At 40.1% G+C, this 144,179-nt stretch overlaps 1 protein-coding gene across 1 annotated transcript; it reads right to left on the reverse strand.

Moving 5' to 3' along the window:
- Window positions 1-83,047: 83,047 nt before the first annotated feature.
- Window positions 83,048-86,189, reverse strand: LOC149244232 (uncharacterized). The gene is made up of 2 exons (XM_089367951.1): window positions 83,996-86,189; window positions 83,048-83,878 (listed from the first exon to the last, which is right to left on the reverse strand). Exons 1-2 carry the CDS (start codon window positions 85,794-85,796, stop codon window positions 83,220-83,222), a joined length of 2,460 nt encoding a protein of 819 aa, XP_089224077.1. The 5' UTR covers window positions 85,797-86,189; the 3' UTR covers window positions 83,048-83,219.
- Between the last annotated feature and the right edge of the window lie 57,990 nt (window positions 86,190-144,179).

Below are 144,179 nucleotides of genomic sequence, written 5' to 3' on the forward strand. Positions count from 1 at the left end.
GGGGAGCCCTTTACCCACATCTGGGAGTGGAAGAGATGCTCCTCCTCCTCTGGATCTTCGGGTTCCTCCTTCTGGATCTTCGTGGTGGCAACGGTGGCGTTGGGATCCACATCGATAATCTGCTTCCCTTTGTCATTCCCCTTGTCGAGTTCTGACTCATAGTCGGAAAATGCATCTAATTCTAAAACCTTTATCTCCGCCACCAATGAGTGCTTGGCCCGACACTCACTTGTGTTGTGAGTGGAGCTCTTATGGAACTCACACCACTTTCCCATGTCCTTTTTCGGCTTCGTGGTGCTATTCCTTGCTTGCAGCTTTGGCGGGTTGTCTTGGGCCACCCCGCCTTGGATTTGTCCCTTGTTCTGTAGTATGGGGGCACCTTTCCCTTGCTTCGGATTCGTAGATCCAAAGTCTCGCTTCTTCTATTTAAACTTTTGCTCGACCTTGACAGCATATCGGTATGCCATGCCAAGCGAGGAGATGTTCAAGAATTCTATTTCTTCCTAGATGTACTTGTGCAGGTAGCCACGGTATTTGAGTACCAAATGTTGCTCTGTATCCTTGATACCCAACTTTGTGCGAAGCGTATGGAAAATATTGGTAAACTCTGGCATGTCTTGGTCCCTTCCCTACCACAGCATTGTCCACTTTATGTATTAATCCTCATAGCTTCCGACAGGGTACTACTTCTCCTTGATGGCATCCTGAAATGAATTCCAAGTGGGTGTGGATGAAAATAATGAGCCTGTACTTTCATCCTTCTACTCACAATAATTTTCCCACCAATCCTTGAAGTGGGGGGCTGCTTTGAGAAGAGCGAAAATAATATTTTCCCGACTAGAAAAATCATGAACAGAAAAATAACCCTCTAGCAAATTTAACCAATTATCAACAGCATATGCTTCTATCTAACCCTCGAATATAGGGATTTCAAAATTAACTTGTACCTTCAATGGTGTGGCGTTTCTAGAGTAGTTGTTGGAAGCCGATGCGTCGCCCCTAGGTAGCTACTGAAGGATCTGGGCAAAGTTGTACATCATCGCATTCCTTTGTCGCTCGAGGGCTTCTTCAAGCAAGATTTTGATAGGATCTCCTGCCCCCTCATCTTTCTGTTCATCCGCCATGGGAGGCCGTCGGGATTTGTGAGGCTGGTCTTGCAAAGGTTCGACCATTTCAATCCCTAACTCCTTATATCTCGACCTCGTTGGGGACATGCAAAGAAAAACAGAGAAGAAAAAAAGCAAACCGCTCTATACCACTGATCTGGATTTAAACCGGAACGCAACAAATTATAGAGATAACCATAAACACAGAGATGCAGCGGAAATAATACTTCATTTCATTAATGTAAAATACCGAAATATGCTTACAAACAGGAATGGAAATAAACCAGCTAGGGCGATGGTAGATTATCTCTGAGAAGAGATGTGGCGGCTACATGCCTCTGATCTGCCTTACAATGAGGCTCAAGCCCCTTTTTATTATTGAGCAATAAGAGCAAACCCTAAACAACCAAAACCCTAACCCGAGGAGATGTAACACCAAGAGTTTATAGGCCCTGTTGGGGTGAGTTGGATAGCCAAATTCTCGGGGTTGCGACTTGGTCATATTATCTCTGTTTGACGTGCATGATAGCCCATTGGAAAGATCTCTCCGAGGACTACGATGGAAAAGATGATTATAGATAATAAAACGTCGGTGGTAAATTTCCAAAAAAATGTCGTTTAGGGCCTCAAAATGGCTCCGGAAGTTTAGGACCTAAAAAACTACTAAAAATAGTAAAATGTGCTATAATTAAGGAAAATGAAAAACTAAAAGAAGCAATGGTGGGGGTACAGGTGGAATTGGCTAGTGGCCACCAATATCCACCTGGATCAGGTTTTCATCTTAAGGGCCCAGTGGTCAGGTCAGGGAACTCTGAGTAGTTTGGGTAGTGGCAAAGTCATGTAATTTGCATGGTGGTGGTAATTTGCATGGTGGTTTTAGGGGATAGTCATGTGACGGATCTAGTTGTTGTAGAGGGTGCCATCACCGATGATATAGGTAAGAAAGAGTTTGTTAATTTGATAGCGACATTCGGTGGTGTACCTGAGTTTGAAAGTGCAATTTTTCAGAAGCATAGTAGGTTCAATTGTGGGTTTGTTGTTCTTTTTCTCTCTATGGGAAGTTGTCCAGATCTCCCCCTCACTGTCATTATGGACGTGGTGAGCATTTCATAAGAGGAGGGCTCAATTTCTTGTTCATGGGGCCAACGTCGACCTCGATCAGGAAGAATGCCTAGGCACAATGGGATGGATTATGGGAGGCTACACCAGGCTTGGGGTCTATTTGACAAAGAACATGTGGAAATCAAGGAAGGGTTGGAAATTATACAGAGGTGCATCCATCAACAACAAAAGGAGACTATAGACATTCAAGAGCAGCAACTAGAGAAAAATGAGAGAATTCGTCAACTAGGAGACAAATTTAACGGTCTGCATCTCCAAATTGAGCAATTACAACTCAAGCTAGTCGAGAAAATCCTGAGGTCGGATGAAGAAAACACTGGAATAGACCTTAACATCCCAGTGCCAATGAAGGAGTATCCAGCACCATCTGTCTTTCTTTTTTCCTGTTTTTTGATGTCAAATTAAATATGTAAATAATTGTTGAACCAGGTCTGCAGGGTTTATAGTCATAGACAAGTAGTAAGGGAGAATTTTGTAATTTTGGGAAAGAAATTTTCAGGTTGGGTAGAAAAAAATGTAAATTTTGAGGCCCTCAGGTGGCTCTGCACTATTTTGTAAATTTCTCAATTTCTAGTCGCGTAAGGTCGCAGATTAATATATATCTCCTACTCTTTTCAGTTAAAAAAATAAATGTTGAAATCTCAGGTGACGGTGTTCCCAAGCGCTTCACCCAAAAGACCTACTTGCTTGAGAGAGTAGGGTGCTTTTGGCTATCGGGTGTCTGCCTGTGCAGCCCTGCGGATGTAGTGTTTCTCCGCTCAATCCAGCAGTGCCTCTCCCATGGAGTCCAGCGGGGGTTCTACCCCCCCCCCCCCCCCCCCCTCAACCCGCCTCCGGAGGTTTCTGCATTCAAAACAATGATTGTCGTAAGTTGAAAGCGCCCTCCCTCGACTAGTCAGTAGAAATTTGTCAATAAACTAGATTCTATCCCCATGGTTGCCCTTCCTGTAGAAGAAACTTGCAAAGTTGCTCTGAATCTTGCTGAGAGAGGGTTAATAGGCCAGTTTGCGGGCCTCTGGCCTTCCGCCAAGTCGATGGAGGACTAGACTTAAAGAAATTGGTCTCCCTTGATTAAAGAGGGGGTCAAGAGCTATTTTGTGGGCAAAGGATTCTTCGTATTCATCTTCGAAAACCCGGACGATAGAAGTCTAATCTTCAGAAATGGCCCTTATTTTATGGGACCGCAAGGCCTGTATCTAAACAAATGGTCCCCTGATTTTGTTCCCTCCCAGGACGTTCCCTCTGCTGTCCCGGTTTGGGTGCGACTTCCCCATTTGCCCCTCCACTGCTGGAACCAAAAAACCTTCCAGATCATTGGTAACGCTCTTGGAAAGTACATAGACCAAGCTGCAAGAAAAGACCAGTACTCATGTGCCCGAATCTGTGTAGAAGTCGATCTAGAAGAGGGTTTGCCTGAAGCAATTAAGCTCACTGTGGTTGGGTGGACACACGTCCAGGAACTGGATTACGAACAGCTCCCTTTCAAATGCAGACACTGCCATGGTCATGGTCATTTTGCAAAGCACTGCAAGAAAAAGGCAGAGGAGCAGGCAGACAAAATAAATGAGGAACAATGGACAGTAGTCCAAAAAACTTCCCATCAAAAAAAGGGAAATGCAAAAGGGAACATGTCGGAAGCTCCAGGCAGTTCCAAGATCAATCAAGAAAAGAATGCAACCCCGAACGATGCAAAAAAAGCTCATATCAAACCAGCAGGCTTGATCCAGGAAAATCTGGAGCACATAGAAGTCCCTCCTCCCAACAAAGATGGAGAAGAAGCTGTACAGTTCGAGGCCTCACAAGGTAGCCCCTCCAACCCATCTTATGTTGAAGTAACAAGGAAAAAACCAGTAGATAGCTCGGGTTCTTCAGAGGACGAAACCTTCGAGCGTCCTTCCAAAAGAGCAGGCAGGAAATCCCACAAAGAACTAAGGGAAGAGGAGGCTGAACGACTCAAAGTTCAAGGAAGCCAGTCCACCATAGAAATGTCCATTGGAAGAAACACCAGACCAAGGCCTTCTAAGGGAGGCCCTATCCCCCCCCTCAAGTAAATTATGAAGCTCGCCTCTTGGAACTGCAGAGGATTGGGGAACGCCTCTAAAACTGAAGCAGTCATGGATCTCCTGAAAATAGAACCCTCAGACATCCTCATGCTCCAAGAGACGAAGATAGAAGGGCGAGCTCTTCTAGACATCAGCAAGTCAAAATGGAAGAAAAGCGCAGGCAAAGCAGTAAGTTCAAGGGGATCTTCCGGAGGGCTGGCAACTCTTTGGACAGAAGATTTATTTTTGCTAAAAAAATCTCATGAAACCCAGCACTGGATCTTCACGGAGCTGACACATTGTGCAAGTAAGTTGTCTATCTCTCTGTTTAATCTTTATTTCCCTGTCATATACTCTGAAAAACAAGAATGATTGAACTCCCTCTTAGCATTTTTAGAACATCATAATCCTAGTAATATTATCATAGCAGGTGATCTCAATATAGTCTTGAAATCAAAAGAGAAAAGGGGCGGCTCCAACAGCAGAGATCCTATGCTGGCCTTTGTGGAAGAACTCTCTCAGCAATGGGACCTTTTAGACTTGGTCCAATAATAGATCTGGGCTGGACCATATTTCTGCTCGCCTGGATCGATTTCTGGTCCAAGGCTCCCTTATGATGAATAAAAAGATAATCAAGACCAAAATTCTACCTAAGCTGACCTCTGATCACAAGCCGATTCAGCTTCTCCTAGAAGATGAAGAAGATCTTGGCCCTCTACCATTCTGCTTCAGCCCCTTATGGATTGAGAGAGAAGGCTTTACCGATACTGTGAAAGAAGCCTGGGCCAAATCCTTCTCAAGGTCCTCAAGTTTTGTTTGGGAGTAAAAACTTAAGGCCACAAAACAAGCTCTGAAGGAGTGGATAAGGAAACCAGTCCCTACTCCAACCAGCATAAGGAAAGAAGCAGTGTATACTTTGGAGACCCTGCAAACAGATATGGAAAGCAAAGAGATTACAGCGGATCTTTTGGAACAAGAAATAAAGGCCCAATGCTCAACTTACCGATCCTTCCAAAAAGAAGAAGAATATTGGAGAATCAAATCCAGGAGTCTGTGGCTAAAAGCAGGGGATCGGAACACCTCCTTCTTCCACAGACAATATAGAGCCCGGCTGTCCAGGAATCACATCTCAGAAATAAAGACAACAGAGGGCCATGTCAGCAAAGGCTTCACCCAAGTCAAAGCTGTTGCGGATAGCCACTTCAGGAATTTATATAGTGAGGGAACTCAGGCCTCCGAGGAGGAAACAACAGATTTCCTCTCTAACATTCCACATCTAATCAGATCTGAAGACAATGCTGCTCTTACCAGCGAGGTAACAGAGGAGGAAATCATCAAAGTTATCTGGTCCATGGAATCAGACAAGGCTTCGGGTCCAGACGGATTCACGATTCATTTCTATAAAGCCTGCTAGAATATCATTAAAATTGATCTCCAAAAAATGATAAAGGGGTTCATGAGAAAAGCTAAGATCGGTGGAGGAACCAACTCCACTTATCTAGCCTTAATCCCCAAAGATTCCAATCCGGAAACATTTGCTAGATTCAGACCCATATCGCTTTGTAACGCATCTTATAAAATTCTGGCCAAACTGTTAGCAAACAGGATCAAGCCTCTGCTCAAAAGGCTGATCTCCAGTCCCCAAGGTGGTTTCGTGGAAGGCAGGCATATCCTCGACAATGTCATTCAAGTCCAGGAGACAATCCACTCCAGCAAAAAGCGAAAAGAGAAAGGTATGTTGATTAAATTAGATATGGCGAACGTGTTTGACAGAGTTAATCGCTCTTTCCTCATTAAGGTTCTCCTCTCCTTCGGCTTCTCTCCCCATTTTGTCCAGCTTATAAATGCCTGCATCGATAACCCATGGATCGCCCCCCTTGTCAATGGTCGTCCCTCAAATTTTTTTCAAGCTCGGAGAGGCATCAGGCAGGGATGCCCTCTCTCTCCCTTCCTGTATATCTTAATGGCCGACTCCCTCAGTAGAAAACTCACAGCTGAAAGAATTGTTGGCTCCCTCCCTGGTCTCAAACCCTCCTCAGATGTCGTTCCTCTGAACCATGCGCTCTTTGCAGATGATTCACTTCTCCTTGGAGGTGCGTCCACCAGAATTGCCAAAGCCTTTGACTCGGTCCTAAAAAGCTATTGTAGAGTTTCAGGAGCACTTGTCAATGAGAGTAAGAGTGAAATCTACAGCTGGAACACAGGTCAACAAGAGCTCATAAGCATCTCGAACCTCCTGGGGTTCAGAGGACATGCTCGTTGGGATCGGATCAAATATCTTGGTCTCCCCATCACAAATGGAGCCAACAGAAGGTCGCTCTGGACAGACATCATATGTAAAATCAAAACAAAAATAGCAGCTTGGGGTGGCTTCTGGTTAACTAAAGGAGGCAAAGTTATTTTAATCAAGTCACTGTTGTCCGCGCTCCCAATTTATCAAGCTGCATTCTTACTAGCCCCCAGAAATGTTATGGAGCAGATATCTAAACTTTTAAGAGACTTTTTATGGCAGGGAGGGAAAGGAAATGAAAGCAAAATGCATTTAGCTAATTGGGATTTGGTAAAAAGGCCGATCGCAGAGGGTGGCCTCCAAATTCGAGATCCCTCCCTCGTTAATCTGGCGTTGGGAGGAAAGCTCCTCTGGAAAATGGCACACGAGCCCAACCATCCAATCAGCACTACACTGTTGTCAAAATACGCCCACAATTCGTCCTTCAGAAACCTGCAATTCGATCCCTCTGTTAACAGCACGCATGTCTGGAGACTCTGCTGTAAAAGCAGTATTTTCTTTAAAAAAATTCTGTACAGAGTGCCGGGCAATGGCAAGCGTATTAAATTGTGGCAGGACAGAATAATGGGGAGCGATCCTTTGGAGGGGAATGAGGATATCGCCGACATCAGAGATTGGTTGATACGCGCAGGCATAAACAGTTTATACGATCTTTCGGTTTGGGATCACCGGGGAGAATGGGCCGGCTGGGACTTCCATGGCGTCCTTGCTTGGTTAACGCCCCAAAAAAATCTGCTTGCCGAACTGCTGGAAGGCTCCACACCTGAAAACCGTTATACGAAAGACAGCTGGGCTTGGGGACAGTCAGGCACATACACCGCAGCAGCTGGATATAAAGCTCTTCAGGACCCAAAGAACAGCAGTCACTCTCCGGCCTTTTGGAAACTAGTCTGGGACAATCTAGCTCTCCCTAAAGTGAATTTCTTTTTCTGGACGCTGGTTCACAACAAACTTCTTACAGGAGACAATCTAGAGAAAAGGAACATTGCAGGGCCTCATAGGTGCGAGCTATGCAGAAGCAACCTTGAAACTGCCCAACATTTATTTCTGGATTGCAATTTCGCTAAGGAAGTGTGGGGTCTCACTCTTTTGGATCTGCAGATTCCCGCTTTCCCTCAGAGCACTGTTGCTGAACTGTTCGCCTCTTGGAGCAATTTCTATCCTCATAGCATCCCCACCAAATCCTTCTGGCGTAAAGTTTGGACAGCAATTCCCAAATTTGTTTGCTGGCAGCTATGGTTAGCTCGTAATGATCAAATCTTTAATGGAAATCGACACTCCCCTCTTCAGGTCGCAGTTAAAGCTAAAGCATTCCTCTTGGAAGCAGCCCAACAGCAGTTTTTCAAAGAAGATTCATTGCTCCTTCCTGAAGAAAGGAGACAGCTTTGCCCCCTTGAGCCTTCTCCTAGAAAGTTCCTCCTCACTCCTCAAACAGCAAACCCGGAATGGCGAATAAGAGACCCCGAGGATTTTTTCATAAACTGGTGGAGGTCCAAAAATCTTACCACAATCTTCTTTGATGGGGCCTCCAAACGAAACCTCGGGAACGCTGGTGCTGGAGGGGTCATTTATTCTTCGGATGGGAGTTCAAGAGATTGATTCTATTGGGGTTTAGGCCAGAAAACCAACAACCAAGTAGAGACTTTTGGTCTTCTCAAAGCTTGTCATATAGCAAGAGAAAAGGGGGTTAAAGACCTCCAAGTCTTTGGAGACTCAGAGATTCTAATAAAAAAACTAAACACGAAGGACCTCTTCAGCAATGCTAGTCTGAACAAAATTCTGGGCAGATTGAAAAGAGTCCTTCAAGAATTCACCTCCTACAAGTTCTACCACATTCTAATAAACCTGAATGGTGAAGTGAACCAAATGGCAAACAAAGGATGCTCTCTCATGAAAGGGCAGCTATTTATAAACGACTACAATTTCTTTCAAATTCCTTGAAAATGTTGTAACTCAAAAGCTAAATTTGCTGGTTGTTTTCTTTGTAACTGGGGCTGTCTTGACAAAGACCCCTCCTATCTTTTTCAAATAAATAACATTCATAACCGTTACAGTTAAAAAAAAAAATTGTTGAAAACTTAATTTTCAAGTCAACAATGAATGCCTGAACATCAATAGGAGCACAAATATCAATTATGTTTCTTCAAGAGATTTCCCTTTTTTTCTTCAAAATGAAATTCTGATGAAAAAATATTGTTTGAAACCCCCCTAACTTCATTGTACTTAGTCACAAATGTAGAAATCACATGATCTTTGTCATTAGGAACAAAATTTTCATGAATATGTTCAAAATATTTTTCACCCTTCACATTTTCTTTGAAGTTTGAAACCTAATTGTGGTCTTCAATGTTTCCATGTTTAAAAGATTCAAAATTGATAACACTGTTATTTGTCACTAATTTTCTGCAACCTTGGATCTCACTTTCAGGCAGTAATCAAGAACTTCAAGTTTATTTTTCCATGCTATGCATTTTCTGACCCAAAATGATTTTCATTCACGGTCTGCTTTGAAATAGTGCCTATCTTCGGTGGTTGTGTTCCATTTTCTTCAAGGTTAGAGAAATTCATAATGTTTTTTCTACCATTATGAATATTGTTTTCACTTTCGGAATACCTTTTGAACTCTCTCCTTATCATTTTCAACTCTGGCTCAGCTATTGTATATATTTCACTCGAAACATCAGATGTAAAATGGTTCTCCCCTAAGCTTAAGCTTGTGTTTCACATGCCACTAAAAAATAATGTTCTCAATTTAGAAAGCACTCTTGATCTTGTTTGAATCTATTGAGTCCTTATAGATATAGCAGGAATAAAAATGTTGAATGAGTTGGTGGCAAGCCAAAGTCGAAACCTTTTATATAACTGGGTAATGTTGTAATATCTTGTCACTTAAATACAAGGCAATGTCATATGTATCAATAGAAGCCAATTGATCAAGAATATATTCTCTTCCTTACATCCTCAATTATATTTTGCCTTGGAGTACTTCATTCTTAAAGATAGAGTAACAATTTAGGACATGGTCTTGTTCTTGTGTTTTTGGTTCCCTATGTTTTCTTCTCTAATCTTGGTTGATTTTTTCATAATACTTTTGTTGTTTAGGAACCCACCTCATATTTCTTCTATAGTCCCGAGTTATGTCTCCAAAGTTGTGACATTGAAAACATTTCATATTGAGCTTGAATGATGGGGCTATTGAACTGTAAGGTCTATTTTGATTTCGTTCTTGTCCACTTGTAAGTTTCCTTCTAGGGTCTTGATAAATTTTGTAGTAAGCCCTACAATCTTTTCCCATGTGCCCAAAATTTGTACAAGAGTAACAATGACCAAAAAATATAGTTTGATACCTGGAAGATGAGGATTGCCTTGGTGTACTTCTGAAGTTGTTATGTCTTGAGATTCTTTGATGATATTCATCGATACTTGAATTTTTGACAACATCAAATATTCTTGGAGAATAGGTTCTTCCAATGTTATTTTGACTCCTTTCCTTGCTTCTGTTGGAGTTGGGGGTATTAGCACAACCTTCAAGCTTATCCACATTCTTGTTTTTTGATGCTTTAGGGTTTGCATCACTTTTTCTAGAAGGCTCACCTGCATATCCAAGACCATATTTTTCATGTGGAGATATTTGAAAACTTAGGATGTCATCCAAGACTTGAAAGCTCTTCAAGTTCTTGTTCAGTTGATCAACCTCTTTCCTTAGAGAAACAATCTCTTATTTTAACTTCTCATAATCTTCCTCTTTCTCTATTAGATGGGTCTTCATTACTTGTTCTGCTCTCTTTTCTTCCTCTAGATGAACACCTATGAAGTTAAATTTTTCTTCATGTTGACCAATTGTTGCTTCAAGTTTACTCAAGTCCTCAGATCTTTGTTTAAGATGACTTGTCAAAGTTACTTCCCTTTTCTTTGCTTCTTCTAATTGAGTTGTCATGGAGATGACTTCTCCATTATGTCTCTTCTCATTCTGATGCAATTTTTCCTTAATCTTGTTAATATTCTTAGTTATTTCTTGTACTTGATGTCTTAATAGGACAACTTATTCCTTTGTTTTATCAAGGTCATGATCAACATGGTGTACCTGCGTCTTGAGTTCTTCATTTTCGTTTTTCATTCTACTTATCTCTTTTAGAGTAGCCATAAGTTTTGCCTTGAGGTCTATTTCAACTTCTACTTCATAATTATTTTCATCGTCATCCTTTTTATGCAATTGGTGCCTTCATCTACCTCTTTTGACTCTTGATTAACTTTGTGTTTTGGATATGGTATAGCTAACACAAAAGTAGATTCTTTTGTATAAATCTTGTGTAGCTTTTCCCAAAGACTTTTGGTTGAGGAGCATTGACCTATCTTGACTTTTATTGGATCTAATAGAGTACTCATGATTGCTTTCATAGCTTTTGTATCAAATTTTGTTGACTCTTCTGAGCTTCCCATAGTCACTAATTCCCATACCTCAAAACCTTGAGCCATCAAATAGAAATGCATTATATTGCTCCATGTCACATAGTTTGTTCCATCATTAAAAGGGGCTTTGTCAAGCTTATTTATTTCTAGTTTCATGACTGAGGAAGATATATCTTTAGAATATTTTGGGCCTTTCCTTCTTTAATTTTCCATTTTTGTTCCTTGGATCTATGTTCAAGCAGTTAGGTTATGCTTGAAGGTACTGGCTATGATACCCAATTGTTGGAAATACTAAGAGGAGGTGAATCCGTATTTCTTTTTGTTATTTTATGCCAGTTAAGATCATTTAGTAAAACCAGAACACAAGATATAAAACAAAAGAATGATTTTATTAATGATAACGATGAAGACTCAAATCCTATTTTACAACAAATTAAGTACAATAATGTTCTAGGGCTCCAACCCTAGATGAAGACTCCAATATTCAATTTCAAACCAGGCTCCAACCTTGTGTGAGGACTTAAATCATGTAGGGCTCCAACCTTGTGTGAGGAATCCAATCTTATGGGGATCCAACCCTTTGCTTCAAGATGGGTTTAGTGCTACTTTAGGTATCATATCTAAATAAAAGTCAGATCGGGTGAAATTGTTAGCAGTATCAAAATGCAATGCTTCAACCCACTTCAAAACATGTTGTGTAGAAAAAGAGGCCATGGGTCAAAACCATTATATCATACCATTTTCTCATTTTATTGTTTGCACTACTAAAACTACCATGGTGATTATGAATGATTGGTTAAAATCATTTTGGGCCATTAGATTTGATCCATAACAACTTACTACTACACCTTATTACATAGCTCACAATCATAAACTTAAACGTTAATAGGATTACATTAACAATTTTAAAGAGTTTTAACAATTTATGCGTGGTATTATTAGGTACTAGTGAAGGTTTATAAAGTCCTATTGTTCCATTCTCCTCTTTAAACAGAAAAATAAATAAATTTCCTTTCAAAAGAAGAAAGGAAATGATTGCTTTACAACATCTGACTCTAATTGAGGATAATATTTCCTTGTGAAGTATTAAGAACCATAGATTTGTGACATATCGGTTGGGTCATGGAATCTATTTCATTTTTCCATTTGTTGAGAAATGGCAACAAGAAATTCCAGTTTAAATTTGTCCTCGAATTTAAACTGTGAATTAAAAATCGAATTCTATTCTCATAGCAACTTGTAAATAATTAATTAAGTTTAATTAACTTAATTAGCTTAGGAATTTTGAGTTGGAAGTCTTTCTGAAGTCATGTATATGTTCTCCCTAAGTTTTCAGGGTCCGGGATGAGTTTAATTGTGAGTTGTAATTAGATAACTCAGTTTATTGAGTTATGTTCGGTTAAATTAGTTCCAAATTGTTTAAGGAACTAATAGAGAGTTAACAACCAGTTGGTGCACTAGTGCATCCACGAGTGTCACTCTAGTTAACTAAAAATTCCCTCATTAGAAACTCATGCATTTTGGTTCTGAGAAAGACCTAGTTGAGACTAGAGTGTAGGGATAGTGTACTAGCAGTTTTATGATTTACTGAGTTGTAGAGGTCATGCATGCAATCAGGAACTGGACCTAGTTTGGATTGCGTAGTTTTGGAAGCATTGGATTCCCATTAATATGGGCTATTTATACATAGGAATTTCACAAGGAAATAGGGGCTCAGAGGGCAGCAAAATTGGCTAAGTGTTGACTAAGAGCTTGCTTGTGAGCTGAGAGAGTTGAGCATACTTGTGTGGAATTTTTCTAGTGAGAACAAGATTTGTATCTTCACTCATATTTCTGATTAATGCAATATAGGTAGTGGGGTTTTGAGCAATGGTTTTCCACAGATAAATCTTGTGTCATGTGCCATTGATTTATCTTCTTCTTGTTCATATTGTTTTCATCAATCTATTGGCTTCCGCTGGTTGAAAGTAGAAGTAGATTCTTGTCCTGTGCTTTAGTACATTGCATGAGCTTGTGAATCTACAGGAAATTCTACATGGTATCAAAGTTGAAGACATTATAATAGAGGAGATTTCAAAGTTTTTAGTTTTGGGTTATAGGTGAAATTCGAATTTGAAATACATACTTCAGGATTGGTAGATGGCATTCTACGGTTTGCAGCTCGAGTATGCCTTGGAAGGCAGCTTGAATTTTATAGCCTGGAGGGACAGAATGGAGGTTGTGCTAGAGGATAATGGCTTGAAGGAATTCGTTGATCAAGAAATTCCTAAGCCAGCAACATCGGATGCACAAAATTTGGTCGAATGGAAGAAGTGTGTGGCGAAGGCGAGGTGGATAATCCTTGAGGGAGTTCGAGACCACATTGTCTCGAGTCTCCATGGAAAGGAAACTTCGTATGCTATGTGGAAAGCATTGATGAACTTGTATCAATACAATAGTGACTAAAGGAAATTGGCATTGAAGGACAAAACTCGAAAAATCAAAATGGAGAAAGGCGATACTATTCCAAAATACTTGACCAAGTTCACTCAGTGTTGTGATGAACTTGGAAGTGTGGGAATAACGGTTTTCGAGGATCTTCTAGGACTCCCAAAGAGTTGGCATAGTTATTAGGACTCTGTCAATGGTCGGGAGAAGCTGCCAGATTGGGAATGACTGTGGTTGGATTTGATGCAGGAGGAGATCAGGAGGAACACGAGGGATGGTTCTTCATCAAATACTAATGATGAAGAGAATTGTGCCTTAACAATTAAGGCGAAGAAGAGGAAAGGGAAAGCTTCCCATTCCAAATCAAATTCTTATCATGGAGGTAAGAAGAAAGACATGACGAAAGTTAAGTGCTTTCACTGTCATGAGCTGGGCCATTTTGCTACAAATTTTCCACTCAAGAAGTCCAAGAAGAAGTCCTCGGGAGGAGCGTCGGGTGAGGCTTTTTCCTCTCAATTTGAATTGGAATTTTCCCTCATTTAATGCATGGTGTCATCAAATGGGAAGTGTGTGTTAATTAGATAGTGGAGCTTCATTCCACATGACTTGAGACAAGGAGTTATTCAGTGACCTGGAGGAGAAAGATCTCCATATTCATATCGAGATGGGTGACGATGGGAAGTATAGTGCTACTGGATTGGGCATGGTTACTTTTTAGAGGGACCATGGGGCTCCACTCACCTTGAAGAATGTTATGTATGTGCTCGGTCTCAAGAAGAACTTGGTATCCATTACCATGCTTGAGGATAGAGGCTACGATGTGATCTTCTCAGAAGGAAAGGCGTTCCTTTGACACATAGCCACGAGCAAAGTAAAGAAGAAAGGGATTCGTGTGAAGAATCTATATAAGCTGGAGGTAGAGGAGTGTGTTACTTTGAGCATAAAAGTAGAAAGGGTGTAGAGTCGAGACGTTGGCGAGTTGTGGCACAGGCGATTAGGCCACTTACTTCATGGGGCTTTGAATATATTATAGTAGCTCTCTACGGTCCTCCTAAAGGTACACTTGAGCAAGTTGATACTTTGGGAAAATACACCAAGTCTTCCTTTCATGATAGAGACTATCGAGCAGAGGCTATTTTAGAGAAATTCCATTCAGATGTGTGTGGACCATTCTCGACAGCATCCACGGCCAGACACAGGTATTATGTTATATTTGTTTACAACTTTTCTCGAAAATACTAGATATTTTTCATGCAGAAAAAGGATCAAACCTTCACAAAGTTTTGTGAGTTTAAAGCATTGGTGGGGAAAGAGTTGGGCAAGAAGGTTAAAGCTCTACGAAGTGATAACAGTGGTGAGTATGTCTCAAATGAGTTTAATAACTTCTGTGTAGCGGAAAGGATTAAATGGGAGTTGACGGCACCCCATAACCCTCAGCAAAATGGGGTGGCTGAGAGGAAGAACAGAAGCATAGTAGGGGAAGCAAGGGCGATGTTGCATGATCAGGGCCTACCACTACACTTGTGGGTTGAGGCATGCAACACAGCGGTTTATGTTCAGAATCGTAGCCCACATCGGATACTTGAGATGAAGACACCAAAGGAGGCTTATTTTGGTAAGAGGCCAGATGTTGGTCACTTCATGATTTTTGGGTCATCGGTATATTGCCATGTGACCAAAGATGCACGAAAGAAGCTTGAGCTAACATCAGAGTTGGGGATATTTGTGGGGTACACTGATACACCTCACAACTATCGGGTGTACTTGCTGACCAGCAAGATGACAGTGGTTCGCAGGGATGTCAGATTCAATGAGGAGAAGGCCATGCGAGTTTCCCTTGAGAGGGAGCTTGAGATACATGTCGTTGAGGAGATTTTAGCTCCTAAGGTTAAGGAGCCTCGGATTTATGTGAAGTAGCCACATGGAAAGGATCTGGGAGTGGAGACATCCACTCAAGCAGAGTCTTCCAGAGAGGGAAGAAAGCACACCAAAGAGGCTGACATATTGTTGGATGATGCACGAGAGAATGTGGGAGCACCCACTTCTTAGCGCAGGCAGAGGAGGTCACCTAAGAGGTACACTGGATACATGGCTCTTATGGGCGAATGTGTTGTGACATAGCCATATTCCTTTAAGGAAGCAATGCAACAATCGGTTTGGGTTGATGCCATGGTGGAGGAGTATGACTCCATAGTTCATAATAGTGTTTGGGATGTGGTCTCGAGACTAGAGGACAAGTCAATGGTGAGATCCCGTTGGCTTTACAAGGTAAAGCAAGCTGCAGATGGTAGTGTGGAGAAGCATAAGGCTAGATTTGTGGCCCATGGCTTTTCACAAGTAGAGGGGATTGGCTATGATGAGACATTTTCTCCTATTGCAAGGTACTCATCGATCATATATATATTGGCACTATCAGCACAGATGGGTTGGAAGATACATCAGATGGATGTGAAGACAACCTTTTTAATAGCACTATTGAGGAAGAGGTGTACATAGAGCAGCCTGAAGGTTTTGAAGCCTTTGATCGTGAGTCACGTGTGTGCCAGCTCAAGAGAGAGTTGTATGGGATGAAGCAAGCATCTCATGCTTGGTACACCATGATAGATAGCTACTTCACCGGGTTGGGCTTCATGGAGAGTGAAGAGGATGAAAATCTGTACCACATAGAGGTGGAAGGTAAATTGTTGATAATTGTATTTTATGTTGATGATCTCATATTGACAAGTGATGATCAATTGATCAAATCTTGCAAGGAGGACTTTGCAAGAGAGTTTGAGATGAAGTACTTGGGGCTCATGCATTACTTTATGGGCATGGAAGTATGGCAGGGTCATGGGGAGTTGTTTGTGTCTCAAGAGTCAAGGAAAGTATACCAACGAGATACTCAGGAGGTTTCACATGGAGAGCTGCAAGCCTATGGAGACTCCTCTTGCAGATAACTAGAGGAAGGAGGATGCTACTTCAGGGGAAGTAGTGGAAGCTATTGTTTACAAGCATATTTTGGGTTCACTCATGTATTTGGTGAACACGTGACCGGATATGTGCTATGCAGTTAAGCAGCTTACTTAAGCAATGGTTAGGCCTACCAAGTTGTATTGGAAGGCGTCAAAGCATGTGTTGAGATACCTTGGGGGCACTTCTCAGTATGGATTATGGTACAGAAGAACAGAGGGAGTGAAGCTTCAAGGCTTCACCGATGCAGATTGGTCAGGGATTCCATCTGACTAGAAGTGCACATTGGGAGGGATCTTTAGTATTAGGTCAGAGGCAATTTCTTGGCACAGTAGGAAACAAAGATCAGTTGCACTCAGTTCGGCAGGTAAAGTACATGGCTGCAAGTCAGACAACATGTGAGGCCATTTGGATGAGGAAGATCCTGGTTGGTTTTTTTGGTCAGCAAATGGATCCAACTGTGATTTACTACGATAATCAAAGTTGTATCAAACTCTCTGAAAATCCAATTTTTCATGATCGGTCCAAGCATATTGATATTTGATATCATCATCTCAGAGATTGTGTATTGAGGCAGATTATGTTGTTAGAGTACATTCCCACGGAGGAGAAAGATGTTGACATTTTGACAAAGGCATTGTCAAGATGTAAATTCGAGTTTCACAAAGACATGATCGGGGTAGTTGATAATCCCTTTCTTGTTGAGAGGGAGTGTTGAGAAATGGCAACAAGAAATTCCAGTTTAAAATTTTCCTTGAATTTAAATTGTGAACTAAAATTGAATTATGTTCTCATTGAAACTTGTAAATAGTTAATTAAGTTTAATTAACTTAATTAGCTTAAGAATTTCGAGTTGGAAGTCTTTCTGGAGTCATGTATATGTTCTCTCTACGTTTTAGGGGTCTAGGATGAGTTTAATTGTGAGTTGTAATTAGATAACTTGGTTTATTGAGTTATGTTCAGTTAAATTAGTTCCAAACTGTTTGTGGAACTAATAGAGAGTTAACAATTAGTTGGTGCAATAGTGCATCCACAAGTGTCACTCTAGTTAACTAAATTTTCCCTCATCAGAATCTCATACATGTTGATTCTAAGAAAGACCTAGTTGAGACTAGAGTGCAGGGACAATGTACTATCATTATATGATTTATTGAGTTGTACAGATCATGCATGAAATCAAGAACTCGACCTAGTTTGGATTGCACAATTTTGGAAGCACTAGATTCCCATTAATATGGGTTATTCATTCATATGAATTGCGCAAGGAAATAGGGGCTTGGAGGGCAGTGAAATTGGCTAAGTGTTAGCTAAGAGCTTGCTTGTGAGCTGAGAGATTTGAGCATACTTGTGCGGAATTGTTCTAGTGAGAACAAGCTTTGTATCTTCACTCATATTTATGATTAATGCAATATAGGTAGCGGGGTTTTGAGCAGTGGCTTTCCCCATATACATCTTGTTTTATGTGCCATTGATTTATCTTCTTCTCGTTCATATTGTTTTCATCGATCTATTGGCTTTCACTGGTTGAAAGTAGAAGTAGATTCTTATCCTGTGCTTTAGTACATTGCATGAGCTTATGAATCTACAAGAAATTCTACACCCTTTACATATGTAAAATAGAGGATGGTTATCAAATTAATATCATCAATCCGCTGATCAAATTCTAATAAATGCAATGTGATCAAAATTGAAATCAATTCATAATTTAGCAAGATATGTTATGTACTTTTTGTAATTTTATATAACTTGTTGTTTGATTTATTTAATGAAATTTAATTATATCCTTCATAATGAACATATATTTCATGTATTGTGTTCTTTGAACTTTTTGTGAACATGGCCAATTGTTCAGATGATTATATGGTTTATTGAAGAGTTTAGCATGTGATGTAGGGGCATGAGGCTTAAAGACAAAAGGCTTCATTTTATTCCAAAAATCCAAAAACAGTTTACAAGCAAAGGAGTGGGATCCTTTAGCTATCAATTTACAAAGTTTTCTAGATAGGAATTAAGTTAGAATATAGTTATTGAGTGATTTTGTAATTAATCCAAGTAGTTCAGACTTAGTTGAGTTTCTCAAGGAGAATATCAAGCAATTTAGGTAATTATCTAGGATTAGATAGATTCGATCCATAGATTGAGGATCGGATTGTTGGATGTAAAGTATTTATGTAAGTTTTGAACAATTGTAAGAGGATTTGGCTGGATTTGAATTAGACTGTAAAAGGATTGAAATACTTCTGTATCTCTGTGTATTCTTGCATAATTGGTCAATCCCGGAGGGTGGAGTTCCTTTGAAATATCTTTGTGTATTGTTAATTTTCAATTGGTCGGTAGAATTAGAATTCTATATGAACTGGTGTTATTGCGTTTAAGTTCCTCACTCATTGTGTGTTAAGCTAAATTGAATAATTTCGAAGTACAGTGTTTTAGGTTAGCCAAATTCTGAATTCCTTAGTGAAGAGCTAAACCTGGTGGAAGCACCAAAGTCATAGCGGAAGGAGGAAAAAGTCGGATAAACTGTGAATACATCGGAGAATCCTAGAGTCGTCAAATCGACAGAACCGTTAGATCAACGGTAGTCACGTGCAAGTCAGAGTCAAGGTTTAACCCAAAACCGGATCCGGTATTTTATTAAATTGGGTTAATAGTATAATTGATTAGGTATGTCCGATTAGAGGAGCGATATCCAATGGATATCGCATGGAAAAGTGAACGGGGGTTAATAAAATTTTCGGACCCAATGAGCAATTCAAGTGTGGCTTAATTCCATTGAAGTCCAGACAATTGTAGTCATCCGATGGGGAGGTCGTGATCCAACGGTGGTCATGCAGTAAAGGTCTACGGGGTTTAATTCAGATTGCGGACCCGAGGAGTTTTATCAACAGAAACGTTATTTTCTTTCGGTTCCGGTAAGTGGAGTTTCTGCTAATTTTCGAGTAAATTTAGCATTTCGGCTATTTTTAGATAAATAACTAAATTTGGAGGCGGATGACTGAAACTCCAAGGGAAATTGGAGAAGAACTTCCACCTGCACTTGAGGAGATCGTTTCAGGATTTGAACGATTATCCATTACACCTGCACCTAGGCCACCAGTTGTGGTATCAGAGGAGCTTACTGACACTGAACAAGATCTCAAGGATCAGAAAAAGAAATCCAATATGGCCTTCAGAGTTGGAGGAAGAGGTGGTGGTCGAAGAAGAGGAAGACCAGTTGCAAATGTTGAAGTGTTGGAAGCTATGCAACAGATGCAGGCTAGATTGGAAGCAATGGAAATGGGAAGAGATACAGATGTTGGAGATGTCAGTGAACCTGAAGCTGAAGCTGCAGAAGAAGAGGAACCTGTAGATGTAACTCCTGAGATGAGATTCTTTAAGTCAGTATTGAGGTCCACATCTAAGCCCAGACTAGAAGTTTCAATTTATATAGGAAGCTTAAGCCCTGAGGAATTGATAGATTGGATAAATGACATGGAGAAATTCTTCGATTATGAAGAAACAGAAGAGGGAAAGAAAGTGAAGTTTGTTGTCACCAAATTGAAAGGACATGCAGCACTTTGGTGGGATGGAGTGCAGGCAGAAAGAAGAAGACTTGGCAAACAACCAATTAAGAATTGGAACAGGATGGTGGAAAAATTGAAAAGTAAGTTTTTGCCAAGTGATTATCAGTAGACATTGTTTAAACAGATGCGGAATCTTAGACAGAGATCTATGACAGTAAAGGAATACACAGAGGAAATTTACAAAGTAAGCATAAGAGCAGGACAAATCCAAGATACAGATGAGAAGGTTTCAAGATATGTAAATGGACTCAAAATGGAGATCTAATATGAGATAAGTGTATTGTCTCCTAAAACAGTAGAAGAGGTTTATCAGATGGTACTAAAGGCTGCAGAAAAACTCATGAGGAAGTAGTCTGCCAGGAAATAGAGGTACTTTCTGAGGAAGGGGAAGTCAAGGTGGTAGAGGGAGATCTATAGCACCTAGAGATGGAGCTAGCAGCAACTCAAGTCAGCATGCACCCATAGGAGGTGATGCAAGTGGAAGAGGGAGTTTTTCTAAAGGAAGAGGAGGCAAAGGCAGAGGAAGAGAAGTCAAATGTTACAGATGTAACAAGCTGTGACACAGAGCTTATGTGTGCCCAGAAAACATAGGAATGAATCGGAGGAATACAATTGTTGCTAATACTGAAGAGGAAACAACAAAGATAATAGAAGAAGAAAATCTACCAGAGAAAGGAGAGTCTTTGGTAGTTAACAAAGTTGTACTAAAGCCAGCGAAGGAATTTGTTGAACCAGCACAAAGAAATACCTTGTTCAGGACTGTGTGCAAGGTTCAAGGGAAGTGTTGTCAGATGATAATTGATAGTGGTAGTACAAATAATTTTGTTTCCACAGAAGTGGTGGAGCAGTTGAATTCAAAAACCAAGTGATCCAGATGGATATTGGTGGCCACCTATCAAATCCACTTGGACCCCCACCATTGTTTCTTTCAGCTTTTCAGTTTCCTTAATTGTAGCATAGTTTATCATTTTTAGCAGCGTTTCGGGTCCTGAACTTTCGTAGTCGTTTTGAGGCCCTAAATGACATTTTTTGGGAAAACTGGTGGCTGAGCTAAAGGTTTCAGAATTAGATGCATGTTCTGACTCTGAGTCAAAATCCAACAAGGGGAATGACAAAGGGAAGCATATTATCGATGCAGAGCCCAACGCCATCGTTGCCACCATGAAGATCCAGAAGGAGGAACCCGAATATCCAGAGGAGAAGGAGCATCTCTTCCACTCCTAGATGTGGGTAAAGGGCTCCCCGCTACAGTTCATTGTCGATAGTGAGAGCCAAAAGAACCTCATTTCGATAGAGGTCGTGAAGCGGCTGGGCTTACCAACCACAGCACATCCACAACCGTACACCATTAGGTGGCTTCACCAAGGATGGGATCTTTGCGTGAGCCAGCAGTGTCGCATTCCATACAGCATCAAGCCCTTCACAGATGAGGTATTGTGTGACATTCCCCTTGAAGTTTGTGATGTATTATTAGTACAACCATACTTTTGGAAGCGACATGCTGTGTATGAAGCAAGGCCCCATGCTATTATTGTTACTTTGGGAAATAAGTTGTACAGGATACCGGAGGTAGCATCACCTACCGCCATCTCTTTGGTTACTGCAAAACAATGCGGTAAGCTCATTTCCAAAACAGTAAATTATTTTTCCTAATGATACGTCCTCAAGGAAAGAAGAAGATGGTGGCCACGACCTCCAAACAGGGCCCCTCCGCACAACAACTACAGATGGACAAGATCGCGAAGGCGTACGAGGACATCTTCACCTCTCCCATAGGGGTTCCTCTCCACTGTCAGGTTAAGCACTCCATCAATCTGAACCCAAGTGCGCTGCTACCCAATGGGCCAATCTATCGGTGCTCCGTTCTGGAGAATGATAAAATCAAGAGGTAGATTCAGGAGCTGCTCCAGAAAGGTCACATCCATCCGAGTTCGTCGCCCTGTGCGAGCCCAATCGTGTTGGTATAGAAGAAGGATGGGACTTGGAGACTCTGTATTGACTATCGGGTGCTGAACAAGATCATTGTCCGTAAAAGGTACCTAATCCCATGGATTGATGACATCTTGGACCAGCTAAAGGGGGAAAAATATTTCAGCAAGATCGATTTGAATTAAGGATATCACCAGGTACCAATCGAACCCTCCGATGTGTGGAAGACTATCTTCAAAGCCAAGGAGGGCCTTTTCGAATGGTTGGTTATGCCTTTCGAATTGACGAATGCTCCTGCAACCTTCAAGAGGCTAATGGATGACATATTGTGGCCATTCACCAAATCATTTGTAGTGGTATACTTGGATGACATCCTGATCTTCAGCCAAAGTTGGGAAGAGCACCTCCACCACATCCAACAAGTTCTCCAAACACTGCGGCAACACAAGTTATGTGCCAATTTGGAGAAATGCACTTTTGGCATGACCCAGGTTCAGTATCTGGGATACGTTATTGATGAACAGGGGTGCATTTGGATCCAGCCAACATCTAAGTCATTCAAGATTGGCCATCTCCAACCACTCTGACAGAGCTCCGCAGCTTTCTAGGTTTTTCCAACTTCTACCGCAGGTTCGTGTTGGGATTTTCTCATATCACTTGGCCCTTGAGTCAAGTCACCAAGGGAGGAGCGAAAGCAAAATTCTTTTGGTCTGAATCTCAATAGAAGGCATTCACAGAGTTGAAATATCACCTCTGCTCGACACCAGTGCTTGCATTACCAGACTTGCAACAACCATTTGAGGTCGAGACAGATGCCTCTGACTATGCTATTGGGGTAGTCCTTACTCAACACGGGCATCCAGTGGCATATCACAATGAGACACTTTCAAACACAGTCCAAAAGTATCCCACTTATGACAAAGAGATGTATTCCATTGTGCAGGCATGTCGACAATGGAAGCATTACATTTTGGGGAAGGAAACGGTCATCCACACAGACCACCAACCCCTGTAGTTCATACAAACCCAAAGGAAATTGCAGAATGATCGCCACCAGAAGTGGTCCACATACCTACAACAGTTCCATTTGAATATCAAGTATAAGAAGGGCAACACCAATAATGTTGTAGATTGCCTCAGTCGACCACCGATCATGGCATTAACCACTATGCTCAACTCTTGTGGGCACGAGACCTCTGATTGGCCACTTCTCTACAAAAACGACCCAGAATTCGGCCACACATATCAGACACTCTTGGAGGGTCAGCATGTTCTAGATTTTCACCTCTAGGATGCCCTGTTATGCCTTCTGGGTCACCTTTGTGTTCCTTCAAGCGAGAGTGCCAAGATGATTTGGAAAGCACACTACAGTCGCGCTGTTGGGCATTTCGGGTCGAGAAAATGGTGGCAGTACTGTAGAAGTATTTCTATTAGCCAAATCTTCGAAAAGATGTCGGGAAGTACATCAGATCATGCACTGCCTATGCCATTGCTAAACCAACCATCAAGGTGCAAGGCCTCTATACTCCACTGCCTACCCCGAGTCGACCTTGGGAATCCATCTCCATGGATTACATGTCAGGCCTTCCTTCCACTAAGCATGGAAACGACTGTGTTTTTGTGGTCGTCGACAGGTTCTCGAAGATGGCCATTATGGCAGTCTGCAAGAAGAATATTACAGCACAAGCCACTACTAAACTCTTCTTTGAATGAGTGTGGGTACACTTTGGGATCCCACAGCCTATCATCTCAGATCGAGACAGCAGGTTCCTCAGTACATTTTGGTCCAGTCTCTGGTCGATGCTGGACACCAAGCTCACTAAGTCCACAGCCTTCCATCCTCAAACTGATGGTCAGACAAAGGTTGTCGACAAGATGATCGTACACATTCTGCGCATGTACAACTCAAAGCATCCTCGCACATGGGACGAGATCCTCCCCTATGTTCAGCACAGCTACAATCGGGCTCTCCATAGCTCGACTGGCCACAGCCCTTTTCAGGTGGGCTTGGGATTCCAGCCACTATGTCCCATTGATGTGGCCATGCCATTTGCAGCTACTCACGTAGATTCGGCTCATGTCCAATCCAAAACAGATAAGGCAAACAACTTCATTGAACACATCCAACATATTCTCCAGCAGGTCCATGACATTCTAGAGAAATAAAATTCCAAGTACACGCAGTGACATGATCAACATCGAGTGCCACACAAGTTTCAGGTGGGCGACAAAGTCTGGTTGCATTTGCAAAAGGAACGCCTTACCGAAGCCTATCAGAAACTCAGACCACTCCGATAAGGTCCTTACACCATTACCAAGGTTGTGGGAGAGAATGCATTTGAGTTCAGCATTTCTCCATTCCTTGGCCTGCACCTAGTGTTCAATGTGGACCGCCTTTGGCCATACTTTCCACCATTACTAGACACATTTGACATTGCAGAACATCTCACACCCATAGAGTTAAATCCAGATTGGATGGAACAAGCTGCAACTAATCAGATCATGGACACACAGATCAAGCACACTTGCCAGCAGAATTTCCAACTGTATCGAGTTGTAAAAGCAGGCCAACTCCTTCACCAGGGCAAGTGGCTCACCAGGAACCAAGTTCAGCAGAAGTTTCCTCATCTCATGGAGGAACTCAATGCAATGGGGACCATTGCTTCCTAAGGGGGGAGGAATGATCCAGGTGGATATTAGTGGCCACCCACCAAATCCATTTGGACCCCCACCATTGTTTCTTTCATCTTTTCAGTTTCCTTAATTGTAGCACAGTTTACTATTTTTAGGAATTTTTCGGGTCCTGAACTTCCTGAGTTGTTTTGAGGCCCTAAACGACGTTTTTTGGGAAAACTAGGAGCAACATGGGTTCATGAACTAATGTTGCTCATCCCAAAGTTGTATTTCTCGGATAGATCCTTCTAACGAGATATTGTGCACGTCAAATGGAGATCGTATGCCAAAGTTATGACCCTGGGAAGTTGATGTACCAATCAACCCAAACGGGGCCCATAGTTTGGTGTTTCATCTTCTAGGGTTAGGTTTTTGGATGTTTATGGTTTTCCATTGTCTCTCAACAATAAATAGGCCTTCGAGCCTCATTGTAACACAGTTCAGAGGCATGTAGCCGCCACACCTCTTCTCAAAGATAAGCTACCATCGCCCTAGCTGGTTTATTTCCATTTCTGTTTGTAAGCATATTTCAGTATTTTACATTAATGAAATGAAGTATTATTTCCACTGCATCTTTGTGTTTATGGTTATCTCTGTAATTTGTTGTGTTCCTGTTTAAACCTGGATCACCAAGAAACACCCAACACCTTACAAGGTGTCATGGCTTCAAAAGGGATATCAGTTAATAGTGAATGAGCAATGTGAAGTAGAGTTGCAGTTGGGAAAATACAGAGACAAAATTATGTGTGATGTGATGCCTATGGATGTGTGTCACATATTGCTGGGAATACCTTGGCAGTATGACAAAGGAGCTATGCATGATGGAAAGAGGAACACATATAAATTTAGCAAAGATGGTGTTAATCATACATTGTTGCATATGGAGGAAGAAGATTCATCAAGGAAACATGATCCAAAGACCCTTTTTCTGAGTGGAAAGGAGTACTTGCAGTAGATGGAAGAGGATGAGGTGAATTTTGCATTGATTTGCAAGTCCAAGGTAGTAATTACTTCCACAAAATTTTTTGATTTACCAATTGAAATTCAAGAGATGCTAGACAGATATTGTGATATCATTGTAGATGATTTGCTTGATGAATTACCACCCATTAGAAAAATCAGTCATCAAACAGATTTGATTCCAAGAGAAAATCTACCTAATAAAGCAGCTTACAAGATGACCCCCACAGAGAATGAAGAAATCAGGAAACAGGTTCAGGAACTGTTAGACAAGGGATTGGTTAGAGAGAGTTTGAGTCCTTGTGCAGTGCCAATAGTCTTGAGCCCAAATAAAGATGGAGGTTGGAGAATGTGCATTGATTCAAGATCAATCAATAAGATAACAATCAGGTACAGATTTCCTTTACCTAGAATTAAAGATTTGATGGATTGTTTGAGTGGGGTTAGATATTTTACAAAGTTAGACTTAAAAAGTGGTTATCATCAAATCAGAATTAGAGAGGGAGAAGAGTGGAAACTACTTTTAAGGCCAATGAAGGATTGTATGAATGGATGGTAATGCCTTTTGGGTTGTCAAATGCTCCTAGTACATTTATGAGGCTCATGAATGAAGTTTTGAAAGAATTTATTGGTAAATTTGTAATAGTATATCTTGATGATATATTAGTTTACAGTAAATCAAAAGAGGAACATGTGAGACATCTGAATTATGTCTTACAGAGGCTACAACAAGAGAAGTTACTGTTAAATTTAAAGAAATGTTCATTCATGAAAGAGGAGTTGGTGTATTTGGGTTTTGTTGTTTCTACTGATGGGTTAAAGATGGATCCAGAGAAGATCAAGGCTATCATGGAGTGGCCTTCACCAAAAAGTGTCTTTGAGGTAAGAAGTTTTCATGGTCTTGCTAGCTTTTATAGGAAATTCATAAGGAATTTTAGTAAGATCAATGCTTCAATTATTGACACTATAAGGAAGGACAGACAGCAAGCAGAAAAGAACTTCCAGCTGTTGAAGAGGAAAATTACTGAGAAACCTATTTTGATTTTGCTTGATTTTAATAAACCTTTTCAAGTGAAGTGTGATGCTAGTGGAGAAGCCATTGGAGCTGTTTTAAGTCAGGAAGACAGACCTGTAGCGTATTTTAGTGAAAAGTTGAATGAGTCAAAGAAGAAATATTCTTCTTATGACAAGGAGTTTTATGCAGTAGTGCAGTCTTTGAAGAAGTGGAGACATTACTTGATGTCTAAAGAGTTCATACTGTATTCAGATAACCATGCCTTGCAGTACATTATGCAACAGCCAAAGCTTAACCAGAAGCATGCAAAATGGGTAGAATACCTTCAAGGTTTTAATTTTGTGTTAAAACATATAATTGGTCAATCAAACAAAGTTTTAATTTTGTGTTAAAACATATAATTGGTCAATCAAACAAAGTAGCAGATGCCTTAAGTAGGAAAAGTATTTTAGTGCAAGAAAGTCAAATTCAAGTGTTGGGTTTTGATTTTCTTAAAGAATTATATGAAGAAGATCTAGATTTTAAAGAGGCATTTGAAGCTTGTAGAAACCCTGTTTTGTTAGACAGAAGCAAGTGGTTGGATTATTTCTTGCAAGAGGGGTTGTTATTTAAAAGAAATCAACTGTGCATACCAAATTGTTCTATGAGAGAAAATTTGATCAAGGAGAAACATAGTGGTGGACTTGGAGGACATTTTGGTGCAGACAAGACTTATGAGCAGTTGAACCGGTTTTATTTTTGGCTGAAGATGAGAGCTAAAGTGGAAAAGTATGTGAAGAATTGTAAAGTCTGTCAGTATGCAAAAGGAAGGAGCCAAAACACAGGTTTGTACATTCCATTACCTATTCCAGATAGGCCTTGGGATATGGTAAGTATGGATTTTGTTTTGGGTTTACCAAAAACTCAAAGGGGACATGATTCAATTTATGTAGTAGTTGACAGATTTTCAAAAATGGCACATTTTATTCCATGTTATAAAACCAGTGATGCTACTCATGTTGCTAACTTGTTTTTTAAGGAGATTGTAAGGTTGCACAGGTTACCAAAGAGCATTGTTTCAGACAGAGATACCAAATTTGTTGGACATTTCTAGAGGACCTTGTGGAGGAAACTTGGTACTAAACTGAGTTTCAGTTCTGCATATCATCCTCAGACTGATGGACAGACTGAAGTTGTGAACAGAAGCTTGGGTAATCTTCTGAGAAGTCTTGCAGGTGAACATCCAAAACAGTGGGATCAAGTATTGGCACAGGTTGAATATGCTTATAATGATTCTCCTAACAGGAGTACAGGGCAGAGTCCATTCCATATAGTTTATGGAATGCACCCAAGAGGAGTATCTGAATTGAGAGATTTGGGTAAAGTTGAAATGAGGAGTGCTCAAGGAGAAGAATTTGCTTCAGAGATTCAAGCAGTACATGAACAGGTAAAACAATAGCTACAGGACAACAACATAAAGTACAAGAATAGAGCAGACTTGAAGAAGAGGGAAATAAATTTTGAGGTTGGAGATTTGGTTTTGGCACATTTAAGGAAAGAAAGATTTCCAAAAAGGGAGTATAACAAATTAAAATTCAAGAAGATTGGACCATGCAGAGTTTTAAGGAAATTTTCAGCAAATGCATATGAAATTGAATTACCCCCTGGAATTGGAATATCCCCAATTTTCAATGTTGTTGATTTGTACAGGTATGAAAAGGGACAGGAAAATGAACAACAGAAGAAAAGGAAAAACAAGAGGTGGATTGGGTAAAGCAATTACCTATAGCAAAGACATTGCAACCAGAGAAGATATTGGATAAGAGAGTGTTTAAGAAAACAAGGGGATAGGAGTATTTTTAGTACTTGGTCAAGTGGAAGAATCAACCAATTGTTGATGCTACCTGGGTAACAGAAACCATGTTACACAAGTTGGGCCATTCTGTAGAAGAGCTCGTGGACAGGAGCCAATGAAGAATTGTGTTCTCAGGAGCCTGATGCAGGAGCATGAGGCTTAAAGACAAAAGGATTCATTTTATTCCAAAAAGCCAAAAACAATTTACAAGCAAAGGAGTGGGATCCTTTAGCTATCAATTTACAAAGTTTTCTAGATAGGAATTAAGTTATAATATAGTTATTGAGTGATTTTGCAATTAATCCAAGTAGTTCAGACTTAGTTGAGTTTCTCGAGGAGAATATCAAGCAATTTAGGTAATTATCTAGGATTAGATAGATTCGATCCATAGATTGAGGATTGGATTGTTGGATGTAAAGTATTTATGTAAGTTTTGAACAATTGTAAGAGGATTTGGCTGGATTTGAATTAGATTGTAAAAGGACTGAAATACTTTTTTATCTCTGCATATTCTTGCATAATTGGTCAATCCTATAGGGTGAAGTTCCTTCGAAATATCTCTATGTATTGTTAATTTTCAGTTGGTCGGTAGAATTACAATTCTATATGAACCGGGGTTATTGCGTTTAGGTTCCTCACTCACTGTGTGTTAAGCTAAGTTGAATAATTTTGAAGTACAGTGTTTTAGGTTAGCTAAATTCTGAATTCCTTAGTGAAGAGATAAACCTGGCGGAAGCGCTAAAGTCATAGCGGAAGGAGGAAAAAGTCAGATAAATTGTGAATACACCAGAGAAGCCTAGAGTCATCTGATCGACAAAACCATTAGATCAACGGTAGTTTCGTGCAAGTGAGGGTCGACGTTTAACCCAAAATCGGACGCAATATTTTATTAAACTGGCTTAATAGTACAGTTGATTAGATTCGTCTGATTAGAGGAGCGAGATCCAACGGATATCGCATGGAAAAGTGAACGGGGGTTAATAAAATTTTCAGACCCAATGAGCAATTCAAGTGTGGCTTAATTTCGTTGAAGTCCGGACAATTGTAGTCATCTGATGGGGAGGTCGTGATCCAACAGTAGTCGCGCAATAAAGGTCTATGTGGTTTAATTCGGATTGTGGACCCGAGGAGTTTTATCAACGGAACGTTATTTTCTTCTGGTTCCGATAAGTGGAGTTTCTGCTAATTTTCAGGTAAATTTAGCATTTCGGCTATTTTTAGAGAAATAGCTAAATTTGGAGGCGAATGAATGAAACTCCAAGGGAAATTGGAGAAGAAATTCCACCTACACTTGAGGAGATCGTTTCAGGATTTGAACAATTATCCATTACACCTGCACCCAGGCCACCAGCATGGAATACTGAAAGAAGGAATTAGGAGAAGGAAATGATAATGATAAGAATTATAAATCAAGAATCCTTCTCAAGGATCATTGGAGTCATAGATTAGGATATAAAACTTCTATTGAATAAATTTTTGCCATTAATGTCAAAGTTATTATATCATTGATATTATAAGTATCTAAGTATATCGAAAAGGGGTTCTTGTGGAAAAGGAAAAGTCACAAAGTGAAATGGTCATTTCAAACTCATGGTTTAGGAAGTCCATGGCATTTTCCCATGGTATTTAGAAAAGTGAAATAAAAAGGAAAATTAGTTATTTAATTAACAAATTTATGTGACCTTCAGTAAATTAACATGTCTTTTCGTGAAGGGTTGTGATAGTGTATAAAAGGAGAAAGCATTGGGAGGAAAGTTTATGTGAGCAGAAATGTAATTTCTGGAGTGAATGAGTCATCTTTGAACATTTGCTAGAACATTTTTTCTATATTGCTTCAGATGGTGAAATTTTGTGTATAATGAGGAGAGATTAACGAGGACATTTGGTTAAAATTTTATTTCTTGGTTCACTATACTTTTGGAGATATACATTATGGAAATTAGGATTTGTGATTGGTCTTGAAATCTACTTCCAACGAGTTCTCGGGATTTTCACTATAAAATAATTTTTGGAACATTTTAGACTATGAAATTTTGAGGAGGCGAAAGTAACATTTTCGGACACTTGTGATCAAAATTTTGACATTGGTTCATTATAATTTATGAGATATTCCTTGTGGAAATTAGATTTTTGAATGCTCTCAAAATTAGTTTCAAATAAGCCAATTTGACATTTTTTCCATGACTTATTTTCTGAGATATTACAGACTGTGAAATTTTGAGGAGACGAAGATGATATTAGTATATTTGGTAAAAAATTTAAACATTCATTCCTTATACTTTCTGAGATATTCTTTGTGGAATTTAGCATTCCTGAATTCTCGTGAAATAAGTTTCAAACATGTCAATTTTGCATTGTCGCTATAACTTATTTTTTGGGATGTTTAAGACTATAAAATTTCCAAAGATCTATGGAGACATATAGTAGTACATCATGTAAAAAATTCATACTCTCGTTCGTTATACTTTTGGAGACATGCTCTATTGAAATTAGGGTTTCAGAATGGTTCTAAATTAGTTTCAAACATGTTAGCTTGGAAATTTTGATATAACCTTTTTTGGGGGGACTTTTTAGACTATGAAATTTTCAAAGATCTAAGGAGACATTCAGAAGTATCTTAGATAAAAAAATTGGAATCAAAATTACAAAATTAGATACTTGACATTTTTTATAAGTTCTTTCCTAGGAAGAGACCAAAAATAGCAAGCTTTGGGAGAGTTACATAAATTTCATTTGGAAATTAATTTTTTTTTGTCATACTTGGTGAAGGAAAAAGTAGTAAGCATACCTAGTGAAGGTAATGTGAATGTTCTCATACTTTTTACAAGTTATATACACTAAAGAAGATTTTTAATTGAGGGTTGTTACTCAAACAAAGGGATAGGTGTCTCTTCCTAAGTACGTGCTTAGTGGTGGGGATTAGTGTCTCTTCTAAGTTGGTGCTTAGCAGTAGGGATTAGTGTCTACAAATGTTTGTGTGGTAAGGAATGATGTCTCTAGTTGGTTTGTGCTTAAAAATATTTATAGAAGTAGGGTTGGGTGTCTGGAATAGGTTGGTGCCTATGAATATTTGCAACAATGGGGATTGGTGTCTCAAGTACATTGGTTTCTACAAACATATGTAAGAGTAGGTTAGTTCTTACCATGGTTTGTACTAGTGGGCATTGGTGTCCTCACTAGGTTGGTGCCTACAAAGAATTATAACAATATTCTTTGTGGTTATCTCTCGAAATTGTTTCAACTTAAATCTTGTGTTTCATGTTCTACAAGTGATAGGTCTCATATGTGATTATTTTCTTACATTTCATGAATTTTTAAATAAGTAGAAATTGTCTTAAACTTATTCATGCCCCCTCTCTCAGTATAAGTGGATGCTCAACAATTGGTGTTAGAGTAATTTCCTTTAGAAATAGTATAACCTTTGGAAGGTAGATTTCAGAAGCAAACATGGCAAGTTAAGAAGGTTTCTCTAAAATAAAAGCTCAATTGTTCAATATAACAAATTATGCTTTTGGGAATGTAAGGATGCAAATTATCTAATGGATCTTGGATTTGAAAACTGGTAATTTGTTGTGATTGATTATAAATCTACAACAAATGCACCAACAGATCAGGCTGGAAAGAAGGCTATCTTGTGTGGTCTATCAAAATCATAAGTTGTCAAGGTGATGCATTGTGAATCATAAAAAGAAATTTAGGACAAACTTCAAAATATCTATAAAGGTGATAACAAGGTGTTGTAGAAAAACAATAACTCCCCATTTATTATGAACGGGGACCCTTAAACAAAATATTTTTCTTTTTTCTTTTCTTTATAATCCTTTTATGCATATTAAAAATTTTGATATTTAAAAAAATATTTAGAAAACCAAAAAAATGAGAAATTAACTTTGAAAAGTCCTAATTCCCCTTTTAGGCCTTTATATGCCTTAATATAAATAAAATAAAAATAAAATTTGTAAAGCCTAAATGCCAAGAATCACCATAGTCGAGCCTGTTAAATAAAACCATGTATATAATATAAAGAACCTTTTCATTTTGTTTCGCACTCTTTACTAGGTCCCATGCTCCGTGTTATCCTAAAAGAAAAATCTCAGAGTTTTCCCAAGTCCTCCCCTTTTAAAAAACTTGAGACATAAGTTCTAAGATGTACTTCTCTCTAACAATCAACATAAAATTATCCCCATCAATGATTACCATCTCGAAGGTTTCTCCTCAGAGATTTCTTGTTCTTCGCCTATGAAATTCCCTAGGACAACTCAGCAAAGTATGAAAGATCCATTATGCACCATATGTTATGTGGGACCCCAAAACATGTCACTTCATTCGCCCTCATTTCCTTTACTTTCCACGTCACCTTGGAACTCTCTTCTCAGATTTTTTCATGAGGTTCCTCCTTTGGTTTCTTCCAATATCAAATTCCAAGGACACGTCATCTTTGTAAATTTCATTCCTTTATTTGTATTCCTTCACCCATTTCTCCATGTCATTCTCAATTGCTCGCACCCTCCACGTCTTACCAAAATTATAATCTCAGAATTTTTAGAAAGTACGCCTTCATGTCTTCCCTAAGATTGTAATGCTAGGGTGACTCATGATTTCAATGCTAGAACAACAAATAATCAAGCTAGCATCCTTTGTTTCAAAGAGGATACCAATCCTATTTGGCTCACTGAAGAGGAGAATCCCCAATGGGTGAGGTGTTCAGAAGATGACAAAGTTATCAATCATTTTGGAGATGAGTTGCTTACACTGTGTGGGGCTTTCAACTTAATTATTTGCAATGGTCTAGATAGATGGAAAAGGTTTGGGAACTTCACTTGCAACACATACAATGGGGCAAGTGTCGTTGACTATGTGATGTGTTCACAAAGCTTAATAGAAAAGATAGATGAAGTTAGTATTGGAGAGCATATTTGGGACTTAAAATCAGACCATAACCCAATTTTTATAAGGTTAGCATGGTTAGAAGAAAGAGAGCATAGGAGGAAAACCCAATGCTCTCGACAATCACTATCAAGGGGCAAAATTCTTCTAACACAAGAAAATGGCACTATCTTCAAGACAATGTTAGAGAGATTAATCAGAAGGAGAAAATTGGTTTTAAATGCTTCAGTAGCCATGAGTTAAAAAATATAATCCAAAGTGCACTTGAGAAGTGAAAAAGAGCAAAAAATAGGAAATCAGAATCAAATTGCTTTCCTGTAAATGCTTGGTTTGATGAGGAATGAAAAATGGCAAGGAGAATCTTGAAAAAGGCAGGAAAAGTGAAGATGAATGTAAAGTTATACAAGTAGATATTAAAAAGGAAAAAAGATGAGTTCATGCAAACAAGGACAGAAGAGTTAATATATTTAAGCAAGAATAATCCAAAGCTTTTCTAGCAGGAACTACAACCAAGGAAGAAGCAAATTGAAAATAATATTATAGCCAATCAGCGGTTTGAATATGAAAGGAAACTCTATGAGAAAGAATCTGAGGCGGAGTCCCCCCCAGGATCAACACAAATTCAAAGCTCTTCACATTACAGGAGGTGGAGAATGGAATTAAGAAGCTGAAAACAGGAAAGGCAAAGGACTTGGTTGAACTTCAAGCAGAGTATCTAAAATGGGGAATGAACGCTCTTGCACCGCACATCATGAAAATATTCAACAACATCATTCAGCAAGGATTCCCAAGAGACTGGACAACTAGCCTAGCAATACCCCTTTTTAAAAGTGGAGACATTAATAATCCATCCAACTATAGAACAATTATGATCAATCCTTTGTTTGCAAAGCTTTTTGGCAGCATGGTAGAAGACAGAATTAGCAAGTGGGCAGAAGTAAAAGAAAAGAGGGCAAGAGGACAAGTGGGTTTTAGGCTGAAACATTCTACAGTGGATCATGGCATCACATTGAGACACATTGTTGAAAAGGTTTTGGAGGACAAAGAAGAAATATTGTGTTGATTTGTTGACTTCAAAAAAGCATTTGACACAGTCCCTAGAGATAAGTTGTGGTGTAGAATGGAAGAACTTGAAATTCCTGTGCATTATAGAGCTGTTGTCCATAGACTTTATGAAGAAGTGAAAGTCAAAATTAGAACCTCAACAGGTATTTCAGAAAGTTTTAGAAATGACATTGGAGTCAAGCAAGGTTTCCCTCTATCCCCCACTCTTTTTGGTCTCTATATTGATAAATTGGAAGAGTGGCTAAATATGCAAGGTGGATATGGTGTTCGGTTGGGGGAGTTTGTGATAAAGCTTCTTTTATATGTTGATGATATTGTATTGATTTCTAAATCAGCCCATGGATTGCAAATACACTTATATGCCCTTGAGCATTTTTTTAGAGCAGTGGGGATGCAAGTCAATAATAGCAAGACCAAAATAATGATTTTTTCTAATAAAAGGAAGTAAAGCCATCATACTTTCTTCTTTGAAGACAACATTCTTGAAGAAGTAAATGAGTACAAGTACCTTGGGATTGATTTCAATAACAAACTCAATTGGGAGGACTGCAGAAAGAAGAGAATTTTAGGAGGGTGGAAAGCATTATATGCTCTTCAAAACAAATGTAGAGAGGCAGAATTATGGGATTGGAAAACAATTAAAGTGCTTTTTGGACTCCTAGTTTGTCCAGTGATGCTATATGGGTGTAAATTGTGGGCTAGCAGCACTCCCGTCTCAAAATGGAAGCAAATTGAGAAAATCCAAAAACGCTTGATCATGAGCAAGTTCAAAATAAAAAGTTCAGTACCTTATGAGATAATGTTGAGTGAAATAGGAGCAACTTACATTGAAGCAATTGTTATGGTGCGGCTCATAAGATACCTAAAAGGAATTAAACAAATGAGAGTAGGTAGATGGCCTAATGTTATCTTCAACGAAGGCATCAGTGAAAGAAAGAAAACATGGATGAAAAAAAACTACACATGGATGAAAAAATGGAATATCTACCTCAATGCCTGTCCCACAAATAGCAAGGAGCTAAAGGATTTTGTTATGGAGAAGTTTCGTAAAAAGGTATGGGGAAAAGAGGTTGGTAGAAAGAAGAAATATTACATTAAGGAATTCAACCCTACGTGTGATTTACAACAAAAAGAGTTCATTGGAGCCAGCATTTCGTGGAGGGCAAAGGTTCTTATTGCCCAATTAAGGACCAACTCACATCAACTTCGGTGTGAAACAAGATGGTGGAAAAGGTCTAAAGAAGCTTGGGAATAACGGGTGTGTATATTTTGCACATCTGGGGCTATGGAATTGGAAAAACATTTCATTTTGGAATGTGATGCATTCAAAGACATCAGAGAAAGTTATGAGAACATGTTAGCATCAGTTTCTTGGCGTTGCCTTTTTAGCAAGGGGATTGTTGGAAGGTTGGGTCGGCTCATCATCAGTTTGAATCGGAAAAATATTGAATTGCAAAGACTAATGGTCTCATAGACTAATTTTAGTCTCGTGGACCTTAAAATATCATTTCATTTCATTATGTTGTTGTGTCAATCTTTATATCACCCAAACTCCCATATATGCCCACAACATGACACATATATTAGCAATCTCCACATCATCTTGGAGGAGAAGCCCTGACATTTTGTTGAGGTGCCCCATTCATTTCTCTCAGGATTTTATTCTTGGGGTTACATCAAAAGATGCATAAGTTTACATGTCACTCAACACTCCAACCCACACATGACATATGTATATCTCACGTGGCCTATCCCACCTGGAAACTCAAAAAACATGCTCTAAATTTAATTTTATGTCCGTTAATTTTAATTCACACCATACTTTGCATGCGATAGTGGTTCCATTAAACGGTTATGCATCGTTCTTATGAATTGATTACTCTAATCTCTATTCCCATGCTACAAATTCTCATACCTACAATGGTGTTTATAGCAATCAAGCCCTGCAAGTTCTTAGAAACCCATAGTTATGGGGAGAGCCAAGAAAAAACAGCCTATACAGAAACCTGTGGGACCAATTTTGGAGGAGATCGATGACAAAAATATGGATGTCTTCTTGTTTTATGAGACAGTGATAACTATCGAAGACAAAGGAATTTCTACTTGGGATAGTATGTATAGGACCCTTGAGGATGAATTAACATATGCCAGCAAGGAAGTGACAATCTCTACAATAGCAATAAAGGACCAAGTGTTGGGTCCTTCATTTTTTGAAGAATTTTTGGAAAATATGGCTAGAAAGTAGTTGTGGAGGAAAATGGCTAGACTTGCGGGAAGTGGCCACCAAAAATCAAGAAGCAAGAGAGAAGTTGAAAGTCAGTTATGTTGGGATTTGTGAAGCCGCAAAAGAAGGAATCGCAAGTAATATTTTGAAAAGATCAAAGGCGATAAGGAAAAAAGATTTGAAACCTATCAAAGTGGATCTAATTGATAAAGGGATCAAGGAGTCTGAACGTTGGTTAGATTGGGCCAGATCAGGCGAGTGTTATCTATAAAAAGGGGCCAAAAACAAACAAAGGGGGTTTCTAAAGGTCTTAAAGGATGAAGAGATAAAGCATTCAAGGTTAAGAGTCTAGAATGTTGGAGTCTTTTTGGTTTTAGTACTGTGAAATGGCTCGAATCGAGTATGATGTCTTTTCTCTAATATTTTGGCGTATCTCCATAATGTAATGCAATCCATAGTTTTAATTTTTCGCAAGCATGCGCGGAAATATGGTGTAATGATTTGGCTAATGAATAAAGGATTTGTTGCGGGAATTATTTGTGTTGTGATGGTTAATTATTATGTGTCCCTTCTAAAATTATAAATTGTCTTTACATGATCGCTTTATCATTCTAGTTGTAAATTTTTAATCTGCATGTCGACTGTGTTGCACTGAATAATAAGATGTTCAAGGTGAATGCGTAATATGATGATTAGAACTTCTTTTTTAACCATTCTAGATCCCTTATCTCTCTTTTTGTTTTGGCACGCCTTGGGTGAGACGCTCCTTTCCCCAAAAGGAGTGAAAATTTTAGCGATAGCAAAACTACGAAGATAATTTTTTTTGTTGGCAACCTAAGGTTGAACCTTGGGTCTATGATGTTTAAATTTTACACCAACAAATGGTTTTGTTTCAAGACTTGTAAAATGTAGATTGGATCTAAACCATGGTGTCAAGGATTCTTAGTGGAGATATTTAGGACTGGTGGCATGAGAAGATTGACCATTTTATTTTGCAACAAGCCCAACTACGACAGAAGAATCTAGATTGGGTTAAGGAAGAAGTTTTGTATGCAAAACTAGCTTGTGACCAATATGAAATCTTTTGGTGCAAGTTTACTAAAGATGGTTGAGGCGACTACAATTTAAAGCCAGAGTTGGGAATCGCCTCAAGCTTTGGAGAGACTATATGAAAACCGACTTGGTTGAGCTACATCAGTTAAACACATAACTAATAAGAGTTGTTGATTTTTGGGTTCTTACAACTTTAGAAGGTTTCATTATTGAGTTCACGGTTTAAAATCATCAATCATTTTCTAAGGAAAAAGCATTATTTGCATATGGGCTGTGAGGGAGTTGTGGATCAAATTTCTAATGGTTGAAGAAAATTTGTTGTCATTCCAAGAAAATAGGATGACTTCTTAAAACTCTCGGTGTTGGGGGATAGATCTAGGGGTAGGAATGTTATGCAATTGTCGAATATAAGGGGTTGTGATGTATCAAGGGGAGTTGTGCAAGGCTCGAGACTTTAGAGAAATATGGAGGGCACGAATAGTTGACGAGTGGAGGGATACAAAGTTGTGGGAAATTAGGGTTAGGAGAATATAATTGCAGAGGATAGAAGAAGCGGTGACAAGTCTAGTGTTGCAGAGAGAAGGGATGGATAGTCCATAGTTGCGAGGGAAAGGAGAAAGTGAAGGATCTCCTTCTGGCGAAACAGGAAGCGCCAACGGAAGTTTTTCTTAGGACAATTTCATACGCCTGGACCAATAACACAGGCAATTACAATGAATGATGAGCACACTCCAGTAGATGATGACATGCATTTTGTAATGAGGATGTTTTTCTTTGAAGATGACTCAGCACCTATCAATCGTAGTCCATAAGTTGGTGGCGCAACTACTCCTCGCCCTAACCTCCCCCTAATATTGTATCAAGATCCTAGTAATTTCTTTTCTAAATTGTGTAAGACCTTAAAATTTCAGCAAGTTCATTTTAGATACGCGACAGATAGTTCTAGTGGAGAAAATAGTTCTAGTACTAGTTTCTAGTCAAGTTTAAGTAGTTATTCTCAGTCGGGTTCCCAAGTATTTGTAATAGTTCAACCAGGGAAAACAACCATGGTCATAAATATCGATGGATCCCTTACTCGTTATTTATAGTTTTTAGGATGGGGTGATGAAGATGTTGAGCAACATTAGTACTCATGTGAAGTTGTTTGGAGGGAAAGACAAACTCCTAATGCCACCAAGATTATTGAATTTCAGACGACCTTGTGAGACCGGGCTCTGTGATGGTTCATTAATGGTCTGAATTGGATCAAAAACCCCAACATGGATCAAATTAATTAACATTTTATTCAAGAGTTTAAACTTCCTCAGTTCAATCAGTAAAGGTTAGCAGAATTGTTGGATATTAGACAAAGAGAAGGAGAATCTGCTTGGTAGTGTATGCAACTATTTCAAGATGTTATTAATAAATTTTCTTATCCAATTGATCCCCATCACCAAAGGAATTTCTTTATCAAAGAATTATTGTCGATGACCATGATCCCCTTGTTGCAACAAAAGATTGACACTTTGCAGGATACTTTAGCGCGGGCGATGCAGATTGAAGTGATGGGGAGATATCCTCAAGAATATAAACTAGGAAATAATTATACTGACCCCGCTATTATGCGACTTCAAAATCAAATTGCTAATTTGACAGAAAGATTGAAGGATCTTACTCTTGCACTACTGATGAGGCCTCATGTTTGGTGTACAAATTGTCAAGTTGAGGGACATCATGTTACAAAATGTCCATGCCTAAGGGGTCTGAGACCATCTAGCATGCCTATGGGGCCCACTCCAACACTGCATAGTGTTTGGGTTGCGCGGATTTGTTCAACAATCTCGTTTCAAGGACACACCCAATACCAGGTGTTTCCCAATCATCAAGGTATATCTATAAATGAGTATTGTGAAATTTGCAGATCTTATGGTCATTCGCCACATCTATGTCTTATTTTGCAGAAGTATTCCAATGTGACAAACAACCTATTTTGTGAATATTATTGACCCACACACCATATGAACCAGTGTAGATATTTATATGCTTTGGTCGATCGTCTTGATCGTACGTCATTTAGAGTTAATGAAACTCCTTGTGGCCGAGGAGGAGGTGCTCCAAGGGGGAAAAGAACTGGAGCTTATGTAGGGACTCTTGAGTAACCTACTGTTATAAAGCCTATGTCGCCCAAAAGATCTTGTAATTCTAATCAACGGAAAGAATATTATAAGGATGTAGCTAAAATATTCAAACAATTGGTTACTTCTTACATCCCTTGTGAATAACAACGGGAATGAGTGCAGTATTAGAGTCCAATATTTTCACATGAAACATTTCAAACTATTCTAGAGTGGATTAAGTTATTAATGCATATTATGAATGATGAGAAGTTGACTGGCCAATTGCACAAGAAATTGAAGGCAATTATGAAAGATGACACATTCTTGGAAGAGGCTATTTCTGCCAATTTACTTGAGAGACATTCTAGAAGAGTTTGGAGAAATAAAAAGAGAAAAGGAAGGGAATTTTGAGTGGATGCATAAATTGCAGTGTATTAGATTAAATATTTTATGTTAGGTATGGGGTCGGACATGAATATTTTTCCAAGGAAAACTTGGGGCACATTGGGATTCCCACGTTCATACCACCAATGATTTGTTGGGGAAATATGAGAAAGCTTCCCTAGTCTAAAAATATTTGTCTTACCATGTCCTCTTTCCTGCGCTCTGCTCTGATGTCTTTATGTAGCTGAATTCGCGACCCAGTTCCTGAACATCACATAAAATCAAAACTGATTTATGCCCTCTGAAGAAATCAACCTTGATGATCTTTCTTATCTCGGCACCATTGGCGAGATTATGCGATGTACTGAGTTTTTGATCAGTCAACTTCATAGAGGCTCGTTATGGCTGGATAGGGAATACCCAATCCATGTTGAAGATATTCAAAGGCTCAGAGGACTATCTTCTTGTGGCTCTAATGTATCCAAATCTTTCCAAAGTGTTTCCAATCGCGACAAGAAAACCAGAGATAATAATTTGTATACAAAGTATGGTACCTAGCAGAAGGGGCATGGGGTAGTGATCGATTTGATCAATAATGAGCAGATTAAATTCATCATTGCTGATAAACTTATGTGTCGTTATGCCAAAGAAGAATGCTCATTGGACACCATCTTGCTCACAAAATCATGTGTCAACAGTGAACAACTCAATTGGTCCAGCTATTTGTTGAATGAGCTCTGCGAGGCATGCGAGGATGTTCATAAACACGTCACATACTTTATTTTCAGCTACCTGGTTATTCCTCTAGATGAAATGGTTTGCTTCAGAAGTCAAAGACCCTGCTGAAGTAGTTGATGGCGAGCCTACGCTCCCTGGAGAACTACTCCAGACCTAGCCAACGGAGACTTCAATGAGAAAGCCTTTGATAAATGTTATAATAATATGGTTGAGGTCACACGTCATGTGTCCAAGGTGCCACTTCCATTGCTCAACAAGTATTCTCGTCATATGTGGTTTGGTATCAGCGATAAAAACACATGTCTGACCTTATCTTGTGAATCCAACAAGCTTTTCTATACACAAGTTGTCATTTTATCTAAATGAAACTGCATTCTAGACAGAGGTACTTTCATGGCCAAGGGTTCAAGCTATGGAGAAAGACGTGGAATGCATATACTCTTTTGATGGAATGAGACCACGGAATTCTGGAGATGACACCCCATCATCATGTTAGGATATTCCTACACATAGGAAATAGTTAAGTATAACTTGGTCTAGTATAGAGTTAGGTAAAGTGTGTTTCTTTACTATGTACATTTTGTAACTTACAATCCGACGGTCACGATATGTAGTGATCCGACGGTTCATTCTCTCCTCAGTATTACCGACACTTGATCCGTGGCTTAACACCTGATTGGTCCATGATCTCTATTTAAAGAGCATGGAGGGTCATTTGTAGGTTAACCGTTCATGAGAGAAGCTTATGTAAATTTTCATTCTTTTATTAATAAATTGCCTGAAGTGGCCGCTTTGGCTCGGGTCGTGGACTATTTCCCTCTTTGAGGGTTTTAACCACGTCAAAAGTATTGGTGTATTGAACTGTGATCTGTTTGTGAGTGGTGTCCTTTGGTGTTCTGTCTGAGGAACTTACCCTGTAAATTCCTACATGGTATCAGAGCTATTTGAGGGTCGTGTCTGTTGGTGATCCAAATCTGAAGCCGGTAGAACTGCATCTGACTGTCGTTTCTTAGATCTACTGTTTCTTACTGCTTTCGGGCCGAGAGAACTGCTCTGTTGTGTTGGGAGCATCTGTTCCAGTGAGGAAACCCTTTCGTTTCATGCGAAAAGGTTTCCGGTAGCCCTAGCTGCATCATTTTTAAGATCTGGAGGTATACAATGTTTATTTGCAGTTTACAGTTATTTTCTCTCTGTTTATTTTAGTTTCGGTTTATTTAGCCTTTTTTATTACCGGATCTATACCTTTCATTTCTGCATATGCTCTTTGCCCCGTGACTCTGTGCGATCTGGGCAAATCAGAAACAGAAAGGAAGGATTTTCTCATGTGTATGCTCTTTTCCGCTGCGCCTTAGTGTGGTCTCGGAAAATCAGAAACATTGAGGAAAATATTTAGTTTCCAGCTAAAGCTAACTTCGAGCCGTAAGGTTCGTTTTTTTGTACGTCCGTGTTGGGTTTTGTGTTTTTTTGTTTTGTAGGGAAAAAGAGCTTTCTCAAAGCAAGCACGCAACCTAAAGATTCAACCCCCCCCTCTCTCTCTCTCTCTCTCTCTCAAACTTTTTGTATAGCTCACTTGGTTCAAAGCTAATTTATGAGAGTAGAGGTCTTGAGTTCAAGTCTCCTTTTTGTTGGAAAGGGGGCGTTTTTTTTCATTTCCGCACATTCCCGCACTTCGTCGGCATCTTCATCAATTTTTTTTCAAAAAGCCATAACTTCTTCATCCGGAAGCCGTTTTCAGAACCGTTTTTTTTGAAACGGCCTAATTTTTCGAGATATTTCCATTGGAACACTTAGTTTCAGCATCTATAGCATCAATTTCTGTTAAAATGGAAAGTCCATGCCAAGTTATTCTTGACAGCACCAACTACTTCCAATGGTGGTCCTACATTATGGATTTACTTAGAAGTAAAGGTCTCTACAGAATAGCCACAGGCCAAGAAACCAAACCGAAAGATGAAGATAAGGCAGCTAAATGGGAAAATAGGCAAGATCAAGCACGTGGGTTGATAGGGATGTCTATTTCTCCAGATCTTAGATTCCATATTGCAGAACTTGATGCTCCTGATGAAGCAATGAAACAGATTACTAAAGTATTTGGAATTAAAAATGAACTTAGAGCCCATCAACTTGAAAATGAGTTGCTTACATTGGACCCCAATAATTTTTCTTGCATTGAAGATTTTTTGTCCAAGTTCAAGACCCTTAGACTTCTCTTGGAAGGTGTTAAGGTTAAGAAAGAAGATAGTAACCTTATATATTCCATTCTTACTAAATTGGGACCAGCCTACTCTGTGTTTGTTTCCACCTTCCATTCTACAAGAGAAGCCTTCATTTCTCAAGGACAAGACTACAAGTCCCTTTCCTTTGATTCTTTTTGTGATTCTTTAATAAGAGAACAAGAAAAACTCTTACACCTTGGTCTTCTTAATCTTGGAAACTCTTCTAAGAAAGCGTTAGCCGCCCAGCAGCAACCAAATCCAAAGAATCCTAAGAACTTGTATCCTAAAAAGAATGGTCCTAAACCAAACAAGGGTCCTAAGCAATTTCAGCCTCAAAATGAAAAATCATTTCAACAAAATGATAAGACAAATAAAAACAAAGGGAAGAAGACTCATAGACATTGCAACTTTTGTAATCGATATGGCCACTTAGAATCCAAATGCTTTAAGAAGATGGAAGCCTTGGAAGCAGCAATGAAGAAGCATAACATCTATTTGGAGCACTCTTCAACTTCAACTTCATCTTCAGGAATGGCACTTTCTGCATGTGGTTGTCAAGCATCTCGGTTTGGCTATGCACTAAATGTATCTTCTTCTTCTCATTCTCATGAGTGGCTCATTGATTCTGGAGCTTCTTATCACATGGCCAAAAACAAAGCCATGTTTTCTTCTTTAAATGATTGTAACACCAAAAATATATATGTTGGTGATGATAGATCTCTTAGTGTTGTAGGGACTGGAACTGTTCATATAGACAATGGTCAGTTTAATGATGTATTATGTGTTCCAACCTTATCCTGCAACCTTCTATCTGTATATCAGATAACCCATTCAGGTGAAGGTAAAATCATTGAATTTTCACCTCACGATGTTGTAATTAAGGACCTAAGAGATCCTAGACAGATTTTAGCTACTGGCATTGCTGATGATTCTACAAGGTTGTATAAGTTTCACAACTTTGGGTCATCAAATCTTCCCTCAGTATTTGTTTCTCATAATGATGAAGTGAGCAAACTTTGGCATGAGCGATTTGGTCACTTAAACTATCGCTCTCTTCAGAATCTATATAAAGAAAATATGGTGACAGGTCTTCCAATGGTATCTTGCAGAGATGGTGTTTGTTCCGGATGTGTACTCGGAAAACATCAACGGGACAGTTTTGAAAAACGTGCCTCTTGGCATGCCTCAGCCCCTTTACAACTTGTGCATAGTGATTTATGTGGTCCACTTCCAGTTGTTTCCTTCTCTGGCTACAAGTATTTCTTGACTTTCATTGATGATTTCTCCAGACGCACTTGGGTATACTTCTTAAAACTCAAGAGTGAAATATTTAACATGTTCTTGGCCTTTAAGGCCTTTGTTGAAAAACAATCTGGACATCAAATTCTTAAGCTAAGATATGATAATGGCGGAGAATATGTTAAAAACAACTTCATCAACTTTTGCACTGAGCATGGAATTCAAATGCAACATACTGTTCCATATACTCCACAACAAAATGGTGTAGCTGAAAGGAAGAATCGCACCTTAAAGGAAATGGCTAATTGTATGCTTCAATCTAAAGGACTTAGTCTTAATTATTGGGCAGAAGCAATTAACTGTGCAAATTACATAATAAATCGCACTCCTACTAAGGTTTTAAAGAATATCACTCCAGAAGAAGCATGGAGCTCAATTAAACCAGATGTAAGTCACTTTCGTGTTTTTGGAAGTGAAGCATGGGCCCATATTCCAGATGAGAAACATAAAGCTTTAGAACCTAAAAGTGAAAAATGTATTTTTGTTGGATATTCTGAAGATGTCAAAGGATATAGACTTATTCCACTTAAGTCCAAGAATGTTATCATTAGAAGAGATGTAAAGTTTACTGAAAATATATCGGCCTACGAGCCTAGTTCGGCGGATGTGCCACCTCTTCCTATATCTTCTACTTTTGAAAATATTTCTTCTTCAGATGATGAAAGCGAGGATGACAATCCTCCCCCACCTTCTCAGGATCCTCCTTCAACTCCTCAGCTTCCAAAATGGGTCCGTGCTACTCGGGATGCAGCAGGTGATCTTGTCGGTGATCCTACAGATCAGCGACGTACATGTTCTTAGTTCAAGAGAGCCTCTTCTTTACTGGCTCAAGCTTCAGTGAATTATGATCCTGACACCTTTGCAGAAGCTTCAGGCCATCCAGATTGGGAAGCAACTATGAATGAAGAATATCATTCATTATTGGCAAATGATACATGGGATCTTGTTCCTCTACCAAAGGGATGAAAACTTGTTAGATGCAAATGGGTTTACAGAACCAAGTATGGACCAGATGGGAAAGTTGATAAACATAAAGCTCGTCTTGTTGCTAAGGGTTTTTCACAAGTTGAAGGCATTGACTACATTGAAACCTTCTCCCCTGTTGCCAAAATGAACTCTATTCTCCTTGTTCTTTCCCTTGCTGCCTCTTTCAAATGGGAAGTCCATCAGATGGATGTTAAATCTGCCTTCTTGCATGGGGACTTGCATGAAGAAATCTATATGGAACAACCTATTGGCTTTATACAAACATGTTGGCATTATGTCACAGGTGTGGTGCTATGGTACAGGTGTTGTCCTTGATGGCAACTCACTTTGGTGACAGATCTCAGTTCAGGCTCTCAAGATGAAGGAAATCTTGTATACGCAGGTTCACCTTGCCGAAGACGCATATACACGCAGGTTAGACGTTCAAAAGTCGCGTATGCGTATACACGCACTTTCACGCACATAAAAGCACGTACATGGTGGGAAACTTATTTTTTTGGTTCGTGGTCGTTAGTCCTTGGAATTTGAACCTATGGTTTTGGACCATGGTATCTCGTCAGAAGTGTTGACCCTAGGTATTGGGCCCTTGGTATTGTTTATTATGGTTTTTGACCGTGGTATTGTGGAAGGCCTAAAACTATAAAAGAGGAAGGAGATCATGTGGCAAGACACCATCTGATTTATTGAATATCTGATATTGTTCTAGATCTGGAATATTGGTGATTGGGTTATGGTGCAGATCTAGATCTGAATGAAGGAGGCAGCTGAGCGCAAGAAGGATAAGGACTATTGATGGATCAAAATCTCAAGGCTTGAACATTGGTATCTCTGTATGATTTTGATCAATTATATGTGACGCTCTCTTGATCTATAAATCTGATAATTTGGGTTAACTAATGACTGAATGTTTTAAAAGAATAAATTATCCTTTATAGATCTATACGCAGGTTCAGTTAAGTGCAGGTGCGTATACATGCTTTTTCTGTGAATGAAAGAAGCGTATACGCAGGTTGGTTGTGGTACAGAAGCGTATACACGCAGATTGATGAATAGTGAAGTAGCGTACATATCTTGATTTATATTCTTGCTGCTTCTGTTTATTGCTGCAGTGTTCTGGGTTCAGATTTGGTGTGTGGTACTGTTACTGTGATCTGGGTACAGTAGTCAGAGAAGTGTTTATGTTGATTCAGTTTTGATTGGTGAAAAGGTGATTGGTTGATGCAGAAATTCTTGATTGATGTTATTTGTGGATCCAGTCTGAAAATTTATGAAACGTGGTCCCTGAAAGACAGAGAAGGTTGTAGCCTTCTGTAGGCCAGCACCTACGTACTAGTATCTTGGCTAGTGCAAGAGCTAATGGGGTTGTAGCTCCCTTCCGGGAGAAGCTGGAAAACGAGAGAGGGTTGTAGCTCTCTGCAGGTTGCAGCCTACGTACTGGTAAAGGACTGCACCAGTACAATTGTAAAAAGAAGTTTCTAATTAAAGAGAAGATAGAGACGAATTGCAGCAGGTGGTTTTCACCCACATTGGGTTTCCACCTTATATCTTGTGTTCTTGTGTGCGATTGTCTTTTTGCTCTGTTTTACTGGTTCTGGTTACTGGTTATTTGCTTCTGAATCACAGATTAACAATCAACATCAGAAAGATAAAGTAAATTAAAAAGTTTGCATTATATACGCGGGTTTTCTTCTGCATAGTTGCGTATATACGCGGGTTCAATTAACTGAAGTAGCGTATATCATTTGATTTTGAAAAAGGAACATTTGACTTAATAATACTGATTCACCCCCCCTCTCAGTATTATTTCCAACAAAACAGACTCCATCCTTGTATGTCGGCTTAAGAAATCCCTTTATGGTCTCAAGCAAGCTCCTCGAGCTTGGTATGCCAAAATGGATAACTTTGTTTTAGAAAATGGCTTTTCTAGGTGTCATTCTGACAATATTGTCTACACCAAGAAAGTGGGCAAGTCTCTTATCATTCTTGTTCTTTATGTTGATGATCTTATCTTGACTGGTAGTGATCCCAACCTTATAAACCATGTGAAGTCTAGCCTTAAAAGGAAGTTTGAAATGACAGCCTTAGGACACTTACATTATTTTCTTAGTCTTCAAGTCTTGCAATCCAAGGAAGGTATTTCCCTTTCCCAGTCCAAGTATGCCTGTGATATTCTACGCCATTTTCACATGGAAGACTGTAAGCCAGCCCCTTCTCCCTTTCAGTCTGGAGTCAAACTTTCAGTCACTTGTACTTCTCCTGAAGTTGATGCTACCTTATACCGTCAACTTGTAGGAAAACTTTTGTATCTAACCCATACTCGTCCTGACCTTTCCTTTTTTGTTGGCCTTGTTGCTCGGTTTATGCAAAACCCACGTGAAAGTCATTGGAAAGCAGCTAAAAGAATACTTCGTTATGTTCGAGGTACAGTTCAGTTTGGGATTCATTATAGTGTCGAAGCATCTCCTCTATTGGTTGGTTTCACTGATTCCGATTGGGCTGGTGACCCTGATGATCGGAAGTCTACTGCAGGTTATGTGTTCACTCTTGGTTCAGGACCTATTACATGGGCTTGCAAGAAACAAGGTGTCATTTCTCTTTCTTCAGCAGAAGCAGAGTATCGTGGTGCCGTAGAAGCCAGTAAGGAAGCCTTGTGGCTTCGTCAGATCCTGTCAGAGTTTGGCTTTCAGCAGCAGCATCCGACTATACTTTGGTGTGATAATCAAAGTGTCATTCAACTATGCAAAGATCCAGTCCAACATCAGCGCAGCAAACACATTGAACTACACATGCACTTCATCAGAAAGCTAATCCACAACCATGTTCTTGAAGTGCAATATTGTTCAACAGATGATCAAGTTGCAGACATCTTTATAAAGGCTCTCACAGAGGCGAAGTTCACTAAACTTCGATTTATGGTTGGAGTTCAGGAAGTTGTCACTAAGGGGGGATAGGCTCTAGTGCCTCCTTCCTTCTCCTATTGTGTCATATTTGTAAATCCTTCAATCCTATCCCAAGTTGTTCTTAAGGGGGGATGTTAGGATATTCCGACACATAGGAAATAGTTAAGTATAACTTGGTCTAGTATAGAGTTAGGTAAAGTGTGTTTCTTTACTATGTACATTTTGTAACTTACAATCCGACGGTCACGATATGTAGTGATCCGACGGTTCATTCTCTCCTCGGTATTACCGACACTTGATCCGTGGCTTAACACCCGATTGGTCCATGATCTCTATTTAAAGAGCATGGAGGGTCATTTGTAGGTTAACCGTTCATGAGAGAAGCTTATGTAAATTTTCATTCTTTTATTAATAAATTGCCTAAAGTGGCCGCGTTGGCTCAGGCTGTGGACTGTTTCCCTCTTTGAGGGTTTTAACTGTGGAGCACTCGGAAGGTATGCTTTTGACAAGCAATCTAGTGGTTTTTCAATAATAATTGTAACCTTTTCTGCATTAGGAATTCAAAGAAGATAAAGGATTTTGATAAAATGTGCAAAAATAGACAAAGGAAGCTCAAGTGCTAATAATTGACGTTTTCTATGCAGGAAGACGTGCGAGCAAGGAGTTCCCGCCCAAAAGCGAGAAGCAGAGGAAAAATAACTGTTGTTCCTCCAGTAGGGAACCGGATGCGGACACGATCAAGCAAAATCGGAATTGAATAGTCCAGGAAAAGAACGCGGGATACCGGCTCGGCGAACGCAAGAAGGATTGAACGATTAGCGAATCCCTCAGGATCTTTGATCCTGAGGGATCGCTGCTTTACTTATCTATGATTATCTAGATATCTCCGTCATTTCTTTTATATAATGGCACAGCACCATTAAGAAGAGGACGACTGTTTTTGTAATTTTACAATTCCAGAACAAACTTTAATCATTGAGTCTCACTGAGACCTGATTTTGTTATACTTTTGTGGATGCGATTAATATAAAAGACTTGGTGTTTATTCTGTCTCTGCGTCTGGAGTAATCTAAGGCGGTGTACCATTGGCAGCTAAGGGCCCGGCTCCGAAGGACACTTGCTTTTGTATCATTATATGGTGATTTGTGTGTGGTTTGTGTATCTTTATTACTTAGCAATCTGATAAATTCTTTATATGATACGCTATGCTCTGTTATGATCAATGAATGAATGATCTCTCCATGTAAGGACTCTGCACTGTATAATTGGATTTACACAGGGTCGAATTGTATCTTTATTCAGCCATTTCTGTAACAGAGTGCTGGTATGAATGTTACTGTCATTGGATTTATGTGAAACAATATTTATGGGATTTGAGAGTAGCGTCATTCTGTTTAGAAACATAGTTGTATCATCCAATATTCTCAGATTGCTATATTAGTGTATAACATGTACATACAGGTGATTATTGCTGTTCCATTTGATTATTGTTGTTCCATTTGATTATTGCTGTTCCATTTTACTGCTGTTCCATTTACTGTTGTTCCATTTCCGTTTTACTGTTCCACTTTACTTTCCGCTGATTTATTTACCTGCCTTTGTTGTTTTGGTGTGAGAGAAGGCCTAAGGCTGTAGTGAGCCTCAACAAGACGCTGCTTAGCCCCCAGACCTATAAGTCCATGCTCTAAATTTCCCTTCTTTAGTCAGTTTCTAAAGGGATGGGTTATTGCTTCCGTACCCTTGACTGATCAACTGTTTTGTGTGATTCGTTTAGTTATAGCTTAGCATTTGTTTTCCTTTGGATTTTCTGAACACTGTACTACTAAGCATTACTCGGACAAATAGCCTCGGATTGAGCTACTTCTTGCAATAACAAAACGTTCCCGGATTGACTTATTAATGTGGAATAATTAGCGGTGTGAGAGACCCTAGTTATAGCTCTACATTTTGGCGTCGTTGTCGGGGAAGTAGCATAGCCATTTTCCCTTTACAGAGTAGTGCGCAAAGCTGCTAGGGGGGAGTTGGATTTTAAAAACGGAAGGTAAGAACCTGCGTACGGAGCATGTAAAAGCCCTACTCCACCGTCCGCTCTCTTAGCAGAATTGCTGGTTGAATAGGATTTAGTAATTTTTAGAGTGCATGACTAAGCAGAAAAAGCTAGAAAAGAATATCAAACCTCCAGTCAAACCTGAAAAAGCCAAAGGACCGGTGACCCTTGGCCGAACAACCTTCATAGATGAAATCTATAAGAAGACTGAATCTCAGCCATCAGTAGGCCTTAGAAAGATTCATTCTAAGCAGCCTACTAGTTCCCTTCAGGCTACAGCATCACCATCTGGAGCCTACGCTAAGGTGCATAGTCAGACTGTTGAACAGGACTTCCAAGAAATTGAAAATTCTGTGTCAGAACGGCTGCAAGAAGGGAATTTAAGCAATATTTGTGAAGGAGAAGGGGAAACAGGGGAAATAGAGGAACCAAGGTCTCCTTCTAGGATAATCCAATTGTTAAACAGCCCAGATAGGGGGAGCGTGGCCAAGGTTAACATTGAAGGCACCCCATTCCCTCAGACAGAAATCCCAAATAAGGGATGTGTCATTAAAACAGTCCCTGCCAAGGCCGTCCCTTCTCAACCTAGGAATACCCTCCTAGAAATTCTGGAAGGATATTGGCACATATTTGATCCAATGGCGCAGAATCAGCCAAATACTCAAACTTCTACATTGCAATATCCTATAGTAGATTCTGCTGAAAATGCACCCATGAAAGCAATACCTCTTCAACACATCCCGACGTTTCATGGACTTACATCAGAAGACCCCGATGCATTTTTATTTGAATTCGATGTGCTATGTAGAGGGTACGATTACACCACTGACCCCCATAAATTAAAACTGTTCCCCTCCACTTTAAAAGGAGCAGCTCTGAGATGGTTCATGGGTTTAGGTGGTGGAGTTATAAACAACTGGGAGCAAATGAAAGAATCCTTTCTCAAAAAATATCAGGATTATTGTAGGTCGAGAGAGCTAAAAGATGAAATTTTCCAAATGACGGCCAGACCAAATGAAACTTTAGAAGAATACGTAGAACGTTTCCAGTATAATTTACAGAGATCCCCCTATGCATCACTACCTCTGCCTGATAATGTGTTGAAAACTGCATTGATTAGAGGAATGAAAGAGCAGTGGATTGAAACATTGAATATCATGGGAAAAGAAGATATTTGCCAAGAGAATTTTGCTGATATCATTAATTTATGCATCAGGAGTTCAAGAGGCAGCACAAGGATAAAATCAACAGAATATGATAGGTTTGTTAAAGACAACAAAATATCAACAGACGGGGTAACACGTGTAGAACTAGGGAATTTATTAGAAAATTTTAAAACTGATATTCTGGGGACATTAACTACTCAGCTTGATATTGTGCAGGCTAAACAAAAGCAAATGGAGGCGGAGCAAAATCTGGCAATTTTCTGCCCCCGATGCAGAAGAAAACACAGCCACAAGGAATGTCCGCTAGATACAGTTCAAACATGTGCTATCTGTATGAAAGACCACCTTACTGAGAGCTGCCCCTCACTTCCTGGATTGAAGGCAGTATACAAGGAAGCAGAAGAAGAATCAGAACCAGCATACTTTGTTAACCAACGTCGCCAATGGCAACCTAGGCAATCTGGTATGTTTTCGGACCCAACTTCTTCTTTCCAGCCTCCGCAGTATAATGCTCAGCAATATGGTATGTGGCAAAACCAATCTACACCCCCAGTCCCGAATTGGTCATCACAGCCGTTTCCTTCTCCGAATCCATGGATGAATCAGACAAGCCAATTCGGCTGGCCAAATTTTCCTTACACCCCACCATATTGGCAGAATAACTCATACCCTCCACAATGGATTCCCCCTACTTCACAAGGTTCACCCTGGCAGACAAATTGGCCAAGATCGACATATCAGTCAACAGGAACTATTCCACTCCCTCAACTGACTCTGCCAGCCTTACAACAAAACCCCCAGTCTAATCTAAGGCCACAACTCCCAGCCCAACCCAATCCCAATCCTAATAATAGACCAGTCCAATCCCTCCAAATTATAGAAACATCAGAACCTGGACCTGACCTAAGGGAGTGCAATGACCTTCAGTTACGATCTGGACGTATCATAGAAACAGAGGGAGACAAAACAGTTCACATTGAAGATCAGTTACCAATAGAACAACCACCACAACAAGAGGGTGTAAATAAAGAACAGACCCATCAACAAGCAAATACATCCTCTCCTCCTTTCCCGGAACGATTAGTCATACCACGACCAGTACAACATCCAGACTTTGACATTCTGGGAGAGTTACAAAACCTGTACATAAAAATTCCATTCCTCCAAGCCATTCAAGATATTCCTATATACGCAAAAACTATAAAAGAACTGTGCATAAAAAAATCAAGGAGGAATACAACCACTAACCCAAGAGTCCAAGTAGTCGGCACCTTATCTGACTTATTATCAGGGAAAGAGACACCTATCAAATACGAAGATCCCGGAAATCCAATTGTGACTGTCCAAATCTATGGCCAAACCCTGACTAACGCTTTAGTTGATCTAGGAGCTGCAATCAATATTTTGACAACCTCTACCTGCCAAAAACTTGGCATCACATCAGTAGAACCTACTTCTACTTTGCTAGAATTGGCAGATCGATCTGTAGTTCGACCAGAAGGCACTCTATATGATGTCATGGTTTCTGTAGACTCCTGGGAATATCCAACTGATTTCCTGATAATTAATCCAAAAACCCGACTGGATGGACATCCGCTAATACTAGGAAGACCTTGGCTTGCTACTGCCGATGCCTACATTGGTTGCCGGCAGGGAAACATGACTATAACTAAAGGACCAGATGTTAAAAATCTAGTTCTATATCCTCCAGCACAGCCAAGCCTGCCAATGATCAAAACCAATCAGTATCTTGTGTCATACCTTACTAACAATATCAGATCCCCATTGACTGTACAGAAGGCTTTAGATTTTAAAGATCAAATAGAAGATGATGCCATCAATAACTTCATTAGTCAAACTGAATCTAGATCTCACACACAGTGTTTTATGATAGAGGCAGCATTTGATAGTGAGCTAGAGGAAGACCCTTTGAAAGACGCACATGACCAAACAATACCAGTGACTGTTGTTGCCAATAGTAAAGTAGTGGAAATCGAACCTGGTAAGGCCCTAAATATCAACGCCAACCTTACACCAGACCAAGAAACAAAGCTTGTAAATCTGTTACGAAAATATCAAGGAGCATTTGTGTGGGATTACCCTAACATGAAAGGGATCGATCCCCAATTATGCACCCACCACATCTACATAGAAAAAGATGCAAGACTTTTTCGTCAGCCGCAAAGAAGACTTAACCCCCATCTAAAAGAAGTAGTAAAAGCTGAACTTCAGAAACTTTTAGATGTTAATTTTATCTATCCCATCTCCGACAGTAAATGGGTCTCTCCCTTGGTGGTGGTACCCAAGAAAAATGGAAAATGGAGGATTTGCGTAGATTAAACGAAGCTAAATAAAGCCACACAGAAGGATCACTTCCCTCTCCCGTTTATAGATCAAGTATTGGACACTTTGGCGGGAAAGAAATTCTTTTCTTTCCTGGACGGCTTCAGCGGATATAACCAAATCCAAATCGCCCCTGAAGACCAGGATAAAACTACCTTTACTTGCCCTTGGGGAATGTTTGCCTATCGAGTTTTGCCCTTCGGCCTATGTAATGCCCCTGCTACATTCCAAAGGGTTGTCCTTAGTATCTTCGTAGATCTAATAAATGACGGACTTGAAGTGTATATGGACGATTTTACACCATATGGAGATGATTTTGACTCAGCTCTAGATACCCTGGAAAAAGTCCTACAACGCTGTATCGCTACCAGACTTTGTCTGAGCCACGAAAAATGTTACATGATGATGACAGAAGGGCTCATTCTAGGGCACTATATCTCAGCAGCTGGCATCCAGGTAGACCCGGCTAAAATCCAGATTCTTTTGCTTATTCCTACCCCCACTACTCAAACGGAGGTACGTAGTTTTCTTGGATTTTCTGGGTATTACAGACGATTTATAGAACATTACTCACGTATTGCTGCACCTCTATATGCTTTAACTGGAAATGTTGATTTCTTGTGGACAGAAAAATGCGATCAGGCTTTTAAGGAATTGAAGAAGCTTGTATCAACAGCCCCAGTCCTTCGAGGACCAAACTGGAATTTGCCATTCCAAATCTCATCTGATGCCTCGGATACAGCAATTGGTGCAGTCTTAGGGCAAGAAGAGGACAAGAGACCATATGCTATCTACTATATCAGCAAAAATTTATCCTCTGCCGAACTCAATTATACTGTTATTGAAAAGGAGTTCCTGGCTGTAATACATGCTGTTAACAAATTTAGACATTATATCACAGGCTATCCCGTTGTGTTATATACAGATCATTCTGCTATCAAATATTTGGCAAATAAACCAGTTACGAAAGCTAGAATAACCAGATGGTTGATCTTATTGCAGGAGTTCGACATCACAATCAAGGATTGACCTGGCAAGGAGAACCCTGTAGCTGATTTCCTCTCACGAATACCGAAAGCAATTAAAACAGCAACAGTGGAAGATCAATTTCCTGACGAGCACCTGTTTGTTGTTGTTGTTCGAACACCCTGGTATGCTGATTTCGCCAATTACCTTGTAGTCGATAAGCTACCAAAACACTTAACCCCTCAGGAACGTAAGCAGATTGTTCAGAAGAGCACTCGGTTTTCGTGGATTGGAGGCCATTTGTTCCATACAGGGGCAGACATGCAAATCAGAAGGTGTATTCGAGAAGACGAAATCTTCGACATTCTAAAAGCTTGCCATGACGAGCCATGCGGGGGACATTTCGCTGAAAAAAGAACAGCACATAAAGTATTGCAGACGGGATACTATTGGCCTACAATTTTCAAGGATGCGAAAAAATTTTCACAAGCCTGTGACAGCTGCCAGCGAGCAGGAAGACCTGGCCAAGCCGATGAAATGCCTCTGAAACCACAATTGGTCATTGAGCCATTTGAACGATGGGCTCTGGACTTCGTTGGGCCCATTAATCCATCATCAAATCAGAGGACATACATTCTGGTGGCGACAGACTATGTTACTAATTGGGTCGAGGCCGAATCATTACCTAAGGCTACAGAAGACTCTGTGATACAATTCTTGTTCCATTTGTTTGTACGTTATGGACTTCCGAGAGAACTAATCACCGATGGTGGACCACAATTTGTTGGAAATAAATTAGCTGCAACACTTAACAATTATCATGTCCAACATAAGATCACTACCCCCTACCATCCGCAGGCAAATGGGCAAGTAGAAAGTAGTAATAAGGTAATAGAATCAATTTTAACAAAGACCATTGCATCGCATAGGCGTGATTGGGCCACTCGACTACCCGAGGCACTGTGGGCCTACAGAACCACATGGAGAAGTACTACAGGCTATTCACCTTACCAATTAGTGTTTGGAAAACAGCCAATTTTCCCCATAGAATTCGAAATCCGAACGCTACGAACTGCACAGGAAGTCGGCCTAGATCTGAGTGAGGCACAAATCAATCGATTACAGCAGATTAATGAATTGGACGAAATCAGGCTCTCTGCATTACAAAATACAGCATTGATTCAACAACAGCGAGCTAAATGGCATGATGCACTTATCAAGAATAAAGTCTTTCATGAAGGAGACTGGGCTCTGTTATACGACTCTCGGTTTCAGGACTTCCTGGGGAAACTCCAGACTCGATGGTTAGGACCATACGAAATCCATAAGGTACATGACAATGGGACTCTTACCTTGATCACAATTAACGGTTCTGGATATGCATTCAAAGTAAATGGTCACCGAGTTTGCCTTTATCGAAAGCCACTCACTCGGGAATCCTTCTGTCAGCAGCTACGACAAGATACTGATATGGAAATCTTAGGAGAGGAAGCGAAATCTTCCTCACCTATAATTTAAGAAATTCATTTTTATAATTTGTACATAACATCTTGTATATATGTTTCCTTGATTTTTTTTTTACTTGTATTCCAAGTGTTTTTGCTGTTCCTTTGCGAAAAGGAACAGCACTTGTGAGATTTTGCTGTTCCTTTGCGAAAAGGAACAACACTGGTGTGTTTTTGTTGTTCCTTTGCGAAAAGGAACACCACTTGTGTGTTTCTGTTGTTCCTTTGCGAAAAGGAACAGCACTTGTGTGTTTCTGTTGTTCCTTTGTGAAAAGGAACAGCACATGTGTGTTTCTGCTATTCCTTTGCCAAAAGGAACAGCACTTGTGCTTTTTGTTGTTCCTTTGCGAAAAGGAACAGCACTTGTGTGATTTTGCTGTTCCTTTTCAAAAGGAACAGCCTTTGTGTGATTTTGTTGTTCCTTTTCAAAAGGAACAGCCTTTGCGAGTTTCTGCTGTTCCTTTGCGGAAAGGAACAGCACTTGTGTGATTTTGCTGTTCCTTTTCAAAAGGAACAGCCTTTGCGAGTTTCTGTTGTTCCTTTGCGGAAAGGAACAGCACTTGTGTGTTTCTGTTGTTCCTTTGCGAAAAGGAACAGCACTTATGTGTTTTTGTTGTTCCCTTGTGAAAAGGAACGGCACTTGTGTGTTTCTGCTGTTCCTTTGCGTAAAGGAACAGCACTTGCGTGTTTTTGCTGTTCCCTTGTGAAAAGGAACAGCACTTGTGTGTTTTTGTTGTTCCCTTGTGAAAAGGAATAGCACCTGTGTGATTCTGTTGTTCCTTTGCGAAAAGGAACAGCATTTGAGTGTCTTTGCTGTTCCTTTCTCAAAAGGAACAGCATTTGCGGTTTTCCGTTGTTCCTCTCAAAGAAATGGTATCCTACGAATGAATTCTTCTCTCAGGAATGCCATCGACATGTTTTTTCCCTTATGGAGGATGCTTTACCCCCATGTTCTCCTCAATCTTGTAGATACAACAATGAACTTATGCGATGAACATAAACCATGATATACCGAAATCAGCACATCATAAATCGCTATCACTATGAAGCCACTATGTATAAGAGGACAAGAGGAGGGACGTGAACTTTTCATCTTCGCTGTCATTGTCATTTACCGGTACCCTGGTTGGTGATCTTTATCATGACGATTCCCCTAAAAATCTTTCTTGATCATTACTTAGGAGTAAGAACGAACGATTTATATCTATCTGTTGGGACCATAAGACTTCTTCCACCATTCCCCGCTCTTAAGGAGTGCGGAACCACCCTTATGTGAAAATAAACAAGAGAGGTGCTCTGCAAAAGAAAACAAAAACAAAATATGAAAATTGTCAAATGCAGGATAGGGGGTCTCATTAAGAGCCGGCCTACCATGATCATAAGGATGGAAGCGAAGTGGCATTCCCATAATGGCCACCACACCAGGGATATGGTCCAAAGGTAAATTAACAAGCAAACCTTGGAACAGGGGGTCTCATCGCGAGCCGGCCTGACCACGTTTCGCGCCTACCTTGTGAATGGCATTATGGCTATCTGGTCACCAAGCCAGCATAATGGCCTGCATTTTGACAAAGCACTCTTTAGAATATACACAGAGGATCATGGTTCCGGAGGGTGAAATAAACAACTCTGCCAAGGTTATGAATACCTGTTGGCAGCAGAGCTCTGTTAATGGTATAGAAGTCGTAATAATTACACCAACAGGTATGATATTAAATTTTTCTGCCTCTTATCCTTTGCAAAGATCATATGTCACACCCGATGTATATATCGCATGAATATTTATTACCACCAATCATGGCAACGGAACTGACGGTGACCACTGGAGACTTCGTACGCTTGACAGACGTCCCATCCCCTAGCTCCTCATTATATCACGCAGGCTCTTATGCAAAACGCGATCTACCTTTTTGCCTCGGTTTCGGCATTTCGTTGTTTTTCTAAAACATGGCATAATTTCATATGCTGTACTTTATGATTGGACCTCCGAACTGGTTGCTGCTCCTCTCTTTCACGGCTGGGGACAGCCTATCAGATCGCGGGGGGAAGGTAATCTCATTACTCCATGATTACGTGGCTGCACACCATTCGGGCGAGATAATGTACGAAGGAATGATATGGTTTAACGGTATGATGCTTCCATTCTACGGAAATTGCCATCCACGATCTTTTTTTTTAGTTGCATGCTCGGTGATCATCCTCTCTGCGTCGCAAACACCGCAAGCAGTTGTTGTTCCATTTCTGAGTAGAATCATGGGCAGAAAGACGGTCCGAAGTGAACCTCACAAGCTGACAGTTTCTGCTGCTGCTCGCGAAATCCTGGAAAACGTAGGATGGTTGAATTACTTCAGCCGCCTGCAAGAATCAAATGAAGCCGTGGCGTTGGAATTCCTGCAGAATTTGCAGGAAAATTACTCCATAAGATGGAGGAAAGCGGATAGCAGTTACAGAGGATATCATCGCAGAAGTTTCAGGATTACCAACTGCTGGACCCATATGGACGCCGAAGAAGGAAAGATTACAAAAAGCTATGGAAATTTTCCAGGATGAAGGCCAAAGCTTGACAGTCAAAGGGAAAGGAGTTCTGCCGGCAACACTAGGGGAACCCTGGGCCGAGCTAGCGAGGATAGTACAAAGTTATATCACCTGCGAAGGGAGAAAAGACGTGGTAAGACCTCGTCACCTGAAACTTTTAGCTGTTTTAAAAGGAAAATGTTCTGTAAATCTCCCTGCACTTTTAAATTCGCTACTACATGACGCGGCCCAAAGCCTGAAGAAGGCCCAGCACATAGATGCAATCGTTAGCCACCATGGGCTGATTCGGTTGGTAGTGAGCCACAGTCTCACTCAACAGCAAAGCACTTGGGAGGAACTGATCGCAATAGTCGAAGGAGGATCGGCTGCACCACCCCCAAAACCTGAGCAGCCCTCTAGCACGCCGGAACGATTAGAGAAACGCAAGAAGTCAGTAGCAGAAAGACATGCCGCTTCAAAATGGAAACAACCTTCCGATACGCCAGAACGATCAGAGGAACCCAGAGAACCTGGCACACCCGACCTACCTGAGAGACCAAGGAAGTCAGCTCGGCTGGCCCGGATACGAGGAAGGTTGGAAAGAATTCAGGGAATAACGGCCCAGCCAATTGAAATTGCAGACGAACCTCCAGAACCAGAAGGAGGATCTTCCAAAGGAAATGCTGAGCAATCAGGGCCCGGGACTGGCCAGCCGGAAGAGGAAGAAATGGGTACCGAACAGAGCAACCAAGAAGGTGAGCACTCTGAGGAAGAAATGGCCACCGAACAGAACAACCAAGAAGATGAGCACTCTGAGGAAGAAAGGGTTACCGAACAGGGCAATCAAGAAGAAGAAATAGCACAGCCAGGAGGTAGCCCGTTGCAGGACCCTGTAGGTGAGGAGGAATTGGCAGCAGTTCTGGCCAATATGGGGGAATATGGCCAGCCCTCCAGCACAGCAGGCGCCCCTGACAGTCCCGCAGAGGAAGAACTACCCGAGGAAGTACATGCAGAAAAGGCAGGAGAAGAAAACCTGCCTGGTTATGATAATGAAGACAACAATCAGGGACAGTCTATCCCCAGGACGCCGGAAGATATCCCAGATGAAGAAGGAGCGGGCTTAAGGGCCAAACCCTCTGCCGAGGCAAAGGAAATTAAGAAATTAAGAAAGAAACAGCAGAGGTTGTTGGGCACTATAGCCAGGCTCCGGCAGCAAATTCGAATTTTGAAAGCCAATTTGAGAATACAAAGGACCACAAGGAAAAGGAGGGCCACTACAGCAAAAACCCCGAGGACAAGAACCCGTTTTGTTGGTCGAAACCCCATCAGGAGACCTACTGCCGAGGAACAGTTTGCTGTTCCAAATGATAATGAGGAACAAGGTGCTGTTCCAAATAACATAGAAGAACAGACTGCTGTTCCATCTGACCCGGGAGAACAAACTGACATTCCAATTAAGGGAGAAGAATAGCAAGATGTTCCAATGGCAGGGGGACCTCAACAGCCTTTCATTCGTGTCAAGAAGGAGAAAGAGAATAAGGAGATCCAAACAGAGGCACCACCCTCAGGGGTTATTCGGGTTCTGAACTCTAAACAGCGCAATAAAAAGTTTCAGGCAAAATTCCCGGCCTCTACGGCTCAATGGAAAAAGGATCCAAAAACGAGAAACTTGCACAGGATGATGAAGCAAGCCCAACAAGAAGCTGAACAACTAAGAGAGCAAGCAATCCCCCAGGAGAAATACGAAGAATTACAACAGCAACTTCGGAGTATTAGTCAATCCGAAAGCCAAGCCTTTGAGGGGTGGCAGAAGGAACAAGAAAAGGTTGCTAAGGTAACTCGTCGATTAGATAGTGTTGTTAAGCAGATGGACACTGTGTGTTCCTTATATAATGACGTTTTGACTTGTAGGGCCCCTGCTAAAAATTATGCTTTATTTTTGCTTGAAAGATATTTGAGATTGAAAATAAAAGCCGTTAGGGCAGGAGCACCTATCCACATCAACATTGTTAATGATTTTATAGATTGTTGCAAGCATTATGGGGTTAAGGTTCAAAGGTTATTGTGCGAGTTTTACTTGCACAACCTTGTGCTAGACCAGGAAACTGATTTAAATCCTGGCCCTTTTGTTGGCGATATACAATTCCAAGCCTTCATCTCATTTGGGGTTAATCAGCTGAAATGGCTCAGAGCTTATAACACCTTTCAGAGACAAGAAAATAGCCTAGACTTGTGGATACGAGCTGAACCTAGAAACCCAGTGACGCTATGGAGAGAGCATAGGAGTCTTATGAGGATCCCAGGTGTCATCGAGATAATAGGACCCATGCACGAAGACTTGATCCGAAATGGTCTGGAATATTTCCTGACTATTAAAGATCTTGCCCTCGATGCTGCAAAATTTCGATACCGGACCTCTAGTCCAAGCATCCAGCTCAGGGAACCATTCAAATATGAGAATTTTGAGCTGGCTGCAAGCCGGTTGAACCTTTATGGGGAACGGATTCTGCAAGCAGGGCCATCCTGGTTGGGGTATCGATTTCGCAGTCCAATTATTTGGCACCCTGCACCCGGATATCAGGCCTTGTATGAGATGCCTGCAGATCAAATAGATCAGTTCTTTGATAATCTAGTTGCTCATCACGGTTGTCGGCCTCCTCACGAGATCCCTTCTCCGGCCTATTCTCTCACCGCCTTGCATGTCAACTACAATGTTTTCATGAGGCCATGAAACAGGGTAAGCAGGGGGGTGTGTGGAGCACTCGGAAGGTATGCTTTTGACAAGCAATCTAGTGGCTTTTCAATAATAATTGTAACCTTTTCTGCATTAGGAATTCAAAGAAGATAAAGGATTTTGATAAAATGTGCAAAAATAGACAAAGGAAGCTCAAGTGCTAATAATTGACGTTTTCTATGCAGGAAGACGTGCGAGCAAGGAGTTCCTGCCCAAAAGCGAGAAGCAGAGGAAAAATAATTGTTGTTCCTCCAGTAGGGAACCGGATGCGGACACAATCAAGCAAAATCGGAATTGAATAGTCCAGGAAAAGAACGCGGGATACCGGCTCAGCGAACGCAAGAAGGATTGAACGATTAGCGAATCCCTCAGGATCTTTGATCCTGAGGGATCGCTGCTTTACTTATCTATGATTATCTAGATATCTTCGTCATTTCTTTTATATAATGGCACAGCACCATTAAGAAGAGGACGACTGTTTTTGTAATTTTACAATTCCAGAACAAACTTTAATCATTGAGTCTCACTGAGACCTGATTTTGTTATACTTTTGTGGATGCGATTAATATAAAAGACTTGGTGTTTATTCTGTCTCTGCGTCTGGAGTAATCTAAGGGGGTGTACCATTGGCAGCTAAGGGCCCGGCTCCGAAGGACACTTGCTTTTGTATCATTATATGGTGATTTGTGTGTGGTTTGTTGTAGGAATTTACAGGGTAAGTTCCTCAGAAAGAATACCAAAAGGACACCGCTCACAACCAGATCTCAAATCAATACACCAGTATTTTTGACGTGGTTAAAACCCTCAAAGTGCAAGGAGGGAAACAGTCCACGGCCTGTCCCAACGTGGGTACTACAGGCAATTTATTAATCAAAGAATGAAAATTTACATAAGCTTCTCTCATGCACGGATTACCCGAACAATGACCCTCCATGCGCTTTAAATAGAACTCATGGACCAATCGGGTGTCAAGCCACGGATCAAGTGTCGGTAATACCGAGGTGAGAGTGAACCGTCGGATCACTACATATCGTGACCGTCGGATTGTAAGTTACAAAATGTACAACGGTAAAGAAACACACTTTACCTAACTCTAACCTAACTCTATACTAGACCAAGTTGAACTTAACTATATCCTATGTGTCGGAATATCCTAACATCCCCCCTTAAGAACAACTTGGGATAGGATTGAAGGATTTACAAATATGACACAATAGGAGAAGGAAGGAGGCACTAGAGCCTATCCCCCCTTAGTGACAACTTCCTGAACTCCAAGCATATATCGAAGTTTAGTGAACTTCGCCTCTGTGAGAGCCTTTGTGAAGATGTCTGCAACCTGATCATCTGTTGGACAATATTGCACTTCAAGAACATGGTCATGAATGAGTTTTCTGATGAAGTGCATGTGTAGTTCAATGTGTTTGCTGCGCTGATGCTGGACTGGATCTTTGCATAGTTGAATGGCACTTTGATTATCACACCAAAGTGTGGTTGGATGCTGCTGCTCAAAGCCAAACTCTGATAGGATCTGACGAAGCCACAAGGCTTCCTTACTAGCTTCCACGGCACCACGATACTCTGCTTCTGCTGATGAAAGAGAAATGGCAGCCTGTTTCTTACAAGCCCATGTAATAGGTCCTGAACCAAGAGTGAAGACATAACCGGCAGTAGACTTCCGATCATCAGGGTCACCAGCCCAATCAGAATCAGTGAAACCAACTAACAGAGGAGCTGCTTTGGCACTGTAATGAATCCCAAACTGTACTGTACCTCGAACATAACGAAGTATTCTTTTAGCTGCTTTCCAATGACTTTCACGGGGGTTTTGCATAAAACGAGCAACAAGGCCAACAGCAAAGGAAAGATCAGGACGAGTATGGGTTAAATACAAGAGTTTTCCGACAAGTTGACGGTATAAGGTAGCATCAACTTCAGGAGAAGTACAAGAGACTGAAAGTTTGACTCCAGACTGAAAGGGAGAAGGGGTTGGCTTACAGTCTTCCATGTGAAAATGACGAAGAATATCACAAGCATACTTGGACTGGGAAAGGAAAATACCCTCTTGGGATTGCAAGACTTGAAGACCGAGAAAATAGTGTAAGTGTCCTAAGTCTGTCATTTCAAATTTCTTTTTAAGGCTGGACTTCACATGGTTTATAAGGTTGGGATCACTACCAGTAAGAATAAGATCATCAACATAAAGAACAAGGATGATAAGAGAGTTGCCCACTTTCTTGGTGTAGACAGTATTGTCAGAATGACACCTAGAAAAGCCAGATTCTAAAAGAAAGCTATCCATTTTGGCATACCAAGCCCGAGGAGCTTGCTTGAGGCCATAAAGGGATTTCTTAAGTCGACAAACAAGGCTGGAGTCTGTTTGTATGAAGCCAATGGGTTGTTCCATATAGATTTCTTCCTGCAAGTCCCCATGCAAGAAGGCAGATTTAACATCCATCTGATGGACTTCCCATTTTAAAGAGGCAGCAAGGGAAAGAACAAGGCGGATAGAGTTCATTTTGGCAACAGGGGAGAAGGTTTCAGTGTAGTCAATGCCTTCAACCTGTGAAAAGCCCTTAGCAACGAGACGAGCTTTATGTTTATCAACTTTCCCATCTGGTCCATACTTGGTTCTGTAAACCCATTTACATCTAACAAGTTTGCGTCCCTTTGGTAGAGGAACAAGATCCCATGTATCATTTGTCATCAATGAATGATATTCTTCATTCATAGCTGCTTCCCAATGTGGATGGCCTGAAGCTTCTGCAAAAGTGTCAGGATCATGATTTACTGGAGCTTGAGCCAGTAAAGAAGAGGCTCTTTCAAACTGAGAACGTGTACGTCGCTGATCTGTAGGATCACCGGCAAGATCACCTGCTGCATCCCGAGTAGCACGGACCCATCTTGGAAGTTGAGGATCCTGAGAAGGTGGGGGAGGATTATCATCCTCGCTTTCATCATCTGAAGAAGAAATGTTTTCAAAAGTAGAAGAGATAGGAAGAGGTGGCACATCCGCCGGACTAGGCTCGCAGGCCGATTTATTTTCATCAAATTTTACATCTCTTCTAATGATAACATTTTTGGACTTAAATGGAATAAGTCTATAACCTTTTACATCTTCAGAATATCCAACAAAAGTACATTTCTCACTCTTAGGTTCTAAAGCTTTATGCTTTTCATCTGGAATATGGGCCCATGCTTCACTTCCAAACACACGAAAGTGACTTACATCTGGTTTAATGGAACTCCAAGCTTCTTCTGGAGTGATATTCTCTAGAACCTTAGTAGGAGTGCGATTGATTATATAATTTGCACAATTAATTGCTTCGGCCCAAAAACTAAGACTGAGTCCTTTAGATTGCAGCATACAATTAGCCATTTCCTTTAAGGTGCGATTTTTCCTTTCAGCTACACCATTTTGTTGTGGAGTGTATGGAACAGTATGTTGCATTTGAATTCCATTTTCGGTGCAAAAGTTGATGAATGTGTTTTTAACATATTCTCCACCATTATCAGTTCTTAGCTTAAGAATTTGATGTCCAGATTGTTTTTCAACAAAGGCTTTGAAGGCCAAAAAAGTGTTAAATACTTCGCTCTTGAGTTTTAAGAAGTATACCCAAGTGCGTCTGGAGAAATCATCAATGAAAGTTAAGAAGTACTTGCAGCCAGAGAATGAAGCAACAGGAAGAGGACCACATAAATCACTGTGCACAAGCTGTAAAGGGGCTGAGGCGTGCCAAGAGGCACGTTTGTCAAAACTGTCCCGATGATGTTTTCCGAGTACACATCCGGAACAAACACCATCTCTGCAAGATACCATAGGAAGACCTGTCACCATATTTTCTTTACATAGATGCTGAAGGGAGCGATAGTTTAAGTGACCAAATCGCTCATGCCAAAGTTTGCTCACTTCATCATTATGAGCAACAAATACTGAGGGAAGATTTGATGACCCAAAGTTGTGAAACTTATACAACCTTTTGGAATCATCAGCAAGACCAGTAGCTAGAATCTGTTTAGGATCTTTTAGATCCTTGATTACAACATCATGAGGTGAAAATTCAACAATTTTACCTTCACCTGAATGAGTTATCTGATAGACAGATAGAAGGTTGCAGGATAAGGTTGGAACACATAATACATCATTGAACTGACCATTGTCTAGATGAACAGTTCCAGTCCCTACAACATTAAGAGATCTATCATCACCAATATATATATTTTTGGTGTTACAATCATTTAAAGAAGAAAACATGGCTTGGTTTTTGGCCATGTGACAAGAGGCTCCAGAATCAATGAGCCACTCATGAGAATGAGAAGAAGAAGAAGATACATTTAATGCATAACCAGACTGAGATGATTGACAATGACATGCAGAAAGTGCCATTCCGGAAGTTGAAGTTGAAGTAGGCTCCACATGGATGTTATGTTTCTTCATTGCGGCTTCCAAGGCTTCCATCTTCTTAAAGCATTTAGATTCTAAGTGGCCATCTCGATTACAAAAGTTACAATGTCTATCAGTCTTCTTCCATTTGTTTTTATTGGTCTTATCATTTTGCTGAAATGATCTTTCATTTTGAGGCTGAGATGGTTTAGGACCATTCTTTTGAGGATATGACTTCTTAGGATTCTTTGAATTTGGTTGCTGCTGGGCGGCTAACGCTTTCGTGGAAGAGTTTCCAAGATTAAGAAGACCAAGGTGTAAGAGTTTTTCTTGTTCTCTTATTAAGGAATCACAAAAGGAGTCAAAGGAAGGGGCCTTGTAGTCTTGTCCTTGACAAATGAAAGCTTCCCTTGTAGAATGGAAAGTGGAAACAAATACAGAGTAGGCTGGTCCCAACTTAGTAAGGATGGAATAAATAAGGTTACCATCTTCTTTCTTAACTTTAACACCTTCCAAGAGATATCTAAGGGTCTTGAATTTGGACAAGAAATCTTCAATGCAAGAAAAATTATTAGGATCCAAAGTAAGCAGCTCATTTTCAAGTTGATGGGCTCTAATTTCATTTTTAATCCCAAAAACTTTAGCAAGTTTTTCTAATGCTTCATGAGGAGTCTCAAGTTCTGCAATGTGGAATCTAAGATCAGGAGAAATAGACATCCCTATCAAACCACGTGCTTGATCTTGTCTATTTTCCCATTTTGCCGCCTTGTCTTCATCTTTTGGTTTCTTCTCTTGGTCTGTGGCTATTCTGAAGAGACCTTTACTTCTAAGTAAATCTTCCATGTAGGCTACCCATTGGAAGTAGTTAGTGCTGTCAAGAATGACTTGGCATGGACTTTCCATTTTTAAAAAAAACTGAAGCTGAAGATGCTGAAAGTAAGTGTTCCAATGGATAGATCTCGAAAAAATAGGCGGTTTTAAAAAAAACGGCTCTGAAAAAGGCTTCCGGATGAAGAAGTTATGGCTTTTTGAAAAAAAATTGTTGACGTTGCCGGCAAAGTGCGCGAATGTGCGGGAATGAAAAAAAAATCCGCCCCCACAAAATGGAGACTTGAACCCAAGACCTCTACTCTCTTAAAATAGCTTTGAACCAATTGATCTATACAAAAAATTTGAGAGAGAGAGAGAGAGGGGGGGGGGGGCCTTGGTTTGCGTGCTTGCCTTGAGAAAGCTCTTTTTCCCTACAAAACACAAAACACAAAACCCAACACGAATATGCAAAGAAAAACGAACCTTGCGGCTCGAAGTTAGCTTTAGCCAAAAAACTAGAAATTTTAAAAAAAAAATCTCAAAGTTAGCTTTAGCCGAAAAACTAAATATTTTTCTCAATGTTTCTGATTTTCCGAGATCACACTAAGGTGCAGGGAAAAGAGCATACGCATGAGAAAAATCCTTCCTTTCTGTTTCTGATTTGCCCAGATCGCACAGAGTCGCAGGGCAAAGAGCATACGCAGAAATGAAAGGTATAGATCCGGTTAAAAAAAAAGGCTAAATAAACTGAGACCGAAATAAGCAGAGAGAAAATAACAGTAAACTGCAAAAAACACTGTATACCTCCCGATCTGAAAAATGACGCAGCTAGGGCTACCGGAAACCTTTTCGCGTGAAACGAAAGGGGTTCCTCACTGGAACAGATGCTCCGAACGCAACAGAGCAGTCCTCTCGGCCCGAAAGCAGTCAGAAACAGCAGATCTAGGAAACGACAGCCGCATGCAGTTCTACCGGTGTCACACGGAATTGGTCAAGGGTGCGGACACAGCTGACCTTCCTAGAAGTCTAAGACATTCTAATGACAAACAAGACAAAATGGAGTGATCTTTCTCTAAATACACCTTTTACAACATGAAAACTACAAGTGTTTAGGCTTACCTTATTCCAAAATGTTGTTGTTGTAGTCTGTCCTTGCCAATCCGGATGAGCTCCTCCTTCAAGTCAATTCCTGCAACCACAAACAATCAAACAATTACCAAGCACTTGCATTTCATATAATAAAACATATATTCAACATGTAGACCAAGGAACACATGAAATAACTCATTAACACAAGCTATTGAGAAAAATAAACCAGTTTGTATTAATAACGAAACAAAGAAACTCTTACAACCTGGCCTTGGTGTTGTGCAAGTTCCTCCCAGGGTCCATCAAGGGTTTTCCTCTACTTTGACAAAGCTCACCCACTTCCAAGTAGAATCAAGCAAAGACAATCTCTCCTCACAAAGGTTCTAAATGGAAGACCTAAATCCTGCAGCATTTACCCAAAGAAAATGTATAGCTCCAACCTCTTCTCCCTCTGGCTCAATGTCTTTATTTATAGTGCTGTAAAGAGGTTATTCAGGTCCACTATCAATGGGATCATCCCCCTCTTTGGGTGGGATAGCTCCCTTATTGATGGGATAAGTTCCCCCTTAATAGAGATACATGAACCAACTGGAGGCGCATCCATTTCATCAAACCGACCTCTAGAATGTTCTAGAAGTAACCACAAGTAACTTTTTCAAGATAAAACTCGCGCATTTTGCCTTTTACAGAGGGACGCACCTGTCCCTTAACATACAGAGCGTCCATGGACGCAGATTTTGTGAACATGGTCAGCGTCCCCGCAGGTAAGGCTAGAGAGAACCTGCGACCCCAGAGATAAACATAGTTTTTACAAGACTTTCTCTCTTCTTCGAGTTTGAGATGGATAACAGAGGCATGAGACTTGCCTAAGAGGGTAGCATGACTGTTGATTTGAGCCATACTAACTGTAAGTAGTCAAGGTGACATTTTTTAGTGTAACAACCGGCTTCAGATTTGGATCACCAACGGACGCGGCCCTCAAATAGCTCTGATACCATGTAGGAATTTACAGGGTAAGTTCCTCAGAAAGAATACCAAAAGGACACCGCTCACAACCAGATCTCAAATCAATACACCAGTATTTTTGACGTGGTTAAAACCCTCAAAGTGCAAGGAGGGAAATAGTCCACGGCCTGTCCCAACGTGGGTACTACAGGCAATTTATTAATCAAAGAATGAAAATTTACATAAGCTTCTCTCATGCACGGATTACCCGAACAATGACCCTCCATGCGCTTTAAATAGAACTCATGGACCAATCGGGTGTCAAGCCACGGATCAAGTGTCGGTAATACCGAGGTGAGAGTGAACCGCCGGATCACTACATATCGTGACCGTCGGATTGTAAGTTACAAAATGTACAACGGTAAAGAAACACACTTTACCTAACTCTAACCTAACTCTATACTAGACCAAGTTGAACTTAACTATATCCTATGTGTCGGAATATCCTAACATTTGTGTATCTTTATTACTTAGCAATCTGATAAATTCTTTATATGATACGCTATGCTCTGTTATGATCAATGAATGAATGATCTCTCCATGTAAGGACTCTGCACTGTATAATTGGATTTACACAGGGTCGAATTGTATCTTTATTCAGCCATTTCTGTAACAGAGTGCTGGTATGAATGTTACTGTCATTGGATTTATGTGAAACAATATTTATGGGATTTGAGAGTAGCGTCATTCTGTTTAGAAACATAGTTGTATCATCCAATATTCTCAGATTGCTATATTAGTGTATAACATGTACATACAGGTGATTATTGCTGTTCCATTTGATTATTGCTGTTCCATTTGATTATTGTTGTTCCATTTTACTGCTGTTCCATTTACTGCTGTTCCATTTCCGTTTTACTGTTCCACTTTACTTTCCGCTGATTTATTTACCTGCCTTTGTTGTTTTGGTGTGAGAGAAGGCCTAAGGCTGTAGTGAGCCTCAGCAAGACGCTGCTTAGCCCCCAGACCTATAAGTCCATGCTCTAAATTTCCCTTCTTTAGTCAGTTTCTAAAGGGATGGGTTATTGCTTCCGTACCCTTGACTGATCAACTGTTTTGTGTGATTCGTTTAGTTACAGCTTAGCATTTGTTTTCCTTTGGATTTTCTGAACACTGTACTACTAAGCATTACTCGGATTGAGCTACTTCTTGCAATAACAAAACGTTCCCGGATTGACTTATTAATGTGGAATAATTAGCGGTGTGAGAGACCCTAGTTATAGCTCTACATTAACCACGTCAAAAGTACTGGTGTATTGATTTGTGATCTGTTTGTGAGCGGTGTCCTTTGGTGTTCTATCTGAGGAACTTACCCTGTAAATTCCTACACATCATCCAAGAAGTGCTCTGTTGATTTTGATCAAGACCTCCAACCACTGATGAAGAAACATTAGAGAAATTTTGAGGTCTAAAATGGGCCTAAAAAAAATGTACAACCAAAATCAACTTTATAAGAACCAATAGGATTGAAGATGATGATGTCAACCATGGGAGATGACTCACCTTTTTCAGAGTAAAATGATTAAAAAAATAAAAATAAAAACTATTTTTTCAACTTATCTCCCTATGGTTTTACTCAAACTTCTAGCGGGAGCACTCATTGGATGCAAAATTTAATTCCTCATCCAGGAGTACCATGTTGCATACTTTCGATGGACCCTACCACGCGAAAAAGAGAATTACATGAAAAACATCATTGTAATCACATTTTTTCATGTATTTCTCATTTTTTGTGTGGTGGGGTCCATCGAAAGTATGCAACATGGGTACTCCTTGGATGAGGAATTAAATTATGCATCCAACAAGTGCTCCCGCTTGAAATTTGAGTAAAATTATAGGGATATAAGTTGAAAAAATATTTTTTTCTTTTTTCCCTCTAATATTTTACGATGTAATCTAATATTATTTTATTATTTCCACTATTATTTTATAATATTCCTTAGGAAGCCCATTTTAGACCTCAAAATTTCTCTAATGGTTCAGGAGAAAATTTCTTCAATATATAATACTATGTCTGACGTAGGTTATATAGTCCATTCTACCACCTTTTTTATTTGTTGCGCACTTCTTTCTATTTCTCCACCTACCATTGTCGAAACTTTACCCTTTTTCACTAACCCAACTGAACTTTTCGGTAGTCGGCCATGTCAAAATCCTAAACCTTCCTCATCAAGTTTAATTGATCTCACTAACAAAGGCACCACCTCCACTCAAGAAATTATCCACATCATAGAAGAGCAACAACAACCTTTGTCACCCCCTCATTTCCATTTGTCTTTACCAAAAAATGCCTTTGAAGAGACCATTTTTTATCGCCCTAATCCCACAAATACGCTTGGCGAGACTGCTGACATGGAGATTGAGTCTGTCTTAGTGAATCCCGTTGTTTTTCTTGAGATTGTTGCCCCTGCAAAGACTCGGAAGGAGGAAGTCATAATATCGTTGGTTTCTTCATATGTTGTTCCTCCGTCAGAATCCACTTTAGTTCTCTCTACAAAGTAGGTTGCTACCTTTTCTAGTGACCCGAAAAATTGTCACGAAGTTCTTTCATTGGTTGCACAATGACAAGTTATTGTTCCACTACTATCGGGGCTAGTTCTTGCTGAAATATACATGGGAATTTAGAAGGAGCAGAGTTAGGACTAGGAATATTCACCCCAAGGCAATTCAGAAAAGTCAGTTTCCAACGAACAAATCCTGCAAGCTCTATTCCCACCATCCGACGCTCTTTCCGCTGATGATCTCCAGAGTTGGTCAACATCACACTTATTTCAATTCATCCGGGATTTTGTTACTCAATTAGAAGACCACCTTACTATTGGTGAGTCTAGATACAATGAGCTTTCTACCACTTGTGAACAACAGTAGCAACAACTCATTTTGGTCACAACTAAGCGAGACCAGTTACATGAAGATAAGGAACAATTGGAGAAGCAAATTTTCGATTTGGGATCTAAGTTCCAGAAGATGTGGCCCACCATTGTTGAGTTTGTTCCAGAGCCGCCAAAAGACCTCTCTTTTTGTTCCCCTGCTAAATGTTATGAGTATGTTGAATCAACCTGCCTTAAACTTGTTGCGGTGAATCAGGAGTTATAGGGTGTTGTTACCGAACTCCGTCAGGAACTTACAGACCCTTCCACATAGTATGAAGAACATGTCACTCAGGAAATTTCCGAACATCATCAATTAGAGACTCTCTTAAGCAATTCATGGATAATTCTCAAGAAAAATTTCACCAAGTCTCATACTAGAGAGGTATGATTACAAAGAAGAATCATCCAGTGTACCCACTTAGAGAAAATATGAAGAGGCTATCTGATCAAGTGATGCAGACTTCTGATTTGGATCAGAAAAAAATCTCCTTGCACAAGTTGATGCCTTGGACATCCAGATCCACCAAATAGAAGAAGCATCATAGGCTACCAAGTGCATATTGAGGGACCTTCAGCCTGTTGCACAAAACCATTTTGTCACCCTATGTACTCTACATTCTGTAGCGGATGGAAAATTACAAGAATTCCTTCAATCTCGACCTACTAAGCCTAGTGTCGAGGTTATGGAGCAATTTGTTGGAAAGGTCACCGCCATTCTAGACACTTAGAGGGTTTTTGTTAGTCAATGTACCAGTTTCAAGAATGATGTACTACATGATGTGCCATAGTTGGGTCCTTTGTTTGAAGGAAAAACAACACAAAAAGATGTAACAATAGGTGAAGAAGTACAACTGTAGACAGGATTAGATGCGCCAACAAAAAATTGAATTGAGGGTGATTCAATAGTTTATGGTCAGGGGCATGTTAGGTGCTTTGTTTCTGGGAGAAGTTTTGGAAAATATGGCTAGAAAGTAGTTGTGGAGAATAAATGGCTAGACTTTCTAGAAGTGGCCACCAGAAATCGAGAAGCGACAGAGAAGTTGAAAGTCAGTTATGTTTGGATTTGTTAAGCCACAAAAGAAGGAAAAGCAAGTTAGATTTTGAAAATATTAAAGGCGATAGGGACAAAAGAACCAGAACCTATCAAAGTGGACCCAATTGAGAAAGGGATCAAGGAATCTGCATGTTGGTTATATTAGACTAGAGCAAGCAAGTGTGATCTATAAAAAAAGGGCAAAAAATGAACAAAGGGGGTTGTTGAAGGTCTTAGAGGATGAAGAGATGAAGCATTGAAGGTTAAGAGTCTAGAATGTTCGAGTCTTGTTAGTTTAGCACTGTTAAATGGCTTGAATCGAGTCAGATGTCTTTTGTCTGAGATTCTGGCATATCTTTGTAATATAATGCAATCCATAGTTTTAAGATTTCGCAAGAATGTGCGAATATATAGTGTAATGATTTGGATAATGAATAAAGGAGTTGTTGTGGGAATGATCTATGTTGTGATGTTTGATTATTATATGTCCCCTTTCAAATTTTAATTTGTCTTTGCATGATCTCTTCATTATTTTAGTTATGAATGTTCAATCTGTATGTCGGCTCTGTTGCGCAAAATAATAAGATGTTTAAGGTGAATGTGTAATATGATGATTAGAAATTCTTCACTACCATTCTAGATCCCTTATCTCTCTTTCTATTTTAGCATGCCTCAGGTGAGGCACTCCTTTTCCCCAAAGGAAGTGAAAATGTCAGCGATAAGCTAGACTACGACTGTACTTTTTTTGTTGGAAACCTAAGGTTGAACCCTATGGATATAATGTTTAAATTTTACGCCAACACTAAGGAGGCTTAAAAATCCAAGAACTTACATTAGCAACCATCGTAAGGTTAGGATTACATAAAGTAGGCGCCATAATGAGAATCTTACCATACACGAATATGATACGATAGGCATTAGACCATATTGATACCACCAAGTGGTAAATTATCACTTCGTGTGGCACAATGATTGGTTCCTGTTATGAAACCAGCTCACAAAAGATAGAAAAGATAGATCAACGCCTTAGAATTCAGCCTCTTCAAAGGGAAAACCTCCTTTACATTACATAAATGAACAATTCTTGGATGATACAAATGACAAGACCTCCTTTCTATATATAGGAGTCTAAGGGGTCATAATATAATCAGAGCCGACATAACAATAGTAATGTAATGGCACAATAATAACAATAGTGGGCTTCTATGGGGCACAATAATAACAATATGGAGACTACATGGGCACAACAATATAATAAGGGGGTTGTACTAATAACAATAAGGGGTTACACTAGTAGTATAGGGGCCTAACAGTTCCTTCCATCCTTAGGATATTCAAGGTATGTATAAGCTGCTCGAAGCCGAACTCAATTATGACCGTGATTTTCTCAGAAAACTCACTGATGAAGAATGCACATTATTGATAGAGTCATGCCTAGTTTGATAAAAGGCTAGAGAAGAGACCCAAATAAGCACAAAGAGGAAACCTCTCACAAATATGTTATTGCTTATTTATGCCCCTCTTTTAACAATGTTACTTCAATGCTTTGTAGAATATATGGCATGAGGGATGTTTCACCCTTTCCCCTAGATCGGGTCCCTCTTATTCAGAGAGTTGTAGAGGGTTTTAGTTTCAATTGGACCAATATATTATCCAATAGCATTTCCCAGCACATTATCAACTTTCCAAAAGAAGAAACGCATACCCATAACCTTCCTTTTTATATGTCTCCTTTCCGACAATGAGCTAGAGTTGGACATTTGTTGAATCCCTACCCATCCATGTCTATCACAATAATCTGTGGGAAGCAAACTATTATGACCACTTTTACCAAATCTATCGTTTTGTAATGGTTCCATTTATCGGGCCTTATTTAATATAAAACCCCCAAGGATGTCCCAACCTGCTATGTATTATTTAAAAAGAATTGGAGATTGGTATATCTAGGAGAATTTCAAGTATGTCAAAATAATTGGTTGTTATGGACCTCCTCACATTCTGCCTCTCTATATATCAGACAAGTTTATTTTCAGAGAAGTGGTGTATCAAACAGTGGGTACATGAATTACTCTTGAATTAAAAAGACCATCAAAGAAGTTGTTGCTTAAGTTCATGCTTCCAGTTAACATTTATTCTATTCATAATTTCAAATATGAAAAAAAAAAATTAATTCATTTTCATGCTTTGAATTTATCTACTATTCCTTTGAAGTTTCATGATCCATCAAATTATTGAGAATATAACTTCCAGTGTTGGTATTAGAAAATATATACATGAAACTTCCATATATGATTATATATTTAAAGAGGAACGTTCTTACCAAGATGTATGTAGAAGAGATGAGGAGTTTATATCTCTGGAGAATTATCAAGCTTTTATAGTGTATAGAGACACTAGGAGAGCTCCATTGCCACTGAGGTTATAACAAGAAAAATGAGAGGTCGTTATAGTAAAAGCTCCTAACTCTTTGTCTCAAAGGGCTTCTACACATAAGACTCCAACACATGGAAATTCATCTTCAAAACAAACAACTCATGTGCAAAAGAAACCAGTTGTACCAGCAAGCAAAGTAGCTTCTGCTAATCCTCCTAAAGAAATAATTTCAAAAAAAATACTAGGAAGTGAAATGATTAAAGATTGGCAGGTGTTTCAAGAAATAACCTCACAGCTTCCTAAGTAGACAGGAAAAGCACCAACTGAAACAAATATGCCTAGAAAAACTACTAAAAAACAATAGTTAACAACAATTCCATTAAATACATTAGAAACGTGTCTCCCAAATCCTGAAGCACTTGGTAAAACACCTATCAGTGTATTGTGTGTTTTTGAACAAATTTCTTATCCAAATCTTAAGTCTCAAATTGAGATAATAAATATGCCCCATATTGAGGTATTTTATAGCCCGAAACAATAGTCTATATTAAGGAGAAAGAATAGAAAGACTATTGAAACTCGGGCTTTATCAACATCCATTGCCCTATCAACAACACCTTTAGAGGTGATTTGGGAAGGATCATCCAAGGCTCTAGATGAAGTATTTGAATAATCATCCCAATATGCAGGAGATTATACAAATGCATATATTGACATGACTGCTAAATTAAGACAATTCATTAGACAAAAGGATGAAAGGATTCATCAACTGGAAAAGAACTCTTCACAGGCTCAAGAGTTGATGCAAGCTTAGATTTCTTTGATTAAAATCCAATGTGAATCTGAAATCAAGCAGAAGGATATCCAAATGATTGAATTACGGGAGAAGGTGAAGCTAGTTGAGGCGAGTATTATAGATCTTGATAAATTTACGCATGAAGCCCATGACATAAATAAACAATTACAAAATGAGAAACAACTACTTTGTGATAAGTTGGGCACAATCCAGGCTCAGGAAAAATTGGTTAATTCTTTGCTTGATGATTTGGTTAATATGGAAAATCAATATGATGAAGCAAAGTGAAAGCTTAATGATATTTTGCAATGGTAGGAAGATCTAAAGAGGTACTTTCCAAGTCTACCTAGAATTAATGAAATACAAAAATCCAAAGTTCTACATGTTTGGAAGACCCATATGTGCTTAATCAAAAAGATAGTAAGAGATGCAGAGAAGCTTTCTAATTCTGTAGTCCAGATTATTACTCTATTACTTAATCTCTTAAAGAGGAAAATATGATATCATTTGATACATAGGAGGATCTCCCATAAGTAGAGACATTGAAATCCAAAATACAAGGTGGCAGGAAAGTCTCATGATATGATTGAGTAGTTATCAAAGGTGAATTTCGAGCTAATCTGAGAATTTATCATTAAACCTCATAGTTTATTTTTGTTGAGAAACCAAGTGTAATGCAGTTTAACACATAATTCTTCTTCTTGATAATACTAGTGAATATTAGATGTCTTCTTATTACTTCTTGTGTCTTCTTCATCAAGAAATTATACAAATGTAAAAAACATAAAGATCACAATGAGACAAGAGACACTAGAAAGAAGGCTAGAGGCCAAGGCAAAACCCGCAAAGGGAAAACCCAACAATCCTTCTCTTATAGAATCAAATCAAAATGAGAGATATCCACGACCAAGACCAAACTGCCACAAAGATATAAAGTCAAACTCTCCTCCAAAAGTCAAATTCAATGCTCGTCAAACTTCTTTAAAACATGGCCAAACTTAAAATTTTGATCTTGCAGTAGAGGTCGAATTTTGACCTGCAATTACCTAAAAAAAATTGACCTTCTTCCATAGAAATTTTGTCACACATGCGAGCTGCAGTAGGGTAGAAACTTTGATTTTCTTCTTATGTCTTGACTTCCTTCTCTCTCCTTTGGGTGCGGCCTTCTTTCCTCTTTGTTAGGTGTAGAAGATACTATATGTTGCGATGAATGATTAAGCTCTCCAAGAGGTCAAACTGTCTCTTATATATAGTTGACTAGGAGGGTAAAATAGGTGCCACTAGGCCAACTTGTCCAAGGAGGGCCGACTTGGTCATCTTGTGGGTTTATGACTGAAAAATCAAATTTTATTTTATTTTTTTTATAAATGTCCAAATGGGAGATGGCTCAAATAATTTTTTCTTTTGACTCAAAATAAATTATTTTGACTCTTTGAATCTAAGCATGAAGAACATGCTTTGACAAAAATATAATAAATACATAAATGATAGATTTATATTATGAAGACCAAATCTAGTTACAACTTCAACTCTCCCTCTTAACTAGGGAGGTATTCATAATGAATCAACAAGATAATCTCAAGTTGAAATCTTCATATAAGAAAGGATCTAGATTGATAAGCATCATTATAAACATCATCATGCCCAACATTGTCAAACTACCAAGGCCTTTAAAAGTAAGCTTTATCTCTCCACTAGATCATAGCACAATGCTAGTGTAATGTCCCTCTTCTTACGATACACACACACACACACAAACATATATATATATATATATATATATATATAGATATATAGATATATATATATATATATATATATATATATATATATATATATAGTCTTTTATATAATGAAATGATCATCATGATTCTTTTAGCAACAACTTTGAAGGTGATTTGGGAAGGATTGTCCAAGGCTCTAGATTAAGTATTTGAAGAATTAGCCCTATATGCAAGACCTTATGCAAATGAAAATATTGACACAACTGATAAAGTAAGACAATTCATTAGACAGAAGGATGGAAGGATTCATCAACTATAAAAGGACTCTTCACAAGTTCAAGCTTAGATTTCTCTGATTAAATGCCAACGTGAATCTGAAATCAAGCAGAAGGATATCCAAATAAATGAATTACACGAGAAGGTGAAGTTGGCTAAGGCAAGTATTATAGATCTTTCTAGATTTAAGCATGAAGCCCATGACATAAATAAATAGTTACAGCATGAGAAACAACTACTATGTGATAAGTTGGGCACAGTACAGGGTCAGGAAAAGTTGGTTAATTCTTTCCTTGATGATTTGGTTAACATGGAAAATCAATATGATGAAGAAAAGTGAAAGCTTAATGATCTTTTGCAATGGCAGGAAGATCCAAAGAGGTACTTTCCAAGCCTGCGTAGAATTAATGAAATGCAAAAACCCAAAGTTCTACATGTTTGGAAGACCCATATATGCTTAATCAAAGAGTTAGTAAGAGATGCAGAGAGGCTTTCTAATTATGTACTCTAGTCTATTACTCAGTCGCTTAAGGAGGCAAATATGTTATCATTTGATACAGAGGAGGCTCTCCCAGAAGTAGAGACATTGAAATCCAAAATACAAGATGATGGAGCAAAGTCTCATGATATGATTGAGTGGTTATCAAAGGTGAATTTCAAGCTAATCTGAGAATTTCTCATTAAACCTCATTGTCACTTTTTGTTGAGAAATTAAGTGCAATGCAATTTAACACATAATTCCTCTTCTTGATAATTACTTGTGAATATTAGATGTCTTCTTATTACTTCTTGTGTCTTCTTCATCAAGAAATTATACAAATTTTCAAAACATAAAGATCGCAATGAGACAAGAGACACCAGAAATTAGGATAGAGGTCATGGTGACAGCCACAAGGGAAAAAACCAACAATCCTTCTCTTATAGAATCAAATCAAAATGAGAGATATCCAAGACCAAGACCAAGACCATGACCGAGACCAAACTACCACAAAGATATCAAGTCAAAACATCCTCTAAGTCTCCTCTAAAATTCAAAGTCAATGTTTGTCAAACTTAGAATTTTGATCTTGCAGTGGAGGTCAAATTTCGGCCTGCAATTACCTCGAAAAATGTGGCCCTATTCCATAGAAATTTCATCACACGTGTGCACTACAGTAGGCTAGAAGCTTCAATTTTCTTCTTATGTCTTGACTTCATTCTCTCTCCTTTGACTTCAACCTTCTTTCTTCTTTGTTAGGTGTAGAAGATACTATATGATGTGATGAATGAATGAGCTCTCCAAGAGGTCGAACTGTCTCTTATATATGGTTGTCCAGGAGGGTCAAATATGTGCCACTATGCCGACTTGGTCATCTTGTGGGCTTATGACTCAAAAATCAAATTCAATTTTTTTTTTTACAAATGTCCAAATAGAACATGACTCAAATAATTTATTTGACTTTGTCATATTTTGGGCTTATGACTCAAAAATCAAATTCATTTTTTTTTTCACAAATGTCCAAATGGGACATGACTCAAATATTTTTTTCTTGACTCAAAAAATATATATATAAAGAGAGAGAGAGAGAGAGAGAAGAGGGGCATTACACTATATATATATATATATATATATATATATATATAGATAGAAATTTCTTTGATGTAATAAATAATCATCGTGATTCTTTTACTATGTTTCTTCGCAGTGATATCTTATTTCCAAACCTTTACCATTGTTTCCTAATAATAATTCTTAGACTCGCACTTGTATAATATTATTGTGATGGAATATTGGTAATCTATACCAATCACTCTTTATGTTTGTTTTAATAACGATATGAAATTTTCCAAAATTTTTATGTTAATTTATCCTTCCTCCCTTTAACTGCATTTATACAAATGTTCACATGCAATTTGAACCATAATTATTAGGCCATATATTACATTATCTACCATATATTTTACATTGTATCACATGTGAAAATTGTTTAGGTTAACATGTGAAACCTATACTATAACTTGTGATCACTCTTGTAGTTTATACAATGTTACTTTTCCTTCCTATGACACTATTGTAATAGTAATATCTACAACAACATCACTTATAGTCCTAACCCGATCCTTAAAACATGCATAATTGTAACAAACCCCCTCTTAATCCTCATTATAACTCCGATTAAGTGGAGGTGCTTACTATGTTGACCTAAGATCCAAGGTGTCATTATGGAAATGGGATCTAAGAATTTTGATATTTTCAACTTACTTAAAACCTTAGTTTGACATCACCATTGTATTCGTCTCGTCGAGATGATTCTGGTGATATAAAACTTTACTCCAATCTGGGCTTGAGATCATAAGATGTGACCATTGAAGTTCTAGTGAATTGGAGAGTGCCACCTCATCGACCTAGCCACATGGCATTTACATAGCTATAACCCCTAGCTATCCTCACAATGCCACTTGGAAATTGCTTATTGGATGTCGACCCATTAATGGGTTTGGGGTCCACACCCCGCACTATAATTTAATGCAAATCTTATACATATATGTGTGTGTATATATATATACCCCCTGGCTATCCTCCCAGTGCCACTTGGATGTTGTTTGTTGGATGCTGACTCATTCATGGGTTTGGGGTACACACCTTGCACTATGCTTTAATGCAAATCTTATACATATATGCGCGTTAACAAGTCATTAAATAACGAAAAAATTCTTGTCTCTAAGGTTCCATTACCCGACCTTTGCAATCATGCACTCATCGTTTTGCTATGAGTTTGACCCACTAAGTTGGCCCATCTATGGGTCGCAAAACTCCAATGGATGGCTTTCCAAGTGTGTTTGTATGCCACCGCAACCTGGCATACATCAACCTGTTCCTCTTTAAAGTGTGCTCCTTTGGATTCCATCTAAGGAGAGTCTCTTGAGATGAGTTTTCCCGTGGGGACCTCCCACTTCGGTCCCCCACCAATCACCACATCCTTCGTTGCCAACTCCTCCCAGGCTTAGATGTAATGTGGGTCCACCCTTCTCTACGTGCCCTTGTTTATGATTGGCCCTGGGATTTTCATCACGCCTGCAACTCCAGTGGTCCCACTCATGCATGCTAGCTCGGCCCTTGTCAACCTGAATCTTCCCTTTGAGCAACTTACTATGGGCTTCTAAGATGCGTCCACTCCAGGCTTACATCACCTCAGGCCCTTACTCATGTTAGGTTGTGTTATATTCTTTCCATGACTAGCCTATGTAGTTAATCGATGGATTAGAGGGGGGGCGGAGCCCCCCCTTCGTTGCGCCGATTACGCAATGGGGGGGGTCATAGGGGAATTGAGGGGGGCGGTTAGCCCCCCTCTGCCCAAGGGAAAAAAAATGGACCCTATATTAGGTGGACGGACCTACCTATGGTTTTGTGCATGGTTTTTACACATGGTTTTGGGTGCAATGGTTTTTGGTCCATGGTATTGGATGCTTCGACATGTATATATATGTCTTGTAACATTGAAAGGAACATAAATGAAAAACAAATCTGGTAGTCCCGGTTTGGGATCCAGGGGAAAATCTCTGTGTATATTTGTTTTCTATGTTATGCTCTCGCTATTGTTTATTTTCTCTGTTTCATATGCAGGTAATTTATGTACGGGGTTAAAGCCTACATTTGGTATCAGAGCCATTTTGGCTTCAAGGGGATGCCTTTATTGATGAGGGGTTTCGCTCGGGCTTGTGGCGGACCCTGTTCAGTGGGATATCTGTGGGATCGATTCGAGTGGGGAAAGAAGATGGCGAGCAGTGGAAAGATAGAGATCGAGAAATTTAATGGTTAGAGTTTTGAGTTATGGAAACTCAAGAAGGAGGATTTGCTCGTAGATAAAGATCAGTGGATCGTGGTAGATCCGGGTACTAAACCAATGAGAGTGTCCGACGAAGAATGGAAGAAGTTGGATCTAAAGGTAAAGAGTACAATACGATTGTGTGTCTCAGATTCAATATTGTTGAATGTATCAGGGGAAGCTACGGCTAAGGCTTTGTGGGACAAGTTACGGACTTTGTACCAATCTAAGTCTCTGGTGAATAAACTGTTCCTACAGAAAAAGCTATATAACCTGAGGATGAAAGATGGAGACTCGGTGACAGAGCATCTAAACGTATTTAATATTGTGGTAAGTCAGTTATTATCTGTTGATATTAAAATTTCATATAAAGATAAGTGCATCAATTTGTTGTGTTCTCTACCAGATTCGTGGGATAGTCTGGTTATTGGAATAGGTAGCAATGCAACTTCCTTGCAGTTTGATGAGAGTCTCATCCTTGCTGACGAAGGAGATGAGACAGAAAAATATGGAGAGCCAGAATGGTGATGCCTTTCCTGTACGAGGACAGTCCCAGAACAAAAACAGAAATAAGTCATCGAGTGGGAGATCTAAATCTAGAGGGAGATCTAAATCTCCAGGAAAACCTGTAAAGGTGTGTTGGAAATGTGGAAAGGAATGGCACTACAAAAGGGACTGTAAATCTAAAGCTCCTGATAAAGGAAAGGGATCTGATGATGCTCCTTCTGCATAGGCGAAAGCCACCTCAGATGAAGGTGGGGATGTGTACTTGGCTTCTTCAAGTACACATGTAGATCATGAGGCATGTTTGATTGACTCAGGCACATCCTTTCACTTCACTCCCCATAGAGAGTGGTTCTGCGAGTATGAGAAATATGATGGTGGTGATGTCTTCTTGGGGGATGACAGGAAGGCTAGAATCATTGGTCGTGGAAAAGTTAAGTTGAAGTTACAAGGTGGAAGGATTAGAACACTTTCGGGTGTTCTGCATATACCTGCATGAGCCAGAAATCTGATTTTTGTAAGCAAGTTGGATGATGTAGGTGTAAAAACAATGTTCGAGAAGGATACCTACAAGATGGTTCAGGGAGCACTGGTATTGATGCAGGGAGTTTGGATTGGAACTCTGTACAAGCTACAAGGTAGCATTGTTGTTGATGGGTGCAACAGTTCTGTGGTTCCTAAAAGTGGAGCAGAAAATCTAGTGGTCTCTAGCAATGTTTTACAAAACGGACTCGGATTCGGACTCGGCCGAGGATCGACTCGGAAACGGAAACGGAAACGGCAATGACTCGGCCGGCTCGATTTCAATGACTCGGTCGTTGTAAAAAATACATTAAATATTTATTTTTTTTATAAAAAAACATAATTTTAAATAGTTTAAACATAATTTTAAATATTTTCATTCAAATTTCCAAACACACAACATTATAATATACATGGAAGACAACATATGATCAAAGTAGGCTCATGAACCAATCCATTATATCAAAATGGTACGGTGTACCCAATGGCAATAGTAAATACATAGTCAACTGTAGTCTGTCATACATGATCAAAGACTCAAGAGTCAAAACAAAATACAAATAACCAAGGAGGCTAGTAGCTACTGGCTACTGCCAGAGGAGCCAAGATCATCTCGACCAATCTCTGGATCATCATCATCAGAGGCAGAGCCAGACAAGGGGCCCCATGGCTCCTCCTCATCATCATCGTCTCCAACTGCAACTGTAGAAGTGGTGCCAGTACCAGTACCACTAGGCTGTGAAGCAGATGCAAGCTGAGATAGAGTACAAATGCGGCTGCGCTTCTGTCGTGGCTGAGCAGAGGAAGGCGAAGCACCTACAACTGGAGTCCTACTAGCTGGCTGTGAGACTGAGGCTGGTGGATTGGGATCTGCATTCAACTGAACACGCTGCAGTGGATCTCCAACATCAAGTTCATCAAGATCCTCATCAGGATCAAACTCTGGTAGACGACTCTCCACTACCCAATCTGATGTTGGATCAATGTCTTCCAACACAATGGGATCTGAATCAGGTCTTTTGTTCAGCAATTGGTTCCGTCTGAGCCGAAGGTTGTATTGGACAAAAACTAGATCATTCAACCGTTTTTGCTCCAAACGGTTTCTCTTCTTTGTGTGAATCCTCTCAAAGACAGACCAATTGCGCTCACACCCAGATGCACTGCAAGTTTGACTCAAAATACGAATTGCAAACCTTTGCAATTCAGGGCACTGGCCACCAAAGGCCTCCCACCATTGTGCTGCAAAAAACATAGGAGTGTAATGAATTATGAGTTAGATGAAGGCTAAAGCTCAACAAAATTACAAATTATATCTAACTTGAAATTGAGAAATTGAAAATTGAAATTTTTGTTTACCTGGCTCATCTGCTTCTCTTGCAATCTTTGCTAGGTTCTTCCCAAAGGTACCTGTTGCATTGGTGAAGGATGTGACCTGCTGATGTATCAGTAGCTGATCAGACTCCGATGGGACCATGCGCTCAATGCAATCAACCAGTCCATCTCTGACCTCCCCCCTCAAAGCTCCTGACTCCTTAGCTTTATAATGATACCGTGGGTTCAAAAAATACCCAGCTGCATGTATAGGGCGATGGAGTTGATTGTTCCATCTTTCATCAATGATTGCCCAAATGGGCCCATACTTTGCCACTCTATCCTTGTATGCTGCCTTTATTTGCTCCTTTGCTTGATCCATAGCCTCATAAATGAAGCCCATAGCCAACCTTTCCCCATCCACCAACCGCAACACCTTAACTAGTGGCTCAGCAACCTTCACAATCTCGGTTGCCTTTCTCCAAAAAGTTTCATCATGGACTTTCCTTCTCAATTCTCTGCCTTCTGGTTTGTTAGACCAACTGCTATTATTCCAATCATCACTGGAAAACATCTTTTGCAAGTTTCTATGTTGGGAAAGCATAGATTGCAATGTCAAAAAATGTGTAGCAAATCTAGTGATGGCAGGCCTAATAATATCCTTGCCTCCAGTGTGTTTCCTCATGATACTCAAAACCAGTGTATGATTGTAGATAAATTTTGTTATGCTTTTGGCATTATCTACAGTGTTTCTGACCCAATCTAATTTCCCAATATCCTCAAGCATGAGGTCTATGCAATGTGCAGCGCATGGGGTCCAAAAGATGGTCTTGTGTTTTTCCTCTAACAGTCTACCAGCAAGAACATAGTTAGAGGCATTGTCTGTGATGATTTGAACAACATTAGCCACCCCCACACCCTGAATAACCTCATCCAATAGCTGAAACAACAAGTGGCCATCTTTTACCTTATCAGATGCATCAACTGATTTTAAAAACATGGTTCCCTGTGGGCAGAAGACAAGAAAGTTTATGATGGTACGGTTTCTTTGATCAGTCCATCCATCTGACATGATGGTACACCCTGTTCTTGCCCATGATTCCTTGAAATCTTGCAAATACTCATTAATTGATGTAATTTCTTTCTGCAAACGAACCCCCCTTAGCTCTTGCATAGTAGGGCCTTTGAAGCCTTTTCCAGCAGCATGTATGGCCTCAAACATAGGCTCATAATATGGTGAACGAGCAGCATTAAAGGGGATATCAGCATCATACCACCATCTAGCTATGTAGTCACAAGCAGTCTCCCTCAATTCTTTCTTCCAATGGTCATCTAAAGTGGGCTGAGAAAGACCTTTACTAACTTCAGGACCATGTGCATCTGATGGAGAGGAGCCTGAGTGAGTGAAAAAACTTTTGATAGTCCCATCACCCTTCATTCTACCCTTTCCCTTATCTTGAACAGAAGCAAAAGAGGGAGGAACATAACGGAAAGGGTTTGATGCATCAGTTTGAGGGATAGAGGAAGAACCCTCAAACTCATAGTGGGGGTTGGCAGCCATCATTCTTTGTATCTCCCTCTTCCTCCCAATTTCAGCCTGTATCTCTTTTTGCCTAGTCTTATCTGCTTCAAATTTTTCAAAGCTTTCCAACAAAGTCTTTCTAATCTCCCCAATTTCGGGGGATTTACATGCAGTAATATTGCCTTTAATCCCTGCCAAGTGTTGTTTCAGCCTATGAATCCCCCCAGGACCTGACTTAATTTTCCTATGGCAAAACTTGCAACACATCTCATCATCAACCATTTCAACATATGCCCAAGCAGCATCTTTTGCTCTAGGTGCCATTTTTTGACTAGGAAAACAATCTGAAAATGAAAAAAAAAAAAAAAAATTGATTCAATGTTCATTTATTTGACTAAAAACACTCTCTAAGCTATCTTTATATGCACCTAAAATTTAATAAGTAAAAACAGATTTATAGAGGTGGAAAAAAATACCTCCAGGCACAAACTGCCTCCTCAAACTTGCTCCAAAAATCAGCTCCTCAATGCTGCTCCAAATGGCTGCCCAAGAAGCTCCTCACTCCAGCTACAATGCTCCTCCAAGACTCCTCACTGCTGCTCCAAAACAAGCTCAAGAACTGCTCACTAACTCTCAAAGAAGACTCTCACTCAAATGCATAAGACTGCTGTGAGTGAAATGAGAGCATTTGGCTGTCTTAAATAGAGTTTGGGAGGGGGAAATGGGCCCCAAATGCATTTAACTAATCACATAAACCTTTTCATGTCCACAAACCCTAACCAAATCAGCTCCAAATCAGCAAAAAATTAATTTTTTTTAAGTGAAAACGTTGCCCAGCCGTTTCCAATCGGTACGGCCGTTTTTTGAAATTTTTTTGGTTGACCCGGATCGAAACGGCCGTTTCGGAGTCAACCCGGCCGTTTCGTAAAACAATGGTCTCTAGAGAAAAGACCATGTTATGGCATTAAAGGCTTGGACATATTGGAGAGAAGGGCCTTCGAATACTTCATGGTAAAGGTATGGTAGAAGGTATGACTAATAGCTCTCTAGATTTTGATTTTTGTGAAAATTGTGTATATGGGAAGCAGAATCAGGTGAGTTTCCACTCTGGTGGTAAGAGAGCGAAACAGGTATTAGAGCTTGTGCACAGTGATGTGTTTGGACGTATGAAGGTTCCATCACTGGGTAATTATGTGTACTATGTATCATTTATAGATGACTTCTCAAGGAATACATGGATATATTTCCTTAAAAAGAAATCGGAAGTCTTTGACAGGTTTAAAGAATTTAAGGCTCTGGTGGAAAACTAGTCAGAGAAGAAGATAAAGGTGTTGAGGACAGATAATGGTGGAGAGTTTTACAAGAAGGAATTTGAATAATTTTGTAAGAAGTGTGGTATAGCACGACAGAAGAATACTCCATACACACCTGAGCAAAATGGAGTTGCAAAAAGAATGAACAAGACGTTAATGGAAAGGGCAAGAAGCATGCTCAGTGGTGCTGGGTTAGGACAGGAATTCTGGGCAGAGACGGTGGAGACTGCATGTTACCTGGTCAACATATCACCTTCATCAGCGTTGGAGGATAAGACTCCACAAGAGGTATGGATTGGCAAGAAGCCCTCTCTTTCGCATCTGAGGGTATTTGGATGTGATGCATATGTACATGTTCCAAAGGAGAAAAGAACAAATTTGGATAGTAAATCTAAAAGGTGCATCTTTATTGGGTATAAGGATGGTTCTAAGGGTTATAAACTTTAGAACCCAGTAACAAGGAAGCTTGTGTACAGCCGAGATGTGGTGTTCAAAGAGGTGAAAGATGTTATTAAACATGAAGTCCAACCAAAAGAACCTCAGAAGATAGAGTTTGAGCTTAAGGAGGAAGAATCCGACTCTACAGCAGAAGAGGAATTAGAAGATGAAGAGCCACAAACTCCAACTGTGAGACGATCAGTTCAAGAAAGAAGGTAGCCAGGAAGGTATAGTCCATCTGCTTTCTGTTCAAATTTTGCTTTATCTATTACTGATGATGATCCCAAAACTGTGAAGGAAGCAGTAGATTCAGAGGATGGAAAACTCTGGAAAGAAGCCATGGTTGATGAAATGGCATCTTTACATAAAAATGAGGCTTGGGATCTGGTGGAGTTGCTGGCTGGAAGGAAACCCATTGGCAGCAAATGGGTGTTCAATAAGAAGAGAAATGCAGAAGGAAAGGTGGAGAAATACAAAGCTTAGTTGGTAGCAAAAGGTTATTCCCAGGTGCGGGGAATTGATTTTGGTGATATTTTCTCTCATGTTGCCAAGGTAGCTTCTATTAAATTACTTTTATCTGTTGTTGCTACTTTTGATTTTGAGGCAGAGCATATGGATGTGAAGACAACATTTCTTCACGGGGATCTGGAAGAGGAGATCTACATGAAGCAACCTGAAGGCTTTGCGGTGAAGGGTAAGAAAGAATTGGTATGCAAGTTAAAAAAGTCTTTGTATGGGTTAAAACAGTCACCAAGGATGTGGTATCAGAAATTTGATACATTTATACGAGGACTTGGCTTCACCAGAAGCAAAGCAGATCACTGTGTGTATTTTAAATTAATTGGTGACTGTGTTATTTATCTGGTCTTGTATGTGGATGATATGTTGTTGGTTGGAAATGACAAAGCAATTATCCAAGATCTGAAGACCCAATTGTCCTCCAAATTCGACATGAAAGATCTTGGTGATGCAAAGTATATTTTGGGCATGGAAATTAAAAGAGATCGGGCAAAGAGGAAGCTCTGGTTAAACCAGAGGAAGTATGTCGAGACAATATTGCATAGGTTGTAAACAGGTGAAGGTTCCTACTCCTGTAGGTGTGAAGTTATTTGCTGAATAGTGTCCCAAGACACAAGAAGAGGAAGAGGACATGTCCCGTGTTCCATATGCAAGTGCAATCGGTAGCCTGATGTTTGTGATGGTCTGTACTAGACCAGACATTGCACATGCAGTGGGAGTATTGAGCAGGTTTATGTCAAAACCAGGGAAGGAGCACTGGACAGCAATGAAGCGGGTTTTCAGGTATTTGCGTGGCACAAGTGATTATGCTTTGTGCTACCAAGGAAGACCATGATTGGACAGATTGTTGGATATTTGTGGCTTTGTTGATGCAAAATGGGTTGGAGATCTGCTTTAGAGAATATCTACAAGTGGGTATGTGTTTAACCTATTTGGAGATGCAGTCAGTTGGATGAGTAAGAAACAATATGTAGTGGCACTATCAACTACAAAGGCATAATACATGGCAGCCACTCATGCAAGCAAGGAAGCAGTTTGGTTGTAGAGATTGTGTTCAAGTATGGGGTTAGTACAGGGAGCTATAAGGATAGACTGTGGCAGCCAAAGTGCAATTTTCTTGGCAAAAAACCCTGCTTACCATTCAAAGACAAAGCACATTAATGTTCAGTATCACTTTTTGAGGGATATGATAGAAGACAAAAAGGTGTTGCTGGTAAAGGTGGACACTTTGAAGAATACTGCAAATGTAATGTTAGGTCTCTATACTACTAGTGTAACCCCATATTGTTATTAGTATAGCCCCCTTATTATATTGTTGTGCTCATGTAGTCCCCATATTGTTATTATTATGCCCCATAGAAGCCCGCTATTGTTATTATTGTGCCCTTACATTATTATTGTTATGTCGGCTTTGATTATATTATGACCCCTTAGACTCCTATATCTAGAAAGGAGGTCTTGTCATTTGTATCATCCAAGAATTGTTCATTTGTGTAATGTAATGGAGGTTGTCCACTGGAAGAGGCTGATTTCTAAGTCGTTGATCTATATTTTCTATCTTTTTGTGAGCTGGTTTCATAACATTTGGTATCAGAGCTTTGGATTATAGGGTTTCGCTGCTTCAAACAGGTCATCGTGGAATTTTTGCTATAGCATTTTTTCTCCGACGTTTCAGAGGATAAAACAAAAACCCATTTGAGACGACATCGCGTTGAACCTTGGGTCCGAATTTCAGATCTTGTCTTGCTATATTTTTGGAGATATGATCTGAGGAAGTTATGGTTTTTGCAAGCTCCATAATTCCATCTCAAACAGGGCATTGTGGAATTTTCACTATAATTGTTTTTCTACAAAGTTTCAGACTTTGAAATTAAAACCGATTTAAGAGAAAAACTTGGTGAAGCTCAACCATGAATTTCAGATCTTTTTTCGCTATATTTTTGGAGATACAGTCCAAGACATTTAGGGTTTCTGCAGGCTTCCGAATTACATCCCAAACAGGTGACCTGGGGAAAATCATCATAACTTTCTCTCTGAGCATCAGATTGAAATTTCATAAGAAGCTACAGAAAGAGGACGGACTGGACGTTTCTTTGTATTGTGTTTAGGTCTGAATGTCGAAATAGTAACACGTGGCACTTTGTACAAGTTTGCTCTACTGAAAAAGTATATAATAACGTCATCTTGGGAGATTGGGCATAACTCTTTCTTGGAGAATCCAATTTCGATCAGGCTGGTGGCATTAGAAAAAGAACACAGAGGGATACTGTATGTCACAATTTCAGAGATTGGAGATTCGAAATTACATAGTTACAGTCGTTTCAATATCGAGATCCTAAAATCAAGAAAAGGCGATATGAGGAAGTTTGATGGCAAGGATCCGGTAAATTGGATACTACAGATGGAATAATATTTTGATCTACATGGTGTACAACTATTACAAAAGGTACATATTGCATCTTTATATTTAGAACCAAAACAATTTTTATGGCATAAAGGGATTTGTTCTCGTAAAGCACTTGTCACTTGGTCAATTTTCATGGAAGAAATGATAACACATTATGAGGATACAAAGAGTAACACCTTCTTTAGCCAATTGATAAATCTCAAACAAAAGGGTTTAATGGTAGAGCACATTGAGGACTTTCAAAAATTGAATATAAGGGTAAATGATATTCTAGAGAAGCAAAGGATTGATGTCTTCATAGGGACTTTAAAGGATAACATTCAACATGAGGTTTGTCTTTGGGAACCTGATTCATTGGAGAAGGCATTCAGGTTGGCAAGAAAAATTAAAAGCGAAATTATGGAAACAAGGAATCCCACCACTCACGACTATAATTATGGAAGTGTTTTTTCTCCTAGCCTTCCACAACCTACAAGTTTTACACCACAACAATTGGAAGAAAAAAGAGAAAAAGGGCTTTGTTACAATTGTGATAGCAAATACACTAAAGGTCATAAGTGTGCTAAGAAAAAATTATTTTACATAGATTATGAAGAGGAGGAAGAAAAGGATCAAGAAACATCAAAAGAAGAGGATATACACCAGGAACCAACCCCAGAGAAAGAAGAAATGAATCTGGCCATATATAGTAAAGCATTGACAATAATTACCATTCCTCAAACTCTCAAGATAGAAGGACATATCAAGAAGAAAAAGGTTCAAGAAGTGAAAGATCACATCGAGAAAGAAGAAATGAATCCGATCATATCTTGTAATGCATTGGCCGGAATTACCACTCCTCAAACTATCAAGATAGAAGGACATATAAAGAAGAAAAAGATTCAAGCAGTGAAAGATCACATCGAGCATCAACAACAAGTTCTCCAACTTTTAAAGGATAACGCCACTTTGGTGTAGAATTGAATGAAACAACAGGCAGATCAACATCGAAGTGAAAGAAGTTTTGATGTAAGCGATTGGGTATTTTTATGACTACATCTCAAGCAAGCTATTTATGAGAAGGAAATGTTGGAAATACTACATGCACTTAATAAATGGCGACCTTAACTAATGGGAAGACACTTCAAGGTAAAACTGGAACATGATAGTCTTAAATACTTTTTAGAACAAATATTATCTTTATAAGAATAGAAAAAATGGGTCACAAATATGTTGAGTTATGACTTTGAAATCATCTACCAAAAAGGGAAGCAAAATGTTGTTGCAGATGCACTCTCAAGAAAGGATGAGGATGTGGAAGCATTGTTTTGTGTTATTTCTATTATCCAACCAGATTGGATAAACGAATCAAGGGATGAATGGAAGAAGGACGAAGAAGTGTGGCCACTCATTCAAAAGTTGCAGAAGATCCCAGTTCAAACAATATTTCTAGAACTTGACGAGGAAGGAAAAATCATATTGGAACCTGGAGCAGTCACAGAAACAAGAACTTGACAGCTATGAAATCGATCGATTTCAGAGTATCTCATCAAGTGGAAGAACTTACCCACTGAATATTCCACATGGAAGGACAAGAATTTTATATAGAAGCATCAATAACTACTTAAGCATTGAAGACAACACTTTTTGAAGGAGAGGGTCATGTTAGGTCTCTATACTACTAGTGTAACCCCTTATTGTTATTAGTATAACCCCCTTATTATATTGTTGTGCCCATGTAGTCCCCATATTATTATTATTATTATTGTGCCCCATAGAAGCCTACTATTGTTATTATTGTGCCCTTACATTATTATTATTATGTCGGCTTTGATTATATTATGACCCCTAAGACTCCTATATATAGAAATGAGGTCTTGTCATTGTATCATCCAAGAATTGTTCATTTGTGTAATGTAAAGGAGGTTGCCCCCTCGAAGAGGCTGATTTGTAAGTCGTTGATCTATCTTTCTATCTTTTTGTGAGCTGGTTTCATAACATGTAAAGAAATAATGGGCGTTGCAGGGGGGTGGATAAATGACTAAGCTCTCTTGTGGCCCCTTATGGAAACAGAAACAACAAGTGGGAGAATGTTGGGTTGTGTTATATTCTTTCCACGACTAGCCTACGCTGGGGGGTTAGAGGTGGGGCGAAGCCCCCCCTTCATTGTGCTAATTGCACAGTGAGGGGGTCACAGGGGGTTTGAGGGGGCCGTTTAGCCCCCCTCTACGGGGTCTGGGGCAGCACCCGAGGGAAAATTGTTTTTGGACCTTATATTAGGTGGGCGGACCTACCTATGGTTTTGTGCATGGTTTTCGCACATGTTTTTGGGCGCGATGGTTTTCGGTCCATGGTATTCGATGCTTTGGCATGTATATATATGTATTGTAACATTGAAAGGAACATACATTAAAAATCAATATGGTAGTCCCAGTTTGGGATCCAGGTAAAAATATCTATGTATATTTGTTTTATGTGTTATGCTCTCGCTATTGTTTATTTTCTATGTTTTAGAATTCGTATGCAGGTAATTTCTGTACGGGGTTAAAACCTACAACTCATCCATCGATCACCTCACATTCAATCTTGTTCACTTATTCACTAGCATTGCATTGGGTTAAGCTTGCAGCCTTATGACTAGCAATCTGGTCTAGAATCCAACCCTTGATCGACTTGATACATCCTGCCATGACCATGGAAAAAGGGTTTAAATGGGCTAAGGATAAGGCCTCCACCTAAACCATTGGAAGGGACTCGACCATGGCTTGGCTACAGTGGTTCTACAATTGTTTATACTAACACCAGAACTCAATATTGCTTATTAAGGCTATGAAGCACGCACAGGTGTTATCCCTTCTAAGCTTACGACCAATTCATCTCCTAAAGGTCTTTAGTGGAAGAAGACACAAAATATGAAATAATGCCCTGGCCCATTTAGTTCTTCAGATATTCACAGTATCCCTTGATGATCAAGTAAACATACAAGAACCTATGTGTGTGTCTAACATCACACAAAAGAGTGTCAGTCCATAAGGACATATTTCCATCATTTATGTGGCTTGGAGGCAGTTTCATGCCCATCAAAAAAGTATAAAACCAAGTCCTCCAACTCCTAACGTAATCTTATCCTCAACAAAGGGAACAAGGTTATCTCAACTCTATGTTTTGTGTTAATTTTAGGGCTCGGTTATTCTCTTTTGTAGATAATTACATTTTCATTTAACATTCATCCCATAGTATCATTTCATCATTAGCATTTATGCATAGAGAACAATAAACATCGACAATGTAGCAAAACAATAAAGGAAAATTAGAAGAAAATCATGCACAATAGAGACACAAAGATTTAGGTCAGAGACCAGGGCAAAACCCCAGAAAGGGGAAAACCCAGCCGGGTTCTTCTTCTATTAGATATCCATCAATAGTTCAGCGAAGATACAAAGTACAATATGAATGAGATCATTAATCACATCAAGCCTCTGAGGGCCAACCCAAGTTAGTGCACAACTTTGTTTGTGAACTGAATGAAACAAGTACAAGAGAGTTGCTATCATATCGTTGTCATATACAATATCACATCTACCATAGAGACATTGTCACATCTTCCATCCATCATGTTATCAATGTTGTGAAGAGTATGTTATACTCATGGTCACTGCCACAGCCATATTTTCATCGTTTTTATACATAATTCATCATGTCATTGTCATTTTGTAATATAAGCAAGGTCATAGCCATGTCAAGAACATATTCATGTCAAGAAGATCATTGTTACTTCCAGACAAGGTTATTGTCACTCGAGATTACTACTATATCAAGGTCACTGAGATTGTCTATGTCAAGTCCATTGTCATATAAGAGCATTGTCATGTAAATAAATTTCACAAATCAAGAGCATTGTCATATAGGGTTACGGTCAAACATCAGTGTCATTGTTATAGTTTCCAAATTACTATCACATCGAATAATATCTCACTGTCATATCAAATGTCACTGCCAAAGTTCACTGCTAAGACACCAAGACTAATGTTGTTACTAAAGATTATTTTGTCATAGAATATTATCACAACCCTAAAACATAGGCCAATGTCTCTTTGTTATGTGTATTATTGTCTCAGAAGCTCTGTAAAATGTTTCATGTTTCCATACAACATCATCATAGAAAGACTTCCATATATCTAAGGATAGAGGACCATAGTTATTAATGTGAGGCCACAAATATAAATATGATGCCATTGTTACAAATATGATGCCACTATTATAGATACGATGTCACATACAATACAATGTGAGCCATAGAGTCAAGAGTGCACACCCCAAAGAATATCTATAGGTCATTGTAATATGATCGAGCCTTAGAATGAATGTATTGAGCCACAATAGTAATGTATAGAATAGAATACGAACCATAGATGTGAATCATGGACAAAGTGAACCATGGAGATAATATACAAACTACATTGATAGGTGCCAACCTTAGAAATACGACCAATTGTTATTGGTGTGAACCTCATATATGAAGCATGGTAATAGATATATGAAAGATAGGGAGCGAGACTCATATGCGAACCACTGCGATGAAAGCGAGCCACTGGAACAGTAATTATATGTGTTCCACAAAGGATAAGCAAGCCATCGAGCCACAATAGAAAGCAAGCCATTACAAAATTTAGTCAATAAGCCAAACGATCTTTTCATTCAATGGTGTGTGTATGAGTCTTCACAACTTGTTAGTTTGTATAATTTGTTGAGGAGCCAAAGGGGTGCCTCAAAGACAACGTGAAAATTATTTTAGTGAGGTCGACTTCAAATATTGGAGGAAAAATTAAAAATTCAAATTTTCTCATTAAACCTTGCCCAAATATTTTTGTCACAACTTTAAATAAATTTATTTCCCTTTGACCAATTTAGGTTCTTTCTTTGGAGCAAGATAATTTCCTTTGGGGTAGTTGGGGTTCCCTTTAGGGAAACTCATCTCGAAGCTACCCAAATTTTAACACTTTGGAAAGAGTGAAGACACTAACCCAAACTGATGGTCTGCATTATGGGAAGACCGAGAGAAACATGCATATAAAATGAACAAGTTAATAGGCCAACGAGGAGATAGGGATCTCCAATACGCTGCTCTAGACTGCATGTGGTGAAGAGCGAGCTTATTATAAAAAAAAATTCATGCTCTACCATTTGGGAAGGAGCTTCTATCTATCTATCTATATATATATATATATATATATATATATATATAGATATATATATTCACCCTAATAGAGTACAAGTCTAGTTGAACACCATGACTATAATTAGCCATTCAAAACATGGATTTACCACATCATTCTAGCATAGAGACAACATACAGAATATAACATCGAGCCTTGACGAATTCAATAATAATACATACAAAGCAGAGATGCAAACTGGTGTGAAGTACAAGAATATAAAATCAATTTGTTCAAGCTCATGAAACAATGTCATCCACAACACCGAACACAAGGTTCACTCTAGCTTAAACACTTGTTATCATGGAATTATAAACCCAAAACCAGAAACCCTTAACCAGGGTATACAAAGCCATGGAGGATACCACCATAAAAGGTTACATGCCAATAAATATAAAACAAGAGGATATCCTCACTATTACTACATTGAAACACAAAAATACTACTCAATCTTGAAATCCTTGTAGTCATCATATTACAATAAAGAAAAATGTTCATGCTAAACATTATTGTAACATGGTCAATATTCTTTACATGTTATTCAAATGCCTTCAGAAAACACAACACATTCGTCAATCTTGTAAATAATAATAATATTTACATGCCTCCTATAGTAATAACACCATCTCAACCAGGAATGCAAAGATATTTTATTATGAATAGAAGGCATAAGAGCACTTATCTTAAGCATTGCAAAAATGTTCCACGAAGAGTGAGACTCTAACTCTGTACCCAACTGTAGACAAACTACAACCATTATTACTTGTAGTTGTCACCCCCGAGCCAGATTCAAAAGCTTGAGGTGGAGTGTTTTCAGAGGGAAGCCTTCAATGAGGGAACGATTGAACTGGAACTATATCAGGTCACCCTACCTGTTGGACATTAGATAAACCAACGCTCCCCGTTCATTTCGTGACATGGACTAACCACCTCTCGTGGATCCTTATCTCTAGAGATGCGATAATTGACTAACACCTGCAGGTTTTGGTCTAACGACAATTGTGATTCCCCACAAGTGGTATAAGAGTGTAGGTCACGAGTTTGATACACGCCAGGCTCGTGTTGGGGGGTAGTTGGGGGGGGAGATTGTTGGACATTGGATAAACCAATGCTCCCTGTGTGTTTTGTGAGATGGACTAACTGCCTCTCGTGGATCCTTATCTCTGGCAATGCGATCATTGACTAACACTTGCGGGTTTTGGTCTAACGACAATTGTGATTCCCAACGTTGCCTTCATCCCCAAGGCAAACCAGTGCTCTTTGTAAAGTTGGGTTTTAAATGTTTTGTAGTTTGTGTAATTTAGAATGTCTTATTTTTTTGTCTTTTTTGTTCATCCAGCTAGAAAAGAGTATCGAGATCCTAAATTTTTACACTTTCGGCCTTCGGGTCAATGGCTTTAGCATTCTAAGGTAACTTATAATTTTTTCCCTATAACTATATTCGTCTTCAGCCTTTACCCTTTTGGGGTTTATTTTCTATTATAACCACTTCATTTAATTGTTTTCAGGCTTGAAGTTTTTATGATTATTTACGTAAAATATATGCCCTATCGTTGAATATTTATTTATTTTAACTTAATTTAAGGTTTTCCTCTTAACAGTGAACCGAATACGTAAAATATATGCCCTATCGTTGAATATTTATTTATTTTAACTTAATTTAAGGTTTTCCTCTTAACGGTGAACCGAATACGGCCACACACAGGCCTCAAATTCCGTTCCCTTTATGTCGGAGACCACTTTTGTTAATGTCTGTGTGTATTTTATATACATTCGATACAATACATCATTCAAATATCAACGATCAGGGTTTAACTTCTCGACCATATATTTAGCAGGCTCTATAATGTAATGTTCTTCGTGTTTTTAATAAACCAAAAGATATATATATATATATTTCTTATGATTGATTCATATTGAATCAACCAAAAGAAATGATAAACAAGAAAACATGAATAACAATACATTATAGAGCCACTACCTTCAATACGATAATACATGCGTATTTTTGCAACTCGTCAAATTTATTAATCCATAGATTTGTGGTGTTGAATGGGAACAATTTTATTCAAAATCCCAACAAGAGAGTCGAATGAATCGAAAGATTCGTGTTCGGTTTGGGAGGAGATTATGAATTCGTGAAATTTGTGAATAGATAATCTACTTTCATTAAGTAATCTATTAGATAACTGTAAATAGAAAATATTGAATACTATTCGGAATTCGAAAGAACTATGTAAAGGAGCTATCAATTAGCTCGAGAAAGCTTGGGCTCGCAGAGGGTTTGTAGTTCTATTATTTACCTTAACAGGAAACAAATTCATGTCTATATACAATATTATTATCCCATATAATTATAGTGTTTCCTTTAGACAATAGGAAATATACAAAGTAATTATAGACTACTATCTTAGTTTATGAACATCTATGCATACATTGTTTCTTATTTTTGTTTAGTTACATCAAATTTATCATATCTATACTAATGTATAATTTGTTTTTCTTGTGAAATTGCTTGGGAGGTTTTTACAAAATAAATTCTCCACGAAGGTAATCTATGATAACATCCCATAATAATTTATTTCTTTAACTCCTTATACTACCTTATATAACATATATTAATTATTTATTTCTTTACTTTTGCTTTCCTATAGGTATTCTCTCTCTAAATGTACAAGAAGATTTTTTTACTCCTTTTTCCTTCGACGTTTCCAAATGTTCTAGGTTTTACTACTTTAGCGGATTAAACCTTTGATCTCACTTCTCTAGTTCGGGCGTTCCAAACCCTTGGTTTCTCATTCTACATGGACGTGATTACTTTGTTCAAAGGCAAACCTCCATAATGTTAACTTCTGTGATGTTTATTATTTGTTTTTCTTTCACGTCTTTATGACATATAATTCTTCTAGAACAGAAGTATTTATAAAAGGCTATAAACCTCTTTTGCACCAAGAATATCATTTTCATTAGGAATAGAAAATTCAAGTTCTATTCTTATTTTACTAATTATAAATTTCTTAAGGTTGATTACACCTCATTCAAAAGTTGTGTTTATATAATGATATTTTCAAATCATAAGAAAAATCTCTATAATATTTTTGGAAAACAATGACATTGTGTTTAAATGATATTGTATATAATTTTTTTAACTTCGCTCGTTGTATACTTAGGTTAATTTATTATATCTGCAATTTAAATTAAGTAACTACAATGATGATAAAAGATTAAATGCATGCATATTCAATATTACTTTGTATGGGTACTTACTCTCAGAATTTAAGTAGTTTCTCTTTTTTAAAAACAAAAACATGTTTTCATCTTGAAGTATATTGTATAAATATATGTTGAAGTAACACACACACACACACACACACACATATAACAAAGTCCATGTTTGAATTCTTTAATTACATAAAAGACGTTTGTTCTATATGTTATTATTCTCTTCAACATAATGTCTAGTTTCATTCTTCTACAGTTATCTGCACATATTTATAAATAAGAATATAACCATTCTTTTCTACTATTTAGAATTTGTAAATAAAAATAGAACTAACTCGTTTCTTTTCATAGTTCAGATTTTGCTAGTAAAATCTTAACTAATTTTCTTTTCCTTTTCATTGTACAAAATTTGTAATGAAACATAGCGATTTTTTTTCTCTTTTAAAGAAAATCAACACTATAAATGAAAATATTGATTTGAGATTAGCAATTTGGAAAATTAACAGTTAAGTACTTGGCTCCTCCCAACCTTGATACTGCATCCAGCCAGTATCTCCTAGGCATAACAGGCTTGCAAATTATCTTTATTTTGTCCTCTTTACTTGTTGTTCTCACAATTTCTCTACTAAACAGCTTGAGAATTATCTCCAGCCAATTGACAAAAAAAATCCTTTTTTTCTTGTTTTATCCATTACCCATCTACCACTCTTTTGGTGGTTGGTAACTACCTCCACCTCACCAACAAGTGGTAGGTAGTTACTAGCTCATTAATGAGTTTATGTTTCCTACTCCCAAAGACAACTTCTTGTCTTTTAGGGAAATAATTAATTGGCCAATTCCATAATTTATCCACAAATCTAATCATCTAGATTAGATGCCTAGGACTTATTGATGGTTAATTAATATTCATCAATAATTTGCAACATCATCTCTTTCAGCCACATGTACTCAAAAATTGATTTTCCAGATTTCTTTATTCATAAAATCAGAACATCATAATTACAATTTTATAATCAGTCATTATCACTAATAAATTATTGATAATTAAATTCTTCAAATATCTTTTAGACATAAAACATTCAAAAATAAAAACACATATGTACAAAATTTACATTAAACCCTCAAGTCAAGGGATATCACATCCTCCCCGACTTGAACTTGACACTGTCTTGGTGTCTGATCATAGTGTTTATGGAGTACATTCCATATTTGTCAAAGCAAAGAAGGATATACCTTTTTAAAATCATCCTCCAACTCCCATGTCACTTCTTCTGGACTGAAATGTTTCCATTGAATCTTCAATTGTGCTATGTCCCTATTCTGAAGCATGACTACTCTCTGATCTAGAATAGGTAGTGGTTCTGCTAGGAACTCTCCCTCTAGTTCCACATGTACAACATTCCGATCAATTATATGAGATGGATAATGTACTTACTTTTTTAATAAATACACATGAAAGACATTGTGTACTTTTATGTTTGCTGGAAGGGCAAGTTGGTAAGCAATTGGTCCAATTCTGGTTATAACTTGAAAAGGTCCACAGTATATAGCTGATAACCTAGGACAATTGCCAAGCCTAAGTGTGTTTTTCTTGGGTTTCATTTTTAAATACATATTATCTTCCACATTGAATTCCTTTTGAAACCTTTTTAATTCTACATAATTTTCTTGGCGGTCTTGTGCTATTTTCATATTTTCTCTGACCTAAATAACCATTTCTTCCATTTCCTTTAACATATCCATCCCCAAAACTAACCAATCTTTAGGATGGTCCCAACTTAGAGGTACTTTGCATTTTCTCCATAAAATAATTCAAAATTACTTATCTTCAAAGAAGTTTGGTACCCATTATTATAAGCAAACTTAAATAGGTGAAGGTAATCTTTCCACTTAGTTGGTTTATCCATAACATACATTCTTAACATATCCTCTAAGATCTAGTTAGTCCTTTATGTTTACCCCTCGGTTTGAGGGTGATAAGTTGTACTAAAATTTAACTTGGTCCCCATTCCTTCAAATAATCCCTTGTTGGGATGGGATCTCCCAGGTCTAATTTTTGAGTCAATTTTTGTAATATTGTAAAGTCTCCGCATTTTGAGGAGCGGAGTGCGAATAACGTAAAATGTTAATAGTCAAAGGGGCTTTTAGGCAGGTCAAAGCCCCTTATTTTGTAAAGGGATGGGTTGTTTTGATTAAACAATTAGCTTTGTCCATGGTTCTCGGACCATAGTAATGTAATGGAAAAGTTATAAAAGGAAGTCATCTAGAAGTCATTAGATCGTTATTTGATGAATAAGATTTTGAGTCTGTAATTATGTATTCTCGCAAAGGGGAAGGCTCCTGCAACTGAGTGCGTGGAGACCTTGGCAAGTCCGCAGCTGAGTGCGTGGAGACTTTGGCAAGTCTACAGTTGAGTGCGTGGGACCCTGCAACTGTGTGCGCAGGGTCAAAAAAGTGTATCCATTGAAGATCTGAAGTAATAAAGCATATTTGAAGCAACTCTGTGTGTTCTTTGTATATTTATATGTTTTCTATGTTTATATTCAATTGTTTTAATTGCATCAAGAAGATCCATATCTACTTTTGTACGATAACCTATGCATGTTAGAACACTTAGGTGAAGCTCATAGATCTATTTAAGTAGAAATCACTTTAAGTCTGTGATTTTGAAGATAAGGGTTTGCGAAGGTCGGATTGGGCCCTAGATTAAAGAAACACCTCGCTACTACATCACATAACCTTCTGGATGTAGAAACCTGGTTCTAGCATCCCCCAATATTGCGTCGGGTGAGAATGTAGTCTGCGCTAAGAGGACTATTGCTGAAAGGGTCAATAGTGTAGGGTTTTGCTGGTTAGCATAGCTAACTCTGAACCTGGGTCCAAGACCCCTCAAGCCAACACAAAATTTTGAAGTGAATTTGGCATCACAGTCTGAAATTACGGTTATGGGCATACTGTGAAGCCTAAATATTTCCTTCATGAAAATTTGTGTTATGTTGATAACTTTAAAAGTAGATTTAACACGGATAAAGTGTGCAACTTTGTTAAGATTATCTACAACTGGCATAATTGAGTCATGTTGTTTTCTAGTCCTTGGTAATCCGATGATGAAATCCAGGGATATGGTTTCCCATTTCCATCATGGAATTGGCAAAAGTTGCAATAATCCTATTGGATGTTGATGGGAAGTCTTCACTTGTTGGCATTCTAAACACCTAGCCACATAATCTGATGTCTCAAATTTCATATGAGGTCAATAATAATCCTTCCTTAGTATAGTTATCAGTTTTTGATACCCAAGATGACCAGCTATTGGTTTCAAATGTAACTCATCCAACACAAATGATTTCAATTCTAGGTCATTAGGCAAGTAAATTATGCCTTTAAACAACAACAAATTTGCGTTGTTTACTAAAAAATCAGTTTCACCTTAACTTAACTTTTTAGTTTTCTACAATTTCTTTTTAATCTACAAGTATTCTTCATCAATTTTTGTTGTTGTTTTTATACTTCTAATCAAATCGGTCGGCTAATTTGTTATTGAAAGTATATAGATTTTATGTAACTTTCTTCTTACAGCATTAGCAATTTTATTTTCCTTGTCTTTAATATGTACAATTTCAAAATTGTACTCACTAAGAAATGTTAACCATCTAGCTTGTCTAGCATTCAACTTTGGTTGGTCAAAAATATATTTAAGGCTAACATTGTTTGTTCTCAGCTGAAATTTTCTCCCAATCAAGTAATGTTTCCACATTTTTAAAGCATGTATTATGGTTGCAAATTCCAAATCATGTGTAACATAATTCCTTTCATTGTATTTTAGTTTCCTCAACTCATAATTGATTACATGTCCCTCCTGCATTAAAACACCTCCCAATCCTTCTTTGCAAGCATTCGTGCATACCACAAATTCTTTATTAGGGTCAACTTATTTTAGGATAAGAACAATGGTTAATAACTGCTTTAGCTTTTCAAAACTTCCATGACACTTTTGAATCCATTTGAATTTTGTCCCCTTCTTTTGAAAAGAAATAATATGATAGGCCAATTTAGAAAAACCTTCTATAAAACTTTGATAGTAACCTGTAATTCCCATAAATGACCTGACATCAACTACATCTTTAGGCACTAGCCACTCAATAATAGTTTTAATCTTTTATGGATCCACAACAACCCCTTCCTTAGACACTACATGTCTTAAATTCTTGATAGAATAAACACTTGCTAAACTTAGCATATAGTTCATTCTCTCTAAGTGTTTAAAGAACAATCTGTAACTGTTGATCATGTTCTTCCTTACTCTTAGAGTAAACAAGAATATCATCTATAAACATTATGAGAAATTTGTCAAGTAAAGGACTCAATACACCATTATCAAGCACATGAAAGTTGTTGGTGTATTAGAGAGTCCAAATTGCAACACTACAAATTCATAGTGTCCATATATTGTTTTGAATGTTGTCTTATGTATGTCTTCATCCTTGATTCTTATTTGATGACATCCCAACCTTAGATCAATTTTTGAAAAGATTGATGCTCCTTGAACTTGATCAAGCAAGTCATCAATTCATGGTAAAGGGTATTTGTTTTTAATGGTCATTTTGTTCAGTTGCCTATAGTCAATACGAAGCCTCATTATCACATCTTTCTTTTTAACGAAAAAATATGGTGCACCCCAAGGAGACATGCTAGGCCTTGTATATTTTTTATCCAATAACTCTTGCAATTGAATCTTCAGTTCCATTAACTCAAGAATACTCATCCTATATGAAGATTTGGACACTAGAACAACTCTAGGAATGAGATTAATCAAGAAATCTGTATCTCTTCTTGGAGGCAATCGTGGTATCTTCTTAGGAAATACATCTTTGTATTGTTGTAAAACAAGGTAGCCTTCCAAAGATGGTTTTTGTTTGTTTTCATCTAATTCCTCAACGTGAGCAAAAAATATTTGGCAGCCTTTGCAAGCACATTTCTTCAGTTGTAAGGAAGAAATTTCCCTCACTGAAACAACTCTTAGCACCTGTTTAACTATGTAGTCCTCTCCGTCATCATTAATACAAGTGAAATATTTCTCTAAGCAATTCAAAATTACTTTATGGAATTACAACCAATCCATTATAATTAGCTCATCATATGACCCTCAAGGTAAAACATTTAGACTCAGTTGAGTGTTCATTTTGTTCAAATTCAATAAACAGTTTTTGTTGATTTCAGTTACTTTCCTTTTCGTTCTTGTGGCTAGCTGTACTGACCAAGGTTTGCTTTGTTTTCCCTTTTTAACTTCACATATTTCAATTGTAGTAGGGGAAATGTAACTTAAGGTAGATTTAGGGTCTATTGATATTAAAACTTTATGTTGAACAAATTTACCTTGGACTTCCACCATTGTAGATTGATGGTCTTTCTGTCTTCCATCTAATGTTGTACCAATCCTTGGAATATTGCAAGCAATGTCATTAACTGTTGAAGCTTCCTACAGGTTATTCGCTATACCTCTTTTGTTTGTTGGATTTTGTGGAGAGTCTCTCCACAAGTGATTTTCCCTCCAACCCCAACATTTACTTGGTCGTCTGGTTACTTCTGCAAACATTTTATTCCCTGCTCCAACTGCTTGTCCACTTTTCTATCCAAAATTCCTTATAAACATCATCGTGACCAACATTGTCAAACTACCAAGGCCTTTACTAGTAAGCTCTATCTCTCCATTAGATCATAGCACAATGCTAATGTAATGTCCCTCTTCTTATATATATATATATATATATATATATATATATATATATATATATATATATATATATATATATATATATATATATCTATATATATATATATATATATATATATATATATATAGTATATAAGTCTTTGATATAATGAAATGATCATCATGAATTTTTTATTGTGTTTCTCTACAGTGATATCTTATTTCGAAACCTTTACCATCATTTCCTAATAATAATTCCTAGACTCACATTTGTATAATATTTTTATGTTGGAATACTAATAATTTGTATTAATCACTCTCTATGTTTGTTCTAATAACTGTATGATCAATCATATTTTCCAAAATTTATCCCTCCTCCCTTTGACAACATTTATATAAATGTTCACATGCAATTTGAACCATAATTCTTAGGCCATATATTACTTTGTCTACCTTATATTATACATTGTACCACATGTCAAAATTGTTTGGGTTAACATATGAAACTTATACTACAACTTTCTATCACTCTTGTAGTTCATACAACATTAATTTTCTTTCCTATGCTACTATTGCAATAGTAATATCTCCAACAACATCACTTATGAGCTCCAGTATTGCAGCAAGGATGTTGCAACTCCTAGCGCTACCAACTTTACTTCATCAACTCGAGGTTCGTACAAACTTGGAGGTGACAGTGATGTATACACAGTATATGCAATGGTCTACTCTTGTCACTTTTCAACTAGGGCGAGAGACCACTAGGGTTTTTCAAACCAGACTTCTATTGACTAGAAGGAGTCTGACTACTAACAGCAAATGGAAAACTATCTGTAATTCAGAAAGGAAATGTTGCCTATCTTAAGAAATGAAAACATTGAATGGAAAAGTGTTGTGAAGTGACATGAAATTATCTAGCTAAGCATTTACACATTACTTTGAAAAAGAGACCTAATTTAACCTTGCATTCTAACACCTAGTTATTTAGGCTAAGTAGGCATGGAAATTAACCTCAAACTACTCTGGCTGTTGTATGCATGTACTAACTAGAAAGCATAAAAGAGTCTCTCTTTTTTTAAATGTAAATGGTAAGTGAACCAATCTAATCTTTTGCAGGGGAGAAAGGCATGGGGAAACAAGTCTAGAATGGTGCTAATGGTATGGAATCCAAGTGGAGGCCTAACCTAAGCTCAGATAATCATTTATGCTTAATTTAGGCTTAAAAGATGTTGCTACAGGGTTTCCTGTAGTACTACAGGATGTCCTGGTTTTTACTACAGGATGTCTTGGTTTACTATAGGAAACAGGTTGAAATTTATAGGAAGGTAGGAGAGGTGGAATAAAGTGTGGGAAAGGTGTTTGATGGTGGGATAAGGCATAGAGGAGGTGTACACTACCCAAGGCTCAGCCCAACTTTTCAAGATGGTTGGATTTTCTCAAGGGAGATGTCCACTTTGCTACAAAACATAAATTCGGATTAGGGGTTGGTAGACTTGGGTAGTATGGGTGAAGAAGACTTGGATGAGGCTGGTGAAATGAGTTCTCCCTGCAGATCAGAAAATCCTGCAACAACATACATTATTTCCTTCAGTTATGCATAACTTCATTTACATATGGAAAAGATGAATTGAATTTAGGAAAAACAAAGTTATTGATAGCTAATGGCGAAAAGACAATTGCAGGTACTTCTAATGAATTATAAACAATAATATACTGAATCAAGAACCCTAGCCATGAAATGATCTAAAGAGACAAATTTATTTTTGGGGTTGTGAGAGTGGGGCCCTCAAACCATGATCCCATGAGGGAGATGAGGAAGAGGCCACTATCACAAGCTTTTATGAAGTATTCACTTTCACTATTGTACCATTGATCTACCTTTTCAACTAATGGGAGCAAAACTAAACAATCATTCAAGTACTTGCAAATGGGATAAAACATAAATAACTTCAACAACTAACTATGAATGTAATCTAAGCATACATATAATAAAAGAAGACGAACCTCTGTTATTAGGGTTTGGCCCTAACCCAAAAGCTTCAGCCCTCTGAGTCAACACAATACTGGATCAAAGAAACCCTTTCTATTATCACCAAAATGTCGAAAATAACATGAGAATAATAGTCACAATATCTTATGCTCAAAATTGCCTCTTGGCTATAATAAAAATTCGAATCCTAATGAGGCCCTAGGCCTTCTTATTTATACAACTGAAGCTACCAACAACTTCCTTAAAATTACGGAGGCTTCGCTCCCAAACTCGAGATTAACTTATCTTCAACTATCACTGGCTTGGCTTGCAATGAACTCAATGGGCTTGGCTGCTTGTAACTCAGAGCTGATGAGATCTGGTGGAGGAATATTAAAGTGACTAAGGAGTTAAGGAGGGAGACATAATCTCCTAAAATCCCTCTTGCTTGTCTACTTCAAGTTCCTGCACTTAAATTAGCCAAAAACTACTCCAAATCCTGCAATTAGTGCACATTGGGCCACATGACATAACATCTCACCTTTACCCTTCTTACTAAGCAAAATATAACAAAATATGTAAAGAAATGTGAGAAACGTTGATTTTAATAAGTTGGAGAGTGGCATTGAGGTCCATATAATCTACCTATTGATGAGCCTCATCATCACCCCTACTGACAGTGTTGCTCATCCTCTGAGCAACTTAATCTATGTCAATGTCTTTCATTGCTCTTGTGGCCTCTCTGACATCACAGGCCTCTGTTGATGTAGCCTCCTCCTGTGGATAAAATCCTACATGCTTCTCTATTTTCTCCCACTTCTTTCTTTCGTCTTCCTTGTTTCTGCCTTCTAACCTACCCAACAACAATGGTGGACTGAGTTTCAAACCAATCCATTTGATTTTGAGTCTCTATAGTGACTTCTTATACAGTGGGGTCCTTTATAGTGCATCTCTCATTCTTTCAGGGGGAATGATACTCCCTGATCCTTAGGTTGTATGGTAGGGTGACCCATCTCCTTTGGCATGCTTCCTGGCTTTCAACTCCTAGCAATCTCAAGGTGTCTTCAAAATGAGTGATTGCTTTCTCTTGTGTAGCTAGGTATCTTGGTGCAAGTTGGGGATCATTGACGATGATGTTGTGGGTGCTAATGACAGCCATAGAATTGATCTGTTCTGCTCTAATGTAAAGGGGCTCTTTTTCTTCTCTTTCCAACACCCTCTTCACTTCCTTAGCCCTGGCCTCCTCATGACTCATCCATGATGCAAGGGCCATTAGTTGTAAGTCCCCCAGCTTTGCATTGGGGTCCCACACATTCAAGTCTATTAAGGCCAAGTTATGTAAGTAGAATTCATATATCTTGGCCTTATCCTCTAGGGTGCTTTGGTCACATAGCTCAATGAACTGCCTATAGTCTTGGAAAGGCATAGTCCCTCGTTGTGCTAGTGTCTTTATCTGAAATTGTAGCCATTGATCTTTGAAGTATAAGGCATATGGCTTTGGTGGCATCCTGCACTGGAGTGCCTCCATAGAGAGGCTTGCCATAGTGGCCAATTGGCTCTCTTTTTCCTATACCTGCCTCCTCAGCTTCGTGTTTTCAGCCTCTAGTTGAGATTTCATAATTCATTCCCTGTCTCTTATCCTACTCAACTCTTTGCCCATCTCCAGTAACTTCTCTTCCATATGGCCCACATCCTCTACATTCTTTGATTTAGCAATTTGCATCTAGCGATGTGTCCTTCCTCTCTCCTTCTCAAGCTCAAAGAAGAGAGGGATGGAAAATTTATGTGGTATTACTCTGCCTCCCTCAATGAATCTATAATAAGAGCTCAGATTGCGTTGTGGGCTAAGTTCCTGCAACTCTTTGGATTCTCCTTTTGATATATTTGGAGCATCTGCCTCCTATTTTACTTGTGTTGCTGCTTCCTTGCCTTTCATTTGTCCTTGTTGTCCTTCCTACTACTTTTTCTGTGTTTCCTGTAGTGTTGACAAAGTTTCCTATAGGACTATTTGTGTTTCCTGTAGGAGGCTTTTTCCTTTCTGAAATGGGGTCAAAGGTTCTTTGATTTTCTTTGTTGATTTTGACCTGGTGACATACCTCCTAACATAGGTGATTGGCGACTTTGGGGAAGCATGTTTTGATGTGCCCTCTTCACCTTTCATTTCCGAGGAGACTAGTTTTTCTTGCTCTTTTGGTGAGTCCTCAATAATGATAGGAGTCTTGGTGGGTGTTTGTGGTCTCCCGTGTTTTATCCTAGTGCTCCTCCTTGTTTTGATATATAGGGGAGTCTACCTCTGCCTCCTCCCTTTTGATTTGACAGGTGTGCTTAGGGCAGTTAAGGCAGCAGTTACCTCCCTTTTAGTTGGTTCAGAAGACAACCTTGGAGATTCCTCCCTTTGCTTGGTTTGCTTCTCAGGGCTTGCATCTTCTTCCTATTCTTTCTCTTCACCTTTCTCTTATTCTCCTTATTGTTTTGCTTCGTTTTCCTCTGTTTTCTCTATTTTTTCCTCCTCTTCTTCCTCTGGTTCTTCTCCTTCCTCTTCAGGTTCATCTTCTTCCTCTTAAGGTTCTTCTTCTTCCTCTTCATGTTCTTCTTATTCTTCTTCTTCATCAGCACTAGAGGTGTTGTCCCTATCATATTCAAGTGCTTGTATATCAATCACAACCTCTCATTCCATGTCTTTGAATATGGACCATTGAATGGGGATTCTAAGCTAGCTTAGGGCATCCTCTAGTATTAGCTTAATAAGTCCATGGTGGGCCAATTGTTGATGTTTTCCTTCTTGGACTTGCTCATGTCTATTATTGATTGTATTAAGAAGTAAGGTATGTTGAGTCTTTTATCATTAGGTATCCCCTCACCAAATCTCAACTCATTGAGAAGCCTAAATTGATAGCCATAGACTATACTGAGCCTCCCTTCACAAGATATATATTTGAGAATGTGATAACTTACCTCATTCGAAGGGTATGGACAGATTTCCCTTCTTATCCCATTTTTATCTTCAATTGGCTCTTCATCCCTTAAGAAAAAGTTCTCATTTACAAAGTGATTGTAGCCTTATCCTCCTTTCTCCAGGCATCCCTTGAGGAAGTGTAGTGATTCTGCCAATTACTTCAGGATTAATTGTAATTGATAACCCTCTTGCCACTGTGGTAGCACTGATCCTAGCCTGAGGGTTAAGTGCCATGGCAAACTTTTGAGCTACACCATTATCATATCCTATAAGAAACTCAAAGCATCCCAACCAACTACATCTTCTAAATATTTCTACCACTGGGGGATGAGGTGTATTATGGATTTCTCTATGGGTTCCCTTTTGTTAAACCCTCCTGTCATTTTCTTGTTCTAGTTGGCTGACTATAAGGAGTCTGGTGGCCTTAACTTTAGTTCCTAGGGTGACTGAGGGTGATGGATGACTGCAATTTTCCTATATCTTCACACAACTTTTCAACCTGTCCATAATTCCCTTTTAAAAACAACCCACAAGCCCATTGTTTTCACTTAAAACACCATTTTTTCTTCTTATGTTCCTAGCTGCCAATTCAAAGCATTGGAGATATGGGCCACCTACCTTTCATTGTGCTACTTTGGATGAGGATAATTTCTGAGTAGTTGAACCCTATGCACATCCTTTTAGTGTTCTCTGTGAATGTCCATTGTTTCATGTAGCTCCCTGAATTTCCTATAGTTGTTGTTTCCTGTAGGGTGGCTGAAATAGGTTTGCCTCCTTAATGGCTCTCCAAGGTGGTCCTAACCCTCTTTGATCTTGAAATGAACAAATGATGAATGAGAGTTCAGAATATTTGCTTTTTATGGTCGATTCCTTGGAGCGTTGTATTTCCTCTTGTGGATCGTTGGCCCATAGTTAGATATCATGCAACCTCTCCTCGTAATCATCACCCACTCTCCCACAACTTCACTCGACCACCTTTTTAATTCATTCCTTTTTGATGTGATGGTGCCACATGTCGGGTTGATGGGGGGTTTACTTTGTGTTTTCGAGCTCAGGGTGGCCAAGTTAACTAGCCATCTCCAACTTATAAAATCGACTTTTTCCATTTTCCTACACTTTTACTATATCGTACCTAGGGAATAGTGTGGATGAGGTTCCATACCTGTGCCTTCCTTCGCTTGGTCAATGCATGTCAAAGGGTGGATTTGTTGTACTTCTTCTTATTCAGGTACACGTTTTTCCTTGGCTCTTGTTTTTTTTTTAATTTCACCCAGCTGATATATTTGTCTTCTTTGTTGTGATGTGCAGGTGCTTGGCCTCTTTTGTTGCTACTAAGCTCTAGATAGGTGCCATAGTGCCTGCAAGGGTGCTGAAACTCTTTTTCTCCATGGATGCTGAAGGAGGAGGCATGGAGAACTGCTGCTATCATAACACAGGTTGCTACAGGAAATCTTGTAGCTACCTCTTCCATCATTTTTTTGTTTTTGTTTTCACTTGGAGGAGGAATAGGTGGTGAGGTAGGAGTGGAAGGGGTGGCAATGGGGGAGATGGAGCGATAAATGAGTGAGGCAAATGATGGTATGGCCCTTGGACTTTTCTATATATATATATATATATATATATATATCCTTTTTGAGTGGTTTTTTATGGACACAGAGGGTGGCATGGTCATGAGTTGGTGTTGGGTGAGATGTGGTGAGGTGTATGGTCCCCTCTTTCAACCCAGAACAGGCCTGCATCATCATTTCTCAACCGGAATTCCATTCCTGTAGAGTTTCAGGACATCCTGTAGTACTACAGGAAACTCCTGTAGTAACTACAGGAAATCCTATAGAAGTCAGAAAATTGCCTGCAAACTGGTTTTTGATGCTTGGAAATGAGGATGGATGATGGAGACATGGTATGCATGGGAGATATCGGGTGAATGAAGGAAGAATGGGGTGTTTCTTGGCCTGTTGTCCTCTAAACTTGGTGTCCTCTGTTGCCTTAAAAAGCCTGTAAAAAATCACAGGAATTTTATTAGTGAGCAGGTTTGAGGTCCCTGCCATGTTATTTTGTTTTTTTTTTCTCTTTTTTTTTTTGAAAAGGCACACAGGTCGCCTCAGAGGAGGTTTTCAACCTATCTGCCTACCCTAGGCACCTCAAGGGAGGTTTTCACCTAATCCCCTTATTGTCTTTTTTCTTTTTATTTTTATTTTTTATCTTTTATTTTTTTTCAAAAATAAAATAGTCTTCAAGAATTTGATGAGCTGGAAGCTGAGACACTTCCAAGCACATTCACTTCCTTACTGATGGTACTAATGAATTCTTCCCTTGAAAAAGTTCTTTTATAGGTTGTCAATCTGTATCCATTAACCAGTAAGGGGATACCTTCTTCATCAATGGTCCTTACTTGCACAACCCCATTGTCATGGCACTTCTCTATCAGATATGGGCCCAACCACCTGGTCTTCAATTTGCTTTTGAATTCCTTGAACCTGGAGTCATATAGCAAAGCCTAATCACCCTCTTGAAAAAAATTTTCTTTGATGTTTTTTTCATGCCAAACCTTTCTTTGTACTTGAGTCACCTCTATGTGTAGGAGGGACTGCATCCTGAATTCATCTAAATCATTGAGCTGGAGCAGCCTCTCTTGTTGTGCCCTTGTAACATGCAAATCCAATTTTGCTGCCATTCTCAAAGTGGTGTACTCAAACTCAAGGAGAGTAAAGTCTTCTTCCCATAGACCAAATCATAAGGGGTGAAGCCAGTGGTTGTCTTCCAAGTTGTAGTAATGGGCCAAGTGGCCTCCACTAGTCTGTCAGCCCAATCTTTCCTACTGCTGCTCACAACCTTTGTGAGAATTCTTTCCAATGCTCTGTTGGTAGCCTCTACTTGTCCATTGGCCTGAGGATGGTAAGAAGTTGATTTCTTGTGCTTGACATTATGCTGACTCAATAGATTCTCAATCAGGTGTGAGGTGAATTGAGCGCCTTGATTAGTGACTAGCTCTCTAGGGTACCCAAACTTGTAAAAACATTCTCCCTTAAGAACTTAGCCATTTTTTCTTTTGTTTCTACCTTAACAGCCTTGGTTTCAGCCCACTTTGTCAAGTAAAGTACACACAATTATGTACTTTTTTTGCCCTGATGGTGGATCAACGGGCCCAATGAAATCCATGCCCCGCTTGTCAAATGGCTCAAGATTCACTTGAGTTTGCTAAGGCATTTCATCCCTGGGAGTAGGTTTCCCCATTCTTTGGCACTGGTCACATCAACTGGTATATCTTCTTGCATCTTGGTGGAGAGTGGGCCTGTAGTAGCTAGCTTGTAGTACCTTGAAGGTTGTTCTCTTGGCTAGAAAGTGACCTCCACAAGGCCCATCATGACAAACCATAAGTATGTCAAAAACCTACTCCTCCCTGACACATCTCCTCAAAATTTGATTTGGGCCTAGCTTGAAGAGATTGCCCCCAATCGAAGTGAATGGGGAATTTTTTCTTATAATTCTGCTCTTTTCCTTGGAGGACAGATTTGGAGGGAACTCTGCAGCCACTAAGTAGTTGGCTCTGTCAGCAAACCATGGAGAGAGAATTGAAATAACGAATAAATGCTCATCTGGCAGCTGATCATCAACCATTCCTTTCTCACTCGCAGGCAAAGCAAGTCTAGACAAAAACTCTGCAACTACATTTTCTTTACCAGGTTTATTGTTGGCTTAGTGGGGCCTAACCCAGGTGTTGGAGAGGTAAATCCCCTCTGCAGACAGAGGCGATCCCACTAGCCCAAAATGGGTCTAGCAACAATCAATCACGCTATTATGCAAGTTCCTAGTTGTAAATCGAAAGTGGATAAGAAGAACCAACCTGGAATCCAACGCTATTGTTGTAGATGAGTCGATATCTCCGTTCTCCAGCTCCGGCAGGTCACAATCCTAGCGATCTCCGCGTATGGACACCTGCACATGCAAAGAACGAAGCGAATACAAGCATAAAATCCACGATATACAACTATATATCAATCAGAAAGGACATAAATCAAACATCATCATCAGGAACAGTAAGATTGGAACCATAATAATAGTCGTTTATTAATGAACAAAAAGAGAAAATTACAACCAATGTTCTGACGTTGAATCTCTCCTCTGGTTGGGCAAGCAGCTACATATGCCTTGCAATAGATCCTTCTCTCTCTCTTTACTTGTGGATACACAGTTCAGACTTCCGGCAGCATAACTTCACTATAATCAATACTAGCACCAATATATCAGAACTCAAGAACTCCAGCACTTCAGAACTAGCTTGTCAAGTGCATGAGGATGGGATTTTATAGATGGAGAAGGGAAGAAGATACAATGCATCCAGACACTCATTGTGGATTGACATTATTCCCAAAAAGCTGTTGTGGATAGACGATGAGGATAGATGATGAGTCTCGACATCTTTAAAGCCAGCTTTATTCCAAAAAGACTAATGACAATAAAAGGAAAAAAACATTCGGGCCCGCGTTTGTCAAAAATCTTTCCCAAATTTGGTTGGCGCGAGTGTTGTTCTAAGACAGAGCGCCAATGGTCGCACCCTCTTTTGAGGATGTCACTTATTGGCGCGGGTAAGACATTGTGAACCCGCGCTAATGGAAAAAGGGCACTTTTCAGGGATATTTTGTAGAAAGTGTCTTCAGGGAACATGAAGTACATACTCAGGGGAACATAATGCAAGTGTTTTTAGGTTATGTCACTGCTCACAGGTCCCGGAATGCGTCCTCCAACGTGCGGAAACAGGGGTAACAGGGATGGTGACCAATGGTGACAAATTACTGTGTAACAAATGCCCCCTAAAGCATGAGGCCTGAGAGAGAGAGGGGTGAAATGCTTTACAAGAACACATGTAGCTGCTGCCAAGAATCTGCATTGAGAGATACAACTGATAGCTCAAGTACATGATGTATGTGGTATGGTCACAGCCATCCATAAGAGAGTACATAATAATCTAGATCCATAGTATGGGCACAGCCATCTGGTTAGGATCAATGAATAGACTCAGGTACAGGTATGGTCGCAGCCATCCATAAGAGAGTCATGTATCACGCCTGGATTACAATAGCAAAATCCAGGGTCTTGCGCTCCATCTCGACCCGAACAAAAGTACAAGTTCAAACATGCAAATATATGAGCTGAAGTCGAACATGCATGAACATCGTCTAATTACAAGTCAATAATGGAAATTGTTAACAGACGCGAGAGGTACCACCAATAATGACAATGGCCCTCAAGGTACTATAGGTACAATCTACGGCGTGTGAATTAGTGATCTGATGTCGAACACCCGTAGAATCATTCGATCGGAGGCCAATAATGAAAACCTCGCGTCGAACACGAAGAACCTGCCATTAAGGCATGCAGGCTCCAAGGCACCGGTAGGGAGTCTCTAGATCAACTTCCTGGATAATGAGTTGAAGTCGACAGGAAGTGACCTTGATCGAAGGTGGGCCATAATGTTTCCCACATCATCGACATGAGACGGAGAGATAATGTTGTGAATCAGGATTACATGAGCTATCAGAGGTTGTTTTTCTGCAAAGGTCAACTTCTCTTGAACATATCGGCGGCACGACAGTGGAGTTGGCAGTATTTGACATCAATGGATCAGAGGTCATGATGACGAGGCAATGAGCAGATGAGAGGTCAAACAGGATTACCCAAACCCACGGAGGCAAGTGAAAAATGAGATGAGATATCCCCACCCAGACATGAAAGCAGAGAAGTGCCATGTTCAAGAGCGACATACTGCCGACACGACAATAGTTATGGTTCCAAAAATTTTCTTTTTCCCCCACCATTTCTGGCGAGTACCCCAATTATTTTTAACAAGCTTGATGGGGATAGCATATGCTTTTGGTGCGTCATTTCGACAACATCCGATGTCATCAGGTTTTAACGAGTCTGACAAAGGAAGAACTCGGCGTCTTTTCATGTTTAGAGAGTTTGAAAAGACAGCGGAAAAGGAAACTCCAGGGTGTCCTTTTTCGTAAAGTTGTGTCTCTCGAGCCCGAAAAAGTATAAAACAATGCTCGAAAGAACCGCCCGACCATTACGATCGAGGAGTACTTTTCATAAGTAGTGATTTTAATCTGAAAAAGTAAAAAAGAGATCAAAACCACGTCGTTTCGTAACCATTTACGAGTTTGAAACGACAAAAACCCGGTAATCTTTTTATGATTTAACGGTCGACAAAAAGAACTTAAAACGACCGCCCCTTATTAACGTTTTAACGAGTCAAGAGGAGTAACTCGGCAATCTTTTCATGTTTAGCGAGTCAGAAAAGAGCTGAAAGATAACTCTAAAAAGGAGCTTGTTTCATTGCTTTGAGTTGCACCAACCCCTGTCATCATACAAAACAGCGTAAAACCCACTTTGACATAAAAATATTCCAAAAATACTCAAAAAATATCATTTCTAATGTATTTTTAGGTCAAAAAATGTTATAAATAGTGAAATGGTAAAAAATAAATTTACTTTTCACTTTTTACCTTGTGAGTTTACCATTGGAGGGTTTTGGGTGCAAATTTCAACTGCTGATTGTGATCAATCCAGGAGATCATTCGAGCCGCCGTCTGAAGCAGGTAAGAGGCCTCATCCTTAGCTTTGTTTTTATTCCATTCTTTCAGTTTTTCATCCATAGATTAGTCCCCTGCCAGAGGATTTACAATTTCATAGGGTTGCGCCATTGGCGCGAGTTTCCCGCACGGGATCGCGTCAATGGGATTTTCTGCCCAAAGGGGGCGCGACCTTGGCGCGACTGTTTTAGAAACAGTCGCGCCAACCGCGCGACCTAAATTTTCCATGAATTTAGCCGTTGAAATTGCAAATTTTCTTCAGTTTTGGTTTCTCCACTGATCTAATGATGAAAATTTCGATTTTGTGGTTGCAGGGTTTTGTCAGAATGGCTATAGAATGGAGAGAACGAGAGCACGATGCCGTGGATGCCATGGCAATGGAGGATGATGCATGCATGAATGCTCTGAGAGACTGTGGCTTGAAGAAATTCTTCCTTACCTCGTACTTACGTGCACAACCTGAGTTACTGCGATTCATCGTGGATGCTTGGGATACGGAGGATCAGGTATTTCGCCTGAAAGACCAGACATTCGAGTTAGACGTTTCCGATGTCTACTTTATCACTGGACTATCGCGGCGAGGTGCATGGCCCATCTTGACTGGTAGTAGGCCTTCCGGTGAGAAGATGGGAGAGGTGATGGAATGAGTTTGTCCTGGGGCACGGTTTGGAACAAGCAGTGCCAAAGTAGATATTATCACAGTTCCTGATTTGGTGCTGCGGGTGATATTGTTCACCATTACACGGACGGCTGGGGTACAGGCACCCCATGAGGCCAGCAAGAATCATTTGCTGCTGGCAACCGAGTGTCTGAATCCTACTTTGTTTGATTGGGCCACAGCTGTGACCACAAACATCAAGAGGCAGCTTACGAAATGTAAGCGTGACGGGAACAAACAGTTCGGATACGGTTCTATCGTGGTATCTTTCTTCCTGGAGCGACTGCCGATATTCCGGGTACAGGGGGGTATAGTGGCAGATCCAGTGCCACGGGAGCCGAGGTTGAATCGATGGGCAGAACTCATGCCCAGAGGAGGAGGGGGCCAGCAGATGGCCTGGAGGCCCGAGTTCTTTATCTGGCTCCATCACCAGATGATCGTCATAGAGGACTGGCCCTATGCGGGCACGGATTTCATTGGAGATCCCGATCTCCCACTGCCTGCAGGAGAGGACTGGGACGAGGAGCTAGGTAAGAACTCTTTGTGTTTTTAACGTTTTTTATGTATTTCAGTTTTTTTTTTGTATGTAATACATGCCTGTTTCTTACAGCATCTATATATATGTATGCAGATGTTGGTGCAGAGCGACCAGCTGACTTGCCTCATAACGTACGGAGAGCACAACCTGCAGCAGACCCTCAGGTAGAGGGTGATGACGATCTAGTTCAGAACCTTGAGGCACTTACTCGAGGAATTCCAGATTATGGCAGATTGGCCGACGTGCCTAGAGCGTACCAGAGGCACACGGTGGGAGTATCTACTCGCGTCCATCATCTGTTGAGACGTTTGGTGCGGGCGGTGACATGCTATCATGAGCATCACCGTGATTAGATGCCTAGGTTTCATTTTTGCACGTTTTTGAGAGACATGTTGTCAACGGCTGTATGAGTTTTGGACATGTATTATTTTTTGATTATGTAATGCGCGGAGCGCAAACATTATGACACACACGTATATATATACATATGCCTATGGTTTATTATTGTGTTTTCATGTGCTTGCTTGTATAATGGTTTATTTACAAATTACGCAAATGTCTATCTAATACATGATTAGCCAATGCATCAGATAATGTGTTTAATTGTCGTGGAATATGCTGATATGTAATGAAATCAAAATTCCTTTCTAACAACCTCACACGTAAATACAACCTTAGAATATGATGGTCTCTGACAGAATAACGCCCATTGAGCTGGTGGACGACAAGTTGAGAGTCTAGGTTTACTACCAATGCCCGAATGCCGAGATTAATTGTTTCAGCAAGCAGCTCGATTACAGCACAATATTCGGCGACATTATTAGTGGTACGACCCAAACACACACCTTGAAGATCTATCAACTCGCCATGAGGATCATAGATCACCCACGCCGCAGAGGACAAGTTACGAGTACTGCGGCAGGCACCATCAGCGAAACCAACATAAGGTGTACTCGACATCTGCACAAGAAGCGAAAGACACAATAAGCGGCAATCACGCCTATTAAGACTGACACACACACACATAACACACTAGCTAAAGTACATGTATGTACAAAATGAAGTGTACCAGCATCACGCATAGTACTTTTTCAAATACAGCCCATTTCGGGGCCGTGCGAGAGGGTTCCCTTCATAATCAATTAGCTCATAGGCCCCTTTTTGCAAAACTTTCTTGAAAATGTAAGGGCCTAGCCACATAGACTCGAGCTTTCCTGCTCCTAGCTTATCGTTTGCCTGATCGTATAGCAGAACTAAATCTCCCTCAACAAAAGAACGTGGCTGTACAGTCTGGTCGAAGTGAGCTTTGACACGCTTCTTCTGTGTTTCGATGGCCAAAGAGGCTAGGCGACGGGTCTCATCCAACCGTTCCAGATAAAGAAGGCGTTCTTCTAATGGGGTAGTGTTGGGAAGTAGCTCGACAGCCAATTTTAACGAAGGGATTTCACACTCGATTGGAAGGGTAGCCTCTAGTCCATAGACTAGTTGGAATGGAGTGAAACCAGTGGCATCCTTCACGAAGGTTCGGTAAGCCCACAAGGCAGGGAACAACATCAAATGCCAGTTAGACTTATGCATGCCAACGGTGCGCTGAAGCATTGTAACCAAAATCTTATTGATCGCTTCAACTTGGCCATTGGACTGAGGGTAGTATGGAGTGGAACTATCGTGCTTTAAGCCTAGCTGGGTTGTTAGTTCCGTCATCATATGATTACGGAAATGCTTCCCGTGATCAGTGACGATGGCTTGAGGGACGCCGAATCGCGAGATAACATGGTTGAATAAAAATTGCGCCGCTGTGTGACCGTCTTCAGTCAGTGTAGGCATCGCCTCGGCCCATTTAGTAAAATAATCGACGGCGACGATAATAAACCCATGCCCCCCGGCCGAGCGAGGGTTACAGGTCACATAATCAATGCCCCATTTTGCAAAAGGGCCGACGGTGACAACAGGGTGCAATGGAGCGGGAGGCGCTCGCATCTTCCGCTGGAAAATTTGGCACTCATGACAGGAACGGACAGCAAGAATGCAATCCTTAAAGATAGAGGGCCAGAAGTAACCAGCACAGAGGATTTTTTGGGCAGTTGCATATCCGGACATGTGACCACCACAAGCACCAGAGTGGCAGTCATTCAAGACTCGCTCAGCTTCCTCGTGAGTAAGACAACGGCGGAGAACAGAGTCGGCGCCGAGGCGATACAGTGTATCCCCAATGATACGGTATGGTTGAGACTGATGACGAATCCTTCGCCGAGCGTCTTTGGAAATGCCAGGGCGAAAGGAGGACGTTTGCAAATATATAATGATATCACCGTACCAGGGGTCGAGGGTGCTGATGAGAAACAAAGTCTCATCCGGAATTTGATCCTCTGTATGAGAGGGCGTGGAAGAAGATGGCAAAGAGAAAATTAACTCAGCAAAGACAAGGGATTTCTTGGACTTGGCAGTAGTAAATTCCAAGTCAAACTCTTGGAGGATGACAATCCACTTTGAATACTTGCCCCCCAGCAACTGGCGTGACAAGATATACATCATGGGGTTGCAATCAGAAATCATTGTAGTAGTGCGCAGCAAAATATAGTGACGGAAACGTTGGACCGCACAAACGACGACTAACGCCAACTTCTCGACATTAGCATATCGAGTTTCCGTATCTAAAAGATTGCGGCTGAGATAATAGATAACATGCTTAGTGTCATCGTCGTCGGTTTGAACAAGAACCATGCCGATAGTGGTATCGGTGGCAGCTAAATACAAGGTGTAGTCACGATGGTAGTTCGGAGGCCGAAGCAAGGGAGCAGAAACAAGGAGAGTCTTGAGACGCTCAAAAGATTCCTGAGCCATGGTATCCCAACGAAAAGGGACATCTCGTTTTAGTAATCGTGTGAAACCTTTAGCCACTTCGGCATAGTTTGGAACGAAACGACGTAGAAAATTTGCCTTACCTTGCAAGCTCTGCAATTGATGTAAGGTTGCAGGTGGAGGAAGATTTACGATAGCTTCGACTTTGAGGGGATCCAATCGGATGCCCTCCCGGGAGACGACAAATCCTAGAAGTCGACCCGATTCTACGCAGAAGACACACTTGTGAGGATTAAGTCTGATTCGGTAGTATCGACAGCGAAGAAATATCTCGCGAAGGTGAGTAGGGTGGTCCTGACGCTTAGCTGAATGAGCTGGAAGATCATCCAGGTATGGTTGTACAATGTGTCGAATGTCATGAAAAGCATAGGACATTGCACGTTGGAAGGTAGCACCGGCATTTTTGAGACCGAAAGGGAGCTTCTTATAGGCAAAAGTACCCCATGGACAGATGAAGGCGGTCTTGTGTTGATCAGCGGGAGCAATATTGATCTGGTTATAACCAGAAAAACCGTCCATAAAAGAAAACATTTCGCTTCCCGCACACTCGTCAATAATTTGATCAATGAATGGTGTGGGGAAATTATCTTTAGGACAGGCCCGATTAATATCACGATAATCGACACAAACACGAATTGTACCCTGTTTTTTAGTCACAGGTACGATATTAGAAACCCAATCTGTGAGCGGGATAGGATAAATAAAACCGGCTTTAAGAAGCTTCTCTACTTCGGCCTTGATCGCTGCAGCCTTTCGGGGGTGTACAGGGCGTAAACGTTGACGAACAGGCTTAGCACCTGGGTACGTGATTATCTCATGCACCACTATGCTAGGATCAATGCCGGGCATTTCTTCATAGGACCAAGCAAAAACATCACGAAATTCGCGAAAAAGGTTGGAATAAAGTCGAATCTCCTCCGGAGTACAAGTGACTCCGATGTGAATGTGCTCGACAATCCCTGGTTTCACAGAGATGTCGATAGGTTGGGTTTGCGTAATGCTTGCCATATTTCCTTCAGAGGACGCTTGATAAACGTGGATAGGTGCTTGAAGGATTGGAAATGGGAAACGAGGAGCAAACCGCTCAACACAAGTAAGCATATCCTGAGGGGCAGGTAGAAACGAGGAACGATGGTGAGTATCATGCCAAGGGGGTTCCTCGAGAGACATAGTCTCGATAATGGCTTCGTCGGAAGAAAATGTTTCTTTGAAAGGATCCGAAGAAGCCTCATCTACAAGCCCTAAGGATGGAGCGAACGAGTGGAAAACCTTGCTCGAAGGAGCAAGTTCAGAAGAGAGAACCGATGCAGCAACAATCTCGACGTAGTTGAGCTCGGCAGGACTCAACGGCATCTGGTCGCCCCAAGAATCTACTTGGTCGATGGGAGGGAGGATCCATGGATCAGAACCAGTAGAAATCATATTGACGGAAGCGACGTTAGGAGGTGGGGCTGGAAAAACACCCATGAGGGCGGGATCTTTGAAAAGCCCATGACCCAGACTCTGAGTTGACTTGGAGGTATGCTCCACCAAAGGGATGGTTCCTTCTGAAGAGGAAGCGAAGAATGACAGCTGGTCCACAGTAACGATCTTCCCTTGATGAGGGAAATGAATGATACGAAAGAAAGATGAAGCGACAGCTTGCATCACGTATATCCAGCTGCGCCCGAGAAGGAGGTTGTAGGTTAGAGTAGCATCAACAACTTCAACTTCCATCTCGACCGTCTTCCCTTCCAAAGTGATTGGTAAACGTTGGAGTATACCATAAGGATGGGATGCTCTTCCATAAAAAGCTTCCAAGGTCATAGGAGACTGGCTCAGCGTCGGAGATCCAATAGCTTTCCAACAGGCAACAGACATGATGCAAGTTGAAGCACCTTCATCAATGACTGTACGATGGATGGTTTTCTTATCAATAATTACCTGTATGAGGAATGCGATTTGGGGAGGCAGTCTCTGCGTATGGCGTTCTAAATCAAAAGTGATTAAATCCGAATCAGCCGGGTCTATACCGCCGATAGCGGATAGGAAGGACTTCCTCTGAGAAGGGCAGCTCTGGAGAACTTCTAGGGCGGACATAGCCGATGGAGTCTGGGCTAAGTCCTCAATGATATTGTAGTGCTGTGCAGCACGAGCATTTGGGTTGTAAGAAGATTTCCGGAGTACTCCTTTTGGAGGGGGTCGAAGAGGCATTTCAGTATTAGGTCGCTCAATATGGAGCGGGCCCGAACTGAACGGGGGAGCACTGGAGGGGACTTCAGGCTCTTTCCCGGCAGATGGATAATCCTTTGTTCGAGTACTGATATTAATAGGTATCATTCCGGCCATAAACACTTGGGAACCGAAGGAAGAGGGGGGTTGAGAGGGGTCAGCCACCATTTGAGTTTGCTGTGAGGGAAACGGTTCTTTAAGCACCGCAGGGACCCCGGGAGCGCCTTTCAACAAACGACTAACTTCGGACCGTCGAGGGCAGTCTTTGGTGTAGTGATCCTCATCACAGATAAGACAAGGATACTTGGGTTTGCGCTTGGCACCCTCCTCGGGTTGAGGTTTAGGGGGTTCCTATTTAGGTTGATCTTGCTTATTTTTCGCTTTCCCTTTCTTTTTTGCTTTCGAGGCTTTGTCTGCCGTGGTGGACTGAAGGGCATTGACCTCGGAAGTAGTATTAGAAGTAGGTATGACCTGAGAAGTGGTTTCAATTGAAGCATTTGATTTCTACTTCCCAGGGTTCGCGGAATTTTTCTTAGAGGATGAACTAACAGACCCAATAATACCGTCAACAGTGGGTGTTGGCGGGGATTTGGATGTTCATGGTCTTGGGGCATCAGGCAGATAATCATACAATGTACCTGACTGAGAATAAACCAAGTCAAGGTACTGAGCGCGCGCGATAGCTTGCTCTTCAGTAACACACGCTCCCATAGCAATGTCCCGAGCTATTGGAGGAACGAACGAAGTCGTAAACCAATCCGTAAGAAGCTGGTCGGGAATCCAAAATTTAATCATACGTCTACGCCGTCTCCATTCATGGATGTGATCAGAGATATGCGTAGTTGTTGTCTGTCTTAAGGATGTGAGGAGGTGTGTGCCCGTTTCATATCGAATGGGCAACTGAAAATGAGTGAGGAACGCCATAGCCAAGGAGTTGAAATCCTGAAAGGATCCGCGATTGAGCTCAATATACCACTTAGCGGCAGAGCCAGTGAGAGTCCTTTGAAAAAGGCGAAGCCGAATTGAATCATCAAGCCATGAGTTGGATGAACACCACAGGTGATAAGTCATGACATGAGCTTGCGGATCTTCATTAGCTTTACCATCGAATTTGGGACAGTCACCAGGAATTTTGGTTGGAACCGGAGGCCAATAAGGATTATGAAGAATAGGATCATTGGTCAGTTTGGACACATCTGGTAATTCTAAAGTCGCCAAGAATGGTAACTGAGGATTAAAAGACATCTGGGGCTGCTGGTAGGATGGAGCACCGGGGTTCCAACCGGGTGGCAGTTGCCCCCATGGGCTTTGTCCAGACGGATTTGGCCCCATCGTATATTGGCCGTAGGGATTCGTGTTTTGCCCCCCAGCGTAGGGATTACCAAACGATGCTGCAGATGCGCCATATGGTTGTTGATAATTCTGATGTGGGGCAAACAAAGATTGCCCTTGAGGTTGTTGGTAACCATACGGTGGTGGGACTCCAAATTGAGTTTGAGAACCAGGCTGAGTTTGATAAAATGTTTGGGATTGAACTCCAGCCTGCATTTGAAGACCTTATGGGTTTTGGGGTCCCGGTTGGGGCCAAGGACCGGGTTGAGCAGCGCCAGTAGGCTGTCCTGTAGGTTGGGCTATCTGGCCAGAAGGATAACCTTGCTGATACTGAGGTTGGCCTACCGGCTGGTACTGAGGTTGACCTACCTGCTGATACTGAAGTTGCTGTTGAGCAGCGGAAGGTTGTCCTAACAGACCAGATGGCTGAGTGGGCTGGGCAGCTGGTTGGCCTAACTGGGTTTGAGGCTGACCGGCTTGCCCAGAAAGTTGATTATACTGGACAGTGGGCTGACCAAGTGGTTGGGAAGCTTGTCCAGAAGGTTGAGTATACTGGACGGTGGGCTGACCAAGTGGTTGAGCAGCTTGTCCAGATATTTGAACATACTGGACATTGGGTTGATTTGGGTTAACAAATGATTGACCAGTTTGTCCAGTAGGAGAACCTTGCTGGATACCAGGTTGGGCTTGTTGAATAGAAGGTTGACCTGGGTTACCAGTAGGTTGAGAGGTGAAAAATGGGCCACCAGAGGTGAAAGGATTTCCTTGAAAGGATTGTCCTTGTAGGTTTTGCTGAGGTGGTTTTTCAGGCTGTGCATACGAAGCTTGACCACCATGAAAAACGGTGGAACTCCAATCAATTGACAATGGAACTGAAACCTCAACATTCGGTTGACCCGTCAAAAACCCAAGAGGTGGTAGATACTGATCGTATTGGCCTTGTTACACAGTAATTTGTCACTGCCTTCCTGTCAGTCACCCTGCTGTGTCAATCACTAAGCTTCATGCCTTCTGAACTAGCCCAGAAACCCATTTTTCTAAAGTTTTATGCATCAGCGCGTCTGTTTGAAAAATATCCGCGATTACTGGCGCTCCATAGTGTATTCAATGTGCTGACAGCTCGGAAGGACATCACTTTTCCGCGCTGGTCGCCAGCGCGCCTTTCCCATGTGCTTCCGCGCTGACATGACTGTCCCAGTTATGTAGACGCGGCGACATCGCGTCAGTTTCCTCATTATCCGCGCTAATCCAGTTTGGGCGAATTTGTTCAAACAACCAGCCTTCCAGATAACTCCAGGCTTGGTTGTTAGCTTTGTGAATGTCGACTCCCTTCTCTGGCATGTCTGTTCGACCCTTTGCAACCACTTCCCTTGAAGATAAGCTCATCCTTCCACCTTTTTAGGAGGCTCTTTCTCCTATATAAACTCCCACCATTACCATGAGCAGCTAGTTTTGGATAGTTAGACATAGCTTGGATTGTATAGAGCTTATAGTGCTCAGATTGCTGCTACCATAGGTATTTGGTGTGCTAGGTGTGGAAGTGATTGATTGCTTAGGGAAGGTTGTTTTGTGTTGCTTGTATGTGAGAGAGAGTTGTTTGTCTTGGGAGAATCATCCTCAAAGGTGAATGCTTGAGATACATGCTGACTGGCCCCTCCTGAGAAGGTTACCGACGTCAGAACATTTGGTTGTACTCTTCTCTATTCTGATTAATAATAGATGACTGTTATTATTGTTCCATTCTCATTTGTACTTGCAATGGTTAAATGTGAATTACATCTTTTCTGACTGATGTATGGTTGCTTTTACTAGATTTCACGCTTGCGTTTGTTTCTTCTTCGTGTGTGCAGGTATCTATTCGCGGAGATCGCGGAGGATTGTGACCAGCCAAAGCGAAGGAGCGAAGGCAACATCTCTTCGTCAAACGACAGCGCTGGAATCCAAGTAGGTGCTCTTTACCTCTTGTTTAATTGTAATTAGGAACATGCATAGCAGCATTGTTTGATTGTTGCTAGACCCTTGCTGGGCTAGTAGGGATCGCCTCTATCCGTAGAGGGGATTTACCTCATCAACAGGCCTTCTGGTGGGACATTCAATGTATGATCAGAACCTCCGAATAAAGAGGCCGAAGGTCGACTAAAAATAGGAGTTGAAGAAGCCACAGATGCCGTTGGAGGGGTTGTGACTGAGGTAACAGTTATGCCGCGACTCTGTGGAGTCAAAGGCTCCGTGTTTGAAAAAGTGAATTGTGACCAGATCGAACCCGGGAAGGGGGACGACATAACATTGCTTATTGCTCTATAGCCGGGAGGTAGCCCCCCAGTAGCAGGAGTGCTACTAACAGGTGGAGATGCCATTGCGGTGGGAATTTCACCACCTGGCGCAGCTGATTCGTCAGTCGTAGTAGGGGATGTGTCTTCCATGTCGGAAGAAAATGGTGGTGGTGGAACCCGAGGAGAAGTGTATTCCCAAAAAGGGATACCGTTTTCAGAAGGTTCCCAAACAGGGTTCCAATGAAACTGGTAAGTCTCGTCGCCTGGAGCACGAGAATTGAGCGGTTGTATACTTGGAACAATAGAAAGAGTTTCACTCACAACCGGTATCTCGGAAGACGAAATTGGTAATTCCGCCAGGATGGGACTTCACAAAACCCTAGGGAATCTAACGAGACAAGACCCTACTCAGACTAACGCAAACAAAATTTAACCGGGTAATATGTTATCGTGGTCAAATAAATTTTAAGACACTGGAACTGAACTTGACCTTTTCATGTTTTAAGAGTCGAGAAAAGGACAAAAAGATGACTCTAGTCTCCTTCGAATATTTAGTGAGCCCGAAGTGACAAATGCTCAGGTGGACTTTTTCCGTTATAGAGTCTGAAAAAGGCCAAAAGGAACTGCTCTGGAGTTCTAGGTAGAGGGTGTGCCAAACTTTTCGCAAAACCGCAGAATACTTTTTAGGGTACGGGCGGTCAATCTTCCCGAATGTTGTGTTCAGTGCATTGCGATCAGTAGGGCGGCCGACACGGCTTCCTATGGATAAAAGGTTTTAAGCCTATAGGGGTCTCCCAATATATACTCGACGGTACGTGGGAGCACAATCCGTACTGGCACTTATCGTTTCACCGTGGAGGAATCACCCAACCACTCGACGGTAAGCTACCAGGCTTTACGACGCCGGAACACGTCTCTAGCCTAGACCTCTAGAATGTTTGCGTTAAATTCCAATGCGTTGTTAGGTTCATTGAGTTCATTTTACAGTTTATCTTCAGTTATGTCTCAGTTTTTAGGTCCTACCGTATGTGATCTCTCAAAAATTTCCTGCATGCAAACTATATGCCAAAATAAACCATTTCGTTCAATGAATGCTATCTACAGGAGAGTTGAGATCTTTTCACACAAACAAAATGATCACTAAGCAACAAAGATCCTAATGCAACTAATAACAAGAAATGAAAATTTTTTCTTTTCTTTTTAAAAGTAACTAATTGCTAATAACAATGCAAAGCGCTAACTAATGTAATGCAAAAAAGATCATTTGTTTTTCTTCTTTTAAAAATGGCATGATGCATATAAACAAGTTCGAGAGATGATCACACAATGAAACACACAAATTCACTCAATGCAAGTAGAACCAAATCCGAAACAGCAAGACAACCTGTCCAAAAGCTCACAAAGACTCGAATGAACTATGTGATCTAAGTCCAACACAAAGTCAAGTGAACAAGTGCGGGAAACAAGTAAAGAGCTGACTGGATAAACGAAAACCAACACTCCTACGGAAGGCTAGAAGCGCCAAGCCACTAGATGCTCTAGGGTTGGGATACAAGATCAATAGAAATAGGAAAACCACCGAAAGATAAAGGTAAAAAAACCAGTCAAACAGAGTTTCTACACACGTCCAGAAGCTGCAAAATATGCAAAAAGACGAAAATCTGAATTTGAAGAGCTTTCAACACGCACACTGGCAAAGTTTACAGGACTGGCGCGACTGTCAGCCTGTAACTTGCGCTATTAAAGAATTGGCGCGAGTTGCTGGTGTGCAACATGTGCCAACCGGCGCGACTGTTAGAAATAAAAACGCGCCAACAGTTTGCTGGCCCAAAAAATAAATAAATAAAACAGCCCAGTGTCTGCTCAACAGTATTCAGACAGCAAGAAAAACTGACGCAGAAAGCTCATTTACGCAAGGAAACAAGAGAAAACTAACATGCAAGACAAACCCCAAGGTTTATAAATCAAACAATAAATAGCTCTTCCCCAGTGGAGTCGCCAAATTGTTGGAGAGGTAAATCCCCTCTGCGGACAGAGGCGATCCCACTAGCCCAAAATGGGTTTAGCAACAATCAATCACGCTATTATGCAAGTTCCTAGTTGTAAATCGAAAGTGGATAAGAAGAACCAACCTGGAATCCAACGCTATTGTTGTAGATGAGTCGATATCTCCGTTCTCCAGCTCGGGCAGGTCACAATCCTAGCGATCTCCGCGTATGGACACCTGCACATGCAAAGAACGAAGCGAATACAAGCATAAAATCCACGATATACAACTATATATCAGTTAGAAAGGACATAAATCAAACATCATCATCAGGAACAGTAAGATTGGAACCATAATAATAGTCGTTTATTAATGAACAAACAGAGAAAATTACAACCAATGTTTTGACGTTGAATCTCTCCTCTGGCTGGGCAAGCAGCTACATATGCCTTGCAATAGATCCTTCTCTCTCTCTTTACTTGTGGATACACAGTTCAGACTTTCGGCAGCATAACTTCACTATAATCAATACTAGCACCAATATATCAGAACTCAAGAACTCCAGCACTTCAGAACTAGCTTGTCAAGTGCATGAGGATGGGCTTTTATAGATGGAGAAGGGAAGAAGATACAATGCATCCAGACACTCATTGTGGATTGACATTATCCCCAAAAAGCTGTTGTGGATAGATGATGAGTCTCGACATCTTTAAAGCCAACTTTATTCCAAAAAGACTGATGACAATAAAAGGAAAAAAACATCCGGGCGCGCGTTTGTCAAAAATCTTTCCCAAATTTGGTTGGCGCGAGTGTTGTTCTAAGACAGAGCGCCAATGGTCGCACCCTCTTTTGAGGATCTCACTTATTGGCGCGGGTAAGACATTGTGAACCCGCGCTAATGGAAAAAGGGCACTTTTCAGGGATATTTTGCAGAAAGTGTCTTCAGGGAACATGAAGTACATACTCAGGGGAACATAATGCAAGTGTTTTTAGGTTATGTCACTACTCACAGGTCCCGGAATGCGTCCTCCAACGTGCGGAAACAGGGGTAACAGGGACGGTGACCAATGGTGACAAATTACTGTGTAACACCAGGTTCGGAAGTGATTTAGCCAAGCAAATCCCGGTACTACTAGCCCTTTCGGCAACAGTCCACAGAGCGCGGACTGAGGTCTCACCTGAAGTAGTATGGGAGGGTTTTGGAACTAGGATTCCGCACCCTAGGGATGTCTTGATGAAGTTTCTAGAGGTTCGCGGTTCGAACCTACACGCTTGCGCTACTCCGCGCAGTTATCTATCCTTCGCGACCTATGCCACTACCTCTGCACACATTTGTAAGGGCACGAAGAAAGTACTACCTTGATCTCTACTCTTACTACACTATTATATTAGTGCTTAACTTAACCTGTGAGAGCCCAATATTCTTATTACTTCATTCAACATTCAGGTAAGTGCACGTAATCATAAACAGTATAAAGGCATGAAGATAAACAGAACATAGATGCACAATATTCTGAATCAAACTTATCTTTATTAGTATTCTTTTTCAAGTACAATCCCACTTACAGACCCGACTCTACCCTGTGCACTCAGCTACAGGGGTCCGCACACTCAGCTGCGGACTCTACTATGCCTCTACGCACTCAACTGCAGAGCCTCTTCCTACTACTACGACCCAATACACTTCAACTTTTGCCTTATGCTTTAATCATGCCTTCACATCTATCTATTACTTGCTTCCTTGCCAAAAACTATCCTTACACTTAGAGCCTCACTCTATTTATAGAATCCCATGATCCATGGACCATGGGTAGGCCGACACAACTTTACATTAAATTACAATTCTTAGGGCGGACAACCCTATGACTCAACCTAGACTTTCGTGCTCCGCGCCCGTACTTCGCGGAGTCTTACAATACAATTGACCAAAACTCAGGCTTTAAGCCCAAAAACCTACTGCAAGGGATCCCATGCCCAACAGGCCCCCAACACAATCATCGTGACTCGTCCCGAGTCACTCTGTTGGTGCGGTGATCTTGGCATGGAGCCCCTCCAACTATGCCTATGCTACGTGAAGGTCCGTAGTGCACTATTCTATCATCTGCTGAATCTGCTCCGTTCCTGCTTCTGAATCATCTACGTCTAACTCATGTCTCTTCTTTGGTATCGGCTTCTAGTGCTTGTGTTTATAGTCCTGCGCCTCTAACTGGTTCCTCAGGTCGCGAAGACTGTGCTTCGGTCAGTTAGTCAGATAGCCAACCCACCCATGTAGGGCTTCAGGCGACTGCCATTTACTTTTCCTAGGAAGGGTTCTCCATTAAGTTTGACTAGCTGGACCGCGCCTCTGTCTATGACCTCTTTTACCATATATGGTCCCAACTAGTGCATTCTAAATTTTCCAGGAAATTTTCCGAACTTGCTGTCATACAGCAACACTAAGTCGTTTACCTTGAAGGTGCGTAACTTGATATGGCGGTCGTGCCAGGCTTTCTCACGCTGCTTTTGTACCTACTAGTGAAATCCGGCCATAAATCATTCTTCCTCGAGTTCTTCTAATTGCGCGAGCCTTTCTTCCATAGCTTCGTGATCCGACATGCCTGTGAGCGCCGTTATTCGCAGACTAGGTACGATGTATTCCATCAGCATGACTGATTCCGTGCCATAGACCAACCGGAATGGTGTCTGTCCCATCAATTTCTTGCACATTGTCATGTACACCCATAACACAGCGGGCACGTGCAGGTCCCAATTGTTCCGTTGTGCGTTACATATTTTGGTCAACGCAGTTTCCAGTATTTTATTGAATGCTTCTACTATTCCATTAGCCTGCGGGTGGTATGGTGTAGTTTTTGGTGATAAACCTGGAACTCTTCTGTGAGCACACTAATGGTTTCATTCAAGAAATGAGTTCCGCGATCGCTCATTAAGATTTGTGGGCAACCAAATCGTGTCAACACATTTTCAAACAAAAACTTTACAGTCGTGGCAGTTGTGCAGTCCTTGACTGGTTGTGCTTCCGCCCATCGCGTCAGGTACTCTGTCGCAATGATGATATAGCGCACACCCATATTTTCTTGAGGTTTGATTGGGCCCAAAAAGTCAATTGCCCATTTCTCAAATGGTTGCAGTGTCATTTGGGGAGTTAGTGGCATCTCGTCCCTTCGCGATGGTTTTCCTGTCCTTTGACATATATCGCAGGCCTTACAATGTGCTTTTGAATCCCGGTGCAGGGTCAGCCACAATAACCCTGCGTGAAGAATCTTTTGTTCAGTCGCGCATCCTTCATAGTGCCCTCTTGCAGCACCCCCATGTGCTTTCGCGAGGATCTAACCTCTTTCAAATTCAGGTACATATCTTCGCATTATCTTGTCATTGCCCATCTTGTAAAGGTGCCTTGCGATGATAGAAAAGTCCGTCGTGCGCACCACCAATTCCTTCTTCTATTGGATTGAGTACTCCTTTGGTGCAGTCCCTGTTGTTAGAAAATGGATTATATCCTCGAAGTGTCCGTCCACGATGCATACTGCAAAGAGTTGTGCATCAGGTAGTCCCTCCTCCAAATTTGTTGGTTCCTCGCCCGTCTCAATTCGTGACAAGTGGTCTAGTCCTGCGTTTAAGCGTCCTGGCTTGACTATGACCTCAAAATCATATTCTTGAAATAGTAAGAGCCATCTGCATATGCGCCCCCCAACATAGGCTTGTTCACAAAGTATTTCAACACGGAATGGTCGGTATACATCTTGAAATGTCCACCAAGTAAATAATGTCGGTATTTCTGGAGCGCGTACACCATTTCCAACCCTTCGCGTTCGATGGTAGAGTAGTTCTTTTCTAATTTGGACAATCTTCGACTCGCAAACGCGATCGGGTGATCCACACCCTCCGTGCCCTCCTGTGTGAGTACGGCTCCTAATGCGATACACGACGCATCAACGTGTACATGAAATTCCACTTCCCATTTCAAGAAGACTAAAATTGGTGCGGAGGCGATTTTCCCCTTTAGGACATCCAAACTCTTCATGCAATCATCATTCCAGTAGTATGTCACATCTTTTTTCAATAGCTTTTCCATTGGCACAGTTATTTGGGCATAACTCTTGATAAACTTCCTATAGTAGCCAGTGTGCCCCAAAGTAGCGCGTAACTGTTTGACACTGCGCGGTGCTTCCAGATTCAGAATAACAACAATATTCACAGGGTCCACCATCAGGCCTTGTTTGTAGACCACATGGCCTAGCAGGTTTCCAAAGGGAATGAGGAAGGTGCACTTTTTAAGGTTCAACACAATCTGGTGTCGGTGGCAAGTATCCAACATCAACCGTAAGCTCGCTACATGGTGCTTAACTAATCCAAAGACAATCCAATTGTCCAGATAGACCTCCAAGAACTTGTGGATGTATTCTTTGAATGCCGCCACCACTATGCGCGAGAATATCGCTGGCGTGTTCTTCAGTCCAAAGGGCATAACAGTGTACTGAAAGCAGCCCCATTCTGTTGCGAAGGTTGTTTTGCTCCTATCTTCCAGCACGATCTTAATCTGATGGTACCTTGAGAAGCCATCCGTAAATGAGTAAGCTTCATGACCGCCAACATTCTCCAATACTTCATCTGTGAATGGTGTCGGGAATGGGTCATGAACACAAGCGTCGTTGAACTTCCTGAGGTCCACGCATATTCTTATCTCGCCTATCTGTTTTTTCTCCTGCACTACCACAAGACTCAGCCAATCATATTCTTCCACTGGTTCGATAATTCTGGCTGCGAGCATTTTATCTAATTCGCCGCAGACCTTTTCTTTATACTTTGGGTTCAAGCGGTAAGGTCACTACTTAACTGGCTTCACGTCCAGTTTCAGGGTGATCTTCATCATCCCTAGTCACCAATGATCCCTTTTAAGTCTATGATTTTGGTCAGGAACAAGTCTTGGTATTCGCAGAGTAATTCAAAGACCTTATCTATCGTAGCATCGTCCCAATAGTCTCCCAGCGTCGCATACTTCAGCTTTGCTTTTGTGCCAATGTTTACCTGCTTCATTTTTAGTGGCGCGGTGATGTCGGGATCCTCAATTGATGGTCCTCGAACCTTGCGACAGCCTTCGGTTTTTGGAATATCAATATTTCGAGGGTTGTCATCATCCTCCTCCACCTGCATGTTATAACACTCCAACGCGCTACTTAATTGTACCGCCCATTCTGGCTGCGGCATTTCCAACGAATCCTATGGTATTTTGAAGATGGCGGATTTCACTGCTTGCAACGCATCATCAACAGTATCCGACCACCAGTCTTCAAATGTGAATGTTAACAAGAATCCCTCGCGCAAGACATCCCATTCGCATGTACCATGTCGAAGCTTGGTCTCAGTATACCAGTTCATAGGTATTACATCCAAGGTATGGTAGAATAAGTGTACCCATTCAGGCTGTGGTTCTTCCTCGTAGGCCTTGGTCCAATTCGCGAGGTGTGTATGTGGGTCATCTCGTCCATCGTATTTGTCTTCTAATTGTAGCTGCGGCTTCCCAAACCGTAGGTGCATCATCTGTCTGCATCCGCGCCAGTCCTCAAAATTTCCTTGATGTGTACCCCACCATCATGCAGGTGTTGTGCGTAGTGCCCAATTCAACGCATCAAACCGTTGTTGTTCCGGTACTGCGCTTTCAAATTTACTCAAGAATTCATCCGCCTCTGTCAATCCATCATATGTTGGCAGCTCTCTTGCTTTCGTTGTCACGCAGCGCAGTGATCTCATCATCATGTTGCAATTCAGCATTGTCACTTCGTGCAACTGATTCTGCCATCGCTCTACTTCTTCATCTGAATCTGAAGTGCAGGAGATTTCGCGCTCCCACGAGATCCTCCCATCTGTAGTCAAATTCACCCAATCCTAGTCTCGCGCAGTTATCTTGTAAATACAATCAAGATCATCGTCGCGCACTAGTTCAGTGTAGCGCACTCCTTCGATTGGGTCCAATGGGACTACTACGCGTAGCGATTTTTTCTCGAAGATCATTTTGCACTTATTTAGATTGATGACTCCATTCATATCGGTGGCCCAGCCTATTCTTAACAACGCCGGATAGGGATTGCTGTCATCGACAATCTCTATCACTTCAAAATCCATTTTGTGTGCTCACGCCTTCAATATCAACTGTTACCCCTTGCAACCTTCCCATGCCGAAAATATTCTATTGGTTCACCATTCATAATTGAATAGGGGACCACTGTAACGCGGGCCTGCCCATACATTCCCATGTTTACTTCGGTAATACATTCGCGTCCAAACCCAGATCTAGGATTACCTGATCCATTTCATACTCACCAATCTGTGCAATCAACCTCATCTCCCTTCCAGTGCACAATGCATGCTTCCCCAATTTCTGAACTACGTGCGGTTCTCCTAACCCTGCGCACTTGGTGATCAGTTCCTATAGTCCTTTAACTACCTTGTTGTCATGCAATAGTTTCATACATGTCTCCAGAAAAGTAGTAAGCATTGAAGGGTCCATTCCTGGCTCTAGTTGATCCTTACTACCTGAAGTGGAGGCCTCCGCGAAGCTTTTATTAGCTTCCATGAATGTCTCATTTGTGCGTTCTAAGTCAAACTCGGGTTCCTTCGCAGGAGCCTTGCGAACCCACGTATCTTCCTCGGGCTACTTCCCCTTATCCTCTCTCGTGGTCGCGCCACTTCTGAGCATCATGTTTACATTCGGGTCCTCTTCGCGTGGCTCAGACCTCATCATTTGTATATTCTGAGTTGGGGGAGGCTAGAATACCCCTTTTTCGCGCATATTTGTGATCAACGTAAGACAGTCTATTGTTTCATGATCAAACTAAGCACAATACGTACAGGATATCCTCGTCGGGTTGGTGCAGTCGTAGGCATAGTGCCCTGTTCCTCCGCAATTGTAATAAATTAACTGTCTGCGGCCCCTTCCTGGTCCCATTCCTCCTCGTCCTCTACCTCGCCCCTGAAATCCAGCACGTGCCATCCCCACATCTGGGTCGAGGGCTCGCGTTTCGGTCTGCATCCTATAAGTTGGGGTTCGATCCATCATTAGCTCGCAACTACGGCAAGTGCGCTCATCGTGGCCTATGGACCTGCAGAAATTACAAAACAATTGCTGGGGTGATTGTGTATATTTCTACAACAAATGACAATTGTCCATCGTGTGTTTCCCTCCTATCTAACAGATCATGCACCATAAAGCGGGTGCTGCGCTCGGACCTACCTGCGCCTCTGGTCTCAACGGCATTGGCCCTCCTCCTGCCAAGTAGTTCGCGAACACTGGACAGTGATCCTTGTCATGACCCTGGCCTTTGCATTTTATGCACCATACTTCCTCGCGCGCCTCTATTCGCGGTGCCCTATCTTGCTTCAAGATTTTCATTTCCAAACATAGATTATGTAGTTGCACGTGGATTTGCTGAACTCCCAACCCAGGGTCCTATATCAGGGTCTCATGTAATCTCATCGCCATCTCCAACGCTTCGGCCTGGGTAGAAAGTTTCTGCTGTGACAACGTTGTCCTCAAGTGTGGTGTCAGAGATGCTACAAACCATGCGCGATGTTGTGCATCTGTTAGCATCATATTGGCCTCGTAGATCATACTCTTCAGCCTTTGGTCCAGATCCCAGGGAGTCTCACCTAGAAGCATCGCGATCTCTTTAAACCCGATGATTGACTGTGTCTCTGATTTTGGCCTGCTAAATTCTCTGTTCAACACATTCTGGATCTCTGCTATCCCTGCGTTTGGGTGGTCGTTAGAGTGCTTGATGTACCACATTAATGCGCGATCCTGCAGCGCGCTCACCAATGTAGCCTTCTTAATATTGTCGTTCGTGACACCTTGTGCTTCCCATACTACTCTTACCACGAACCAGAATTGGTCTGGATCCTCATTCCCTACTCCTCTGAACACTGGTAGTTTGATCGCGCTCGCCATACCGAACTGTGGAGGTGGTGGAGGTGGAGTGGGTGGAGATGGAGGTGAAGGAGGTGAAGTGGGTGGCGGTGTGGGTGGTAAGCGCGGAATCCGTTGCCTTATCAAACTGACCGCGCTTCTTGGAGAAACTTTCATGAGCTCGTCTTGGCTCTCCCACACAGGTGAAATTAAGGGACTATTTCCTAATTCTTCACTACTTTCGATTCTGTAGATCTTTCCGCTCCGCATAGTCCCAAACATTAATTTATTCGCATAACCTGCTTTTCACATAACAACATCTTAATCCAGGTGTTCAAAGATTTAATAAACTTACCTCGTGGTCCCTTGAGAAAACGTCGCTCTGCCTCGTTGTAGCTAACGGTCATGTCCACCGCGAACTCAGTAATAAATCCTCCTATTATTCGGTCGAGCTAGTGGTCCACAGCTCGCACTATCTTATCCTCTGAGGCTTCTAGTCTACGCACTAGCTCCAGAGTCCACACTATCATTTGGTTGAGCCTACACCTTCCCTGGCTGTCGGTTAACCTCGCGATCCACTCATACAGCTCATATGGAAAGGATGCAAAGAAAATCTCATGGATTTCTGTATACACGTAGCGATCCAGCCACCTTTTCTCAGATACGTGCGGAGTTTTGTTTTCCTGTGTCGCGAACTCGTGAATCCTCTTATCCAACCACTCTTCAGTTTCCTTCTTTGTTGGGTTCCATTGGCACAACATCAGACATCCCTTATGCAGATCCTGGTCCCGTTAATGGAACCATTTGTTGGCTTAGTGGGGCCTGACCCAAGTTCGGAAGTGATTTAGCCAAGCAAATCTCGGTACTACTGGCCCTTTCGACAATAGTCCGTGGAGTGCGGACTGAGGTCTCACTCGAAGTAGTATGGGAGGGTGATGGAACCAGGTTTTCGCACCCTAGGGATGTCTTGATGAAGTTTCTGGAGGTTCGCGGTTCGAACCTTCACACTTACTGCACTATGCGCACCTCGCGCCCTGTGATATTGTCTTTGCGTAGTTCTAGTCACAGCGCGACTCGTGTTATTTACCCAAGTCTTCCTTAATTAGTCTCCGTTAGCCGATTACTTAGATTAAATTCACATATAAGCAATCATACATGTAATTATCAATTGCGCACAGTAAATAACAGAGTAAAGTAATGCATAACATCAACATACAGATTCAAGAATAGATGCACAGAATAAACTTCTCTTTATTAGCTTTCAAATCCAAGTACAATCCCACTTATAGACCCAACTCCGCCCTGCGCACTCAGCTGCAGGGGTCCGCGCACTCAGCTGTGGACTCTACTAGGCCTTTGCGCAGTCAACTGCAGAGCCTCTTCCTACTACTACAACCCATTACACTTCAACTTCCCCTTATGCTTTAATAATGCCTTCACATCTATCTATTACTTGCTTCCTTGCCAAAAACTATCTTTACACTTAGAGCCTCGCTCTATTTATACAATCCCATGGTCCGCGGACCATGGGTAGGCCAACACAACTTTATATTAAATTACAATTCTTAGGGCGGACAACCCTATGACTCAACCTAGACTTTTGCGCTCCGCGCCCGTACTTCGCGGAGTCTTAAATAAAATTGACCAAAACTTGGGCTTTAAGCCCCAAAACCTGCTGCGGGGGATCCCATGCCCAACATTTATCAATGATAGCTAGATCAAATTGTTGTAACAAAAGCAACCATCTAATCATTCCGGCATTCACATCAGGCTCTTTCATCAAATATTTAATAGCAACATGGTTAGTATGTACAAAGGTCTGGTAACCAGTGATGTAATGTCTAAATTTATTCAAGGAATGGACAACAGCTAGGAGCTCCTTTTTAGTTATAGTATAGCTCAATTCAGCCTTGGACAAATTTTTGTTGATGAAGTAAATGACATAAGGTAACTTGTCATCTATCTAGCCTAGAGTTGCTCCAATAACTTTGTCAGAGGCATCAGCATAGATGTGGAAAGGAAGAGCCCAATTTGGGCCAGAGTATAGCTGAAGTAGTCAATTTGTCCTTTAGGGTTTCTAGGGCCTCTTGGCAGCTTTCTGACCATAAAAATTCAGAGTCCTTGGCCAATACTCCAAATAAAGGTGAGGTTATTTTGCTGAAGTTCTTTATGAATATCCTATAGTATCCAGCTAAGCCCAAGAAACTTCTGACGTCCCTCTACTTCTAAGGAGTAGGGACCCTATTTATGATATCAATTTTATTTGGGTCCACTTGCAGTCCTTCCTAGGATATTGAGTGACCTGGAACAGTCCTTGCATTCATCGATAACTCACACTTCTCAGGACTAAGGGATAAGTTCATTTCAATTCATTTGTTTAATACTTTCCCCAAGTTAGAGAGAACCTCCAGGAAATCACACCCATAGGGGGTGAAATCATCTATATAAATTTCCACAAAGTCAGGACTACCCTTTGAAAAGTGGCAGGGGCATTGCATAATACAAAAGGAAGGACCCTATAAGAAAAAGTACCCCAAGGACAAGTGAAGGTGGTTTTATCCTGGTCCTCTGGGCTGATCTGGATCTGATTATAATCACTAAATCCATCCAAGAAAGAGAATAACTTCTTTCCTGCAAGACCATCTAATACTTGGTCAATGAAAGGTAGAGGGAAATGGTCCCTTTTTGTGGCTTTGTTTAGCTCTCTGTAGTCCACATAGATCCTCCATTTTCCATTCTTCTTTGGGACCAGAACTAGAGGAGACACCCACTCACTATCTGAGATGGGATAAATGAACCCTGCATCCAACAACTTCTGCAGTTCTTCTTTAACTATATCTTTAAGGGTTGGGTTCATTATCCTCTAAGGTTGGTGCACTGGCTTGCAGCCTTCCTTGATGTAAATGTGGTAATTACACATCGAAGGGTGCACTCCCTTCATTTCCTTATAACTCCAGGCAAAGGCATCCAGATGCTCTTTTAGCATGTCACATAACTCCTTTTCCTGATGTGCAGAGAGAGAGAGAGAGAGAGAGGTTGATTTTCAATGTTCTTTCTGGACCAAATTCTATCATCTTGACATGAGTAGGACTTGATTCGGTTAGGCACAAATCAGTCCAAAGGTTATCTTCATCTTTCTTTACTAACTCCTCAAGAGACATGGTGTTGGGGGGATGATTCTGGAGGATTTGATCAATCAGGTTGTCCCCCTCCTATAGTAGCATCTAGGGTACATATTGGGTAAGAGGTGGCAAAGTAGACTTCATCTTCCTCCCCGTCTTCCAGCCATAAAGGTAAGTCATGCTCTAGAGATGGTTGATCAAGAGGGTACAAGACAAATTGTTTGGGCAAATGCCCATTTGTAATGGTCATATTCCCAGCCCTGCAAGTTATGTAAGCATCAGCAGTGGCTAACCATGGCCTTCCAAGGATGATAGGATAACCATTGAACTTGGTCTTTTGGAGAACTAAGAAGTCAGCAGGGTATTCCCAGGATTCAATGGAGGCCATCACATTCTCAATAACTCCCTCAGAAGCTATCGTGGATCTGTCTGCAAGCTACAAGACTGTTGTGGTCTTCCTTAATGATCCTTGGAGATTCAATTTAAGCATAGTCTCCTTAGTCACCACATTGATGGCAGCCCCAAGATTGATCAAGGTACGGGGGATAATGATACCATCGATGTGCACATCTACCATAGGACTTCCGTGATCTAGATACTTCGGGCAAATCACTCGCACCAACATTAAGTTAGACCACTACCCAATGACATTAATGGTAGGGGTGTCTTTCTTTCGCCTCCCCAGATGTTTGAAGCATTTCTCCTTGATTAACCTGTTGTAGATGGGGACATCCTTGATAGCTTGGAGGAGTGGGATTTTAATACACAAGTTTTTCAATTCACCCAGAAGTTCAATCTCTTCTAGGGTGTGTTGGATAGGATGGATTAATCTCTCAAGAAAAGGAGGTGGATTAGCTTGAGGAACACTCTCCTCTTTTTCCTCTTCAAGCTTCTCAGGTGGAGATGGAGGCTGATTATCTGGAAGCACTCTTCCAGGCTTGAGGTTGATTTCTTGAATTGCCACAACATATGCAGGGTAAGATGTTTCCGCACTATAGACCTGTTGTGCCTATTTGTTGTTTGGGTTCAGATTTGGTTGAGCAGGCATATGAGGTTGCTTAGATGGAGCATGGTGAAGGAGTTGTGGTTGAGATAAAGGTGGAGGTAGTAAGGTTGGAGATTGGTTGTGTGGGGGCCTCCACCCCTGGGATGGTGTATTCCACTGAGGTTGTGGGGGAGCATATGGATGAAACTATTGATTGGAGAGTTGGGAATGGTATTGAGGTGCAAAATACCAAGGAGAAGGTGTGGACCATGAAGCATGAGCAAGAGGACACCAAGGGGGAACGGATGCATTCTGGTCAGGGTTGTAATATGAATAGGATGCACCTTACATGCCTTTCTAGTATGGTCGAGGTCCTTGAGGCCTCCTTTGGTTGATATAGAAAAGTTGTTCAAACACACCTTCAGTTCCTTGATACAGAACTTTCAATCTAGGTAGAGAAGGGCACTTGTCTGTGGAGTGGTTCTCCTCACAAACCGAGCAGATCTCTATAAGATTCAATGGACATTCATTTCTAGGGTGCCTTCTGGTGCATCTAGGGCAAAAGACAGCTAAGGTTCTTTCTGCTTCCTCTTGATTTGCATGGTGTCCATTTGCAGAGCAAGGGTATGCATCATTTCACTCTTAAAGTCTTCCAACATGTTCCCAATTTCACTTTTGATGGATGTGTTGGAGGAGGATGAACTAGCCAAAGATTGACTAGCCCTACCCTTCTTTCTGGCTACCCTGGAATGATTTTTGAAAAATGTCTTGATACCATCATACGATAACTTGTAGATGTCCCCTCCTGATAGCATGTTTAGGGTTTATAGGAGATACCCCCTTATCCCTCTAAGAAGGACTAGCTTGAATGATATAGGATCGAGGATGCACCTGGCCCTTTTGTATCCAAGTTGGAACCTTTCCTCATAATCTTCCAAATGCTCATCATGTCCCAAGGTCATTCTAAAGATTTCCTCTTTGGTATCTTTGGACCTGCAATAATCCTTGTACTTATTGTTGAAGGCTTGTTGCATTTGAGCCCAAGTAGTGATGTTGTCCCTAGGTAAACCCATGAACCAACACAACACTGCATCTTTAAGGGTCGATGGGAACAATTTCAACTTCTTGTCGTCAAAGGTATAATCATAAGTTCTACATATGACAACAAACTCAAACAAAAAGGTATCAGGGTCCTTTAAGGTTAAGCCATGGAAGTGAGGAAGGGTATATGGGCTTATGTTTTTCATCCTAACATCTCCATTAGTTTCTCTGATGGGAAAAGCACCCTCAGTTCTTTTTTTAGCTCCATTTTTGTTTTCAATCCCATTTCTATTTTCAGCGAGGGTGTAGGTTGGTGGAATGGTTTCTTCTTCTTCTTCCCCAATAGGCTCTTCAAAGATCTCTGGTTGTTCGCCTAATGGGTCCTCTAGCAAGAGATGAGAAAGAGGCCATTATCACAAGCTTTTCTGAAGTATTCACTTTTGCTATTGTACCACTAACCTACCTTTTCAACTAATGGGAGAAAAACTAAATAATCATTCAAGTACTTGCAAATGGGATAAAACAAAAACAACTTCAGCAGCTAACTATGAATGTAATTTAAGCATACATATACAAAAAGAAGAGGAACCTCTTTTGCTAGGGTTGGGCCCTAACCCAAGAGCTTCAACCCTTTATGTCAACTCAGTGTTGGATCAAAGAGACCCTTTCCATTATCACCAAAATGTCAAAAATAACATGAGAATAATAGTCACAATATCTTGTGCTCAAAATTGTCTCTTGGCTATAATAAAAAGTTGAATCCTAATGAGTCCCTAGGCCTTCTTATTTATACAACTGAAGCTACCAAAAACTTCCTTAAAATTAGGGAGGCTTGGCTCCCAAACTCGAGATTAACTTGTCTTCAACTATCACTGGCTTGGTTGCCAATGAACTCGGTGGGCTTGGTTGCTTGTAACTCCGAGTTGATGAGATCTGGTGGAGGAATCTTCGAGTGATTGAGGAGTTAAGGAGGGAGATCCAATCTCCTAAAATCCCTCTTGCTTGTCTACTTCGAGTTCCTGCACTTAAATTAGCCAAAACTTGCTCCAAATCCTGCAATTAATGCACATTAGGCCACATGACATAACATCTCACCTTTACCCTTCTTACTAAGCAAAATATAATAAAATATGTAAAGAAATGTGAGAAAAGTTGATTTTATTAAGCTGGAGAGTGGCATTGTGGTCTATATAATTTACCTATTCATGAGCCTCTTCAATCACTTATAATCTTAAACTGATCCTGCAAACATACGTAAACATATGTAACATTTCCACTACTCCGAAGATACATTTTTCTCCTTGTTTTATTTGTAACATTTTATCGTTTGCACATATTAATGTTTATATTATGATTTTGTGATTTCCATGTGGTATTATATTTCAAACTCAACATAGATATGGATGTTTATATGGTCAGTCTCTAGATCCTTCCACATTATCTATGAGTCAATACCTCGTGTTTCCATGACCTGTCCTTTTGACCTACCACATTGACGAATGAGATGTGATATGCGTAATCAATGGTGGAAAGTGATTTTTAGGGTTTTCTTACAATTTAATGGCTTTATCATCTTTCCTTGTCACCTTATTCAATTCTTCTCCACATTGGTATTTTTTTTCCCGTCTCTGCAACTAAAACTTTGTTCATTGCTATGGGAGGATTACAATTTTATCCCACTACCTTTCGAATCGACAATCTTTGTATCAGACAAAATGTGCTATTCTTGTACCAGAAAGATAACTACGATAATTTTATTTATATATATGTTGTCTATGTCATGAAAATTGTTTCTTTTTAAAACTTTTAGAATAATAACCCTTTTTACAAACTCTTTGTGATGTTATTATTTTTGCTAGGTACATATTGATGCTTCTATTGTGACTTTTGGTCGAGGGTTTCTTACCAAACTTGGGTCGTTAGCTTTAAAACCCTTTTATGGAGTTTAAACATGTGAATTAGACTTTGTTCCTTCGTTTTGGAGCCATGACACTCCCCATGTAATTCTTCTGAGACAAGAACTCCTTCATGTTAAATCTAGGTTTAAAATGTTCTGTAGTTTGGGTAATTTATGGTGTCTTTTTTTTCCCTTTCTAATTCATCTAGCTAGAAAATAGTATCGAGTTCCTAGAGTTTTATACTTTCAACCTCTGGGTCAATGGCTTTACCATTCTCAGGTAACTTATAAAATATTTCCCTGTAATTATATTCGTCTTTAGGATTTACCCTTTTGGGGCTTAATTTCTATTATAACCATTTCGTTTAGTTTTTTTCAGGCTTGAATATTTTATGATTATTTACACAGAATATATGCTCTATCGTTGAAATATATATAACTTAATTTAAGGTTTTCATCTTAATAGTGAATCGATTACGACCACACACATGCCTCATATTCCATTCCCTTAATGTCTGAGAGTTTGTTTTATTAATGCGTATGTGTATTTTACATACATTCGGTAAAATACATCATCTGAATATCAGCAACGAGGGTTTAACTTCTCGGCCATATATCTAGCAAGCTCTACAATGTAATGTTATTCATGTTTTCTTCTTTATCGTTTCTTTATATATATATATATATATATATATATATATATATATATATTATAACCTCGCTACCTTCAATATGATAATACATACGTATTTTTGAAGCTCATCAAAATTATCATTCCATAGATTTGTGGTGTGAATGGAAATAGTTTTATTCAAAATCCCTTTAGGATTTTTAGTTTTATTATTTACCCTAACAGGAAACAAATTATAGTTTCTCTACAATACTATTATCCCATATAATTGTAGTGTTTCCTTTAAACAACATGAAACATAGAAAGTAATTATAGACGGCTATCTTAGTTTATGAACATCTATGAATACATTGTTTCTTATTTATGTTGGGTTACATCAAATTTCTCATACCTATATTAATGTATAATTTGTTTTTCTTGTACAATCGCTTGGGAGGTTTTTACAAAATAAATTATCCTCAAATGTAATCTATGATAACATCCCATTCTAATTTCTTTCTTTAACTCCTTATACTACCCTATATAACATATATTAATTATTTATTTGTTTTGTTTTGTTTTCCCACAGGTATTCCCTCTATAAGTGTACAAGAAGATGTTTTGGCTCCTTTTCCTTCGATGTTCCCAAATGTTCCAGGGTTTACTACTTCAACCTGTTAAAACCTTCGATCTCATTTCTCCAGGTCGGGGTTCCAAACCTTTCGTTTCTTATTCTACATGGGCGTGATTACTCTGTTCAAAGGTCAACCTCCACAATGTTTAAGTCTTGGAAAGTTTATTATTTATTTTTCTTTCATGTCTTTATGACTATTGTTCTTTCGAAACAAAAGTATTTATACAAGGCTATAAGCCTCTTTTGTACCAAGAATAATATTTTTACTATGAATAAAACATTCAAGTCTTATTCTTCTTTTGTCAATTATAAATTTCTTGACGTTGGTTACA

Source organism: Pinus tabuliformis, chromosome 8, assembly GCF_031772625.1.
Source record: "Pinus tabuliformis cultivar Carrire ecotype Pingquan chromosome 8, CPIR1, whole genome shotgun sequence".
Taxonomy (NCBI): Eukaryota; Viridiplantae; Streptophyta; class Pinopsida; order Pinales; family Pinaceae; genus Pinus; species Pinus tabuliformis.

Excerpts from the sequence above, each read along its gene's own strand:
- LOC149244232 (XM_089367951.1), bottom strand. The coding sequence starts at position 85,796 with ATGGCACCTAGAGCAAAAGATGCTGCTTGGGCATATGTTGAAATGGTT. Across the intron at positions 83,879-83,995 it reads AAGAGAAGCAGATGAGCCAG|CACAATGGTGGGAGGCCTTT; the intron begins GTAAACAAAAAT and ends TGTTTTTTGCAG.